Raw genomic sequence first — 144,179 nt, forward strand, 5'->3', positions numbered from 1 at the left:
CTTTGTTCCCAGCCTGGGTCCGGGACCTACCACTTATCGCTGTGGCCGCCGTCGGGCGAAGCCCCCGGCCGCAGAGATATGCCAGCCGGTGCTCCACCGGCAAGGACATCCACCGAGCCTCTGCGTGGGCGTGGGCGCCCGGGCACAACTGACGGGTGCGGAGAGCCACACGCATCCCGGCTGCGCTGGTGCGGGTACAGAAAACCCGACACGCAGGTACCGCTCCGTGCCGGCGGCACCCGCGGAGGGAGAAGAGGTGCTCGGCACATTCCGCGTGTCTTTACCCCTGGTCCCCGTGCCCGGTGCCAGCGGTAACACCTGCCATCGCTCCGTGGCACCGTGGCACTCACGTGCGGCGGCCCCGACCCCGGCCACCAGCAAACCGCTCCAGCCCGGCCCCGCATCGCCGCGCACAAGCGCGCCGGGGAGTCCCCGGGGCTGCGGGCGCGACAGGGAAACGGCTGGTTTTTCCCGAACCATGAGATTCAACTTAAACACCTCGACGGTGTCTGGATGTCGCAGCACAGGGACCTGCTGAGTTCACAGCGGTCCCCAAATGGAGCGCGCATCCCTCGGAGCTCAGGCGCACCGGCGCTGCCCCTGCAGCCGCTCCCCGCGCCGTGCTCCTCGGAGCTCGTTGATTTAGTAGGTGAATAAGGAATGCTAACCAATAAGAAAAAGAAACAATTCATGGGGATATGTATTCTATCCCGATTTTCCCGTTTAATATAGGGGCAATAAAAAGACAAACGCGCCCTCCGACCCCTGTCAAAACGTGGGGAGATTGGTCCCTACAGTAACCTCCCCACCTCGAAACCAAACGGACTTTTTGAAAAGGAGGGGGGAAAAGGGAGAAAGGAAGAAAAATCTTGAAAGTGGTGTACTCCGTGTCTCAGGGCTGTGCAGAGGTTGTTGTGCCCGTGGTCGCAATTCTTATAGCAATGCACGGGTGTTTTGCCGAGAGACTATTGATGCTCGAGCCTGAAAATGTACTGATGTGCACAAATGAACGGCGAAAATTACAGAGCGAAGAAAAACGAATGTTAATAAAAACTCAGTCCCGCGATGATATAGAAAGGATTGCCAAGTATCCTTTCCCTGAAAGTGTTAATAGGGTTTGGATTTTTCTTTTTGATTTTTGAGGAAAAGGTATTTTAAGACATTTTCCGCCGGAGCCGTGTCCCGGGAAGGGGCATTTTTCCCCGCTGGGAAGTGGCTCGCCACCGGGGGTGGTGGATTCAGCCTTATTCCGAGGGATTCCTGCTGCCCAGGGGCTGAACCCCGGGGCTCTGAGCCGCAGGGAGGCAAAGGGTTAACAGCTTCTGAATGCACACCAAGCCCAAAGCTACTGGGAAAGAATATCCAAAAAAATAACCAGTTTTTTTTCCAGCCGCTGGACCTTATTGAATGTCATTGAAGAAAGTTTTGAATGCCAGATAAAGAGAGGCGAATTAAAGTGTGTGACAGCAGAGGATAAGCAAACACAAAGAGAACTCTGTCACACTTTGGGCAAAATCCGTGGGCTTTTTACCAAGCCTCTTCGCTATGATTGAATTAAGTAATAGGAAAACATTTTCTTTCAGTTTAGAGCCATTAGACAAAAACTTCAAAGCGAATAACACTTTTTAATGTGCAGCTCAACAATGGAATCTGTTTTGTGCTGAAATGTTTAAATGGTTTGTTGTGCAACTGTGGGCTGAAATAACCTAGACTGCAGCAAAATAGCATCCTTCAGGCCGTTTTATGAGCGCTTGAAACTAGCACAGACCTTTAATCCCAGCACTTTAAACTAGCTCCCCTCCCCGTCTTTTTGCACCCCCCTCTTTTTTGGGGTTTTGTTTTGTTTTGTTTTTTAATAGAGGAAATTCTCCTCCAATATTTGCTATCTCGGAACGATCGCCGCTGAACGAAGAGGGCTCCGAGAGAGGGGGAAAGAGATCCGCCGCCGGGCTACGCGCTGCAGGCGGCTCGGGGGACGCGGGGGGAGCCCCTCCCGGAGCTGCCGCTGCTGCCTGGGGCCAGGGGCCCCGGCTCCGGGGGGCTCCTGCCGGGACAGGGTCCCCGGCGGCAGCGGGAGGTGCCGGCGCTTGGGCTCCGCACGGAGAGAATCGCCGGGGGTAGCTGCTCCCCCCGCGCAGTCACACCCCCCGGGAGAGGGGATGGAGACAGGGAAGCATCAGGGTGAGCATCAGCTGGGGGACCCTTAGAGAGGGAAACGTTAGGGATCACTGCGGGGGATGCAGGAGAGAGAGGACAACAGCGCTGGCACTGCCTGAGCCGTGCCGGCTCCCCTGGGGACGGGTGACCCGCGACACGGCTGCCGGCGAGGGGACAGGGTGCCACACCGCCGCTGCTGCCCGGGGGCGGCTGTGCCCATCGGCTGAAAGGAGCTCCCTCTTCGTTTTGAGAGACCAGCCATCATCGCCTTTTGTGGTGAGGGCTCACTGTCCGCGGTGCTCGCTGCTTCTCTCCCAGGGTAGGAGGTGCCACCCACCATCAATCCCAGGCATGGAGAGGTGCGTTAGTTTGGGAGCTGTGGGGACGGGAGGATGAAATCCCGCTGGAATGGGAAGGCATCGCTATTTCCAAGGAGACCACGTCCTTGGTAGCTGAGCAGGGCTGACGATTTGTGAGTGACTGTAATATTCCCCAGCCTATCCCGAGTAATTATTTTCCAATTTTCCAGTATTTACCAAAGTGTAAATCAAAGCCAATACTGAGCCACAAGGCACACACCATGTGAAGGATTGTCCAAGGAATGTGCTTATACACTGGACAAACACACCCAGGAGCAAACCTGTGAATCCTTTCAATTAACCTGATCACTGAATTATTCTGAGTTTGAGTAACCTGTAACAGTTTTTGGTTTGCTTGGTTTACTTCTGCCTCCAACGATCCACAGTACCAGGGATTCCAAAAACATAAGCTATGTTCGTGTTTCATTTCAGTTTTTCCAAAATAAAGGCTAAACCACAGGGGGTTTTGTTGTGTGAGTTCTTCTTTATCTCTTGTCTGTTCAATCAACTCCTCTCAAATTCATAATTGTATACTTTTTGTAGCCTATCAGCAATGGTTTTAAAGGGGGCTTTAAAAAAGGAGAGACTATTTACAAGGACAAATATTGCTAGCACAAAGGAGAATGGGTTTAAACTGGAAGTGGAGAGATTTAGAATATTTGGTAGGAAGAAATTCAGAGGGTAGTGAGACATTGGAACAGGTTGTCTAGAGACGTCATGGATGTCCCATCCCTGGAAGTGTTTAAGGCCAGGCTGGATGCAACCCTGAGAACCTGCCCATGGTGAGGAGTTTGGAATTAGATGATGTTTAAGGTCCCTTCAACACTAAGTCATTCCATGTTTCTATGACCCAGCCTTGCCACATTTCCATGTGTTTCATCCAGTTTCGTCTGTTTTCCATCACAATCTATCAAGACAATAGCTCATCTTGCCAGTAAAACCTGTGCCACAGGAACAAATCAAAGCTGCTTGTTTCTGTATCCTTCATTTTCTCTTTCCACAGCAGATACCTAGGGTAGAGATTTGTCATTTAAATCTTCTTCAGTCCCATTGGTTCCTAACAGGATTGTTTTATAAGAGAATCTTGTACTCATCTCCTAAGAAGACAATTTGTTGATTTGACCTTTCACCGAGGAGGCCGTTCCAAAGACATAGCGGGACATAAATAATAACAAAGTAACAGGAAAAGTGGGAATATGCAAAACCAAACAATTTAAAATAATCTTTTGCTTTTATAGTGAGACCACAGTTTAAATTGCTGGTGACCTTGTAGGACAAAAGTACTCAAAAGGTGGAGAAGTGCTTGAGGATAATGAAGACAAGGAATTGCAAAAGAGGAGTCAGATGTTAGTTCTGCAGATGTTGTTAAAATACAGAATTGTTAGAAATACCATCCTTCAACTTCAGAATCCACCCTATTTCCCAGCCCTTTTTTATTGCCATCTTCTCCTTTCTCCAAACTTCTCACCTTTATGTATTTCAAGTCCTCTACAAACTGAAAACTTTAGAGGTTGTCAGACTGCTCTTTGAGAACATCCAAGGGGAAATTCTGTCATCTTGTATGGTGAGAAGCTGTATCACATCTGCTGTTTATATGAAGCATTTGAACAGTTTCCTGTAGCTGATATACTTCTTTTTAATCACATTAACGTGGATGGCATCATCAAACCATACTGATCTGCAGCATGGGTGCCTGAGGTTGTGGGTACACTGGTTTCAGTGGTTGTGGGTACACTGATTTCAGGGCTGGCTTCTTGTCCCCTTCCTGGCAGATTTGGAGGGTCTTGCAGTGGATCTAGTTATTCTGAATGAGACATCTGGTTAGTGCATTCTGTGATGGAAGAGAGAGAACTAAATGTCTGTTAGATTCATTACAGGAAGCCAACAGAAAAAAACCAGAGGTTTTCCCTATCCTTTAAAAGAGAATATCAGAGAGTCGAAGATACTAGAGTCAATAAAGACACTGAAGAACAAGCTCCCAGGTGGGGTTCCCCAACACACAGAAGGCATTTCCTGGATGTTTTTTCAATGCTGCTACACAGCCACGTACAGAAATGCATCATGAGTGCTGCCGAAGGAGGAGTATGGAAAATGGGGCAGGGTGTCCTGCTCTGGATCAGGTGCTGGGAGGTTGCACCTGGTGAGTGGCAAGGGTTGTGAGCAAAGAGGGAGGTTTGCTTACCTGCTCCAGGGTTTTCTGGCCACTGCTAGTGACATGGTGACAGAGCCTGAAAGCTGCAGAACTGTGTAGCTTGGTTCCTTCTCTGATGCTGACAAATACATGTTCCTCAAGTGTTCATCATGCATGAACATGAAATGATTATCCTAAATGTTTGTTCAGCTTGTGTAAAGCAGACCTCACCAAGGTATGTTAATTCCTTTAACTTGCCAGTCCTGTCAGTAGACTGAGAAAATGAACACTCTACACTGACAAAGTAATTTTCTTATTTTCATTACATTTTTGAGGACTTTAACACCCCTTTTTAACACAGTAGAGTATCCAGAAAATATTAGGTTACTTGCGTTTGTGTCTGCATATCTGGACATGAACTGATAAATTATATATGTTTATGGTTATGTTTACATATATTTATATATAAACATATCAAGTGTGTGTATGATGCATGTTTACAGCCATACACAACCATACTGTGGCAATTACATGAGAAATAATTTCCTGGAAATGGAGCCATTTGTTGACCTCCTTATATTTGCATGCTAATCTTCTAGTTTACAGGAGATGGTTTTTTAGAGACACAAAACAACAACTGGTTAACAAAAATAACATCAGGGATATCTAAGCCAGTACATGACAAACATATATGATGGCACTGCCTTTTTTTTGTATTTCAAATCTAAGTAAAGACTGTGATTTTCTTTCTTCTGCTTGTTTGTTTTGGTAAGCATAGTGACCTAACACTTAACAAAGTTTGAATTTGTTGTTGTTACAGGCTGCCCTGGATTAGTAACAGACCTGGGAAGTTTCCTACTTGAAATGTGAATGTCACAAATCTGACTTCACGCCCTTTTGCTGTTAGATCCTCATCTTCCACGTTTGGAGAGTGGTGTCAAAGGCTCTCCTGTCCTATGTCCCTGTGTACCCAGTGTGTAGAATCACAGCTGAGCTACTGCTGGGGATGTGCATGGGCAAACAGGCTCAAGGTTTCTCTTGAAAGAGCTCAATTCTTATCATTAGTCCCTCCCACCATGGGCTATGGTGGTTCCTTCCACTGTGGTCCAGCAATACTGTCCACCACATCATCCCAAGCAGAGCAGTCTTATATTTTGGGAAAATAGCCCAAAGCTGCGTGCTTTGATATGAAAAAGATGATCCCAAAATATGGGCCTTATGCCAGTGAAGTTCAATAGAAGACTTGTTCCGTTTAGTGAGAGACTCGTCTGGCTGAAGAGAAGAAAAGAGAGACAACATGGGAAGATGGTGATGGAAAAAATTACAGACACTCTGAAGAAGGCAGCATACTCCAAAATACAAGTTGGATTTCCTGGACTTCTGTAATTCCTCAGTCTTGTCAGACCCTTGAACTTCAATTCTTGAAGTTTGTGAGAAATACTTAATCATGAAAGGATAAATTCATGGCTGTATAAATGCTGATCACCAGCCATTGAAAATATTCTTTCTCCACTATGAGAAACAAAATAATCTTAGCAATATTTTATTCTTTATGTAGTTGTGCTGTGGCTACATAAACTCTCCTCAATGTGCTGCCTGCCACTGCACCTATCACAGACATACAGGGAATGCACTGTTTTAAGAAGAGGAAATCCACAGAAGAGCTGGTCACTGTTGGTACCCTTTGTACTCAGTGGGAAGAAACACAGACCTGCACAGAGGAATTAATTTCACTTATTGCAGAAACCCTCAGTGTTAAAAAAATATGAACATCCCATCAGAAATGCTTACCTGGTGCTATAACGGATCCCTAAATGCCTGCCCCAAATGCACGTGTAAGGGGAGGGTTATGGGTGCTGTGTCTCTGTCCTGCTCTGCCTCAGCTGTTGCCCTCTCTCATGGATGCAGGCTGTGACTCTTTGGAGCACTGAACTCTCCAGAAGCCACAGAGCTGCACAGCGTGAGCTGTGTGGAGCCCCTCTGCTCCCACTTTTGAATCACTGAATCTGACAATGAATTATTGTTTTTCTGACACCTCCTGCAGCTTGTATAGACGAGGTCAGAGCCTTTTAACTCTACTTCTGTCCCAGAGTATGGAAACTAATTAGAACCCTGTGTGGGTTTGGTGTTCCTGTCCCCGGAGACCAGATTGATCCATTTGATTTTAGGCAGCCATTCCCCTTTAATCTGTATCTTCTAACTTTTCCCTCCAGTTTTTCAACTTCACTCCTTTCTTGGATGCTGTCCTTACTTTTCCTTCTCTTCTTCAGAGTGTCTGTAATTCTTTCCATCACCATCTTCCCTTGTTGTCTCTCTTTTCTTCTCTTCAGCCAGATCAGTGTCTCAGTAAATGGAACAAATCTTCTAATAGCTTTTCATCCAGAAGTGTGAGAGAAAAGTTTTGAGCCTGAAGTCTTCCAATTATCTCCTCCAAAAGATACAATTAGAAGGGTTAATAGAGTGTTCTCCAAATTTTTCATATTGCCCAGATGCAGGGCTAGGGGAAAAAAAAAACCAAACCAAAACAAAAACAAACCAACAAAATCCCAAACAGATGAGGAGACTCCTGCTGTCTTGGTCACAGGAATACAAAAAAAGCAGTAGGTTAAGCTTGCCAGAAAGAACAGGCTGGGGGAAATGGAATGTGGCAATCAGGAAAGAGGAGGAGATAAACTCAGAAATTTCAGTAGATGTCAGGAGACTAATTGTTTTCAGAGGTAAAAAAATATTTAGATCCAATCTTCAGCATTGACTGGAAAGGCTCAGCAATTGCACAAGTTGTAGATTCCTCTCAAGAGATTTTAATCAAACTTCCACTTGTTCTCTTTTGACAGAGCTGACGTTCTACACCAAGAAAAAACAGACTGAAGTGTGCCTGCCATCACACTTGTCCTATGGACACTCTCTGTCTTTTATTCCATCAAATCCCTTCCAGCAGTATAACCAGCCTCACATCAGGGAAACTCCTTCTCCCTTCAGAAAGGAAGGTTCTTTTTTTATCACTGATGGTCTCAAAACGACATCTTCCTTTCTGGAGCTGAGGCAGAGAAGGAAGGCTCCTGCTTCTGTGTTGCTGCATGCATCAGCAAGGCTTCTCTGCTTTTTCATAGAGCAACATGATTTAGATCAATGGTAAAAATCTCCCTTTTGAGGAAAGAGACCTTCAGAGGGAATTATTGCAGTGGTGCCATGGGATAGGCAAAAAGAGCATGAGAGTACATGTGTGTTGTACCTGTCTGCTCAGGACCTGTCTGTAGCTGAGATGCCCCTTTGAGACATGTTTGCAATCTAAGTTAGATGCCAAAAATACTTTGCAGACATGACAAAAAATCCCAAGTAAAATCTGCCCAGAATTAAGCTGAACATCCAGTGAAGGGTGCTACTACAGAGTCAAAATCATGACAAGTGTTTTCCACTCTCTGAAAACCAAAGAAATAACAATGATACCAGTAAAACCTTTAAAAATTATTATCCAGACTACAAATACACACACACAGATGCAATCTCGAGTCTGAAAATCACCACTGTGGCCTCCATGAAACCTACCAGCATGCAGAATTTGATTCAGCTGTTTGTTAGCTCAGGTTATTTGTCAGGAATCAAAACAACACTGTAATGCTCTTCTGAGACCAGCTCATCCTGCAGACTCTGGGTCACTCGAGTGTGAATCATCACAGGTCCTGTCACATCTCTGTCACAGCTTGGAAATGCTGTGAGGGTTAAAGAACACTTTCTTGTATGTTTGGTTCATATTTCACCTGGTTGTATGGGCTTGTTCAACCCAGGAAGTGTAGGCAAAGCAGTACAAGGCCAACATTCCTTGTACATGTCCAACATTCCTTGTACATGTCCCTTTGGTGGCCCCTTCAGTTATGCTTGGAAGTGAGAAATGGGGAAAGTCATCTCTGCTGCAGCTCCCATGAGATGGGGGAAGGCAGCCAAGATGTGGAAGTGCACAAAGGGAAGAGCTCTACTACCTCCAGCTACATGCTTTGGCTTCTCTGGGAGGACAATTGCCCTGCACAATGCAGCATTTCTACCAGCACAGGAGCTGAGCCCCAAAGAGAGAACAGTAACGTGCCCGAGTCATGTTTGTTAACTCCTCATGCATTAGAGAACTGTGTCCCCAGAAGTAGAAAAGCCCTAAAGAACAAAGGTGTTAGAACCCAGAAACTAGCACAGTCACATTTTCACCTTATGCAATACAATGCAGCCACCTTACTACACAGACCTGATGATGAAAACAGCGGAATTTTTAATCTTTGGTAGCACTAGGAGTAGAACAAGGCTCTGAATTTGCAGGTTTTACATGGGCTGATATTTTACAGGCTTTTAAATTAGTATCATTAGAATAGAATAAACTTGTGGCAGATGAAGAAATAAGTGCAATGTACATGATTAATATAATTAATAAAAGGAGAGTTGTCTTTCTATGGCAGAAGATGAAAACTAGACACAAACATATTCTTGAACTTCTTTTCTGTATATGTCTCAAAGGTCCCTTTGTCCACTTTCTAGATTGCTCACAGAAATGCCTTTCTCAAGCAGTGACTATTCATGGTTTCACAATGGACATGGAGGTCACTATTGGAATCAAAAAATTAAAACCTCCAAATTTTTCTTTTGCCATTAACTTCTAATATGGGACAAAAAAAGGCTTTATTTCCTTCAATAATAGATAAGGGTCAAAGGCTACACATTAAAATCCCCTCCATTAGGCACAGTCAATTGAATTTTGAAGTTGGGTTTTTTATTCTGGAGTCCTGGTTGGGAGCTAAATATAAGAAGAAGTCACATTTCCTGGAAAAAAAAAAGCCTGAGGACAAAGGGACCTGCTGATGAGTGTTCACACGACTGCAGGCTATGGCAGCATCGCAGCCCAGGTTCTGACTCTCAGCTCTGAGGAGGCAGTGATGGATGATGGCTCAGTGTGAAGGCTGAGCAGTGATAAATGAGGCAGCCATGCTGAGCACACTCAGGGAAGCAGGGTAGTTTTACAACACATCATAAAACAACACTGGCTGCTGCTTTGATGGACAAAACTCATGGAGACTGGAGAGGAAATATCAGCTGTCTGTGACAAGCTGGGAAGGTCTGGCTGGCAACCGAATGCAAACAAGAGCACCTTTGATGGTGCTTCTGCTGGGAGAGCCAGAGCAGCCATTCTGCAGGAAAAGACAGCTCATTTTCTCTGTGGATTGTCATGCTTAGAGGGGCTGTAGGTCAAGATTGCTGAGCAACACAGGAGACAAAACCTCTGATGTACTTTGAGCCTTGGTCTCAGATACATAGGTATGGTGGGACATTTGGGACCTTGCTCCTGGATTTTCGAAAGAGACAGATGCCAAAACTTGGTGGTGAAATTTCAGAGGTTAACTGAGTGAGTTCATGATTTCATCAGTCCTTTGAGTGGACTTTCCTCATTGAAAATAGATGCCCCTAATCCTGGGAGAGAAGAGACCGGCCAGCTGATGCACGTACAGTCATAGGGGACCTGTCTCTGTGACCTGCAGCTCTACAAGAGCTCCAGCCAGCCTCATTTCCCTGGGACCCCATCCCAAAACTCTGTCAGCCACCTGTCAGAGTCACACTCTGCCCCTGAGCAGTGACTGGTACCACCATGCAGTTTCATTACCGCAGGGCTGGAACTGTCCTGCATGTGCCTGACTCTCACACGTGAACACCTCCTGTCAAGAGCACACATGACTCAGTCATGTCTGTGGACTCACTCTGATGCATTTGAGGAGGAGAAGCAGCTAGAGAATGGACTGGGCTAGGTCAGGCAGGAGGGGATGCCTGGGAGGAGTGCACTGAGCCAGCAGTGTTGCCTGGTCAGGACTGGACATGTGGTGGAGGTGTGAGGACTGTGGCCTGGCACAGGAGATAGCCCAGGCACCTCAAGAGTTTGGGTCGGGAAATGGGACTGTGAAGAAGCCTGTCACAGAAACATCATCACTGGCCTGTCAGAATAGCTGAAAAGAGGCACAAAAAGAGAAAAAATGGAGGGGAAAATGGCTGAAGTAGAAATTGTGGTGCTAAGGAGATAATGGGATGAGGATGGTCAGACGGGGGGCAGAAGACAACATCACACCACAGATTGGAATTTCTGCTCCTTCATTGTACCTAGGAGCACAGAGATGGCTAAAGATGCCACAAGCTTTGAGCTTGGCCTGATATCCTGGGCTCTCATGCACATCCTGCAGAGCATTCTCTGTGCAAAGCAAGGCAGAAAGAAGCACTTCATGAACTCCTAAATTGCAATTCAGTGCAAATGTTGCCCTGTGGCTGCCAAAGCTGAATGCAGAGGAATAAGAAACTTGGATTCAATCCCAGGCAAGGCATGTTTGGTCTGATGCAAACAAACATGTTTGTATTGATGTGGACCTCAAAACACAGCAGGAAACAAAACCAGTCCCCAAGCACGAGGGGACCCACATGATTCAGACTAAGATGTAAGAAGTGTCAATGGGGCATTTACAGTGGCAGCTTTGCAAGGCAATAGGACCTCAGAGTACAGCTGTGGGCCACTGCCTGCACCCTGCTCTGCACCCATCCTGCTGCAGGCCTCTTGACCTGCTCCTCTGCTTATCTCTGCAGTGTCCCACATCAAGCTGGATGTTTTCCCCCAGAATCCTCAAAGAGGATTTGGCTTTGAGGTTTTCCTTTCTTTTTAACTTTTGTTTGGAGAGGCATTATGGTCTTTAGTTGTATGATGCCTTTTGATCCGTGCTGCTGCTGTGAAGTCTGTACCTGCAAACTCCTTTCTCTGTGTTCTGGGGAGTTTGTTCAGTTTTCCTGACAAGACAGTGTCTTTGCAGGTTCAGGATCCTGTTCGGGTTCAGAATAAGGATAGACATCACTTCTGCATCTCATCTCAAAGATAAGCAATCACTTCTGCATCTCATCTCAAAGATAAGCAATGTGGATAGCTCCATGTCTCAGAGAATAATGTGATTGTAATAGTAAACCTCAAGTTAACTTTGTTTCTGGTATTTTCTACCCAATAGCAGCAACCTTTTCAAACTCTCCTCTGCAATTTGGACAACATGCAAAATGCTGTTATGGCTGTGTCTTAGCCCAGGCTGAAAACTTATATAACCCAGAACTGTAAAATGAGGACTGAGAAAAAATAGAAATCAAGAGATATTCACTGTGTCTGCCAAACATGGTAAATGATAAAGCTTGCTGGTTTTTTGCTGCTGTCCCATTTGCTGTGCTGATCTGGCAAAAAGTAACCCAGGTGAGGACCTTCTGTCACACTGCAGATTCCCTACACAGAACTGTTTTCCCAGCTCTGTGTTCCCAAGTCTTTTCCCTGCCTGCTTCTTTTCATGTGGTCCCTCTTTTCTTTACCTTGGACACAAGGTGTGTGTTTGAGCTACTCTGGTTTTCAGCTGCAGGGAAAGTCCAATCTCCAATTATCATTCAGCCTCTGAATTAAGCTTACTTTTTTTCTCCACTTCCCTGTCTTTACTTTCTCTTCCCTGCTCTGATCTAAAAAAATTTAAAAAGTTATATTTGGCTTTTGTTACATAAACAAATAAATGACACATAAAAGAAAAAAGAACAACTATCATGACTTTCACCTTCTCAAAGTGATGCAGCTCCCAAGTCCTATATTCTATTGACTGGTTATTGAATCTGGATGGAAACTCCTGAAAACAATTTTCTGTCATATCATCTTCGTCAAAACCAAAATGTGTCCAAGGAAGATAATAAGCAAGAAAAATTTTCATTTAGAACTTGCAGAGTGTTATCTTGTTTTTATTATTCCTTAGTGGGAATAATGGGTATTGTAAAATATTCCATTTTGATAAGGTCAAAACATAATAGTTTGACATTTTTATTCATTATGATGTTACTGTAGCACACATGTTTTATCATTACCTAACTTTTTAGTTCAATGCCTTCTCTTTATTAAAGTAAAATGAGTTGTTATATGAAAAGGTACTGAGCTACCAAAGCAAAATCCTTTTGATGAAACTTTCCTAATAAACTCATCTGAACTCATCTGCTTTCACCAAGGCCTTGTGCACTGATGACACGCTCACTACAGCTTAAGGTTTTGGTTTTGATTTATTGATTATAATTCCTCATTAAATTTTGTTGAAATGGGATGTACATTTAAAGCAAACAAGGGTGTTCATGACTAAATGTGTTTAAACTCCTGATTTCGGGCAAGCCTTTGCTGTGTTCCGTCACTGATGAGGCTGAACTGATATGTAGAAAGGAGATGTTTCCAGGATCTTGCAAAGCTGAGACACAAGTGGCTGAAACACATCATTCTCCCTCTGCTCTGCCACATGTTCCTCTTCTTGGCTTTCAAGTAGAAGCCTGTATAGTAAAATCCTTGTTTACATGACCCTGAACAAAGAGCCTGCTTGCACAACACATCTGAGTGAGAATATATTTGAGTGTTTTTCATCCATCCTGCAAACATCTACCTGGACCAACAGGAAAGCCAAGCATGGAGGTGTTTGTTGGGTTGGTGTCTACCATCTCACAGGGAGTGGTGGAATAGTGGCAACAATTAACAGTTAAACCAGATTATCAAAGAATAGAATCAAAACTCAGTGGAAAATAATAGAACATTTCTGACTTAAGTAGGATTGTGAGAAAAGATCCAAAGTGATATTTTGGTGCTCATAACAGTTTGGAGCTCAGTGGGAAGACATCAATGTACTCTGAACTTTAAAAACTAATTTTCCTGCCCAAGCATTGCGTATTGCTTCTCAGATCAAGACAATATTTGTACAAGTCTGACTGTGTAAAGCAAAGCAATTTCATTAGCTGATAATATGGAAAGTCTAGGGAGGAGCCATAGGTAAACTGCTGTTGAATTTCTTCTTCATAAGATAATCAAACAGAGATCACCTTTCAATATTCTCTGCTCCATGTGGCTTTTGAATGGAGTAGACATGACGTAAGATTTTCCCTTTTTTTTTTCCTCACAGCCCGTAATGCTTTATTCACTGACTCCACCTTTTAGCCCTGCACAGGTATAAATCATTTGATGAGACACTCACAGATTTGTAACCTCTTCTTCTGACTTCATGCAGAGCGTTGATCTCTGACTGACTCTCCTACATTTGCTCACCTGTATCTGCCTTGGCACAGAGGAAGCCTAAAAAGCTGGTTACAATATCAAAAAAAAACCCCATATCTTCTCCTTTCCACAGCAATCATAAAATATCTCATGAGGGACTTGGCAGTTGTCTTGTGAAAATTCCAATGTTCACTTTTTCCAGTCCAGCTACCACTAGCAGAAATGATTAAAACTGAGTCTTTCACTCTAAAGGTGCATTGGTGTCCGGGCTGGACCCTCCCCGACTCCTGCTCATACTCTGGGAGCCCTGTAAGAGAGCTTTTAGTCTTTACTGTACATTCCCTGTAGACTCAAACTGTAGGGAGATCATGAACATTTGGCTATTCCTTTCCAAAAACCTGTAGTAGCTTCTACTCCTTTCCATGCCTCCTAGAAACAGTCTATCCACCTTAGTTACAGCCTGGCCCTCCAAGTTTACAGCAGAGAAGATGCACTGCCACCAGAGCTGTCCACCCTGGAGCTTTAGCAGCAGTGCCTGTGCTCTGTGACTGCTGTCCCTCAGCAGGGATGCTAGTCATGGCATTAAAGGGAAAGGTGAAAGGATCATAGCCATCACTATGCTCATTTCCACCAGACTTTGGTTCCACTTTCTTTAGTGTAGGGTCGTGGCAAGACGTGAAATACTGGACAGATGGAAGGTGTATTTCTCTCCGTTGTCCAGCTGTGACTCTTAGAGCACTATAAATTGCTGAAGATGTTGCCTTCGTGAATCTTACATTCTTCCCCTTGCTGATGGATGTGAGGATATGTATAATACCCCATTGTCTGCCATCCTACATGATACAGGCACTTGCTCTCTACTGTACTTTGGCCGGTTTGTCTCCTCGTGTGCGTGTATTATACACACTGTCACCACCAGAATGAGACTTGTCTATACTCTCTACATTTTTAACTACAGAATTGTTAAAATGTTTAGGGCTCATTTTTTGGTTTTTTTTTTATTGGAACTTAAACTTGTGAATCTAGCATTTTTGGAGAAAGCTCAGATTGTTAAGGAATCAGCAGGACACATCACCAAGCTACAATAGATTCACTTTCATGTGGATGCTGTAGCAGGCAAGCCTTCATGGAAAAACTCTGAATGTGAATTTAGCTAGTTTTGGATAAAGACGCCTTTCAGCGTCAATAAACACCATGAATGCAGCCACGGTAGAGTTACAACTTAATGAGATGAGGGGAAGTGCACAGGGTCAGGCCTCATCTCCCGGCCTCTGTCATGCTAATCAGCTGGGCAGCCTGCAGCTGAAAAACTGCTGGAATTTTTATTTGCATTTCATTTAGTTGGAAGGAAATTGACCCAGATGGTCCACAAAGGCAATAGAAGGCTGGCAAGCAGTCTAGTGCTGCACACTTTTCCGAGGGGCTGCACTTGTCCGCCCGTCCTTCTTGGAGCCCAAAACATAAAAGATTAAAACAGCGTAAGGGAATTGATTTCATGATTTTTAGATAATTTCCCTAAGATTTCAGAAAAGACCTAAAAAAACTAATTTAATCAGCCAGGAGCTCAATAGTAATTAAAGGGAAGAAAAGCTGAGATAATGAAAGAGGTGGTGGGGATTTTTGCTGTTGCTGGTGGGAACCTTTCTTAATTAGAAAAAGTCTAAAATCTAAATGATGTTAATGACGACAAGCATGAACATTTATTGCAAAGACACTGTATTCTTGGTCAGTTCTGATGATTGATTGCCAAATCTGATAAACTTCCTTAGAAAAAGCTAAAATAATTTGCTACGGCATTTGTGCAAGCCGAGTATTTCCATGTGTTTGCTCAAATGAAGTGTATTGGTTATTCATTTGGCCAAAGCTTAGATGTTTGCAGAAGTGTTGCTTGATTCTACACCATCTGCTCATGGTTTCACTTATTTCGCCTTGAAAGCTTAGGTAAAGCTCTGACAAAAATAAGGACACTTCAGATTCCACCTAGTTTTTCACTGAATTTTTAGAGATTGGAACATTTCAGAGCAAGTATAGCAACCTCACAGACCTCATGCATATCCACTTAATTGGAAGTTATAAAGCATAACCGTAATCCTAAGGGCAAACCTCCAGAGAGAAATGGTCATGACACCCCATGAGTGCATGAAGCTGGAAGAAATGTCTGGAGATCCTTTATCTTCTTCCACTGTACCAGTGAAGGTTCTGCCCTTACTTCCACCCTTCCCTGGAAGGGGGGAACTGACCAATCTTCCATTTCTATCAGCATTACTCCAGTCCAAGTGAAGCTTCTGTCTTTGTAGACAGTTTGGTAGCCCCAGCCTGCAGTGTGCCAGCCCCTGTTGTCTGGATAGTTGCTGAACATGAGTAAACAAATCTTCCCAGTGCAAGTCCTGGGGTACACCACCAAGGTGACCCAAACATACCACCTGCTTCCTGCTACAGTGAGACAGAGACCCGGCCTTTGTCTTCCAAGGAATCAGTGACTCAGCCACGACTTGTCTCGAGGATTGCTCCTTCCCATGGTTAAGACTGTCACACTTGAGCTTTGATTTTATAAAGCTTACACAAAGAACTTGTCCTCAGTCCTCTATGCAAAGCAGATTGGGATAATGTCCATTTCCAGCACAATTAATAGTCCCAAACTGCTCCTAATGTCCCTGTTAACATTTCAGTAGCTAAGAAATAATGGAAGAATGATAGCTCCTTTTCTTGATCTGGTAGTGGTCCCTCTAGTAACCTAGGGCAATTTATAGGACAAATATTTATAAGGGAGATCATATTTTTGTGGTTCTGAAGACCAAATAACCAAGATGGAACACCTTGAAATCATACCCAAGAACCATAAGGCAGCATGCACAGATACTGTCTACTCTGAAAGAGTTTCAGGCACTGCAAGTCCCTAAATTATCTCTGAGGAGATCAGTACTTTCCATGTGGCTTCCAACTCCCCAGATTGCCCTCCACTGTAGAAGGGAAGGATTCTGACCTTTGGGAGTGTCTCACGGACTGAGCACACTGCATAGGAGTAGTGTTGACAAGCAAGTTAACACTTTTACTTGCACACATCCTCCTATCCACTTAAGAGCTGGGAGGTAATAGGAGAAAATGTGGAGGCCTGAAGTATTCAGATAATGCACACTAAACCTTGAAGTACATGAGAAGTTTCTAAAAATGCTTAAAACAGCTCTTCCCAATGAAGGTGGCAGTGGCTTCACCACAGGACGCTCCCCTGGAAGTAGCAGCGGGCTCAGCAATGCTGCAGAATGAAAGAATTAGGAAGATCAGGTCAGACATTCAACACCACTTGGACAAACTGACCCACAGATATTGCTGCTTGTGCCTCCTCAGGAGCCTTCTCAGTGCAGAAATCCAACTTTGCAAATGTGTAGGGAGTCAGTGCTAGAACTGAACGGGGCAGGCCCTGGTGCACAAGCTACATTTTGACTGGCGCCTGAAATCCAGATGTAAAACCAAAATTGCCTTCTTTTCATACCAGCAAGGCAGGAGGAAAAAAGTCTGAGGTAAAGGCAGAGCTTTTAAACTGTAACTAAACCACTGCTGACCCGGAGCTGTCCCATCTGCTATTTGTGTGACATGCTCACCACCGAGCTGAAACCCATTTCAGGTTTCAGTGTTGCAGGAAACCATCACTCGCTGTCTGGGGTAGCTGTGGGTGCACATGGACTGAGCTCACTGCACCACACTGAGGGCAGCAGCAGGCTGGGCATCAGGAGCCACACTCATGAGCCCTGAAGGATGCCTACAGGGCAGATGGTTGAGCTTGTTCTCTGCCCCATCTTGCTCATGAAACTCATGCTGAAGGAGTTTGGATGAGCACAGTAGAAACAGAAGCTAAACTATAAAAAAGGAAAAAAACAAGCAAACAAAAAACCTTCTTTGAAAAACTGCAATTTCTTTAGAAATCATTCTCTATGGTTAAAGAGCCTTGCTATCACCTTGGCACGTTTCAGCAGCTATCACTAAAAAGGGTTACCAGAACAGAAGCCATTGCTGCTGGAGAACATGGAAAGATTAATTTAAATTAAGCTAAAATAAAACTAAAAGCTATCAGATAAACGAAACACAATTCTGGGATCAATGAGTCCAGTTGTCTCTCACTGCAAGACTCTGAACCCTGCTGGTTTCTAAGGATGTTTCAAGGCATTTCAGTATCCTTACCACATTTTTCTTAAAGATTGCAAAAGCAATTTTGTTATTTCTGCTGGAATCCTAAGAAGGTCTCTGGCAAAACAAGGAATGTTTACTCAAATATCTAGCAAGGAGAGCTACAGACTGAGCTGGGCTCTAACTCTCCCTCCTTGCTCAGCAGTGATTGCTGCTGCACCAGGGCTCAGCCTGGGGCCTGCACACCTGTGAAGGTGCAGGCAAAATAGAGAGCCCAGTCAGGACAGTAATTATGTCAGCAAGCCCAGAAAGGGGATAGATAAGGAAAGAACTGGAGTTGCTCTATTGTATGTCTGGGATTTTCTGGTAATATTTTTCAAACATATCTAGAGCTGCAGCAAAGGAGCAGAATGCTCTTGGTGCCCACACAGGACAAGAAATAACAAACTCAGGTGCAGTGTAGGGGTTCCCATGAGACACTTGGAACACTTGCTAGCAGTGTGCACAGTGAGGGACTGGAGCTGCCCTGGAGAGGTGTGTACTGTCCAACAGCGTGTGGAATACTCCATCTGACAGATAAGGGTGGTTGTGTCTCATGGTGATGGTTTGTACCAGAAGACTCCTTGAAAACCCCTCCAGCCTTATTTTTGTAACCTTTCAGAGTGAATCTGCTTTGATGACTTCAGCTCTCTGGATATCTTTGGTTTTATTCTATAGAGTCACCTCACACCCTATGTAAGGGTGTCTGCAAGGATTCATCCCTCTAAAAAGAAAATACTGTCAAGTATAGGTCTCTGGCATGTGGGTCCAACTCAGGTAAATGCATTAGGTTTGCAAATTCTTGTCCCAAGTCTAAATTTGATTTTTGTGAACCCAATAGAAAAGGTGTTATAGAATTGATAAAGGGAAATAATTTCAAAAAAGCTAAATTATTTTAATGGAAGAAAAATCACACTAAACAGCTCTGCAGTTACACTTAAAATTCAACAGAAAGTTAATTCATTATTAAAGCCACTCAAGCTTGACTAATAACAGTCTGAGGCAGGAAACCTAGTGATTTAAAGTAAACCCTTAGCTGCGTGCATAACTTGATGCATATGATGCCAGCTGCAGAAATTGCCATTTCAAACCTCACTCTGGGTTGGCACAATGGGAACAAATAGCTCTCAGCTGCAGGTGAAGCCTACCAGACCTTTCTCCTCAATCTTTGTATAGTGTCAGTTCTTCTTAAAAAACAGCCATTAAATTATCGCCATTGTCTTGGGGGAATGGTGATTGATGCCTCTTCTTTTATGCTAACTCAGCTTGTCTCTCTGCTCTAAATGGCCTTGTCTTTGCCATGGCTGTTGGTAGCACATCATTAGGTTTTGGTACTGGCTCCCAGCTCGGCAAGCAAGGCTGTCAGATGAGGCCCTGCAGGATTAACGCAACTCTCCTCAACTCTTCAGTGCAGAAGGCCACAGGCTCCCGCCTGGTGGGGCTCAGGCAGGGCATTTTGCAGGGAGTGTCCTTCCCCCTGTGAATGTTTAGGTGACAAGGTAAAATACCAAGGTTTTGGGCTCCCGTGGTATCACTTTGGTGTCATCCCAGCTGCCACAGGGGGCCCGGGAGGATGCACATGGCACAGTGGGAGCTGCAGGAACTCCCATGATGGTAGCAGAGGCAAACCCAACCATTTTGTGTGTTTATGTTGGCATTCAAGTGCTGTTGCTTTGTGGTTGTGCTGGAAATGTGAGCTGCTCCCAGGTGTGCTGGTGCCCTGCAGAGGATGGCAGAGGATGGCTGTGTTTGTGCACAGCTGATGCTGCTGGTGAAAGTACAGCCATACACCTGCAGAGGAGAGCTGAACAGAGAAGGGAGAACAAGGAGAAAGAGAAAGCTCTAGAGGTCTGTAAGGACAAAAAGCCTGATCTACAAACACTGGTACAAGCCCCCAGCAAGCACAGAGGTACTGTTGGCTGTCCCTGTGCCCCTGGGTGCTTTGTGCTGTGCTGGATTCCCTGGGAAACACGGCGTGATTCCAGAGGTGACCCTGACATTCCTGCAGGCAGAGCAGAGGGTTGGCTGCCATGGTCAAGAGCAACCTCCCTGCCACAGCCCTGTGCTGGGACTGGGACTGAGCTGGGAGTCTGACCTGCCAGCACTGCGCTTCTGCATGAAGAGAGTTTTCAGTCTGAGCTGTGATTTCAGCTCAAGTTGTTTTGCTGTGTCTTCCTACAAAGCAAGAGTAACTGTGGTGTACTCACCAGGTGACTTCTGAGAGCAAACTTCTATGGAGCTGTGGGATGTCTTGACAAGGAGATGAGGCGGAAGGGAGGACAAAGGTAGGAACTACACTGGTAGGAGCATACTTTGAGGATACTTTTATTGTATGAAAAATCTTTCTTCTAAGACTATAAATCTTGCAATAAAAGAGCCAGGCTTTACATCTCTCTGGTCCCACGTGTAGCATCCCCCTTCACTCACTGGTCCTGTTCTCCTTTTCATCCCTTACCCATTTTGGTTGCAAGTTCTTCAAGCAGGGAAAGTTTCTTGCAACATATCTGAATCAGCATAACATGCCTCTAGTGCTGACTGCAAGTAATCAGAATAAAATGAGCCTTAAATGCTTTATTTTTTCCTTTCTGCTCCTCAAACAGCCATAGTTTGAATTAGCTGTAATCTTCACAGTTCATAGGCTTCAAAGTTCCAAGTAAAGACAGCAAGTATTAAAATAAATAGGACACATCAAAATTGTTACTTAAATTGATAAAAAAAACTTAGCCTATCAGTTGCACATCCTACCTGGGATGTGTGTGAGGCTTGCCCTCTGTTCTTCAGAGATGTGTAGAATGAACTCAGGGGTTGCTACCCAGGCTCATATTTTTAAGCAGCCTGACTCAGGAGGCAGCCGATGTGTGCTGCAGCCACCGGAGCATCCAGTAGGTGTCACATGGACAAAATCTCTCCCTCTGTGAACCTTGTTTGAGCCAAAGCTACCCTCAGGACTAGTGAGACTAGGACTACTATTAGTGAGATAATTATGGTGTTCAAGATATAAAACAACCCTCTACACAGTGCATAACATAGTTTCCATTGATCTCCTTTTGTATCCTTTTCCATTTTCTTTTTAGGAAGAAGAGAGATTGAAAACCTTATTTCTCTCATGCACTGACTGTTGGGTACAGCTCAGATCTCTGCATCACAAGAAGGATGTGGTAAAGTCAGAAGACCAAAAAAGACAATGAAAACGACTCTGGGGTGAAGCAGCCAAATTATGTGGAGACACTAAAGAGGCTCCTTGGTTTAGATGATAGAGGGCTGAGGGGTTATGTACAAAGTTCACCAAACTTTGTACATAAGTTTTTGGTAAGGCAAACCTGGAACTGCTGTTCAGTAAATCCCTTAATCCCAGAGAGTGCTCAGGGAAACTCGAGGAGATCAGTTTAAAACAGAGATCAGTGCATGGCTGGTAGCAAATACCTGGAAATTGTGTCCATGGGAGGCTGCAAAGCTGAGCAGCACCAGCAGGTTCCCAACTGGAATAGACACATCTGGGAACAGCAGGCTCTTCAGCTGGGGTTCAGGGTCTGTGCAGGTACCTCCTACTAACATCCCATCACCTCTGGGGCTGGGGGCTTCCATAGCAAGTGACAAAAACCCTGTGCTCTCCCTCACAGGAGCTCCTACTGCCTACAACCAAGGAGGAGTAGATGGGTGGATGGGGGATGACCAGACCTCTGCCCTGACCCACTAGGGTGTGTCTCAAGTTCACCTTCTGCAGTTTTCTCCCCCAAAGGGTTCTTGCTCTCTCCAGAGCCCAAGGAAAGCTCTCTCTGCAAAGGGCACCACCTTGGACTGGCAGGAAAGGGGAGCATGCCATGGCTAGAAGGTTCTCACATCTCTCAATGTGGTCCTGGAGCTGCTTTTATTCTGCTCTGGTGGTCAGAAACTATACTCCTTTAATAGAAACATTGTTTTAGAGTGACCCTGTTTACAGTCAACTCCAAACAGCTTTTTGCAAATGTTTTCCCAAATACAAAATAATCAGTCTTCTTTGGTGGCATTCAATTCCTTCTTCATCTTGGTCCTTTCCAGAAATGTGAGGGCAATATGGTTTCTTAGGATATTCATGGACACAGAGTCTGGCAAACATGTTCCTCCATGAAGAGTCACAGTAGGAGGGATCATCTGGTAAATCTTCAAAGCTCCAGGAATTGCCCAATTGAACATGAGAAAATAGTGTCTCTAAGTTACCAGCTATGACCCAGTCACAAAACTTCAAAAAAAAAACTTGGAAATCTGCAAAGCAATAGAGAAGGAATCTGCAGACAATCCGGAGACTGCCCAGTGCTGAGCAGAACGCTATGGGGGAATAATTAAGGCAAACAAAATCCTTCTACAGATAATTTTGCAACAAGAAAATGGCAAATAAACCAGCTCTGTTCAGGACTCCTGTTCTTGATTTTGGAATCTTGATTTTGTACAAAATCAAAATAATAGAAAATAATGGCTCAAAGGGCTGTTTTATATTTGGTTTGATGGGTTTTCCCCTTAAGTTTGCAATTGCTTCTTTTGAATGAACACTAAGCCCCTGGAAGATTTCTGGGAACTACAGAATTCAATTAAAAGCTATAGAAACCTTCCTTCCTACCTCAAATTTTCCAGCTAGCTGTTCTGTAAGATGATGTCCTGTCATTAGCTAATGCTAAAGACTTTCCATTTCTTGTTTCTGCTTCTTCCTTTCATCTTTGACGTGATGAGATACATAAAATCATAATTCTGTGAACCTAGAAAGAGAAGCAGAGCCCACACTTTTACAGACCTACAGCTACATGAAGGGGATTTAACCTGCTCCTGGACTTGCTTTTGAACACTTAAACTCATCAGTGATCCCATATGAGCTGCTGTGTTTACTGAGTTCATTCATTTTATGGACTAGAGCACTGGTTTTGCATCAGCTCGGAGCTGGATGCATTCTGCTGGAAGCTCCTGAGAAAGCATTTTAACTTCTTCAAAGCTCCTGAGAGCATTGCTACTCCAAGGGACCATGAAGACCTAGCTGTGTTCAGAGGGAAAGAGGAAAAAGGGTGGGTGTTGGGATGGTCAAACCTTGGCTGAGCAGGAATCCAAACACAGCACAGGCTAACATCTCTCTGCTCATTCCTTTTGCTGTCTTCCCCCTCTTCTCGTACTCAGTCCCTCATCTCCAAAGGCACCAACCCACTCAGCCTTTAAGGTGAGTGGGGACCCTCTTGGTTAGGAGCTGTTTATCCCAGTCCATGGGCCTGGTGCCTTGTCTGTGAGAGCCCTGGAAAAGTGAGGTTTCTCCATCAGGTTATCTTGGTTTACTCCGATTGGATTATGGGGACTCCTGCCCTGTAATCACTGCTCCTCTGTTCTACTTTGTGTTCACAGGGCTGAGCCTTCAGTCATATAACCTAATACCTCTAGGCAGCTGAATCTTCCTTTTAATGCCAGTCATGAAAACAATTTGTTTCTGGAAGGTTGTGCCACCAAATACTTGGATCTTGCATGATAACTTTTATTGACATTATAAAACTGCAGATCTTCTTAAGGCAAGTTGTTTTTGAAGATCCTGTGTGGCCTGTCATTTGACTGAAGTTCACTCTCATGTTTGTAATTTATTTTTATTTCGCTCCACTCTTCCCTTTGTAAATAAACCATGAATCTCTGCCAGGCAAGCAAGGTGACCGGTCCGATCCAGACTCACACAATGGCATTCCAGGGGAAAGACAGGGACCTTGGCTTCTGCTCTCGACCCCATCCCCTGCCTCTGGACTGCCCCTGCCGGTTTACAGTCAGTCACCCCCTTCCCAAGCCCACAACACCAACTGGGTCAGCCACATGCAGAAACATCTCTGGGTCCTTCTTACTAGGGCTGAGTGAATCTCCAGGTTTTTGTTTGATGTCTGAGTCCATGTTGAAGCCTAAACTGAGACTTAAACCTATAGTTATTCTCTAAAGGCCTTAGGTTTTATGCTGTGTTTTCAGGCAGACTAAACACTAGATGTAAAATTTGATCTCCAAATGCTTAAGGTTTATTTTCTAATACAGTAAAAGCTGATCACTTCTTTCTCCCTGATAGTGTGGTTGACCCTGAGCGTGTCAAGAGTCTAACATAAAGCAACAAATTTCATCCCTGCCTGTCTGTGTGCTAAAGAGATTTAAATATTATTTATCTACCCCTGAACTTTGCTATGCCCTGTTGAACAGATGACTGGGGACAAGAAAAAATGGCCAGTGGGACTGTCTGCAAGCTTCAACTTTTTTTGTCCTCATTTAAGAGAGGGAAAGCTCTGATGAATTCCATCAAAGCTCTTGAAAAAACTGGACAAAACTGCCACTCCAGCTATAGCCCACACTTCAAATGGCCGTGAGATGGCCTTTTCTGTATGTTACATAGTTCAAGGAGGCAGTGAAGTGCTCAGTGGAAGATTTTGTATGGGAACTTTAACTTCCCATTCCATTTGACTTTTGGTCTTTAAAATACAGGTCAAATCAATGAATTTAATGAAGGCTGTGGAACACAAAGGCTTTGCCTTGCATTTTGACCTAGATAAAGGAGAGTCAGTCCAGGTCAAAAGGCTTTAGCAGCACTTTAAGTGGTTAGTACACAAATGTGACAGAGTGTTTAGACTCTCGGAGACTTGCAAGACCCAGTGACAAGCCGTTAAAAGTATTTGAAATAGCTGCTTGAATGAACTTTGATAAGGTACCGCTATTGTCTTCCATTGTCTCTTTCTTTTCATACCAAAACACCCCCAAAAGAACAAGAGTCAATGAATGTATAATGCAGTCCCACTTTTACTGGATTTGGGGCTTCTTTTGGCCCTTTGGACTTTTTTTGTGAACGGTTTATGCCATTTTCATTCATTTCCTCGCATTAAGCCTTTCTCAGAAGCCAGTGATTAATGTGACTTGTCAGTAAGAGCTTTTAAAGTGCAATGATACTTTTAGAAGCTATAACATGTCAATCGAATCTAAGATTAAGAACAAATTAAGAATAAATTTACTCTCAGTGAACCCTCTTGAGGGATGGAGCTACCCTATGGGAAGATGGTGGTGGCACTTTCCAGCTCTAACCTCTCAGATCCAGACATCTGAGGCACAGCTAGTTCAGAGCAGCAGACCTGTATGTTAAATTCTGGATTCATACCATTCCCCTCACTGGGATTAAACAACTTGGTGAGACCATCAGGCACTTAACAAACATTCACACACTCTGTGCCAGCATCTAAGTTAGGTGTTTGAAATCAGCTTGTTGGTAAAGTTAAGTTTCCATCATCAAAAATAAGTATATTTCAATGGTGGAAAGTGTACTGACAGAAAGCACTGGCTTTGCCAGATCTGCCAGAAAGCAAATCTCCATTTAAATATGTAATTATTCTTCATTAGCAGAAAGCATTTGTCCAAAGAAAACTGGTAAAATGTGTAACAGTTCATTATGCAGGACCAAATTTGTCTAGAAAGACCAAAATCCTAGTTAATTTGTGCAAGGCAGAAAGGTTCAGTTTTGTTTTGCTTTTCAATTTTGTTGTAAAAAGTCTGCTTCTTGAAAGCTTTCCAGGCCAGAGATCAGGTTCCCCCTTTATAATAGGAGCTATTAATGCCTGAAATGGGCCACTCTAAAGAACCACATGTCCGTTTCACATGGTTTGATAGCTCCAAGATTTTGCTCACTGTGCTTTTGGGACTTTTCTCAGTATTCTCTATAGTGAGATTTTTATTGTATTTTACTCTTTTGTCTGGTTTTTGTGTTAGAAATTTTTCCCTTATTCATTGACCAGCAACTTTCTGTCACCCATCTTTGACTTTTCTTCTTACATCTGCATTAAAGCTGTCATTTACTTATGCTTTTTCCCCTCTCTCCATATTTGGCAGCAAAAGCCTTCATCAGCTTTTATCCCTTTTTGTTCACATTATGACATAACCTGCACAAAGTGGCACAGCTCCCCAATTCTTGTATATAAAATTTGCAACATTTTTTGAGACGGGTCAATGCCCATTTTTTGGATCCTTTTCTTTATCTGAGTACCGTGTTAAAACTTTTTGCAGATGTGAGCTATTCAGGAGCAGCCTGCGGCTGCATGCAGAGATGGGGAAAAGAAGAAAAGGCCTTCCTATTTTGTGATTGCCATAGTAACTCAAACATTGCAGGGTGTTTGTCGGTTTGGTAGGGCACAGCCAGGGAATTTTATTTCCTGTGCAATCAAGCCCTCTACTGGAGATCATGGCTTGTATGACACAGGGTTACAGAGAGGACAGTGGGCTTGTTAGGCCTGGGATTAAGCATTTCACTTTAAAATAATACCCATTTGTATCCATTTTGTTCAACATAACAACAGCTGCTGGCCTTGGGATGACAGGCTTGCCTTTTTAAGCAAAGTCTCGTATGACATTTATGAATGAGACAGACTCCATTCATTTTCACTTTGGATTCACACTGGTTATTTTTGGTTTTTTTGATTCTTCCTTTCTTTAGCCATGTGGTCATAGTCAACATTGTTCCTGCAATTACATTTGTGGTTTATGAGAGGGCAAATCTAGCCTTATTCAGGGTGTCAAACTGTCACTTTCATCTGGTGGGAAACAGGTTAAAAAAGAAAGGAGAAAGAAGTGAAGAAAGCATTTTATGTCAGTTTGGTGGAAGATTTTTATTAAACCAATGATACAGAGAAAGAAACCTTTAGGTGTAGGAGATTTTCTTGAGATCTCTACAGGAACTGGAGACTGCAGGCAGAAAAGGTTTCTGCCTCTTTTCTGGGTCCTCAGAAGGACTTGGTGCTCCAAGAACTTCCCAGACTGTGACAGACACCACTACTCCCCGCATGCTGTGCTTTGCATGCACCCACCCATGCCACTCTTTACACCATATCAGACCATTAGAAAAGCTCTCACCCTCCTCCCCTCCTCTCTTCCCTTCCTCCCCTCCCTCTTACTCACCTCCCTTCCCTCCCTCCCCTTTTCCCTCTCTCCCCTCTCCCTCCCTCCCCCATAGTGAGCTTCAAATTTTTTATTCCTGAATCATAAGAGAGGTTCCAAACTAAGTAGGACCACAAAGTTTCCTTCAGTGCTGGTGACTGAGGAAACAAAGAGGAAAACCACTTTGATCAGACACCAGAGGGGCTACAGTCTCACCTAGACAGATTAAGTACTTGCTTGAGCTGATGTAGAATGAATAACAAAAAAGAGTGTACATTAAGATGATGGAGTGGCTGATCTTCTTCAGCCTCTATTTTCCATGAACTACCTGCTTTCAGATTGACAAATTGAAGACTAATATTCAGCTATTCCCCTGAAGTAAACAGGATTGTAGCCCATTGCTACTTCTTTAAATATGCTTAAAAACCTGGATCCAGATCCCTCAGTCCACAGTACCTTCGAAGCCTGAACACGCACATTGCCCATTAACCCACAGAAAACCTTCCTCAAGGCCAGCTTTCCTCTGCATCAGTCTGCTCCATTTTCTGCACTGAGGTGGCAAAGTTAATGTGGGGATTCCTGAAGAGGCTGCCCAATATGTGCACCCCTCCTGATGTGCTGCCCGCCTGGTGAATGGGCTGGGTGGGGCTGCAGTCCAGGACCTGCCCTCTGAGTGCCCACCACAGCGGCACAGACCTATAGTGTAACCACCTATAACTAATCACACACAATAAGGCAGAACATCTTGGACTGAGAGCAAGATCCATCTATACTACAACCTCAATTATGCCCTGAGATCAATCCAGTGATCTCAAAAAGGCTCATATGCATATCTTCCTTCCCAGAGGAAGACTTTCTTCATTAGTATAAAGCTGTCTGCATTCTGTGCTCTTGTGGCCTCTCTATTTTGCCAATAAATCAAATTTCCCGTTTCATCTCTTTCTTCCTCCAAGCCAAAGAAACAATCCCATTGGGAGAACCACCATCAGCAAAACAAACATCTTTGTGCTAGCATAATTGATGATCATAATATTCTTGAAGTATTTTCCCATTTCCACTACAAGAAATTCTTCCTGTCCTATTACAGCAGGTACAAAAATATCAGGGAGTTGGCATGCTTCTATGGTGCCCATTATCTACAACAGTAAAATCACTCACACTGTTGCCAGTAAGGAGTTGGACCAATAACAAATCCTCACAGTGTTATGCTTGGAGATACTCATAACTTTTGGAGATACTCAGAAGTCTTCTGGACGTGGTCCTGGTCAACGAGCTTTAGGTGGCCCTGCTTGAGGAGGTGGTTTGGACCAAGTGACCTCCAGAGATGCCTTCCAACTTCACCTCCTCTGTGATGCTAGGTTGAAAGCTGAGTGTTACAATAATGCAAAAAAACTCTTATGATATTGATCAACTAATATAAACAGCCTTCAGAAAGGAAAGGTAGCAAAAATAAGCAAAGGATATTGAACTTTAAGGATAAAATAGACTACAAAATAGCTTCACTTCAAACTTGCACCAGCATAAATTCACAGAAACTATTTGGTTTATGGATTTGCACAGATAAAAAAAAGGAATCCAGACCAAGTCTCGTAGTTCTGAAATAGGGTGTCTTAAAGGTAAGTTAAGTACAACAATACATGGAAAACCATTGTTGTGGAAAACTTCACTTGGAAACCATTTCACACCTTGCCTACTTACATTATTTGCAGAAGAATTTAACTGCTTTCTTTTTCCCCAAAAGACACTTAATTTATAAGCTTTTACAAGCAACTCAGAATATTGTATCTTTATTCAGTTGTTTCCATCATGGTCAGACCTATAAACACAGCTCTGGTTTGGTGGGATCATGGTCTTTTCTTGCAAGTGAGCTGTGACTCACTGGGAAAAAACTTTGCCTTTCTTACAGCATAGGACTTAGGATGGTAGAGGTACATGTTTGCCTTTAGGTTAGAAATATTAAACTTCAGGGAGTGGTGACCTCTGAAATAGAGAGGTTATATGCCTTTTATATGAATTCCCAAATTTACTCTCCCAGATTTACTCTCCCAAATTTACTACATAAAATACTTACTCAATTCCAGAACTAAATGATAGGAAAATCTTACTGAAATAGCACAACACATGGTATAATCTGGTTCTAGGAAGAACACTGATGTCTCAGAGCTTGTTTGCAAGGTGTGCACATCTTTCTCACTACAGTTGTCACATTAAGATTGTTATGTAACAGCTAAAATACACCTCTGAACTGGGAAAATCAGTAGACTGCTATTGTAACTCAGATATTTTGAGCCTAGTAGAGCTTAGAAGCTACTTCCATGTTTTTATCCTTTGCAGAGAAAAGCTTGCTGAGGGATTTAACTAAACCTCAGTACAATTCTTCTCTGTGTTATTGCTTCACCAAGTACTTTAACATGATATAAGCACAATGAAAGCCAAATAAAACCTGCAGCCAACTCCTCCTCAGCAAGGTACACAGCGTACAGCTCCATTGCTGCTGCTGATAGAAAAGGATGCACAGAGCAGATGCCTAACGGCACAGGAGAGAGGAAAAGAGCCTGTGCTAGCCATGGCATGGCTGTAGTTGGCTCTGGCCCTGGAAGGGTTAAATGCTTTGTGGTGAGGTAGGACAAACTTCACTTAAACTCAATTCTGGGGCCAGTCCGATTGTTTTGACACCTGCACTATGTGAGGGATGGCATGGTCTCCTTTGTGGTGCATAATGACACATCTTCATTATTGTTCTAATACTCTGGAAAAAAAAATCCCTAATCTTTCTGTGGTACCAGTGACTGTAACAATGCCGGGACGTTTTATTTTCCTCCTTGCTCTCTCTTTCCCTTAGCCTGCTATTGTTGCCATAGCCACGATGGTGCAGTACTGCTGGTTCGGGGAAGTTTCTGTACTGTACCGCCCTGAGCTTATTGTTTAAATCTGTATTATTCAACTGTTCTGAAGATTTACATTTTTAATGGCTCATTTATGTAATCCCATAAATAAAGTAGCAGAAAAGCATCCCACACAAATGAGTGAATTGGGGTTTGAAAAAAGCTGCTGAAGCAGGTCACTCAGGGTCTCAGCTGCGGGGCCTTGATTGGTATCAGCGATATAACCACTGTGGCAATGGACTTAAGACCACCCAGTCAGCCCCAAAATGGTGCATTACCAGGGAATAGTGGAATAGTGCTATAGTTCAATCTCCCCTATTTAACAGGGAGCAGAGTTCTGCTGCAAAAACCATTTCAGCCTCAGGCTCATTTACCTTATAGCTTTGACAGCTGCACCTCTCCCGCCTTAAAGTTTAGATGATTAGCTTTTCCCTCCTTGCAGCTGATGGCGATACTTTTTTTTTTTTTCTTGGCCAGTATATTCCTGAAGGCTGATAAATTCCCTCTGAAGAGCCTGTGAATTCAAGCACCTGTCTGAAGAATTTGTTTTACAAACTGAGCACTGAGATAGAGATACATTCTAACAAGTCTAAGCTTCTGCCCAGTGCTCCCCTTGCTGGCTCCCTCCCCACACACAAATCCTTCATGAACTGTAAACCCTCTGAGCAGGGCAAATCTATTTAATTAGTTGTGCTAATAAAAAGATGGGGACAATATTTTGTTTCCAGTCAGTTCTCACCCTTGAAAGTTGATTTTTGGTTGTTAACTCATAGAGCAGCCTCGGGGCTGCTGTGCATTTGGGGTACTCTGCATTTGGGGCACCCACTGCAGCTCCCAAAGCAGCTCTCCAGGACGGGTACCAGCAGCCGGCTGTGTGGCCGGCACCTCGCACCCTTACGCTACTGGGCTGAGTTAGTAGGAGAAACCCACCTAACCCCAGGCTTGTGACCCTGGCACAGCTTTGGGTGCACCAAAGCCCCACCCCAGAGGGTGCCAGGCTCAGCGTGCGCAGCTTGCCTGGGGCTGCCAGGCAGATGTGAGGCGGCATTCCTGGGGCTGAAGGATGAACTGATGTCACTGCAGAGAGCTGGTCCTCAGCACATGCCCTCATCGGGGGACAGCCTGGGCTTCAGGGGAGCTCGCACCACAGCAAGACCGGGTAGCTGGGGCAGGGGGACAAGCCTGACAAACGGTCATGCGACTGGCACTCCTTGTCACCCCAAGAGCTCTCCTGGGGACCCCAGCTGGCACAACACATTTGGATAGCTCTCCTATCCCCTCCAGGTGGACACCCCTACATCCACAGCAGGGAAGCTTTGCAGAGGCATGAGCTGAGACCCTGCCACAGGGAGCACCTACCCCTAGGGCCTGCCACTGCCCACCTCCCAGATGGGACTGACAGGTAACAGTGGGCAGCATCCTTCCCCCGGCAGCCAGGCCCTGTCCTCACCATGCTGCTCATACACATTCCCTCCTCCAGGAGAGCTGTGGGAGTGCACGGCTGTGAACACAATGCCATCCATCCTCCTGGCTCTTCCCAGGGCATTCGGGACAAGTGCCAGCTGAGGTACTGGCTGGAGGACAGACAAGCACACACAGAGCTGCAGTGACATGACCTTGTCTCCAGCACCTGCAATACCTGGCCTGTTGAGACACACCAACACTTCCCTCCACAAGCACAAGCATTCCAAATGCAAAGAACAAGGTGTTTTCCCCAATTCCACAGCAAAGCAGCTCTTCACAGAGGTGTATGCCTGCAGGAAGCTCTGCTGGCAGATATACTGCAGCAATCCACAGGCGAGGGGCAGACAGACAATAGCCCTTCTTCAGTTTACCTGCTGGATCTTGCTCTGCCTGGCTGCATGGAGCGGAGTCAAAGGAAGCTGCTCGAAGGCAGGGAGCAGGCAGCAACACAAAGGCAGGGAGAATACCAGCCAGCCCAAAGGAACAGTGGGGAAGCTGGTAATTGGGCCATGTGTGTTTGGCTTTCGCCAGGCTAGCAGGTTTGTTTTTCCCAGGCTGGAGCCTAGACTGAAAGAGACACGAAATTATTAAAGAACTCAACCTAGAAAGGATAACAAAAAGGAAAAAATGTTAGCAGCAACGGCTGGAGGTGAATCTCAAGTAACAGGAGTGCAGTGGGGGCTCACCATTCCTTTCCAAGGGCACAGATGTCTGGAAAAATATTTTCAATGGGCAAAGAAAAATGAAGCTTAGATAAAATTCATTCCAGTTGACTTTTATTGCTAGTTTAACTCACTTCTTAGCTGGGAGTTTACTCCCGCTACAGAAAGGTAGAGCTGTGCCTTCCTGGTCCCTTTCTTGTCACAAGAAATTTCCTGCAGAGATCCAAGTCTAAATGAGACCTGTTGATGAGGCAGATGCAGAGGCACCCTCAGGGATTCCCCCACAGTGGGGCTGATCCTCAGTCCTTCTGCCAGGCAGACATTGCAAGGACCTGTACCTCTACCTGCAGGTCTGCAGCACTTCTGGCAGGCAGGATGTGTGCAGGAGCTCAGTGCAGCAGAACTTTCCTGATTCACACCAGCTGCAAGTTTACTCTTTGACACAGCACCAGCCACTTCCCTAGGAGCCTGGGCTTTCTCACAGATTTATTTAACTACACTGACTCAGGTGCTGGCCATGAAGGTGGTCTTTCCAGTAGCCATGCCCCACACAGCATCTTGCTAGAGTCCTCAGGGAGGGAGGTGGAGAGCCAGAACACGGGAAACTTCACCTTCCTCTCCTTGGGGCATCCCCCAACTTAGTAAATGGACACTAGGAGAGAAAGAAGGGGGTAACACTCGAACTGTTCTAGACAAAACATATTCTGTTCTCCAGGGACTTAGCAAGTACCTTCGCTGTACGGAAGGGTTCAGAGAGGTACTGACCATGCAGCACTGCCTGGAGGAGCAATGGCAGGTAGAGAAAACTGCATTTGAATATAACATACAGAATCAAGACAAGGTAACAGCTATGTAGGGCCTTGGTTTTCTTTCATGTGTTATACTTGTTTCTTAATACTATTATTATTTAACTTAAACAACAGTTCATTACTAGCAACTGTCAGTTGTTGCTGGTCTTGACGGATTAGTTGCTTGCTGGCATTCTTCTTTGAGAAATTTTAAATGACAAGCATTAGGCAAACTTTCATCCCTCATGCGGTTCTTTAAGAGACACATGCAATTCTTTACCAGGAAAAGCTGGAGAATTCAGAGTCTCAAGCAGAGCAGAATGCCCACTCGAGTTTCCCAAAACCAGACTTTGGTTGTAGTTACACAACTGATATTGAGATGAGTGGTCATATTGCTGCTGCAGCACCTTCTGCAGGCAAAAATTTTAAGGCTTTCTTTTAATCGGAGCTATGTTCTCTTTAACATTTACTCTTGATTATTTCCTATTGACAGTCACTAAAACAAAGCATATATTAATGCAGACAGGAGTTTCATTCATAGATGGTGAGCTACAACAGGATTATTTGCAAGTGCAAAGATCACTCACATGAATAAAGATTTGGTGGATCAGCGACTCCACTGGTAAAATGACTAAAATCCTTCTTCAAACACAATCCAGATATGTTTTCTTGCTACTTATCCAAACAAGTCTGCTTTTGTGTTGTTCCAGCTTAATTAACTGAAGGCACATAATTATTAGTGAGAGCTTCAACAGGACAGGAGAGGAAACATGCTTCTTGGTGATCAACTTGCAGCCACAACAAAAAAGAACCCAAACCAGCTCTGTGCAGGAAAAGCAACCCCCTCCTGCTACATTATTCCATTGATCTACAAACATTTACATCTCCTTTGTTAACTAGTTTTCTGTAGAAATTTCATGATCACTAAGGAAAACTCTTTCAACTGCACCTCAAGAAACTTCTGGTTTAGAGTGATGCAGTCTAAAAAAGAGACTGTGTTTTTGCCCTTAAGTTGTGTTATACATGAAATCTGTCAGGCTTTTCTCGGACATTCAAGATTCATTGTAAATAATTCAAAATGGATTTACAAAAGAGAAGAGGCTGTACAATGAATGCAAGAACTGCATGTTACTATCTCTCTGACAGCCAAAACTAACAAAAGCATTTCATGAAGGCTATGTAAAATGTTTTCTCCTCTTTCGCATTGTTCTGTGATCTACATTCAGTACCAGATTGATGAAAATCAACATTTGAAGGATTTCTATCTAAGATAATAATAAAATCTAAAGAACAAATTGTTGTGGCTATGGAAAGAGAATAGTCTCACCTGAATAAACTTTATCCACATAATGTGCACTGAAACTGAACACAGACAACACTGGTAGCTCACAGATTAACAAGGAACACCTGTGAAGTACTGCTGCAGCAACACTAAGGTAAGGTGCATTCCCTTCCCATGGCAGAAACTAGGGAAGCTGAGACCAAGAACATACTATTTATTTACATATTTATTTAGGACAAGGCGCTTTTACAAGTGACAAGTGCACAGCACTTAGCAACACATTTGGAAAAGTCATGTACAAGTCTTAATTTTCAGGGTTAAATCCTATCTTTAGGTTGCCTTATAAACATGATGCTGGGGCTGCACAACATGAGCAACTGCAGACAGTTGCAAAATACAGTTTTGCAAAATACAAAACTGGCTTTGTGCATCCAAATTCTTATTAAAAAATCACTGTGCTCCCTTCCAAGTTTACCCATCCTGTGATTCTATAAAGAGTTGCCTGAAGAACAGTTAATGAGTAGTGGGGGATTTTCTTTATTAAGTACACTTACAAAAGCATTAAAAGACAGAATTAACCAATGCAAGATTAATAATTTGTGTGTATTCTGTAAGGCAAAAAAATGTGGAATTGAATCTGAACCGACTATCACTATCGCTGATGAAAAGCTTTCTCCAGTTATCAGTGCAGGTCACGTCAGATCCTTTAGCTGAGCATTTCCAGTATGTAAGCATTATCAGCAATCTAGACTAATTTTGAGAGCATGCTCTAATCAGTGTCCCTACCTGAAAGCCTGGCATAAATTAATATAGCATCAACAACAGCCCTTATCCCAAAGTGGTGTTTGAAGGCCTGTGAGTTGAAATCTCTCAGGACAGCACATACCAGCACAAGCCAGACCAGCAAGAATTCACAAAAAATTGTTCTGTGGAACATCTCCAGTCCAAATTCTGACCAATGGTGAGATGAATTCTCTGCTTCAAAGTCACATCCATTCAGCAGTGTCACTGCAGCAGAACTCAGCCAGTGTTATAGCTGCTGTCCTTCCAAAAAGGATTATTAAGGAGTGCACAACAGTGATTGTACTCAGCAAAATAAGGACTGCAAATACTATCTGTTTATTTACACTGAAGACAGTCCTTATATTCTCCAAAGATTCTACCTTTTCATTGATCCCACTTAAATAATTGTAAATTTTCTGAAAGACTAAGAGTTCTATTTTAGTGCTGTGTGTCTTGCAGGGAAATAGAGGACCTGCACATAACTCCTCAGGGGAAATGTCCAAGTATCCCACTTCGTTGGATATGCTGACCCTGCCAGTCTCCAGAGGGCTCAGCGCCAGTATTTCTACCTTCCCGCTACTCAGAAGAGCAATTCCCAGTTCATGCACCAGACTCCAGCAGAGCAGCCCCCGCTTTGTCCCTCCGGGGCGGCAGCGACAGGAGCGCCGGAGAGGCAGGTGCTGCCGCGGCGGGGCGCGCACTCGCCTATAGGTGGCGCTCTTGCTCTGACTCACCGCGGACGGGCCGCGGAGCCCCGGAGCCCCCGTCCCGCACAGAGGCGCATCTCAGTAAGAAACCCATTAAATGCATTAATTCCGCAGGGCACTTTCAACGAACGCTTTCGATTTTATTGTCAACACACTCAAAAACAAACCTCTGTTGAAAACAATTATTTCTGAGAACAGTAAAATACAAAATATTTCACGTAGAAGTTTGTTAGTGTAACACAAACAGAAGTGAGACACAGAAGATGCCAATGGGTATCATTTGTGCTCATGGCAACAAGTTTAAGAACTGTACCACTACAGAATTGCCACACAGGCTTGGAAAGTGAGCATTTGACAGTTTAAGCATCACCTCTGTATTTCTAGTATTACATATTTACTTGGAAACTTTCTAGCAGTAGACAGAAAAGATGAAAATTTTGTCTTCAGGGTTTGTTTTAAAAGCACCATGACTACAGACTGTTCCAACTAGTTCCTTACAGAGGGAAGTCTAAACAGAGACAATTATTGCAGTTACAGCTTTTTAGGGGTAATGTTTATTGTTATCTATGACAGGTTTGTGAATATACATTAACAAGCAAAATCAGTATTTCCCGGCAGTCCCTCTTGGAAAGCAAAACCAGCATTGCCCAATTTTAATTTGTCCTTTTTATATTAAAGACAGCAATCTCTTATATTCTATACAAAATGCATATGCTTGGCCAGGCACTGACCAGCTTTCTCTTCTTCTAGACTCTAACCCAAATAAGCAAAACTTCTTCATTGGTTAGCAGCAAAGAAGTTCTGTAAACTTCACACAATAAATAGAATTCTGCTTGATTTAAATTTATTTCCAAAAGAGTGACATGACTAAATGATTTGTATTAGACAGTGACACATGTATCACACTCCATCACCAAGACTCTAGGCTTAGTCAGAAGGGGAAGAGGAACAGAGTAAAGGGAATGTCTGTTCTAAAACAACTCAAAGTTTTATGCTGTACTTTGCTTTTCTCTTAAAGGTCCCAAAGAAAAGTTTCTAAAGCTACCTCAAGGTTACTTCTCACACAGGCAACTTGGTTCAAAACTCAAGTTTGAACATCAACTCTTCTTGAAAAACTGAGACACCTCTGCTTTCCTATACTCAATGACATTCCTGACTTGTAACAACACATACTTGTCACTCTCCTCTCCTCATCGCTTGCTTGACCGCTTTTCATGTTTATCCTTTGTGTGCTGGTTCCTGCTTTGGTGCCTTGGAGGAGAGTAGCTGACTCTCCTTCTGGATTGAAAGCTGGGTGTATATGGGTGAATTCTGCGTTTCTTTGGTTTTTCTTCCTTCCTGCTTTTGTTTGGCTCAGACTCCTTATCTTCCTTTTGCTCACGCTCTTGGTCTTGTTCTTTTTGAGATGGCAACGTGTTTTTGATGGTATTAATAAGAAATCTTTTATTTGTACCAGCAAGAGGACATTTCAACCTGTAAAGACATGTAAAAGTCATCAAAAGAGAAGGTGAAAACATCCCAAAACAAGTCTGAGATTTTAACTTCAATGATTTTAAGACAGGTTTGTGATTTTGGCTTTGCTTGCATGCCACCTAGTGTAAACTCTCAGTACAGAAAAATAAGTTCCAGATCATCACCATTCTTTTGTCTTACTCTTTATGGGAAGAAAATTACTTCAAAATCCACATGATTTTCTCAAGATAGTGTGTGTAGGGGGAAGCAAAGGATACCAATACATTTTTAGGTTGATGGTGCCTAACTTAGGTATTCAGAAATCAAACATTTAGTAACATACCCTAAGTCAAATCAGAATGGCTTACAGAGATTATGATCTTCTAAAGTCAGCATTATCTAATGAACTGCAATATTCAGAAAGTAAGATGCACATGCATGAAGAACCCAAATAGTTGTAGCATAAACATATACATGAGACATACCAATTTAAACTTATACTTAGCAACAACCAAAGTGTTGTATTTCTTTTTCTTAAACAGTAAAGATACTTATCCAACTATTTTCTGTTTTGTTTTTACTTTCTCCTCTCGCAGCTTAACACTTTTGCACATAATTTATCAGCTAGTTTTAGGAAACAAGTATTTTAAATTTCATTTATCTTGTTGGTATCAGCTGTATTCTACTTATTCCCAATTTATCATCTCTTAAAGAATGGAATAAAAGCAAAAGTTTAAATACATTCCTACAGAAAGCAGAAATTACTCTGAAGACTTTGTTTATAGTTGGACTCACTGTGGTGTTTGTCTTCACAGTTTTGAGACAAGTTACGGGATTCCTTTTAAAAAATCAGAGCTGTTAGAGATCACAGCAACTCACTGAATCAGCCACAGAGTCATGGAATCCTAACACCACAATGTTAAGATCATCTATTCTACTTGACTATTCTGTGTAAGTGTAGAAATGATACCCTAACTGCTCAAAAACCTTTGACACCTCTAAACCATCAGAACTATCAGAACAACAAGCCAACTACAACAAAGACCACGTATGATTATTTAGCATACTTCATGACTTAACTGGACATGGAATTTACCATGGTGTTTTGCTTCAGGTCTACCTACTAAGCATTCCTGATAATTGTTCTTGTGCTAAATTCTTCAAGAACTTAGGAGAGCAATTTTAGAAGTATACAGCCACACTGTTTTATTTCCACTAGGTATTTTCCGATACACTTCTACTGCATAGGATTTTACAATTTTCTAAACTTTCTTCATATAAATCTATGCTATTTTTCTCACATCCTGGTTTTAAATAAATAAGGTCTTTAATCTAGTATATCTCTTTTGTAAATTAGATAAATAAATGTCAGTAGAACAGAGTTTCTATTTGAAGCTATATCAATGATGAACATGGTGCTGAACAAGTCATGGCACAGGTTACACTCAAGACATAACAGAAACCAGCCAATATTCAAGTCCTTTGTATGTCTTATGAGGGCATTAAACTATTGTACCTCAGCATTTCCAAGGAGGGTAGCCTTCTCTAGGCTGCATCCAGGCAAAATCTATTTCACATTTTTCTTCCTCTAGCTTTTTCTTAAGAGCTAATGCACTGATTTAAGCACTAATATATAGTGCTAGAACGAGACAGTCAATTTGTCCTAAATAAATCCATCTGGCTGAAGCATTTATTTCTTTTTGACACTATGAGTGCTGCCTGAGCTATACTAAGAATGAAAATTGATGAGAAAAGCTGGGCTTGAGAGTCAGCTAAGAGATGCCATTAGTTTACCATCATACTGTGATTAAAGTGAGCCACGAGGCTTTCATGGAGCAGCAGTAAGTCACGGCACTGAAGAAAAGCATTAGTTCTTAGTTTTATTGACTTCAGACTTCAACAAAGCAAATGCTGCCTTTAAATCTTAAAGCAAGCAAGATGTACGGTGTGTGCTGTGTTACAGGCACACAGAGAACATGTTTACATACAGCCATGGTATACATGGAACTGTGAAGATTAAAAGTGAACTGTATGAATCCACTAATATCTTTGAGAGCATATCTAATGGTGAGGAAATTGCCATCTCGTAGGGTCTGATCCTGCAGTGTTCAATTCACAAACAAGTTTGCCCTCAGGTGAGTTCTGAAGGGCTGGGAGGCAATCTCAGCCTGGGCATGGTGGAACACAATACTGCTGTGACCAGCAGACAGTGCCACAGAACTGATTTGAGAAGCTTTGCTTTAAAACAAACAATCCAACCAACCAGCAAAAACCAAACAAGTTAAAAGAACATTAAAGTTATGAATTGAAATGTGCTCCACGCAGGGCTGCAGGCATGTGTGAGGCAAGGATACAAACTGCAATGCTAGAGCCTTCCTGTCTACCAGACTCCAGTTCTGTAGCAGAGTCTTCTCCCATTGTAAGGTTCACTTTTCGCTCCACATGCTCCAAAAGCTAGACCAAGCTATTCTCACTGACAGAATCTTGCCTCCCTCCACAAATAAATCTCACACCCCTCAAAATCTCTCTACTATGCAATAACGAAGACAATACAACACACTGCATTTTGACAATGATATTACCTTTTGAGAAAAAAAAATCCATCACTGTGAACATAGGTCAAATTTAACCCTATTTTTGACCCTTTAAGTCAACTTCTGTGCAGTAACACAGAATTTCCAACCAGTGCCTGTCATCCAGTGCAGCAGTGCAATTCAGCACAGAAATGCACAACACAAGTTCTTAACAGTAAAAACATGCTGACACCATTTAAGACACAAGAGCACAATGCCACGTGCCAGTCTTGTCTCTGCTGAGTAACTGGACACACCAAACAGGACTGGCACAGTCAGCCTTATCATACAGAGTAAAGCCCATCTTTCCAAGGAAAAGAGTTCACTATGGATGAACAGACAAGTACATTTCTACCATTTCCAAACTGCCATAGAAAATATAATATTTCAATAGAAGAGTGACTGAAGGGGGACGGGAAACAGCTGGAGGTTGTTTTGCCAAACCAAGTAATCTAGGTTGTTACCCTGTTATGGGGGACCTTACAAAAGAAGATGCCTCAGAGGATACTGAAAGCTTTGAAATATGGTCTTGGCAGCCAGGTACAGCTGGCAGGACTTCGTAGAATCATAGAATCATCTGGTTTGGAAGGGACCTTAAAGATTATCACGTTCCAACCCCACAGACAGCGACACCTTTCACTAGACCAGGTTGCTCAGAGCTCTACCCAACCAGGTCTTAAACACTTACAGAGATGAAGCATCCAGAGCTTCTCTGGGCAATCCATTCCAGTGACAGCTTGACTTAGGATGTGCCTTGATTACAAGATTTTAACATATTTACTTTTCAATCTCTATCTGTACCCTGTTTCTCCTCTTCCTCCTCATATTCAAATGAAAGCTGAGGGGAATCTATTGCAGTGTTCCTGCACACAACAGCCATTCAAAGCCAAGATGCAACACAGCACTTCACAGTTTCAGTATCCTCATCATCATCATCATCACCATCATCATTTTGTATTCTGTACTTCTAACAGATTTGGTACTGAACAGAAAGCTATCTACAGGAATGAAAGCAATTTTAGGATTGCTTTACAAAAAATAGAGTTTGAAATAATGTAATGCTTCCAAAATTTTAAATTGTAATTTCATCTGCTTTACAATGCAGAGCTGAACAAACCATCCAAAACCAAAAAGTTTTCCAGTTCTTACTTTACATAAGCTTTTCAAATAAGATGAGAAGCTACATTTGATTTAGCTTTGGCTCATGTTATCAGCATCTTTGAAGATCAGACCTATACATTGGGAAAAAAGGCATCTAGAACATTTTTCACACAGTAACTTTTGTGGCATTTTAACTGCCTTTCTTAGTTAAAGCAGAACAACTGCTTAAAATGGGACCTAACTTCACTGCTATAAAGAAGCTCATGAATTATGTACATAGAATCAAGAGAAACACTTCAAAGAAGCTGAATGTTTGGCTTTATTTTAACTAAAAGCAATGGAAACCCCCAAATACCCTATTTCATCTATGTCCAATAGCCTCCAATGAAACAAATTTATCTAACCATTTCAAATGTTCTTAGACTATTTGTCCAAAACTTCTCACCCTGGATCCAACTGATCCTTCAAATGTTAGCTTCCAGACAACTGCTCTGCTGTCTTTTCTCACCTCCGAAGTTCCAGCATCACAGCATCATCACTAGGATTCAGACACAGATTCTGCTCTGTTCTGATTAACATTTCTAGGATTAAGACACCTTCAGAAGAGGGCCCTTCTCTCACACATTTCTTTATTTGTGATTAGCTGTACTAATGCTTGAGCCAGATACATTAGCAGTAGGATCTACATCATGTGTTATCATAAGGATTCAGGAGACCCCTCCCACAAGAATCACCACAGCCACAGAGTACATACAAAAGGAACACTGCAGGAACTAGAAATACTGCATTGCTGAATGAAATCTACAAATAAGAATATCCACCATTTCTTGGATTCATTTACCATGGACCTACATACTGTCTATCTGAGCAGTCCTGAGAGTATGGAGGCCAGTGAGCTGAGATTCTTAACCAACTAAGAGATCATGCAGCCCTCTGGCAATATTGACAGTTGTTCCATGTCCAGAGAGTCTCAAATAATTTCCCTTCCCAAACAAACTCTTGGCCAATATCACTGCCAACCTCCCCGCTGGTTACTTGCTCCAAACAGGGACAAGCCTTTCTTCCACTAGCCTCTAAGGTTGCAGCACCTGCCCATGCCACCCACATTAAACTTGTAAGACAATGTAAAACCAGCAACACATTCCCAAACTAGAAGAAATACTAACGATACTGCCCTGTATTTCAAGGCTCAGTGTTTGTATGAGAGACTGGGCAGCAGGTTGATTGCTTTGTACATTTTTTTTCCTACCTGTCAGCTAAGCTGGTTTGGATATTTGTATTTTAGGCTCCAGCAACCATCATCTACCTCGAATTATGAGACAGAAAAAGGTTAGAGGTGCTTGGGGAACTTTTTCAAACAGTGTACCTGAGCTATGGAGAACCAATCACTCTGGACAGTAACAGAGCAATGGCTTGAACCTGAGAGCAGTCCCAAAACAGTGCTGAGAGGCTTGCTGGCTTGCTGAAGGTTTTGCTGCCATCAATATTCACCAATAGACACTACTCCTTTGTAATGCTGTGCACAATATAGTCACCCCACCCAGGAATGCCACTTCTCCACATACCTCCCTTTGACCAACTTCTGTCAAATGCCACTGACTCCAGAAATGTATTTCCCAGAATTAAACAGCTGCTGGAGAGCAACATAAACTGGAATCAGTGAAGTATGAGCAGTAGTAGCCTCTGCTGCTCCTTACCCAAAGACAGATGGCAGAACAAATCTTTTCTTCATAGGCTGAGCTGCTTCAACTTTCCAGTGCCAATGCAGGACTGATGGCCTTACACTAGATGTCTCCATGGTGTGTGCATCTCTTCTCCAGGACTCCTCTGAAAAAGGGCTGAGGAATCCCAGAAGTCCTCATGAAACACACCTGTAAGCATTTTGAGTTTGGCAAGGAAGGAAGATTTTGTGTTTCACCTCTTAGCACTGTGCTTTTAGACAAGTTGGTGATGACCTTGTCTTTGCTTCCATCAGTTATGATTTCCTTGATCTGGTCTACTAGTAACACATTTTCATGAACTAACTTTTCTGCTCATTTCATTTGCTCATTTCATTCACAGAGCTCTGAGCAGAAGTTACTTTCTTCTCAGTAGTTTACACCTTGCAAGGTTACATGTCAGTCCTGGGTGTAATCTCTGAAGCCCTTCAGGATCAGTAGCACTTGACAGCATTTTGCTGGAGTCTGATACTCAGCTGCGAGTAGTTAAGTTTTCTTCCAAATATCTTACCCATAATATCTCCCATGTGTTTATGCAATACCTAGCTCTTGGGCCAGTTCAGAAGCACCAGAACAGCATAACAGGGCATAAAAAATATTGACGAGGTGACAGCAGTGGTAACTTCTGCTCTGTCTGTTGTGCCTGCAGAACTGGACAGCAAAGACTTATTAAGAGTTTGCCTTTGGAGGGCTTTATACTTTCCTTACAGCCACACATGCCAGCCATACACTAGCTTATGCCAAACCCTACAGCAGTAGAATTGTCACAAAAGGGATTACTACCCGTCTCTCTAAGGATAAATTCAGTGAGGTAAAAATCCCTGGAGATGCATTACATACAAAGAAATCATCTCTAAGAATATGATATCCTGAGCTGCAGAAGAAGTACCTTGAAGAAGGTACTACTGAGCATATTCAGAAACAAAGATATTCAGCAAATCACTTCCTAGGCACTGGGTATGGGCCACTGATGGACACAGGGCACTGCAGGGATGGATCCTTGTTTGACCCAGTACAGCTGCTCACCTCTGCAGTGGAAATGGAAAGGACTTTAACAGCCTCAGCTCAGGATATCACCATGCCAATCCCTGTGTCAACAGTGTTTTTCTGCCTGAAGCTGTCTTGACAGTCCTTTCCTCCTACAACTTCAACCTAGCCAGACACCATTAATCTGCAACTGCTCTGAGCCACAGGGGACCCTTGCCTATCCCATTCCCTGGCAGGCCTTGGGCATCAGGTTTTAGCAAACTGCATTCTGAGCTGATCATCACAGCCAGCTGAACAGGACCACTATCCTCTTACAAACAAGGAATAAGAAGGAGCCACATTCAGGAGCAGATGCCCATACACTCTCCTGGCAGGTATTTCAGACTGCACAAGTGGCAGCAAAATTGTACAGGGGCATCTGATTATCTCCCTGCAGAAATCTTTAGTTTCCATATCTGGAATCAACTTGCAAATTCAGAGTAACTGGATGCATGCATCACTTCATGATGCTAATTATGTGCACTGGTTACCTGGCCACATGGCTAGGCTGACAGGGTCAAAGCACAGTGGATCAGTACAGCTACAGCCACTCTGGGGGATTACACCAATTAAGCGATTTTAACAGAAAGGGTATGAACTGCATCTCTAGAAGAAATACTGGGTAAAACATACAGAAAATCCCAAACCTGTTCAAAAACATAAAGGAGTAACTTTTTTTTTTTCCAGCAAAACACTATTTTAATATCTTCAGAGCTATTAAACAAACAGACAACTGAGCTGAGACCTTAATGAACAGTGCAGGCTTATCTCTTACTACTATTGATGGAGGAACACAAACCTTATCTACAAGTACATTTAGTGCACTCAACCAGCGCTCTACTTGTGTGAACGTCCCTAGATCTAATGGCTTCTTACTAAAGTCATATACATTATTTTATGATGAATAACCCTCCTCAGCATGTTATTACTTCTCTAATTACAATTACATGCATTACATTCCATGTCAATCTAGCTGTAAAATCCGGAATACTGCATTGAAGAATTAATGCTGTATTTCATTTAAGATTTAAATACTGTGGGTTTTTTTCCCAGTTACTATACAAATTAGCCCTGGGTTTTAGGTTTTTTTAGTATTAAAAAGTAACCCTCTTCCAAAACTGGATTATACTTTTGAGTTCATTGAGTTCATTTTTGGCTACAATTTACATATTAATTGTCTAGTAAAGGATAGTTTGCTGGTTTATTAATATAAGGCTTTAGCTTTCTTTGTCAAGTTATGAATTCTTTTCACTTAAAACAGAGTCTAACACAGTAACATGTAGCCAGTATGTAAGTACATGCACAAAGACTCATGAGATTCCAATCCAAACTTTGCAATTCCATCTATTATAAGAACATATTCCCAATTCTCCAATTGCTTTGTCTTCAACACATTCAGACAAGCAATTTCACGCAGACAGAATTTACCTGAACTTCTTTCTTATTTAGACTGGAATTTTTGCCCAAATATGTGGATGAAGACAAATTATTTAACCATGAAACACATAAAAAAGTAGAGACTTCTGTCACACATTAAAGACAAGATTTATTTTGGCATGAGAATTCATTTCCTCCTGGCACAACTTACCAACCCATAGCTCCCATTGTTTCAGCTCTGGTCCTCCCACGTTTTGCCTCTTTAAGTAACTCTTCCACAGCCTTCCTAAGTAAGAGAAAAAGGAAAAGGTCACCACTTGTGGAACACAAGAACTTGCCACTTTATGCATTTAAGCAAATAAAACAGATAGCTTTATTCACTGTAGTGAATTAAGCAATAAAGAAGCTACCAAAATCACCTTGACTTTTAAGATAATTCAAATTCCTATGCACCAAGATTAAAAGAAACATTCAGAAATATTAAAACCAACTAAAGGTGTTGCAAATACAAAAACCGTAACACTGGATGAAGAACAGGGCTTGGGGCACTTTAAATTCTTTTAAAGCATACTTCTGCCTGAGAAGACAAGTTGGGTATCCTGTCATACCACACACACTCATGGAAAAGGAGTATATCCCAGATAAGCCATCATCTGTTGGAGATACCTTCTCCAAGATGCCAAGTTCAGTTCCAGCAACCTCACCAGCTACTGGTGCCTTCCCAGGTAAGAGAAGTGACTGGTGCGGGATGGCTGCTTGCAAGAACACCAAAAAAAGGGTGCAAAATATAGGCTGCACACTGGAACATGAGAGATGTTGCATACACAGGTCTTCATGAAATTACAGCAAAATTTGTTTTTTCTCCAGACCCAGAATTTGCTATCTGAGCATCCTGAGCTAGGTTATAGTGATCTTTGTTGGCAACACAAGCTTTTATAGAAGCTTGCCCTGAGCCTTCAAACAGCAATGTCAGACAAAGGTGAGGAAAGAGGGGAAGAAAGTGTCTGACTTTTAATTACCAGTTACCAAACTTGGTGATTCTCTTTTTAAGAAACCTGACTGAAAGAATAAAAGCCTGAAAAGAATAAAAGCATTATTACTGTACTATAAAAGCTGTAACAATTTATAATTGAAATAAGAAACAAAACAATCTGAGCTACAAAGCACTAATAAAGCACACACATAGGTATTTTAAACAGCTATGATTCAGTTTTAGGGAAAACATCATAGTAAATTATTACGGTGAGACCAATTCTATTAACTTAGGCAGGAATTACATGCCTTTAAGTATTTGAGACTTTTTTTTTGTTACATCAAAGCTCAGACTGACTTGGCATCCACCTTAGCAGCCTTCTAGTTCCACACCTTCATTATCAACCATTGTTTCCTAATACTGTTCTTTCAACATCGCCCTTATTCACAGCAGCTTTACAAAGCCTTTTCAGCTTGCACAGACAAATGAAACACAATGCCCATGTCCTCTCTGAAATAATGTTTCCACTCACTGAACTTATATCCTCTACATAAGTAAGCCAAAAGCTACGCAAACAAGTTTTTAAAATTTGCTTTTAGAGGCCTCGTGGGACTCCACATTCCTCACTCTCTTCATTTTTACAGCTTGGTTACAATACAAACAGTTCCATGGCTGCCAGCTTCAATTCTAAAGGCAGCACCATGAGCAAAGGGAATGCAGCATGTAACTTTCACATGAGAACCATCCAAACACTGGGGGACTGATAGGAGGGAATATTAGGGACAGAGGCACATTTAAGAACTCTGTCATCATTCTGACATGTTTTATAGCAAGCACCACTTAAAACTTGCTGTGGTAATTATTTTTGGGCAATCAAGTTGCAGAATTGCGGTAACATGAAGGTACAAGCAGTGATATTTTTATCTTCAAGAGTATGGTACAAGACCTATTTACATTTCTGAGGGATTAGAGTTTTTCCTCTCTCTGTATTCCAAGGTTACAGGCAAAGCTCCCATTGCATATATCTTAAAAACCAGTATCATAAATGCATGTGTCAAAATAATAGAATAATTCCTAGTCAGGCAAAATGAGAAGTATTTTCTATTCCTCACTCAGGGGAAGAGCTTCATAATTTTTTTCCAAAAGGTCAAATGGATAGACTGAAAAAAATAATATTTGGGAATAAAGAGGTATGTCTGATAGTTACAGGCAATGAAAACACCATGTTATTACAGAGACCACACTTCGGGCCACATCCATCATACAGTTTGCTCAGACCTACAGCGTCATCCTGCTCTTCTCTCCAGCCAGATGTGGGAAGCCCTCAAATCTTCAGGCCAACTGCACTGCCAGTACAGACCATCACACAAGGCTGACTGGGACACCCTGGTCCCCAGTATCCAACTCCACTTCAGTCTTGCCTGTAGAGACACACCAGCACACATACACACCTCACCCCTAGCCCTACAGTCTCTTCAGCAGCTGGCCAGGACTCCTTGGTGGCCCCAACAGCTAGCTCCTCCTGCCTCTTGGAGACACAAGCTGATGCTCCAGCTCTCTCCTTACTCGCCCACTTACCAGCTATTCCAGCTTGATCTCTGCCAACAGCCACTAGGTCCCTCACACACCCTTACTTGCTCCAGTACTACAGCACACATAAACATATGGTCCCCAATCCCATTTCAGGGGCTAACATTTGGTTTTACTCACTCCATGAAATGTCCCCAGCTGCCAGCACCCAGGCCTCCAGCCCAGGGCCAAGCCCAGCCTGTGGCATCCAAACCTTCACATGTTCCAGTAGCCGGCAGCATGGACACATGGTCCCTCCAACTCACAGTCTGACTGCAGCTGCTAGCACTAGGATGCACATCCTCTCCCCTCAGAGTCCTTCACCCAAGACAGGTAGAAAGGAATTTAACAGGAAGACAGGACAGACTGTGATGATTAGATGCAGGGCACAGCCAGACAAGAGTACCAACCAGCAGCCTATACACACATGACCAGACCTTTTTATTCTCTTGTTCCTTTATTTTCCCACTCTCACTTCTCCCCACATCACTAGAACTTCCTGCTTTCCCTGTCTTTGGTTTCTCCCCTACACATCCCACATCACAAATAAGTGGCTGAAGATACCGACAGTATTATTTAAAATTAAATCTCATGAGCTGGTGCTATCTGCTCACCCTTACTAAGAAAACTGATCAAAATGAAAGTCAGGAATAAAACCCAGGGCACAACTACAAGAGGAAGAATGAAAAGAAGCACAATACGCCACAAGCTTCCTGACATTTGCTCAAAGTCAAAGACTTCCCACATTGGGGATGTGAATGCTCTCATTCTTTGCTGATCAGGTTTTGTACCTATTTAAGTATTCAACTTGCCAAGTCTTGTGAGTGCTATTTGCAGCACATTTCTGTGCCGATATTCTCACCAGGCTGAGTAGTGAACGTAGCACTCCATTTCAAACATCAATCTTACCTTGCAGATCACTTTTTTTTTTTCACACTTGACTTTAACTGTTAAAATCAATAGTAAGAACCATTAATTTTCTCCAAGGCACAAAGCTTGCTTATTAAAAAGTGTAGCTGGGCTGCCCTTGCAGCAAAAATACTAGATTATTGATTCTCAACTCAACTACAGGCCTCTTGTTACAAAATTATATTCTTTGTGATTCAGAGCAGCATCTCCTTAGAAAACAATCCCAAGTAAATGATGCTCTAAATAAGCTTGGCAGGTACTTCTAATAAAGTATGATATCCAAGGCTGTGAAATATTTGTAGCTATTGAAAGACAGAATGGATATGGAAAGATATGGACACACAGTATAACAAAGCCACTTCCTCTGTATTTGAAGAGAAATGATGCACCTTCTGCGCTTCAAACACACAGAACCACAATGATAGTACTTTAGGAAGCAGAGGGGGAAGAAAAATTTAATTTTTTAGATAGGAATGAAAATGGTGACCTCCATAATATCTCAGTGTATATTTAGTTGAAATACACTAGGAAAGTCACTTACAGGTGCTTGCAGAGGAAACAAACTGAACAGCTCCTACTAACTGATTCACAACTTTTTCCACCTCCTTCTTGGCTCATAACTTCAAATATCATTAATCATATGTTCACATAATTTAGAATTTTCGTAAGAATCACATGGAACCTTAAGGCTCAGGGTCTTCACTGATGTACGAGCAAATTCACAGGGGAAAATCTCAGTTCATACTTCCATCAAAGGTTATTGGGTAAGATAGAGCAGAAGTTCAGCAGAATGTAGCAAATATTACTGTTTCCCACATCTGTAGTATTTACAGATTTTAGAGTTTTAAAATCCATAGAATGCAACACTCACATGGGAACGTAAAAGTTAGTACTCAGCTTCTAGGAAAACCTCACTTCATATTAAAGTCAGAAAAACATCAAAAGCAAGATCAAGTGAGAGTCAGACACAGTAAAATTGAAAAATAATATCAGGAAATGTGGCAGTAAGGATAAAATAACAGAAGCTAGATGAAGAGACTTCTCCCTAGATAGTAACAAAAATATAGGGCAACTGACTTAACAGATCACTTTTTGGAATACTGGGACACAAAATTCATTTCGGACCTGAAAAGTGCACAAAAATACTATACTTCTTTTTCCCTCATGGTAAATTAAATAAAAACATATGTATAAAAACCTTAAGTTTTTATTTAAGACCTGTGCATTGCAAGACAAGCCTGAATTCAGAGACAGACTACTAAAAATATCCCACATAAACCCATTTTTAAATGCTAAAAGTCCACCTAATGTCGATAACACTGTGGCTACAGAACAGAAATGCTATTATTTGTACGTTAAACCCATATTATAAAACCCTTAAAAATTATAACCTAAACTACCATTGCTACACTATTCACAGGAGAATATAATCAGTAAGTTATTGACTATGAATCTAAGGCATAATGTCTGTAACCCAAAGGATAAAGAAAGGTCTGTGTTAGACTGGAAGGGCTCTGTACTGAAGACTGCACAGGGAAGCACAATTTGGAGTGGGTAATGCCAAAGTACGCCCTGTAAATGCACAGAGCACAAGCTCAATTCAGGGTGCTACTACCACACTGAGCTGGTATGAAAATTTAAGGTATGAAAAAGTAACTAACGATAGGTGGATCCAGGACAGGAAGAGCTCAGTTGTCAAGTGCACTACATTGTAGTTGTAATGTGTTTGGGGCCGACTAAACCCCATCTGAGGTGCATAGTGACACGGACTGGTGACACCAAACAGCTAAACCCTACTGTGTCACTTTGATGAGCTTCATCCTCATTATCTACCATGCTGCCACAGAAGTAGCAAATCCCAACTTGGACTGAGCCTTTGAGGAAGGGTAAAACTTTGAATGTAGTTCCTGGGAAGAAGAGCATCAGTCAGGAGGCAACTGTGGAGGAGTCAGCTACAGCTGGTGAAGTCAGCTATGCCCTGAACTGCCCAGAGAACCCCAGGTCCCCAGAATGGCACCAGCAACCAGAAATCAGCATGGAAGAACAGCGGCATAGTTTTAACTTGCCATGAATGAAAAAGGTTTAAGTTTGGAATGGCACCAGTACAAATAACATTCATGCATACACAGAAAGAAGCTTTAATTATTAAACTGATGATCTAAGAGCAGAAGTAGCTCAGCAAGAATTAAAAGCCTCTTAGAAAGCATTAAGCTCTCTAGCCCTTCCACTGACTCAGTACTATTGCTTTTGGCACATTTCAAACACCTGCTAGATATAAACAGAAAAAAGTTATTTTCAATACGCATTCCCAGATACAGTTTCTTAAAAGTTAAAGGAGAGAACCATGAGGACGACAGTTCAGTAAGCCTCTGGTCACCACTTCACTGTAGCAGTTGTTTTAAACAGCCATAAGGAAAGTGAACAACACAGAAATAAGCTTGCAAAAAAAAAAATTCCAATCACAAATAGGACTATTTTGCAAAACATTTGTGACATAAACATCAAATGTCTATTCCTAAAACAAAAGCATGAGAGGCCTACTTTGAGCATCCAAATATACAAATCAATGTTTTACTCCTCAGTGTTTGCTTGGGACCACGGCAACTCAAAACGGGAAGCAAGATGAATCCACTGGCCCCAACGAAATGCCAAGCAGAAAACAATGTTATTTTTTGACAAAATAACTGCCAAGCATTTTGTATTTTTTTCATACAAAAATACAATTCTAACAACTGGTCAATGGGCACATATCCAGCGCTGAAAAATGAAATTCCTAACAACATAAGATGTTCTGGAACTTTTAAAATTTATTTTACCAAGTACACAACTGATCAAATTGTAATGACGAATGAACCACCCAAGACCTTCCAATCTTGCTTCTAAGCCACATCAGCACGCAGCCGAAGTTCAGTGCGGTAGACACGGCAGAAGCAGCTCCAGGCCGCGCACCGCGACCGCACACCCACAGCAGGGGCTGGCTGGGGACAGCGGGCAGAGCCCGGCGGAGCTCGGGGCCCGCTCTGCGGCGCGGTCGGGCCGGGACGAGCCCCAGTCCAGCGCCGCCCGGGCCTCGCGGCGCGGGAGGCGCTGCCGGGCCTGAGCGGCGGAGCAGCCCCGCAGAGGCCGCTCGCTCCCGGGACCGCTCCCCACGCTGTCGCTCGTGACTCACCTCTCCAGCTCCGGGTCCTCCTCCATGGCTGCCCCACCGTCCCCCGCCGCGGCTCCTCAGGAGCAGGCCGGCGCCATCATCCGCTGTCGGCCGGGAGGGGCGGGGCGGCGGGGCGGGCGTAGGGGCCGGCGAGGACCCCGGCGGGAGGAGCCGGGGCGGTGCGAGCCGGGCCCCGCCACACCCCGCGGAGCACCTGCGGCACCGGTGGTCGCGCCCCCGCCAAAAGGAGAACGGGGCGGTGGGCTGCTAGCGGGCAGGGTCCCCGAGCACCTAAACAGGGCGGGGGAAACAGGCGCGGGGCGGTGACTGAGTGTGGAGAGGGCGGGAGCGCCGCTGGGGCTCTTAGTCGCGGAGCCGCCCGGGGTTTGCTCCTCGGGCACGGCCGCAGGGCTAGGGCAGGCGGGGACAGGTCCGTGGGCAGTCCCGGGCGAGCAGCGCCCCACCTGGCCCCTCCTCCGCGCCAGCCCCGCCCGCGCTCCCCACAGCTCCGGGCTCCGCGCAGCCGATCAGGCGAGCGGCGGAGACACCCCGGCCCGGGGCTCCGCCGCGTCCCGCCCCGGCCCCGCTGCCATAGGCTGCGGTTCGCCCGGCCCCGCGCCCGGGGCCGCCGGCGGAGTGGCGGAGCGCCGCTGTCACTTGGGCCGCGCCGCTGCCTGCGGCGGGGGGCGGAGGCGGGAGCACCGGCCCGGCCCGGCCCGGCGAGACACGTTCTCCGAGTGCTGCTGCCTGAGTTTGCTTCCCTTAAGGCGGGGCGGGCGCAGCCGGCGCGGCTGAGGAGGAGAGCGCTGCGCGGAGCCGGCGCGGTGAGTAACTTCCCTGCCCCGCGCGGTGCGGGCGGCTCAGCCCCGCTCAGCCTCCCTCAGCGGTGGCGGCGCGGGGGTCCCCGTGGGGGCGGCGGCGCCGGGCTGAACCGCTCTGCGCGGGCAACAAGTACGGGAGCGGGGCCGGGCCCCGGAGCCGCCGTGCGGGGCTGAGGTGGGAGCCTGGGAGCAGCGTCCCCGCCCTGGAGCCCCCGGCTCGGCGGCGGGGCTGAGCTCGGCGGCGCCTGCCCCTGCAGCGCGGCTCTGCGAGGCTGAGCTGTGGGCTCGGCTGCTGGAGACCCCCACTCGGAAAGCGCCTGGTTCTGGGTCCCCCGGTGCAACCTATGCTGCTCTCGTGTGGCTTCATTAAAGAAGCTCTTTTTTGGAAGGAGTCAGATTACTGCGTGCGGGGGAGGCAGAGGAACAGCTGCGAGCGAACCCCTGCTGCAGGAGCGGGTTTCAGGTTGTGTGTTTTACAGCTGCGCCAGAGGAACTCGGGGCTGGCTGCGAAATGCCGCTGGAGCCCGTGTGGTTCGCAGCTATTTCCAAACGTTCAGTCTAGCCCTCGGAGCTCTGAGCCGTGCTCCCTGGTTTCTCCCATCAGTTGTTAGCTCTTAGCACTGAAAATGTAGTTAGAAAACTTTTAGCCTTTTATACTTCTAACACGGCGTACTTTAAAATTATCATTGCACTTGACGGAATCGTACTTGGTCAACGAAGAAAACCGTTCCTGGAGCTCTGGTAGGGCTCAATCTGGTAGTCTCTGGTGACTTTTCTTACCGTATTCATAATGCATAGTGCTGATTGCTTACTTCTCTAGAAATCTATTAAGTACTTCTGAGCTTCCTTTAATTCCTCTTTTAATTACACGATTTAGGGGTTTGGGTTTTGTTTGTGTGCAGAGTAAAAAATGTCTGTGAGGGATTAGCTTTGCACTACATTTGATAGTCTATGGAAATAAATTTCCAATCATAAATACTTTCGAACTTCTGTTCAAAACAGGAACTGGTCTGAGCTGCACTCTCATTAAATAAACGCTTTGAATTCCTGATTTTATTTTTTTATTCCTTTACCCTCTTCTTCTGGCTTTGTAATGCTTTATTCTAAGCTGCAATCCAGCAGCAGATCAAGGAGGCTTAGGAAGAAACATCAGATGGTTTTGGTTAGTGTCCCTACCACTTGGAAAATAAACATGTTGGTACCATATGCTGCCCTGACTTTATTAAAAGAAATTTCCTCAAAATGGAAACAAGTTATATCAGTGTACTTGCTAGAACCGTAAGACTTAATAGGAGTCCTTTATAATTACTCTTTTTTTTCCTAATTATCAGATCACTGAGTAAGAAATCCCCTCCCCTGAACACAGTACAATATAAAATTATTAATTCCAGAGTCAGCAGGCTGGAAAGAGCACTATTGTGCCCAAGCAGATTTTCTTAAATAAAAAAAGGTTGTAATATTGTGTTTTAAAGTGCTTGTACTGTTGCAATTCTAAAATGTATGGATATTAAAACTCACAATTTTGCTGTAAGTTTTCAGTACTGAATTTCTGAATGTAGTCACTCTTTACTTGGCTTGGTGACTTCAGCAAGAGGGAGCCCAGGGCCTTGGACTCAGGTCTGAGGTTTGCAAAGGCAGTGTCTTTTCCTAACACTGCCCTGAATTTTCTGTTACCAAAACAACAAAAAATGTGACAGTTTAGGGACAAAACTTTGCAAGAGGAATGTAAGCTGGTGATTGGGTGGAAAAATACTGTTCTCTTGAGACAGGTTAAAAAATAAGCTTACTAAAAAACCTGTCCTGCCAAAACTGGTGGCTTTGACATTGCAACATTTGGCATTTGTTTGTTGTGCACTCCCATGGAAGCACTGATTACCTCAGTGGAAGTTTCTTTTTTTTGTAAACCTTTACCCATATTGAGTGGTCTCAATCTTGGTATATATTTATGGGCCTACATTACTAAAAAACAGCAGAAGTTTGTTAGCTACTAGTTAAAACTGTATATCTGAAAATATGCCAAAATATCCCCTCTCTTCTTTCATCTCATTTTTCTATACTTCTAAAAAATGTTAACATATTTGAAAGCAACTGGGAAGAAGTTATTCCAACCATATCAACTGAAATGTGTAAACAAAAATATCAAATGTGAAACGTGTGAAGACATGATGTCTACTAGATAATTAATATAAATTATTGCCTTGCATCAGCAAAATGTTGCTTGTTTAAAGAGCTACTAGACGTGAACAGCTGTAACTAATAAGAAAACATCATTCATTTGGTGTTAAAATGCTCCCTGATGTAAAAGGCACCAGGGGAAGCTGGTTGCCTATTTGACATGCCAGTGTCTTGTCTATGATATTTGAAAATTCTTTGTTGATTTGGTTGGCAAAAGCATTTTAATGTGACACCACTGAATTGCATGCCATTTAATTGCTTTATTAGGTCAGTGGAATTTGTCCTTTAGAAAATGTAGTGCCTTTTGAAGATGAAAATGCTTTTAAATGTTAGTATTACGTTATATAATTGATAAGTCAAGGTTTCTATGGAGCAGTAAAAATTAATAATATTGTGGAGTGAGTTTTTTTGGTTCTAATTCTGTAGATATTTGTACTTGCATATGCTTAATTTTAAGCATCCAGGTATTTCTTTTGGAATGACAGGGTCTGCTCTTAGGCTTAATGATAAGCCTACCTGTAAATGTTTTTGAAGTTGGGATTTATGTTTGCAAACTTCATGGGCTGAAGCTGTCATGTGTTTTCATACTGCCTGCTCTGTATTCTGCATGAGATAGTGTAGGTGGCTGATGGGACTGGGCTGCACCTTGGCACGTGTGGAGATGCCCCCAGCCCTGCTGCTGTGTTACAGGGGGTATCAGTGCTGTACCCGAGCTGGCTTTATCCTTGCAAGGTGCTCTGCAGTACCACAGGCGTGTCTTTTATTTCTGGAACACTTTGGTGCTACCAGAGATGTCAGTCCTTTATGTTCCCATAGATAGTTATTTCAGCTGATGTCAGTTTAGCAAGTAATTTGTGGGCTGGAACAGGAGTGGAATCTCTTGCAGAGTCTCCTGCTGAGCTCTGTGTTAGGTGGTGAGCACAAAAGCCAAAGTGTGCTGCTGTTTAATATAAAGTCAGATAACTTGTGAGCATACAAGATTTCAAATAGTTTTGCATTTTTTTCCATTAAAACAGCGGGAACTATTTTTGACATGGAAACTTGGGGTAACATAGCTCAATATTTGCAGTCTCATTTTTGCTTCAAGTAAGCAAGTTGATATTGCTCTGGAGTTGTGGCATGTTGTTAAGAATGTCTAGAATTTTCTTACTCTCATAACAATAAACCAGATAAAAATAGGGTAGGAAAGTAATTATTAGATTATAAATGAGTCAGATCAATGTTATATGGAAGGTAATTTTACCCAGGAGGAGTTGGTTCACTTTGGGCTGGAGTGATAGATGTTCTATTTTGCCTGGCTGTTTTTCTTTTGTTCTGCGGAGGGGAATCATTGAGTCATCACAGAATGGTTTGAGTAGAAAGGGACCTTACACATCATGTAGTTTCAGTCTCCCTAGGAAGGAACACCTGCCACTAGACCAGGTTCCTCAAAGCCTCATTTTGAAGGAGGTGATCTTTGAATATTAACTAGCTTTTTTAGGCTCTTCTTCCCTTGAGGACATTATCCCATGATGCTCAACCAAGTATATCCCTGGAGAGGCCAGTCTGCTCTTCTGGAGCCCAGGGTGCTGAGCCTGCTGTGCTCCCTGCTCACTGCCTTAAGGTTCTCAAATGCCACCATTCTAATGTCACTGCAGCCAAGGCTCCCCACTAGCTTCACATTCTGTACCAGACCCTCTCTCTTGGTGAGAGCAAGGTTCAGTGTAGCACCTCTTCTTGTTGGCTCTTCTGTCATTTGGAAGAGGAAGTGGTTTTGTATTTAATTGGAGAGATGTAACACATTTAACCATTTTTGATGGACTATACAAAGTTTTTCAGAAGAACCCTTGTTTGTAGAACAAAATGCAATTTGCTTAAGTAGTACATCCAATATATGAACTAATCCAGTTTTAAAATGGTGTAAATGGTAGTAATAAGTAGTTCTAGATAATGTAACGGAAGGAACTATGACTTACTCATCCTTTTTCTAGCAATAGAGTACAATGAAAAGTGATCCATGTTAAAGGAGAACCCATAAGTGTCCGGGCAAAGGGAGGCACCCAGTAGTTGCAGAAAGACAAACTAGGACCTTTGGGTTGTGGTGCCTGGAGCGGTGTAGTGCTGTCAGATATTATTCTGCACAGTGGGGGAAAATGAGCTACATGCTTCCTGCTTCTGCTTTGTACATTCCTTGCAGTGGGAGTGATTTTGAAGTGCGATACAGGCTGTGTTCCCCAGCCCCCAAGATCACACTACCACTGCGTGTTCCCATGACCTTCTCCAAAGAGGTTGCACAAGCCCAGTGGAACATGTTGGGATGCCTGTGTTGTACGTTCCCAGGGGCTGGCTCTTTAGAAGACAATTGGGAGAAGGCACAGTTTATTATTGGGTTCAAGTCAGTGTTCTTAAATGCTGACATTTATATTGACTTGCAGTTGTACTCATTGTGGAGATTTTTGTTATCTTTTGTTTTCTTCACATGCAATTTTTGCTTGAATCTGAGCTCTCTGCCACAGACAACCCTCTCTTACTGCAGTATCATTGTCAAAAACTGTGACCTCAAAGGACCAAAGAATACCTGTGATGGAGGAGTTTAAGCTCTTAACTTCCTGTGGCCTTCTTTGTTCTTCAGATTGGTGCTAATTCTTGTTTCAGGGTTCATAGATAGGAAGAAGAAAGCTGATACAGCAGGCATTTTTTGGCACAACAGAAGAAAATTGAAATTCAACCAAAGCTGATGGAGGCTGACTTGTGTACCAAAACCAGTTTGTGGAAAGCAATTTTCTGTGATTGCTGTCTTGTGCTAGGACAAACTGTTGTGTTCTGCCACAGGAATGTTATGTTTGCTCTGAAAGGCTTTGAAAGGACCAATCCAGGAGCCTTTTATTATTATACAAAGCAGCATTTCAGAATCCAGGTGTTGTGATTTTTCTGGACATTAAGGTTTGGTTGGCATTCCTGAACAAGATCTTAATTTAAAAAAGCAAACAAAAAAAAAAGCTTGGCTGGTATCAGTGAGCCACCTTTGTTGGTGTATTTTACTTTGTCATGAAGTGGAAGCACTTTTGTCTATGTATCTCATAGTCCCGAGATGAAATGAGCTGTGTCATAGTGGGAGTAGAATGGAGCCTGTGGTGGGAGTTTCTGTGGCTATGGCCACGTCATCCAAATAATTCCTCTAACTGACCAGCAAAACCAAAACGCCAAGAAGAAAGCCAATAACCCCTACAAGGCTCTTAAGCTGACCACGTCCTGACTTCAACACAGCTGGTTCTGCCAGTGCCATCAGTAACAACCTGCACAGAGCAGCACATTCAAAGTCCATGTGAGGGCCAAGTAGCCTCCATCCTAGAGCAAGTCATATTTCAAGGAGCAAGCTGGAGACCTTAATGTCTGGATGTACTTCATGGATAGTGCACTGAATGATAGATTAAATATTTAAGTATGCATCTTATTAAGTGGCCTCTACATATTTGGAAGTTAAAAGTTACAGAAAATACCCAAACCAGTTACTACTGTAGTCGGTTCATGCAGAGAATTCTTTATTGTTAATTCCAAGTTCATGCATTTATTTACCAATGGCACACCCTTCTTTTTCCTCCCTCTTCTTACTGGATCTATTGCCCTGGTCCATGTCATTTTTCTCTTGCATTGCTTTTTTTTAAATCGAGTTGTTTAACACTCATTCTGTTTATAACCAGAATGAATTAACCATGAGTGAAAGCTGGTCAATGCATCACAAGACCATATAGATCCTGATGTGTTGTGTAAGCATTCTGATCATGTTGGAGAGTTTGCCATGAGCCCTGTCCTGATTGAACAGCTCTGAGTACCCTTGGCACAGTGCACGTGCACCCCAGGGGCTACCCCAACTCTGAACTGAAGTAACTTGTTTTTTAAACTTCTCAAAAAACATTTTCAGTCAAGCTTCTTCCGGAGCAGGTTGATGAGGGTTTCCTTCTGTCTGGCCTCTTTTTCCTGTTTTTTAGGTCTTGTTTGTTCTAGAGCAGTTTTCTCAGCATTTTATTGTCATTGACAGAAGCTAATGAAGGCTCACCAAGTTCCTGCCTTTATGTTAATTAAAAATTAGTACCAGTCAATTCCTGGTCTATTTTTACAATTAGTCTATTGCTAAACTGTCGTTTCTGCTTCATATGAATATTGAGGGTTTAAAATTCACTGGGTTTCCTGCCTAGTATTAAACCAGTATTGAATGCCTTCAGATTTTGGGTTTGCTTCCTAACTATTTTAATCCCTTTTAGATGTTAAAGGTAAGGCTAGACTCATTCAGATTCGATTAGGCTAAAAATACTTGTGGATCTGCCATGCATTTCATGCAGATATCTTAAAACTGTGTGTAAGTTAGGTCTGTACATGTACATAAGAAAGCTTCATAAGAATTCAGTGACAGCTCCCAAATGTTTCTTTTTTTGAAATCACCAATAAAAAAGGTATCTTTCTACTTTGTATGCCAAAGTAAGTACTCTTCATTCCTGCTATCAAGGGGTTTGCTTAGCATGTCTGTTCAGCGCTGGTACTTTTATATTCTGTAGCTGGAAGGAACATGAACTGAATTGGACTTCACCACATGCACAGCAGCAAATATATGTATCATAGTGTATTTATACAGTGTTGGAATGATCCTGCATAAAAATCTATAAGGATTTAGTTGTGAGGAGGGTTTTTTTCCCACTTGGAAATCCATTTTGACTGTAGCTGCTGACTTTCTATTGAATGTGGTTCTCCTGCTTTTTTGCAGGGAAAATAACTTTGCGGTGAAGCAAAAGTGAAGGTGATTCAGTGGTGGTAAAAAGGAGAATCAGCAGCACAGCTTGTCTGAGCACTTGACCTGAGCTGTCTTGCCGTGTAAGCAGAAAAAGAGAATCTGTGGGAAAATTAACACTAAAGTGAGTGGTAACACAAGATTTTGGGTTACTGGAGTGTGAAATGAAAACTGTTAACAGTCCTTTCTTCTGCATTAAGGGATGTGTGCCATTGACCAGAGAAATGCTGTAGAAGTGTAATGCTTTGCTAACTCACATTTTGGAAAGTTTGGAAAGCTGTGAAGTTAGGAAACGTTCTGAAGTGTTGTGCTGTTACGAAGCTGAAGATACTTGACTAAGAAATTTTGGGTACAGCTTGACTTGCTTCTTTGCCTTCTACAAACAATCACATGTGAGTTTCACAACAGGTGAAGCCTTTAAGTAAGCCTCAAATTCAGCGAAGGCAATTTATTTCACACAGTAATGTCAACACTCTGCCGAGATTTTTATTTTTGCCTCAGATTGTCAAAGAGGAGAGAGTTACATTTTAGCTGATACTGACTTTGAGGATAAAGAGCGTGGTTTGTTCTGAAGTGTTCCTATAGGCGAGTCTGTCTATACCTGAAAACCTGCTAAGCAGATTAAGCTGATATGCAGGAGAGAAGGGACTTCACTACAATGCACCCATGTGTGTTAGGAGCAATTGCTATCCTGTATATATAATTTTTCAGGTGATCTATCACACGTTGAGTCCTATTTTGCCATCCCTGTAGCTTGACAATACAATTGAATCCACAGCAGTGACTCTGTAGGGCTCTCTATGGGCATGAGAGTCCTTTTGCCTGCTTCTGCTCCCAAGGAAGTCACTGAATTCAGCACAGTTATGATGACATGATTACAACAGAGCATCCCTGATGGACTTTCTTTGCTAAGGCTCAATCTAATGGCTTGTGCAGATCTGATTAACATTCTGCTTGTCATTGAACTTTACATGCATGTGTATATATATAAAATTAATTTCTGTATGTGAAGAAGTAAAACAACGTAAAAAGGGAAAAAAACAAACCCTGTACTTTCTCTTTTCTTTTTTTCTTTTCAGATCTTAGAAGCCCTGCCAGATTTAGCTCTAACATTAGGTATTTTTATGGAAGAATGGAACAGAGGTACAAATTGATGCATGCAAAGCCATGACATTAGTGAAAGACATTATAGGAATATGATCTAGGATGTTTTTACCAATTTAATTATTGTTCAGTTCTATAGTTTTTACTTTTCCATTGTGAAGTAAATAGTCTTCTGATGCTGTCAGCAGTTACAGCAGTGAGGAACTTCAATCATGCACTGTTTAAATAGAAGAGCAGTACTGTTAATTGTCAACACTGATTATAGAAAATGTCAGGAACAGTTTACGGGTTTCGTTGTGGGGATTTTCATATAAATTGCCACACCAAAACTTCAGAACACAGTAAATGGGTGATGGAAAAAGAGCAACCTTTGTAAGATAAAAGGAGTTATTTTCTTAATTTTCCAGCTGATGAGTAAACATGAAAGGAAAGACACCAAATTGCTTTTACTATCATGGTATATTTTTCTTAGTCCGCAGGTTGTTCTGTCCTTTTTTTAATATTAAACTTAGTTTTTTGAAATAAAATTATCATGCTTCTCAAATTTGAAATAAATTGGAAGCAATTAATATGTGAAATAATCAAGCAGTCATCTAATCAGAGTTAAAACTGTATGTAAATATATTTACATATTTATCTATAAAATTGCATTTAAGTATAGTGACAACAGCCTTTATTAGAAAAAGTGCTCTGATTTAACATGAATTGACAAGGATTGGGATTTAATAATGAATTAATTACTGTTTCCTGTTTGAGGGGGAATATATTTTCCCCAAAGATTCTGCTTTTAGTACTACATCTTTTTCCCCAGATGTTCTCAAATACATTCTGCATTGTTTTAAAACAACTCTAATCTTTAATACGATTATCTGTAAATTTCCTTTGTTTACTGAGGGATTTTTTCAGATTATCAAATATTTTTATATACAAATCCTACTTTCCTTGGTGCATACCGTAACTCTCCCTTGCACGCCCAAGGCAGTGCCCTAAATGAAACCAACTGACATCAATTATTGATGATTACTCTGCCTGCTGGGAAGTGAAATCAAGTCTCAATTCAGGATTTGTTTCAAACACAGGGTAATGAGAGCAGGTGCAGGGAGACACTGGAGTGTGTGCATTGATTTGCAGTGTAAGCATAGGCAGGTGACTTACAAGTACGTGGGATTGGGAAGAGAAAATGGTTACAGCCAGAGTTGTCATTCCTTCTGGAGAACTTGGGTGGTGTATTTTCCTGGTACCAACACACCAAAATGAGAGGAGCTTTTCTTTCTCATCATGGTGGTAACGTTGCAATACATTACATTGTTAAGTGTGATAGGACTTAACAGGCGGGCAGAGCCCCTCTGTCCCTCATCATCCCACCTAAATATGGCCTGATTTGATTTGCTGTGACTCCATCAGGCTTCACAAGCTGTAACTGTACTCCCTATTTCTCATGCACCAATAACTGTCTTTCAGTGGGGTTTCCTAAGTGTGAAATCAAGTAACATAACAGTGAAAGTGTGCTTAAGCATCCTTTATGCCACTCCCTTTTGTGTCTGTCCTTTGTGTGAGATTGAGTTGCCGGGGGAAGCTTCAGAACAGAAACCAGCAACTGAGTTACAACGTAGGTTCAGGAGAAGTGAGGGAAAATTGAAAGGCAATGGATAAGGTAAAGCATGGCACTTCTGAGTTTTGTAGATTACCTCCATGTAATTTACCTCCATGTAATTGTAGGCATTGTTTACATGTAATTTTTGACATCGTCTTTATAATGCAACAGTTGCAGCAACTACATCATTAGTAAAATCCTTATTGATTGTGAGGTTTAGAAGAAGCTGGAAGTACTGCCTGAGCTACAAGAGAGCTTAGAGACAGCTGAAAACTGTGTTATCTTTTAGGGGAAAATAAGTCTGCTTGATTTGTTTCCTGGAGGACAAAGTAATGAGTGAGGATTTGGATCCAGCCAGATTTCCCCCACTGCAACTTCTTTCCAGTGGGCCTGCCTGGGTTCCCCTGTAAAGCATTCACTCTTGCATGTTGTTTTGGTAAGCTGTTTTCAGGCTTTCAGAACAAGTGAAAAAATAAGGGAAATACGCATTGTTTTCAAAACCCAGTGTGGAATTTCTTGGGACAGAGCAAACTGTGCCGAAACATAAGCATTTTTCATGTTTGAGGTTGTCAGAATCTGTTGTAGAAAAAAAGGTCAGATATCAATACAAGAGTCTGATATTTCCCATCAGGACTGCCCCTCCATTTTCTGGATTCAGGAGGTCCAACCAAATGTTAGGCAGGAGACAGAAGTAAGCGAAAAAGGATGCATCTTCAAAGGACAAAGCAGTGCAGTGAGAGCATCCCTTGTTGGCAAAAGCCTGAGTAAGCAGGTGGGGCTGGCAGTGTGCCCTGAAGGTTAATGCAGTCGGTCACCAAGCTGGAGGGGAAGGTGAAGCCCTCACTTCTGCTCAGCTTCTCAAGAAAGGTCTTCTGAGCAGGCTTCTGACTGCTGCCTCTCATTTCACCTTGGGTGCTGGGAGAGAGAAATGGTAGCTAGGACCGAGACAGTGAAAGGCTAAAAAAAGCCCACTCAAAAATCAATGTATATAGTATTGATGGCATTTAGAACTGTGTTGGTTTCTTTCTTTGGTGAGCTCCGAGCAGCAGCAGGGCCAGCATTTCCTTTCTTCTGCAGCTGAGCTGCCCCAGTGGGCTCAGGGGCTGCTGTCTACCCACCCAACCAGCCCAGCTGCCTGTTGTGCTGGCTGGGGTTTTATGGTACCCCTGAGGCTATTCCTGGATGCCAAATCTGTATTAGAGAAATATTTTTTTTAGTGCTAATGCAGGAGCAGTCTAGCTGAGCACAGACAGCAGTATTGTTAATTTTCCAGGCTGTTACTATCTTACTCTCAGCCGTCCCTAGACATCCTCACTATTTTATGTTTCCTCTCTAATGGCATGAGCCAGGATGTCATAATATTCAAAATCAAATGTACCAGAAAATATAATAAATTAGAGTTGGGCTAGCAGAGTAATTGAAGAATAAACTGAATTTAAACCGAACAGGATTGTGTTATGAACTGATTGCTATTCACAAAATGCACCAGAGGAGTGTGACTTCATGTAGATTTACTATTCATGGCAGCATTTCCTAGATGGCTATTGGCAATAAAGAAATGAAAACGGTGTGAACTTTTGGGTTAGTACCAGAACATAATAATGCAGTAAAGGAAAAGTACCGTTCTCGTTACACTGCAAAGTGATTCTGGAAGAAAAATTTTCCTGTGTTTTATTTATTTATTTAAGATGTTTACATGCATTTAGAAATCCTTGAGTTTATAAAAAGGGAATACAGGCCTTGGCATGGAAATTACTGATTTTTTTCCCCAACTCTTAATGTAATTCTGTTGTGAGAAACTACTTAGGAAATGTAGCAGTAGAGTGGATTCCCCTCAGTTCTGAAAATAGAGTTCAAGGACATTTGATGTCCTTAAGGAATTTTAAAGTTGTTTGCCCAGACAGTTTTACAGCAGATAGTCTGTATTTTTCTTTGAGTAGAATTTTCTATTTCACTAAAACCAGGTAATGTACATACATAAGACATTTTAAAAATAACCCTTCAGCTGTGATGCTAGTAGAGGTGTAGGGAGATGGCATAAAATCTGTATTTGTGAGCTACAAGTTATCTGAGCTGAGCCCTGTGTTTTTCTGTTCTCTTGAAATGCGAGATGATACAGAGCTAGTGAAAGGCACCCTGAGGGTTGCTGGTACAGCCAGAAGCCATGGGAAAGCCTGTGCAAGTGGAAGCAGTCAGCAGCAGGTACTTGCTAAAACATAGCAAATGCTGTCTGAGCTGCTAGGTTTAGGAATCTGCGTGGGTTGTGGGAGAGCCAGCCCTGTGCTGAGCAGGCCTGTTGATGTTGAGGTAGTCAAACTGCTGGTGTGCAGAGGAACTGAAAAACCACGCTGGAAAATACTTTATTTTCTATTTATTCTAATTTTGAGAATGCAAAAGAAATTTTGGAAGGATGAGATTTTGGGGGATTATGATCCAAGCTCAAGGCAAGACTCATCTGCTTTCAGAATTATGTGCTGTGGTGGAATACCAGCAAATGGAAGGGCTGTTCAGTGGTAGAAATTGAACAAGCCTTTGGTGGCAGTGGGGACAAATGAGAAAAAAGCAATATTACTGCACAAAAAGAATTAATTTTGTAATTATAAGCAATATGATTTGTTTAATTGAGCTCTTCTAAGTTTAAAGGTTTAAGCTGTGTTTAAATGTGAAATTGTATTATTTATTTTCATTATTCTTGTAAAATTTAAATAAGGTTCTCTACCAGGAATGGTAATGAAATCCATTTGATTTTTTAACTAATACTACAGAATGGTAAAAAAAAACCCAGCAGCTCTTGCGAGTTAAATACTTGAATATATACAGTAAGGTTTAGCATTATTAAACTAATTCAAAATGCTGTTAAATCCCTTGATTTAAATTACTTCACTGTGCCATGACCTGATGGAATTAGAAATTAATCTAGAAGATGCAATTAATAGACTACTTATATCTCTCACTTAATACTTAAAATTAATTATTTTTCTATGTGTATTTTGATCACTTAATAAGTTATTTCCTTGCATCCATCCCATATCCCATAGAAGTAGGCTGAGGGATCACCCCAGGAGGGAGGATGGACAGTTGCTCTCTGTCCTTCTGGGCTGACTGGGGAAATACTGAGGGCCAGTTTCATAAACAAGCTGCCAACAACCTTGGCTCTCTTCAAACTTGTGTAGGAGAGAACTTGGGAGAATGCTGTTATAAAGGAAAAAATAATCTTCCTAGCAGTAGGGGGGAAATCAGCAGCGTTTAACCCACTTAAAAAGAAACAGGCAGTGCAGGAATTCCTGCAGGAAGGTTTTGAGGAAGGTAGCCTTCAAGATCTGGTATTTCTGCTTGCTGCAATGGGGAGTTCTGATATTTTGTGAAAAATTAAGAGCTCTTTTGTGTAAGTGAGGACTCCCTGTTACTTTCCATCTGTCCTGCATCCCAGGTGACTTTTGGTGAGTTAACAAAACACTACTTATCTTTGAGAGCTTTCCCCAGTGGAGCACAACACTTGTAACAAGTGTTGTCTGATTAAGGTTTTTTCTAGCTGTGGTCAGTCTCTTTCCTAATGCTTCTTACCTTGTTAACTTAGCACAAGGAATCTGTGTACTGTGGGTGGGCTCTTACTGCAGGTAAGACCACTGGAGAAACTTTGAGTGCGGTTGTTAGGGAGAAATATGATAGGTAAATGGAGTTCTTTCAGAGACTTGTGGAGCATGATTTTCTTTCAAAATATGCTGGTGGCATGGAAGAAGGTAATTATTTCTGATAAAGTTCATTTCAGTAGTAAACATTAGAAACAACTCAGTTTGAGCAGTTCAGATTGTTTTGGAAGCTGCAGGCGGTTGAATGATGTATTAGAATTCAAGCAGTATATTTTTATAACATTTAGAAGCAGAAAATCTAAACTGTTTTCAGAGGGTGAATGCATCCTGGAAACATGCAGCAGTTACCATGATTAACCATTGGAAAACACTGTTTTTTGTGCTCAATCCTGTAGTAATGTGCCCAAAAGTCCTTGGAGGACCAAAAGGACTAGTAACAAGGAACCCAAAGGTGCTGTAGCTGGGGTGTGGGGCACAGGCAGTACCTGGGACCTGCCAGTTCCTGATGTGAATGCTTTCAGTTAACCCGTGAAAGCTGGAAGGACTTTGAAAAGAAAAAAGTTTAGAAAAAAATATTAGAGGGTGCTTTATGGTACTTAAGAACTCTTCTTTCCTCATCTGATTGGTAAGTAAACCACAGTACATAAATGTAATGGAAGCTTTCATAATTTAAAAAAGATGTTTATATAGGTGGTGGCATCACTGATGGGCAGCTAATCCAGTTAGGTATGGCTGGTGATGGTTTGCTACAGACTGAGCAAATATCATAAATACCTAATGATGGGAAACCCTCAGGAACAGTCAACATGACCAGCTAGTACCACTAGGTAAAGATTTCACTCTTGGATCCAGAATTGCAGAAGTGTGTATTTAATGTGTACACGTGACCTAATCAATTCAGGTAGTTCCGTTGTGCAGTGATGCTGTTGGGATCAACATTTAATGCTGCAATTTCTGTTGAGGAATGCTTTTTGTATTAGGTGGGCAGGGCGACAATGTTATGTAAAGTCATTGATGTCATTGCATGGCACCTGATAAAGCAGATAGGTGGGATGAGAGATCTGAGGCTGATGTGCAAGACATCCATCCTTGTACACCCTGCTGCTGGAGTGGTGTTGGACTGCTGAGGATCATTGTATGGTATGTTGTTGAATCCTTTAGGGAAAGCCTCTTAAAAGTCTGGCAAGTCAGCTTTGCCATGGAGACTTTCATGCCTGAAGAATCTTTTCAGTCTGTTATTTTAAATAATGTATGCCCCAAAGCAAGTATAAGTCATAAAATCAGAAAATACCAGTGTGGAAGGGACCTCAAGGATCATTGGTCCAACCCTTCTCGACAAAAGCACAGGCCAGACAAGAGGGTGCAGCACCTTCTTCAGATGCATCTTGAAAGTGTCCAGCATTTGGGAATCCATCATTTCCCTTGGGACATTATTCCAATGGCTGATTGTTCTCATTGTGAAAAACATTCCTTTTGTGTCCAATCAGAATCTTCACAGAGATAACTTGTACTCATAAGCCCTCATATTTTCCATGTGTCTCCTTGTAGAATAGGAGTCTGCACCTTCATTGTACCCACCCTCTAAATACTGGAACATGTTGATAAAGTCTCCCCTAAGCCTTTCCTCAAGGCTGAGCAGTTTTCTCAGCCTCTCCTCATATAGCAGACTTTCCACTCCTTTGATCATCTTTCCCCTCTCTGGGCCTTCTCCAGTTTCTCTACATCTCTTTTGAATACTTCTAAGTGTATCTATTAGATAGGGAGATGAACAGCTCATAAATTCAGATGTTGCTCTGTTTCATGTTCAGTCAAATAGACTTTGATGGTCTTAATGTAGCAGCACAAAGGCATTTTGAGTTTTGTGAATGTGAAAAAGAATATTAATTCCAGCTTTATCCCTGAAAAGTTCAATGAAAAAAACAGGGAAGAGCCTTTTACATGTTTCACTGTGTTCTTTTCCTACCTTGGTAAGAGCTGCTTCTCTTTTTCCTTTACAAAGGATGTAGTAGCTGAAAGGAAACTTTCTTCATGTGAAAGAAAAGAAAATGAGAAAATGAGTTTAGAAGATCATCAGCAGAAATATTTCATGGGGCTCACAGAGGGTCTCTTTGTGCAAAGATGGGAGAACTGCAGATATGAACTAAGTCCCTGAATGAGGCAATAGTTTGTTTGAAATGGCATACCAGTAAAATTCTTTTTTTTTTCCTCTCACCTCTTCCACATTTCTGAAGAGAGTGTAGAAATAGCCCATCAGAAAAGTTCATAAAGGTTAAAACCTTTGTGATTGTCAGTGACTTAGAGATTATTGGGTAAAGGCATTAAATAAGTGAAGTATACAGTGGCTGTATTGTGGGCAGTATGTTTTTCTGTTTCACCTTACAAAGTTAAAATGTCATGAGTTGAAAATGTGTTTCCTCATATTTATGCACAACATAGACCAGCACAATTGCTCAGCTAAATAAACAGGACATTTTCAATTATAAGGTGCCATTACCTTTGTGTGTTCTTGTCATTTATGAAATCAGTGGGTGGTTAATTAAATTGCTCCTTTGGACTCTCCTGAAGGCTGTGTATTAATTATATTTTAGTGGTGGTGTGCACATTTCTCAGCTTTTTAATGAGGGTAAAAATTGTTTACCTCTTCCTTTGTGAATGCTTTTTTTTAGGTTGGTATAATATGGTAGGCTGTGGTAGGTTTTTCTTTCTTTCCTGTAAATCTCTTTATTCAGCTGCTCTTTGCAATCATGTGGCATGCCTTAGTGTAAATGAAATCTTAAAACGTTAAATTTCATGTTGCAAAGTACTACTGAAGCTGCAGAGTCTGTGTGTTAAACTCCACGTTGTTGGAGGGAACAGGTTCAACACTCAGGTGAACAGGCTCCCTTCAGCCACTCAGGTCTTTTGAAGACATGGCTTCTGAAAGCAGTTCTGGGGCTCACAGCCAGAATTCTTGTTCAGCCTGTTTGGCTGAGCGGGCAGATTTTGGCTGTCCTCCTCCTTTCCTCCATAGAAGGAGCAGCACTGATGCTTGTGAGGGCAGAGGGAGGCTTGTGGCAGCAGCGCTGGGTTGGGGAGCAGCTGTTGTGTGGCAGGGTAAGATCTCTGCTTGCACCCCCTTCCTTTGCTGTGTGATGTTTCACCATGCTGTTCCATACAGCCGAGATCCTCGTGGTAAGAATTGTGCTGTCTTAGCAAATGCCTTTTCCAGCTATGACTTTAATTAATTGCATGTGCTGAAGGAAGCCCACGTAGGTGTAGTGCTGGTGTGCTCACAGAGGAACACAGTAGCTGGGATTGGTTTGTATTGGTTCTTCAGCTGAAATGGAGCATTACAAGTAGGTGTAAAAACCCAAAGAAAACACTGCTAGCCTAGTATAACTATTATTGACATTGTCATTTTAAGGCTGTTGGAAATGTCTCTAGCAGAGGTCAAAAGTTTTCTTAGTACTATGTCTTTGAAATACCATCACAGGTTTTATCTCATGGGAAGGAGCAGAATGGGCCTCACTACTGACTGGACAATTTATTTAACTGGTCTCATCTAGACCATGCAGCTCTTCCGTGAAGCAGAACGACATCAGTCCTCTTCATTATGCTGTTTATCCAAGCCTGTTTGTTTAAAGCCACACCAAGCCAAGAAGAAGCAGGAAAAACAGATTTGTTGCTTTTTCATAGGGATGATTTACTTTGCAGTGATATTTTCTCAAGTGGAGGATATTATAAAGGCCACCCTGAAGTCTTCTGAAGTATCCACTGAGACCTAAAACTGAACCCTTTGCTGCTGGAGAATGCTCTTCTACTGCTCATTTATCATGGTGTTTGTAGATTTGGAGGGGTTTTTTTTCATCCACTTCATGGAACTAAGCGAAGGAAGAGGACAGTCTTTAGGGATATGGTGGTTATCACATTTAGCTGGTTGTCGACTCTCCTGTATGTAATTTGTGTAATGTCCAGTATAAGGGAAAAATAATACTAAAGTATTCAGTTTGTAAGTGGAGTTACTAGACTTTCTAAAAGCTGCTGTGGAAGATAGTTGTTTGTAATTTGTGACTCTACAAATAAGCATGATTTTATAGTATTCAAAAAGCCAGAAACTTAGTTAATTTGAAAGAAAACCATAACAGTATTTCCCCTCCTTTTTTAATCAACAAAAGTAAAGCAATTTCAGGATGTAAAACGGACTTTATGCATTGAATACACCTCTAGTATTGCAATACTGAATTATATATGAAAATTGAAACTTTTTCAGAAAGTATGTGCACTTTTGAGAATAGTTTCAGTGTTCCACTTTAATTTTCTTCTTTAAAAAAGCAGAATTTTCTCAAATAGAGGAGTGGAAGAAGGAAGAAGAATGTTACATAATCCGCTTGGTTGTTTTTCTTGCAAACATTGTGTTGCTTTACATAATATTTATGGCATACAGCATGATAGGGAGTCGAAATATCCCATCTGTGTTGTAAAGCCACTGTACACATGGAGTTACTGTAAGGATTCCTGCACAGATCATCCCCGAATTTTGTGGAGTATGCTTACAAAACTGTGAGGTGCTATGGGGAGTAGCAAGGTTTCATTATGCATTCACGAGAAATGGCTGGCAACATTTTAGCCTGCAGTTAATTTTAATGTTAAGTTTAGGTTTTGAAAAGGATGCGGTGTAAGAGAGTGCCTGCAGATCTTCTACACTGGCTCCTGCTCGGGTTAGTATTTGCTGAGCCACAGCTGTGTGGGCTTCACTCATATTCGTGTGAGGTTAGGTGATTAATTTACTGCTTTAAGGAAATCAAACCCTGAGAGCTGCTGAGTGGCTTTAGGAGGAACTGGTCCTGTTTTAATTACCCTCTGGTGAATTAATTTCTGTATACCAGCATGCCGATAGCCTTTTTCCTTGGAGTTCCCTGTTACCGTGTGATATCCCCTCCTCCAAGAGATCAACAGTATGTTCTTCTTTCCTGTAGAGCAGGTGTTCTGTGTTGCCTTCGCTGGGATGGAAGGCTAAGAAATGTAGACTAAAAAGGTGATGAAGGGAAGGGGCTGTTGTGCTCTGTGTTGCAGGTTTTGTAACAGATCCTGGGTTCCGGCTGCCAAGGAATCATACCAGGGTGTTTCCAGGGCTCTGCTCGGCATTTTAAGGATGCTCCTCTTCAGAGGCTGGGCGCCGAGTCCTTAACTGCAGGTTAGACCCTGTGATGAGAATGACAAACAAGAAATGAGGGGGATGCTTTTGATTCAGCTGGTTTCAAATGCATAGGCTATTCATACATGAAGAGGAAAGTGAGTCTGTTTTAAATTAGCTGGTTTGTGCTTTTTGCTTTTTTTTTTTTAATTTCTTTTTCCTAGGCTTTTTTCTAAATTATGTGGTTCTCTGGTATTTTGGATTTTTTAACAGGCTGGTGCTTTGCAAAATGTTGTAGTCAGGACCTAGATTTCACTTTTCTAAATACAAAGTCTCTTTCTGATGATTTGTATGTATGTGTGTGAATTTTTAAATATTAAAGAAATTACAGCTATGCACTGTTGTAAAATTCAATTTTAAAAACAGATTTCATGCATTATGTGAGATAATACAAAGATACAGAGTATCTTTTTTGTTAGAATGTGAGAAGAAGTGAAATAAAATGAAACATTTATGCAGATATAAGCAGAAGTCTGTGTACCTTCTGCATGAAATTAAACCAATGTCCTCCTTTCTCATGGCTATTTGTATTATTTATAATTGCATGAGATGTGTATCGAGAGGGTGGCTGGGAAATAAGATCTTAAATGTGAAAGCTCTTTGGTCTCCTAGGATACGTATGTAGTAATAGTTGTACAGTTATCCATAAGGTTTTCCATTGGGCATCCTAGAAAACTTACAGGTAGCCTTTATTAACCACCTTGCAAAAAAAAGGTTGTTCATTTTGCTACGCACTTTGCAGAGCGTGCAAACTTTAAGTAACACAAGTCCCTTGATTAAGACTTTTTAAAAAATTAGTAAGGGATGACATGCTTCTGAAAAACAAAATGAGAAACTAAAGATCATTCAGGCATTTGCTCCTTCTATTTTCACTAAATCTGTTTGCCTTCAGGGTTTGTTGATGTATACGAATTTTGAAAAAACTTCAGTTAATGTTTTCAAGTGGAAATGTTTGTCTGAAAGAATAACTCCCATGTTGCTGTTTTTCCAGGATTTGAGGAGGGGAAGGAAGGGAAGAGAAAAATGGGGGAGCAAGTAGGGTGTCAGGTCTGGCTGTCAAGTGTTTTTTTTTTTAATTGAAGACTGGAAATTGTTGGAGAGGTTCAGTGGTTTTGTTGGTGATTTTTCTTACCCCAAGCATCCTAGGTATCAATGTTAAACCTAATTATTTGGGATAAGGTTTTATAGCAACTTCATTGCACAGTTTTGCCCCCAGTTTTCCACTAACTAGGAATCTGTAAGCCAAAGCACCCTCTTGGTTGCATTTGAAAGTTTGAAGGGAGTCAGAAGGCCAGGGGAAAACAGGGGTCTCCTGCCAGCCAGAGCCTCTGCAAATGTGCTGTTCTCCAAATCTCTCATCTAGGAAAAAAACCACACCTTTTATTATATATGGGAAAGCTGCAGTGATTTATTTTCATGTACTCAGTGGAAACGAAAAGACTCTTTGTAAACCCTTTCTGTTTTAGATTCCATTTAGTAATAAGGTTTGGTTAAACCTAAAGCAACAGAACATGCTTTAACAGCAAAGTATCAGTTCAGAATTTGACTTTATTGAAAGTTAATATTCAGTTAAACTGGTCTGTGTGGACAAGCACTAAATCTGAGTTCATACATTTCTAGTCCTGAAGTTTACAAAGGGAGATGTATGCAGATTACTCCCTTCAGCCAGAGTATGGTATATTATTGTAGTAGCTTTCCAGTGTAGCTTCTTGGTTCCATGAGGAGTTTTATCTTTTCCACCTTAAAATATGTCAGCTAGCCTGGCCTTTTCACAACTCTCTCATCCCAATATCTTTTATTCACAGTGTCATGTTGCCCGGAATATTATCTATTGTTTCTGTGCTCTTATCCCATATGACTGATATTAAAAGCCAGTGTTGCTTGAAGTTAAGTCTCCTGCTCTTAAAGCAGGTTGTCTCCTTTGAATGAAACTCTCATCATGTTCTTGCCTGGACTTCTGGTTTTCAGATTGCACACAGAAAGGGCAGGATAAAGGTTTTTAATTGCTGCGTTTGCCCTCCTCTTGGTGCATTAAATTGAAATTACTAGCTTTTTCACTCTGAAAATCAGTGGAAATCAAGGCTTCTCTTACTGCAGTGTTAAACAGTTCTATGAACACAGCAGCTACTGCTGCTGCCTCTCTACAAAGGGTAGGCAGATGTCTACAGCTCCTCTGGTCCTTGTGTTGCATTTCGGGCATCCCGCAGTCTTTGTGCACAGCACTGCTCCCTTTTTGAGGAAAAGAAATACGTCCCATGGGAATGTGCATCCTTATCTTGGAGACACCGTAATACTTTGAGATCGATTGCACAGCTCCCAGTGGAGCAGGATTGTTGTCTGGGGTGGTTTCTAGCTTTTGGACAATGTAGCAATGAAAAAAAACATTATAAAGTTTAAAAAAATGTTTCATGTAAATATCTGGCGTAAAACACGTGAAAGTGTTTAGTATGAGTTGGGAGTTTAAAAAAGTATGGAAATAAAAGGTGGTTTGAATTTTTTATGTCTGTGAACCTAGCCTAACTTGTTGAGAAGTGCTTGGTTTGGGAAAATGAGAATTGTGGTTAGGGAGTGCAAAGAAGATGGATACTCCAGAGGGTGAGTCGTCTGCCTTTTAAAGACCTTTTTCCAAAAGCACTGCTAATGAAGTAATATCCTTCAAAGCAAGACTGGTATTTTAAAAGCTAGCTCTTAAGGGTTGAATACATAGAATAAATGAGGAAGCAAAAATTGTATCATCCCCCACAGATGCAAAATTTCAGCCTGCTGAGAAGAGATTGGACAGGGAGGAGGAGGAGAAGGTTGGCTCCTTCCCGATGTAGCATGTTTTTATCAGCCTCTGTTGCTGCAACCATTTTGACTGTGGATACAGAAAAGTGGTGCCTGAAGTTAGGAATCTGAACTGGTAGGGCTCTTCAGCACACTGCTTCTTTACTACTGTCTTCCCAAAATGTGGTGAATCGTAATTCCCTGCTGATGTGAGTAAATGTCTTGTATATATTGTACAAATTCATTGTTAACTGTCTGAAGAAGTGAAATGCATTTTTCTTTCATAATTTTATGCCTTTGGTTTTTTTAACCACTTGGGGTTTCTTTGCTAGATGTGTGTAGCAGTTGGAGTCCTGATGCCTCCCCACCCTAGCAAACTTCTGAGCTTTCCCCCTGTTTGCTTGTAGCCTTCTGTAAGGACTTAAAATTGCTCAAGAAAAGAGAATTATTCTAGTTTATTTCTTGATTTATAGTTTTATTATTGTATCTCCTCTGTATAATCTCTGCATATGGCTATCAGTTTGATGTTTTACATAGATGTTGCCACTTACCTGTTTTTAGTGTCATTTTTTTCTTTAGTTTTAATTTTTGCTACTCATTCAGAAGATAATTATTTTAATTTTTTGCCTTTCTTTAGGAATATTACCTTTTCTTAAAGAGAACAAGACTACTAAGGAAAGCAGACAGAAATGCTGTAACAGCAGTTCAGCCTTCCCTCATCCACATTATTCATTCTGCAAGGGGGAGTTGGGAGATTGCTGTTTAACATTTAGCCCCTGTCACTTGTGTGAGTACATAGCAGGGCCTGCTGTGTGTGTGCACTGCTATACAGCTTTGCTAACATTTCTCACTTGAATTTTAAAGAACTGTTTTTCAATAGTGTTACCACTGAGATAGTTTCTTTCTGAGGGCACTGACAGGAATCAGAGAACATGCTAAAGCAGCCAAACTTTGCACCTCAGGCAGGTAAAGAGCTGCACCATAGAAGCTTCCCTATGTAATAGCTAGTGAAATTCTATTTTTTAACATGTGTGTGTGTATATATATATAAAACATGCAATCAGCCAAGCTAATAGGTAATGTGAAACAAAAAGCTGGAAGACATGGTTAAGGAGTAGAGAAGTGTTTTTAGAAAAAATGTCTGGGTTTTTCATTCAATAACTGTTGCCTCTACTCTTTCTTGGTGGCTGTGTAATTACAAGGGCTGAAGTGGAGAATATATAATTCCTACAGCAGGACTGAAAACAAATGCAGTCTTTGCTTCTGTATTACTTGTGTCTGTCAAATATGTATAACCAGACTGGATTTTACATAGTCAACTCAATGTCCACTTCCTTTTCTGAATCCTGTCTGGAGGCCTCAGATCAAGCAGTAGTCTACTCTGTATGTAAAGACCTGTTTACATACAAAGTATTTAAATGGGCTTTATTTAAGATAATATTTGTATATATTAAGACTACAACTTCTAGATCTAACATGTTCTTATTATGTAAATTTTGCTGATGTGTGGAGCCATTTATTTTCAGTATCTGTACAGAGTACATCTGTTGCAGTATGACTAGTAGCCTAATTGGAAGGTCTCAGTGTAAAGGTTTTAATTTATGAAAAGCATCCTACAAAATGATATGAGGGTATTTTGCACAAGTCATGTTCTGCCTTTTTTGTGTCGCCAAAGCTGGGTCAGGCAGCTGGCTCTGAAAAGAACCTTTTTACACATATCAGAAGGAAAGTTTCTCCTGGAAATTAACTGGAAATCAAATTATGTACAACAGCAAAGTGAAATGTCTTCAGCAGACTTAATAGGGAGAGGCACAGCCATCATCCTAAAGTATTAAGAATCTCAGAACTTGTCTTTACTGTGGAGTTAATTCAAGTGTCGGCTAGTGCATGGCATCCTAACATAATTCCCAGGCATGAGTAGAGACTGCTCAGCCAGGGTAGTGAATGAGTCACCTGCTTGCCAAGGGCTGGTCAGTGCCAGCCCAGCTTTCCCTGATCCCTGGTTGTCTGGGCTGCAGACCAAGTGGGGCAGTTGTGGTGGTGAGTCGGTCACTCTGCAGGCAATACCCCTGCTCATGGGCAACTCGTAATTAGGCCTGCATGTAGGTAGCCTGAGTTAATACTCTTGACAATGGGCTCAAGAAGGCTTTCATTTTCCTCTTTCCTTTGAGAGTTCTGATGTGGTGATACTTGTTTTATTTCATTAGGGAGAAAATAAGCAGTCTCTAGGCAGGGCAGACTGGTTTAAGGGGTTGCCTTGGCTCACCAAGTGATGTTCCTTAGCTGCTGGGATTTGGCAGGTTGAGGTTGAAAATTGAAGCTGCAACCTCCAGACCAAGTCTAGACCATTCTCTGTGCTCTTTCTGCTGTACTTTTAAGTTTCTTTCTCTGGGCATGGGTTGTCATGGGTTCCTTGGAGGCCACAGGCACTCACTCCTGCGGAGGACTCTGCCTCCTTTCCTGCAGGAGGAGGACAGTGTGTAGCTCATCATTTATCTGAGCTGTCTCTAAACCATGTCCTCTTGTCTCTGTCTTGCACAGATCTTAGAAATGCTTGTTTTCAAAGAGATTGGAGGTTTTTGTTAGCTTAGGTGGTGGCTTCATTTTTTTCACTCTACGTCTAAGCTAAAAAACTGCTTAGTAACAGCATAGTTTACCTTTGAAAATAGCTTTCCCCGTCACTCAAGTTGTGATTGATGGGGGAAACCAGCTGTAACCAGTTACGCAAGGTGGCATATGCCCGAAGGAAGAGATGGGATGGTGTTTCTCTCTGAAAATAGTTAAGTCCTACAATTTAACTATTCAGAAAGTTCTTTTATCCTTTCCACCCCTCCACCTCCAGCTTCTCTCTTTCATCAAAGCCATTTCATGATTAATCCCAGTGCTGTCTCCCTGAATTTCCTCCATGCACACCCGTAGGGATGGGGGCTGGTTATAAAGAAGTGCGGAAAAAGGGAACATAGCTCTCCGATTCCTTTATTTTCTTTGAATCGCTATTGTTCCTTAAAATTTGAATTAATCAAATCAAATTCTCTCTGTACATATCTAGGAATGTGCTACATTTAATCTAGCTAAGTGTATTCTGTTCATCCACAAAAGTCCCTGTTTCAGGGCAAAGTGCATAGGGGAGGGCTTTCCAGAAGGTTTAGCATCTTGATGGACAGCTTTCTGCTGCCTTCATCTCTCCCAGCAGAAAGGGTGGCACATATGGCAAGGGCTGGTGGACAGATTGCGCGGCAGAAAATATCCATGGCGGATAAGCAAATGTTTTACTCTTTCTTGCTCTTCTCCTCTGCTCCATCAGCGAGAAGAAAATCTCACTAATTGTCTCCTTGTCTTTTTGACTGTTGGGGTACTTTTTTCACTTCCACTGGATATAAAAGCCCACCTGTTACAGCAGCAGTAATTAAATACTGCTTTCCTTATTCTTTTTGTGCTAGGAAGGAAATTTGTCTTCGGGTCTCCTGGCAGGTAAGTCTGTGTTTTTTAACTTCTATTTAATTATATTTCTTTCTATTTACTTTTTCACTGCTGCAAAAATCCAGAAACAAGTTTAGGTACTTGTAAGTTTCTTCTAGGTTTTGTTAATACACTTAGGCCTAAAACCTGCTCTATTGTTGAGAGTCCTGGGAGCATCTTAAACTCCCCAGGTGCTTGTCCTGTGTTGTTCCTAGCATGGGGTGATTTCTGACATAAAGCGGGGTTAGCCCCCAGAAACAGGCACTTCACTTACCACTTAACAGAACATTTAGTGTACCTACAGAAAACAGATCTTGCAAATTGTAAAGGGAGCTCCTACCTTTTGTCTTATGAAACATGATGGCAGGGAAAGGCAAATACTTGAGCAACACTTTTATAGGGTGGGTAGCAGTGCCTGCTGAAGAGACGGTGCAAGTTCAAGTTCTTTCATGGGGTTTGTACTCCCTGCAGACAAGGACATCTGACTGGTCATCCAAACCTGGGTGGCTTCTGTGTCATTTTCCTCCTTTTTCAGCGTTGCTCTTGTTCAGTAGGACTATGCAAAATTTAGTCTGTAGATGTGTAGCTGTATCTTTATTAGAGATTCATAGTTGTCTCCTTTTCTTCTATGCTGAGATGATTTATTTGATATAGCTCTGTATTTTCTGTAAAGAATGGGTATTTCATTGTAGGAACCTCCGTAGAGTCACAGTCCTTATCTGTCCTGTCTCATTTGAGACCAATTTGACTAAAGTAAAGCTATTTTAATCTCCTGGTCCCAAAATAGAAGCCGTTCCATTTGTGCCATAGAAGATGGCTGCTGCAGGATTTTTGCCTGTTTGAGCAAAACCTTCTGCCCACTTTTTTTATCTCTGGGCACCGAGTCCCTCTTTCCTCCTGTCATCCCCTGATGTCGAGCAACCCTGGCTTTGAGGCGGTGGTTTTGGGAGGTCGGTGTCATCCATCATCTCTCTTAAGGATGGTCAGTCTTGTGCTGCCCCTCGGTTTCCCCATTCCAGGCATCCCTTTGGTAGCTCAGATCCCCTGGACCTCTGCAGGCAGCTGTGGGGCAGAGAGGGGAGCACAGGCAGTGCTCCTGTGGTCCCCCTGCCTGGCAGCTCTCACACCCCAGTGCAGCAGGGACCCTTAACGCTGTGATGGTAATTAAAGCCCGTAGCCCCCAGTTGCCATGGAAACGCAGCACTCCACAAATACAACTTACGGTCCTGTTAGTTTTCCCAAATGCTCCTTATTTGTCAGATTTAAGCAGGATTTCGTGTCCTGTCCTTGAAAAATGCTGGACTGTGAAAATACCTAGCAAGGGAGTGCGTGTGCGCTTTTTTTTTGAAGAATTGCATATAAAAACTCTCACCCCTGGGGCAGGGAAGGACAATCATCACCCGTGACCTGTTGCCTTTGCAGTGATGGTGCCACATCAACACCTGGTGTAAGGCTGACTCCTTGTCTGTGAGGGCATTCCTTTGATGGAACAAAAAGACTAGCACAGAGGCAAAAAATAATCTCTGGAGAGATGGTTTTACTGCAAGCCCAGCGTTGCCTGGTTATGGTTCAGTGGAACAAAGTCACCATTCAGGCACAATATTATTTACTTTGAATATGAAAATTCCAGTCATTCTGCTGAACAACTTAAAAACATGGAAGAGGTTGCTCATCAGCACAAAAAATAGGTGTGTTGGGTAATTGGCACGTGGGGCTGCAGCAATAGCAGAAATTGCTGTGCCCTGTCCCAGGCTAATTGCTGTGCCCTGTCCATCTCTTGTAGATTTTTGACTCGGAGCTGCCAGGTACCATGTTTTGTCAAAACTTTAATTTGTTTGCATTTTCAGAAGAGGAGGAGTCTAAAAGTATTATTGCCTCATAAACTTGGACAGGGATTGAATCGGGGTTTGGTGTTTGAAGGCAGTGCAGCCTTTGGATATCAGTATAATTTACATGGATAATGTAAAGTCAATACATGTTGCTAGTACTGCTTCACTTGTTTGCTATATGGCTTTAATATTAAAGCAGATTGTATCTAATGAGCTGGGTCATGCTTATTGGGAGATGGGAAATAACACTTTTCCCCTGTGGTGATGTTTGCTAGCTATTTATTCTCATTATGTTTTTTTATTAATGTCTTCTGTCTTTTATTCTATCACTTAAGCTAGGGTCTGCTTTGAGAACAGTTACAAGTCATCAGCCTGATGCTGTAATTCCTGTGAAGAATACTGGACTGGGAACTAAGAACTAATGTTTAATTAATGTTATGATGTGGTTTTAAGAAATGGGTTTAACCACTGTCTAGTTTTTCTTTCCTGGGGCTTATGTCAAACACTCCTGACTGCTCAGAGATCCTGTTCACAGCCATGGCATTTGAATAAAGCCGGGGAATTTGAGAATTATGAGACCCTTCTTAGCTAGCTTAGGCAATCAGGGACTGTTGTCCATGGAGAATCGATTGTGGAAATCCTGTGACATTTTAAAATTAAGCCAACCTTTCCTGAAATCCAAGATGGATGACTGTGCTGTTGTTCAGAGTTATTGATTAGTGCGTGTTACATATTACCCCTCAAGGTCAAATCTGCCAGGCCAGGCCAGGACTGCCTGAATTTAGGGTCACCTGAAATCTTCTCCATAGCTGTTACAATTTTTTCCATATGCTCCCTTGCCACACTGGAGAGGAATAATGAAGGGTTATATACTGAAGCGTTCTGTGATGCTAGCTGGCAGCAAAATTTTGGGATCTCATCTCCTCTGAGATGAAGAGAAGAAGCAACCAATACCCAGTGGCCTTTAATCAAAGGGAAATTACAGATGGACAGTTTTTCACTTGCAGCTGGTTTAAATTACACAGAAGAAATTAATCATTGATTCAGTGGTTAGATAGATCTCAGTGCAAATGCATCCCCCTGGTTAGAGAGCTCTTAGGTGCAGAACTGAGATTTGCATCCCAGCCATTTTGGGATACAGAGACATTGGAGTCCTCCAAAGGAACAGGGGTGTCATTCATCTCAGGGTGTTTGTTTGACATTTGCTTTTGCTTGAGAAAATTACATAGACAGTTGTAAACAAAGTAAAAAATTGGGGTATATTAAAGGTAATTTTAAAAGAGATTAATTGTTAAGATGGATATTTTGCATAGTTGCTTACTTCTGGGGTATACTTGGGTTTTTTGTAAAATTTCGACCAGTCAGTTAATGGGCTGTAAATCTCTAGGATTTTAATAAGATCATTTAGAAATAGATTGCTTAAATCTCTGAGAGCATTAATTGCAAAATACATGTTTCCATTAACTTCAAACTGGAACTTGTGTTAACTATTTGTGACTTATGTAAAGACAACTACAGTTAAAAGGTTAACTTACTGCTACAGTTCCAGTTTGCTTGTGGTTTTCTTTTTTTTTTAAATAGCACCCATTCAGACAGAAGGAATAAATATTATGAAATCTGATGTAGGTATAAAGGCTGACATCTAATGCTTTTGTAAAAATGTGTTGAGCTTCTCCAGAGAATGTTCATTGCATCAATAAATCAGAACTAGAGGAGACCTAAGGATAAGGCTGTCTTTTTCAGTCTAAAATCACTCTTGTGCCGACTCCACTTAAAAAACTAAAATAAAAATTTGCACATCAAATTTGCGGTTGGGTGTCCAGTCTTGCCCAGTTCCCAAGTGGATTGTAATTTAAAACTGAAAGCAGGGCACCACATGCACTATTTGACTGTTTTAATGAAGTCCTGGGAAAATTATTTTCTAGGGAATTATATGACTTGAATAACAGGCCTGGCTGGCTCTTTTACCCACTTCATATTTTTTGTAATTCTGGTTATTTTTCCTGTTTGCAGCTTTCCTGGGCTGTTATCATCCTGTGAAGCTGGTAATCTGCTGTGATAGGAGACAGAGAAAATAATATAAGGGATGCAGAAAGAGGGTTGAAGTAGGATATTCTAAATGGCATGTTCTGGTATTGTGGATTTCAGGGATATAGTTCTTTACATCAGGGAATTTAGACCTGACCTGTCATCCCAGCTGTTGCTCAGACCACAAACTCTGTGTTTGTGAGCTTTGTAAATAAACTGACATTTTGCACTGGGAACAGATGGTAAAATGTCTTGAGATCAATAATTAGGCAGCCACAGTATATGATCAATAAAAATCATGGTGATTGTTTCCTTGGTCATGGAATGGGCTTGCCCCAAGTACAGCACAGCAGTGTGAAAGTAAAGAAATCTTGATTTTTTTAATTTCTTTTTTTTCAGGTGGTAGTGGTGTCTTTATTTAGGTATTTATTTTTGTTGGTTTAGGGTTTTCTTTGTGGTGGCAGTGAGATTTTTCTTTTCTTCTGAATCTTCATTCTGTAATGCACTATCTCTTTCTTCCAGACCTCTGCTGGCAGAGAGGTGTGGAAGGGTGGTCACATTAGCTGCAGAAGAGGTGGTGGGTGTAGTTTATTTGGCATTTAGTGATGATTTAAGTTACCAAGTCCGTGGCAGCGCTGAGGCAATGTCAGCTGCCACCAGGAAGAGCCAGTCTCTGGCCCTCTGCAGCAAAGCACGGGCCAGGGTTTGTCCCTGCACCAGCAGCATTCAGAGCCTGGGATGGGTCAGCTGTAGGAACAGGTATGTCTGCTCACCTCCTGCAGTGGTGGCAACAGAGTGACTGCCTGTGTCAAGCTCTTTTGATTACAGTAAACAGAGCCGGTCTCTGGGTATACCTTTGCTAAGAGAGAAGGCTTGTGATTGTAATTTTTTACATGGCAGTGAATGCCTGGTTGCTCCTCTCTGGTTTTACATTTTGTTCAAAATTTAAAGGAACTTGTTAAAATTTTTAACACAAAGAAGGATTAATTACAACCTCCTAAAAGAGAGGTGCAAATTTCTTTGACCATAGCCAGTTATAGATGTCAAACTATCTCATGGGTATATTTACTGTATGGCACTGACTCGTGGTCTGTCATAAACTGCCATGTGAGTTACATGGACTTCAAGGGATAGAAATTCTAGAAGCCTTCAAGGAGGGCAATTTGGGATGGTCACACTCAGGAGTCCTGACTGGATCTTCATTACAGTAGTGCACAGAATGATGTTGGGTTTTTCCATAGCCTCAGTAATGGTCTTCAACATGCTCATGGTGGGAAGTGGAGGGGCAAGTACCAATATCCACAGTCTTTGTGACCAGCGACAGGACTCAAGGAAACAGCATGAAGCTGAGCAAGGGATGTTTAGGTTGGATATCAGGAAAAGGTTTCCCACCCAGAGGATGGTTGAGCACTACAATGGTATCCCCAGGGAAATGATCACAGCACCAAGGCTTACAGAGTTCAAGAAGGGTTTGGGCAAATGCTCTCAGGCACATGGTGTGACTCTTGGGGTGTCCTCTGCAGGGCCAGGAGTTGAACTTGATGATCCTGATGGATCCCTTCCAACTCAGAATATTTTATGATTCTGCATATCAGAACTTGGTTCTTTCTTGGGTTTTTGGTTGGTTGGAGAAGGAGGAAGAGTCCTGGTTGTAATCAGTAGTAGGAACAAGTCTACAGTTTGGGCAGCACATGTACAGTGGTTTTTGCTGCCTGTGTGTCACTTTGCTCTGCAGGACCTGTTGGTGTTGCAGGTACCCCCAAGTTCAATACAACTCGTGCTGTGTATTCCTCCCCTGCCTTGACTGACAAAATAATTTGGTAAAGTCACAGTTTAATGCTGTGTTTTTCTAGAACATTTATCTGGTTTATTTTGCATTACATAAAGACCAGCCATTAGATGGGTCTCATCCCTTCTGCGTTAATCCAGGAGCATGAATGCAACGCGAGAGAGCTGTGGTTTGAGGGCCCCGTGCGCTGCTCTCCTTATCTGCTCTCCAATCTTTGAGCTCTTATATAATATGTTTAAGACTGTTTTTTGACTAATCTCTTTTGGGGTCTCATTTTGCTTTCTTAGTCTCCAGCAACAAAGAACTGCTATGCTCTTCCCTTGTGAAATCCTTTCCAGAAGGTGCACATTATCTACTGCAAGACAGGGCAACGATGAGCATCAATTTCCATGGCAGAATAGAAGCCTGGATTACAAATTACTATTTAATCCTTTTTACGTCAAAGGATATAATAATCCTTGTAAAATGTGCTCTAAGTCTTGTGCTTGGCTGTGTGAGGTTAAGGGGCAAAAATCAAAATAGGGAATCTCGTAAAAAGTAAGACATGAGGAAATGCGTGCGTTCAACATGAACTTCAGAATATGTTTAGAACTACATTTCAGCAGTCAGAAATAAAGATGATAGGCTGATACCTAGACTGCTAGTTTTCATTTTTCTCTATCTTTTCTGCTACTTTGCTAGAAAACAGTCTCTGTCGTGAGTGTTGCTTGCTGAATTACAGTAAAGAATTTAGGTACAAAGGAAGCATTTCTCTAATTTGATTTTTTTATCCCCCACAAGTAAGAACATTTACCAAAACTAACAAATATGAAGGTGCCTTAAGACTGTGAGAAAATGTGTTTTATTTTCTAAATCATCACGCTATGTGCGTCAAGCAGTGTGATTCTGTAAGGGAGAGAAGGGTCAATAAGGTTGGGAGGGATAAGGATTTAGTGTTTGAAATTGCAGACTGATGGCTGCACAACTTCCTGCCCAAGCAGCTATTTTAAGAGGGGCAAAGTTTAATAACATAAAAAGTTTAGAAAATAAATCCCATGGTGACAGACCTAGAGTCTTTTCTTGCCACACGGAGTATGCTATAACTTTGTTAGGTAAAAAGCAAAACAAGTAAGTTGCTTGAAACCAGTAGTTTCATATGATTCGTTTATTCCGTATTTTTATTACTGGCCTCTGTACTAAATCAGATGGGGCATACTGCATAGAATCTGTCCTTCTTACTGTGTAGCAATCCACAGAGGAAACCCAGAAATAAAGTTTGCAATATTTGCAATATTACTAATGGAATGAACTGGGCTAAGCCGTTTGCTGGTTTTTTCAGTGTAGTGTATTTAGAACATTACTAATAACCTAATAATCTGTATAGTCAAAATCCAAATAACAGAGTAGGACCAGATTAAAATTGTTATCTCATATTAAAGAACACAATTATTTGATCATATAACCATCATTCCACAATAGGGTATTTTTGTGCCAAATGCTAATTGCATGCTTCTAGTGCGACAATGCGTAATGTGGTGTCCTTGCTGTCACAAAATGGTCATCTTGCAGGTGAAGACACTGCACTGCACCAGCTCTTATGAAGCCATAAAATGTTTGTGTTATAAAAGGATTCATATTTGTAGATTTTTTGTTGTTCCTTTCTTTGACAAACTTACAGAAAACAGGAATATTCCCCTGATCTATCTTGGTGTTATATTTTGGTAAATCCAGAAGTCAAAAGTTTTGAAGAGAACTTCCATATTTCCTGCAAAATGAATAATTTCTATTTCTTTACTTGTTGCAGAAAATGACTGAAGAGCATATATAAATCATCCTGGAAGAAGTAGCTTCGCTGCTAGAAGGATCCATCAGCCTTTTTACCTTTAAAATGGGGACTGCAGGTGACGACATGGCTGCAGTGGAGCAGAATGCCTCTTTGAACCCTCTGTGCTTTGAGTGTGGCCAGCAGCACTGGACAAGGGAGAACCATCTCTACAACTACCAGAACGAAGTGGATGATGACTTGGTCTGCCACATTTGCCTTCAGCCCTTGTTGCAGCCATTGGACACTCCCTGTGGACACACTTTCTGCTACAAGTGCCTAAGGAACTTTCTGCAGGAGAAGGATTTCTGCCCACTGGATCGAAAAAGACTCCATTTTAAACTCTGCAAAAAATCCAGCATCCTTGTTCATAAACTGTTAGACAAGCTTTCTGTTTTGTGCCCCTTCTCTTCTGTGTGTCAGGAAGTGATGCAGCGATGTGACCTGGCGGCACATCTTAAAAACAGGTGAGTGCTGCAGGTGCTTGTGTTGCATTTTCCCTACACGCTTGTTTGTGGCCAGTTTGTGTAACAACAGAAATTGTGGGCAGGAGAGGGGGAGAGAGTTGGTGGTGGCTTTTCCATTCACAGCAGAAGACCCCAGGAAATGGTCAGTCTGTAGCTGTGCACAGGTAATGCAGTGGATTACCCTTTTTTTGTACATCACACCAGAAAATAATGAAGACTGCTTGGAAGCCATAGGGAAAATGACATGGATCATTAGAGGGCTGAATAAAATTAATTATCAAAAAAAATAAAATACAGTGGCGGTTGATTACAGATGGGGAAAAAAGGCTGAGGGAGTGGGAAAATTAGAGATGTGCAAACTCCTTCTGTAGAGAGGAGAGAACTGGTGCAATAGGAACAAAGATCAAATTCACATTTTAGGGGAAAATGCTTTATAATGGTCAGGCACCAGCATAGCTTGGTTAGCTAGCAGTTGTCCATTCCCCATTTTTAGAAGTGTTTATGAACATGTTAAACAAACTTTCATCAGGAACAGTTACATCAGAATTGATTCTACTTTGAGGTAGGCAGATGGACGTGGTATCTCTCAGGACTGATAGACCTTCTCTGCCTGCCCTCAGTCCAGTCCAGGGACACTGGTGGCCACCCAGACAGGTTCATTTGAGAGGTGCATGGGCCTACTCCATGGACTTGTTTCCAAGTCTTGGTCTATGTACCTCTGGAGACTCTTGCAGACCATCTTTGAGTGGAGAGTGGTGTTGCAGAGGAGATTGGGAGCGTGTGCGTGGTGCAGGTGTGCCTGCAGGCAGATGCTCTGCCAAGAAGGGGAAAAGGACAGAGACCACCTGCCTTGGTGACTATTTGTTCACACTCATATTTCCAGTGTGCCCTCTTCCTTTTTCCACACATCCTGAAGGCTTCTGGGGATTCACAGGTTGGGAGGAGCCTGGGCGTGCAGAACATGCCGCAGCCCTGTGGACTGTGGTGAACATGGAGCTGCCTGGCTATTTTTGGTTGTGGTAGTATGGTGTCCATGTTAGGGAGGTACAGGGGCTAATTTGGAGCCTTTCTCTCTAGGTTTTTTGTTGTTTTTTTTTTTTTTTAAATTCTCCACATAGTTTCCATGTTAGTTTAAGCACTTTCTTGTTTGCTTGTGGCAAGTAATTTCTATCTATATGATGACTTGGGGGTGGTGAGGAGGCCTAACTGTTATATGATTCTGTTTTAAGTAAAAGGCAAAATTTAACTGATTCTATTTTAATAAAAGGCAAAATGCTGTCAAGACTACTGCTAAATATCTGATTCATCTTCTGCTTTCCCACTGTCATATCCTCACTTCATCGGTCCTTTTTCCTTAGCTGACATAGTTTTGAATGATATTAGAGCTGTTTAGAATGGGGTCATGCAATTTATTTGTACATAGAACACTATGTATGTACTTTTTAAGTATACATAAAATATCCATTTACTTCACGCACAAGGTTGTCGTGGAATTCAAGTGAGCTGAGTCACAAGCTTTTTCTGTTTGTCAGCTGGAAAAAGCTTTCAGTTGCAGAAGGCTGCTCATTTTCAATTCCTTCTGTTGTCTTGGTTATCTTGGCTGATACATGTTTTGAGTATATGGTGATTTACGGTTTTCAATTAAGTTTATTTGCAAACATCTGAACCACCTGTAAATTACCATTGCTGGCATAAATGATGGCAGCAGCTGCATAGTGTGAATTTAATTCTATATGCATTAGTGAATCCAGTAAACTTCTACTACTGATCATTACATTTAGGAAAGAAATACAAAATTCAATATTATTTTAATTGTCGGTGTTGATTAATATAAACCAGTCTCAAAGAGCCTTTACATGAGGTGGTTTGTGTTTCTGAAGAAAGCAGTATGGTTGGTTAATTTTCACTGTCTAAAAACCTTCACACTAGGGTTTTCCAGTGTTTTTTTGTTAGCTTCATTTGAGCATAAAAGCTGGAAGAAAATGTCGTTGTATCCACCAGGTGCCTCAGAGTGTAAGGAGAATTACTGTAAGATGCTCCCACGAGGAGATGAGAGGCATCAGACACAAACCTGATTACTTCACAGTCACTAATTGCACTCCATGATACCTCATTGCACAAAGAAAATAGTCTTGATTTCTCAAACTCTTGAGTTTCATTACATTCCCTTGCAAACTTGGTTTTTAAAGTTCAACACGGTGCATGTAACATGATTTAAAGGGAAGAACCATATGAGTCATGTACTGTTTTTCAGTCACTTGGTATAGAAAATTTGCTAGTGTTTGGTAAAGTAAGTGTCAGTTCCATTCCCTGGAGTTGTTTAAGGAAAGACTGGATGTGGCACTCAATGCCATGAGCTAGTTGACATGGTGATGTTTTGTCATGGATTAGACTCCATGGTCTCAAAAGTTTCTTCCAACCTAGTTAATGCTGTGTTTCTGTGATTTCTAAATATCAAAGGTATATTTATGAGAAGAAAATCTGACAAAAAGTTAATGAGATTTTCTGTGTATGATTTTAATTGAGTTAATTCTTCTGGGTTATTCAGAAGTAAAAGAAGTCTATTGTATTATAATGAGAGGGTTGAGTATTGTATTTATTACTTTTTAGTTGGGCTTTAGCTGTTGCCTCCAGTATTTCCCTATGGTAGCTTAAGTTACCAGTTTGGATGGAGACATTTTTCCATCTGGGTAACACTGTAGATAATTTTATGTCAAATTAAATTTGACCTTTACATAGAATTGCATTTTTTTGGAATTGAAGAAACAATTGAGCTATTCACTGGGTGTCACTCACCATGCTTAATATATGGATACAGAGTAACAAAATCCATGGGAAGACAAGTTGTAAAGGCACAGAACTTTATCATTCAAAATCATGGCAATCCCAGTTATTTTGGTGTTTATGACAGTGCTGGTGAGCTCTGTTCTTCCCACCCTCTCCCATATTAGCTGCAGGCACTGTCCCTGCCTGGCACTTTAGAGCACCAGAAGTGAAGAGGATCTGTGGGATTTAACCCTCTTTTGAATAAGCAGATAGGCAACAAATTCGTAGTTTTTACTTGCTATGTGGACTCTAGCCATTGCTGGAAAGGTAAACAATCTCTCTCTGGTTGTTCTGTGCTCTGAAGCTGCTTGACTCCTTGTAAGCTTCTCACATTGCTGGGTGGGAGAGAGTAGTATGCAACAAAACCACTCTTATTTTTCCTTATTCTTCTCTGATTCCCAAACCTAGATAACTCCTGGTTCCTCATTTTCCCCATTTTCTTATTTTTTTTCCTTTTTTTTCCTGTCAGAAGAGAAACTGAGACCTAGACACTTAACTTTCCAAAGCCACACCAGGTTTTACTTCGAATTGCAGCTGTAAATCTTACTAGAATTACTCTTTAAGGTCACTTTTCTGGCAAAGTTTTATGAGCAATAGCAAAGGCACTTGGATTGCTTCTTTGCTTAAATACAGCTCCTGCTTGGGAAATGATTTAGTACAGCTGGTTTGAGGTTATTTAGTGTGTTTGCTTTTATCAAACCTCTAGACTGGGCAGAAGCTGATGGCGTAGGTTACAATGGATTCTTTCTTTTCAGTAGTCAGTGAGCAAATGTGTTTTTCAAGCTCCTACTGTTATTTTGCAGAAATACCCTGTAAACTACATCTTAATTTTGTATGAAAGCTCTTTTTATCAGCAGAGAGGGATTGCTGCTAGTGTTCTAAGAAGTCAGCTTTTAAATGAGAAATCCAGCAGACTTGGCTGTAAAAAAAACACAACAAAAACCCACCAAACAAAAAGACCCATTTTTCTTCTCTCTCTGATATGTATTAAGAGAAATTGAAGGTAAAAGCTGTACTTTGTCACCATCCAGAACTGAGCAGAAGCTGGTACTGAAGAGGGTAGAGGAAGAAGCTGAATATAAGGAGAAGCTGATTTCACATCACTAGAATAACTGCCCTTCAATCTTCCCATTAAGTAACATCACTGTTGCTTCAGCTGGCTGGTTGTACTGTCACAGAATAGTTTGAGTTGGAATCTTACTCTTGGGCATCTTGATTCATGAAAGAAATTAAAGAATTTCTAAAAATTCTTAAAACAGATCTCCCTTTGTTTTTGCTCCTAGACAAGATGTTCTGGCTTTATAGGTAGGTATGAAATACCATTTCTCTAAGTTTTTAATTCAGCCCTTATTTATGCAATTTGTTTTATGAGACTTTTTAGGAGTAAAGAACTCCTATCTTTAAAGCTTGTTTTGATCACGAGATGCCCATCTTTGTCCATAACGTGTTACAAGGTTTAGTCCAAAATGCTCTTTATCCCAGATATTTGGTGTTAGTGAAAGTGTGCGCCTCTGGAGATTTATTGGCACTTAACTGTTACACCTGCTGTATGGTTTTGCTGTTTGTGAATAATACATTCTTACTGCCAACAAAAATCTTTTTATGTTGCAAGTGGAAAGAAAAAAATCTCTGTGTAGATGTGCTTGAATACCAATACAGGGCTTTGCTGTTTGGTAAGGTGGCATGCTGTGTTCAAAGACCTAGGAACTGGCATCCCATGAATTAATATCTCCACTAGACTGCTACTTTCCTGGCAATGCAGTTGCACTGTACTAGACTGAAATTCAGAGTCTATTACAGTTACTGGTTAATTTGGGGAAGAATCTGTGGGGTTTTGCCTTTTGTGCATACAGTGCTGCACAAAAGGGATTCCACTGAACTGAGTAGGTGTGCTGTTTAGATTCTTGGTACTAGCTTTTGAAATGATAATTAAACATCACTGGCCAAAATAAACCTCAAATGTATTTGTATTTTGTGTGATGACTTTCATCACCTGCCAGGTAATGATGGGAGAATGTGCTGTGTGAGGGAGGGTGGAGGAGGACCTGGCTGTGGTTTAGGAGGCTTTGACAGAAATAGGACACTTCCAGGGATGAGTTTTTTGCTGTCCTGGTTTGACACAGCTTGAAGAAAACCCAAAACTCTTAAGGTGTGCTTTGCCACCTCGTGCAGGTCCTTTGGGCTCCTCGGGCCTTGTGAGGTGGCTGAGTCAGAGTCAGCAACAGTGCAGTGGTTTGTAGGAGATACCTAAGGAAGTGTCTGGCTCACAGAAGTAGTCCAGTAAGACTGGACTCTGCTGTCAGGCGCAGAGGGATTGAAGCATGGTTCTGTGACAGTGTTGGTTTTGAGCTGTTCATTTGCCTCTCTGCTGAGAAATCACCACTTCTATAGCACAGCAGTTCAGGGACAGCAAGGACACACAGCTTGGGGTGGTTTTGTCCTAAATTCTGGTGAATCGCTGTGGGAGAGCATGTCTGTCAGAGCTCCCAGCAGACTAAAGATTTTCTCTGCAAGAGCATTTACCCCTTGCTGTGTTGCTGCAGAAGTGAGTGATGTTGGAGATTGTTCCTTTTTTCAACCCCTGTTGCCAGCGTTAAAATTTGAGGGACCATGAGGCTAACCCATCAAGTTAAAGTATGCTAGAAATACTGAGGGAAGTGATAGCATCTTGCCTTTTCTTGTCTCTTGTGGCTGTTGTTTTGAGATTTGCATTGTGAAATGATCAATGATAGTAATTTCCTGCTGATTTTCACATGTAATTGTGTGTCTCTGGCCACCAGACAGATATATTGGCTGATCTGTCCCACTGTACCGGTGGTTTTCTGTAGTAAATGCTGTCTGGGCAAAGCCAAGAAATAGGGTTATGTTCCATCATTAAAATAAGAGAAACATTTTCACAAAGCAAAACCTTTCAAATAATTTTCATCTTTCCTGCTTACACTTTCTTAACTTTGAAGAACAAAATGACCAGCAGTTGCTTTGGGAAAAGCCCCAAGGATTTATTTCTGAAATGCATCATGTCATAATATGAACTGTCTCTAATGTATGTTTTAATGCATATTTCAGTGCATATTTGGGTTACCTTTTTCTACTCTTCTAAACATGGAGAACACAAAGGGAGACATGAGACGAGGGGAGAACACATGGAGAACTCCTCTGGGGAGGCCTTACAGCCTTTAGATACCTTTCAGTATCTAAAAGGAATATAAGAGCTGGAGAGGAATTTTTTTAAGGGCATTTAGTGATAGGTTAAGGGAAGTGGCTTTAAACAGAAAAAGGGTGGATTTAGGTTAAATAATAGGATGAAATGCTGTACCGTAAAGGTGGTGAGGCACTGGAAGAAGTTTCCTGGAAAAGCTGTGGATGCCCCATCGCTAAAAGTGTTCAAGGACAGGCAGGATGGGGCCCTGAGCAACCTGGTCTAATAGAAGGTGTTCCCTGCCTAGATGATCTCTAAGATCCCTTCCAACCACAGCCAGTCTATCATTCTATGTATATCATTAAAAAAAAAAAAAAGGTCTTTTCATATATATATATGAAAAGATATAATGTTATGTATGTATGACATGGCTGAGGGTCACAAAAGCTTTATCAATGTTCTTTGGATCTGGAAACTTTGTTAGCAGGTTATCTTCAAAATCCATGCTGAAACAGTCTAACCATATAATTACCAAATTACTTTTACAGAATGTCAGAACAGAATTGTGATTCTCAAAACATTCTGCTTTAGTAAGTTGGGATGTCATTAGGCTTATGCTGTCTTTTACTCTGTTAACACATTTCTTCTCTTGCAAGAATAAATAATTTCTTCTTTTGTTATAACAATCTGCAAAGTTCCCAAATGCTGAATCCTTTCAAGAATGTGCTTCCTTTTTTTCTGACACTGCTACAGTGTGAGCATTTTTGGATGGTCAGCAGCTTCAGAAGTAGGAACTTTAGAGGCATCAAATACTGTAAGAAGTGATTTATCAGACACTGGCAAAACTGTCACAGAGGCAGATGTAAGATTGATGTCCATGTCTAATTATGTGCATGTAAGTGCAAGATGATTCATTAAATGAAGGCTTTCCATAAATTTGCAACATTGCGGCCCTTTTCTTGCAATGAACTATTGTAGGCTTTTAAACATAAGCAAAAAAAAAATACTGCATTAAGAGTAATGGAAACTTAAAAAACTGAGTTTGTAATGAAAAGCATCAAATACTGTTGCATAAGGGAAACAAAAATGGCACCTTCTGTGTGAAGTCAGAAGGAAAAAGCAGGAGACAGGAGGGAGATGAGAACACCTTCTATTGGCCCAAGAGACAAGTGATGAACAGAGCTGTTACTTTTGCTAAATCTCTCATATGGACTCCTAGAGAAGCAGAATTTTATTTCAGTATTTTAACTCTTAGATTGCAATATAGGGAAAATTTTCATCTCTTTCCTCCTTTGAATAAGCCCAGGAAAATATGATGCTTACTTCTTTTCGCTTACTAAGGTAAAAGGAGATAGTTTCAGTACATCTCCAGTTGTGTCTTGGAACAGGGCTTCTCTTATGTGGATTTTTTGGACCATCTTTCCAGCAGGTTCTCTTCCAGAAACTGAAATGTAGAGAATCCACCTTCTAATGGAAGGTGTCCCTTTCCATGGCAGAGGGGTTGGAACTAGATGATCTTTAAGGCCCTTTCCGACACAAACCATTCTGTGATAACAAAATAAGTCTACATTCAGAAGGTGTTACAGCACATTGACTTCATGGCCAAAAAACTACCTAGTAGAAGTTTTGTGAAGAAAGCAGTATTGGGGTTTTGTCCACTAAAACATATTTTGGTCTTAAAATTAAGGGTGTTTAATATTTTTTTAATGCTGCGTTTAAAGCTATGGCTTTGAAGAAGACTGATTTAACTTGATTAAATACTTGGGCATTTTGTGCTACAAACAGGGTTGCAGGCTTGAAGCATGATATGAGTGTTGTCTTTACAGGTGTCCTGGGGCTTCTCATCGGAGACTTGCTCTGGAGAGAAGGAAAACGAGCAAGGTGCAGGCAGAAGCAGAGGGTGAGAGTGTTCTGGGTGGGCCCGAGCAGCCCAGCAGTTTGTCTCCGGACACTGATCAGGGAATAGTGCCAGCTGAGCCAAGCTTTACCTCGCCCACCCTGCCCGCCTGGACAGACGAGCCCGGCATCGACAATCCGCCTTTTGAGGAGAACCCAGCAGCAGACAGTATGTCATTACTTATCTTCTCACGTCTCTTTTATCAGATGTGGAAACATTTGTGGTGTCAGAGCTTGTCTCTTACCAACTGTGAATGTGCATCTTCATCTTTGGCTCTTTTCTTTTGCAATTTCTGGAGAGATATTAGTGTATTTTGATTATGTGCAGGTTTACAACTGAGATAAAGTCACAAGAAGGAAAGAAATATCTCTGAGTGTGTGCCAGCTGCTGTGGTGCTATATCATCCTTTATTGTGTCGGGGTGCAGTAGTTCATGTTAATTTGCTCGTGGGACTGGCCTCATAAGTGAGATGGAAGGAGTGTAGTTTCTGTAAAATTACAAAAGTTGGTTTCTAAGATGAGATTTGTTTCCTCCCCCCCAACTGGATCAGCACCTTTTTCACACACAGAGTGCTGTCGTGCTCGAGCAAAAAGACAGCTGAGTTCCTCCTGCACCCATCTGCACCGAATGAGCAGTAACACCTTTAGCATCTGGGGTTTTAGAGAGGAAGTGCTGAGCCTTACCACACAGGATGGTGGTCCTGTCCCCTTTCTTCTCTTCTATATTTGCCATCCTTTAGCATTCTCCTTTTTTCCTCTTTAGTTGTCTCCGTGTTTGCTTCAGAAATGGGCTCCTTCAGTTGACCCAGTAAATCAATAGCAGCTCCTCATGCAATTGCAAGACAAAGAGGTTATCGTGGGCTAACCCTTAAAATACATTTTTATTGTCGCCCTGATTTTTTAGGATTTTCTAAGCCTTCTGATGTTGACATTCTTGTAACGAACTTTCTCACACACTTTCTGTAAATAACTCATTGTTTTGCATTCTTTTATGGAGGAGGAGAAATTCTATGCACTGTTGGTTTGTCCAGTGTCATTGGAGAGGTGGCACTGTCACCCTCCAATGCACTGTCACTTTCGGAAAACTATAAATGTTGGAGTCAGAAAATAAACTTTGCTTTTTTCTTTACCTGGAGAGCAGCGGTGTGCACTTGTGTTCTTTCATGTCCTATAGTGACACATTTCTATCATCATCACCAAATGCAAATCCACCAGGTGACCCAATGAAGCACATGAAGTTGATTATAAGAGATGGGATCCAAAGGGTTGAGAGTATCCTATTCCAATCCAAATGACCCCATTTCAGGACGCATGGATGCTACTAAGTCACTAGCTGCTTTTTAACAAGCTAGGGGTTTCCACAAGTAGTAGAACTGATCCATTTGCACTGGTTTCGTTTTTTTGTTAAACTGCTGCTTTGTGGCCTGTCTACATTATCTTTTGGTTTGTTTTATTGGAGGTGAATGAAGTAGAAAAGATACTAATTGTCTTTCCTTTTTAAAAATAATTGGCAGCAAATCAACAGCCACCTACTTTGCCTGAAGGAGAGATCACTACTATCGAAATTCATCGATCCAATCCTTATATTGAATTGGGAATTAGCATAGTGGGTGGCAATGAAACACCTTTGATCAACATTGTCATTCAAGAGGTTTATCGAGATGGGATCATTGCCAGAGATGGAAGACTTCTTGCTGGAGACCAAATACTTCAAGTATGGAACCTAATTACATATTCTGTCTGCTTGCTTTCTGTTCACTCCTTGCAGAATTGTTGTTAAAATGAGATGGAAGATTTTCCTTGTCAGACTATGTTGTCTCAATGTTAGCTTTGCAATTATCAGTTGGAAAGCAAATTAATATTCAGAGCAGAGCCTGTTGTTCTAGCACTTTTGGCTGTCATGCTTTATGTTGTTTGTCGGACCAGTCCCTGGAATTATCTTTCCTCTCTAGCATCTGTTGTCAACATTTAAAATACAAGTTTATTTTTCTGTTTTTAAATGTTGTGGGACTTGGTCCTTATTTTAGCTTTACTCATGCATTCCAAAGGAGCCCAAGGTTATTTCTGGCTAGCAAGTTGGCGTAACTTGTCCTATGTAAGAAGCAATTTATGGATTGTAAGGCTGCCTTCATCTAAACTGTTACTAAAATATGGCTTCACTGTTGTCTTCCAAAAGCTGAGGCGGTTGACCAGCATCTTTCAATATGTATGAAAGACTCAGTGTTAGGTTTCAATGGAAGGATTTAAAGCAAGATGCTCCAAGCATTCAAAGAAAAAAAGCAGAATGTAAGTTGGTTTTGATTGAGTGTGTATTTTTGTTTTGGTTTTGAGTAATTAACCACGGGCAATTGAAAAAGATCAAGTTCTGTTAATTTTGAAGTTTTAGTTTTTATATTAGGAGAAGGGATTGTTTATGCGACACTAAGGTAACTGAGTGCTACATAAACAGATCAGTCACCCAGCTTCTATTTTTAATCCTTCCACCTGAAACAAGTATATTATCGTCAATTCAAAGTTACTTCAGTAGAAATGTTTGCTTTTGATCTGGCAGCCTAAGATCAGCCCAAATGTAATTGTAAGCCTTCTTCATTTCACTGTTTTGAAATCAAGCTGATAGAAGTAGCTTAAATACAGTAGTTATCCTTGGAATAAAATTAGTTTGCACTTCAGAAAATAAAGTCCCTTTTGAGAAATGTGCCTTTTTCCACTCTTGGAGTGTAAGCATAGTGGCTGGCCAAGAAAACAGCCCAAGGGCTTTCCAAGATGTTTCCTTTTCAACAAGTAATTGCAGACACTGATTGAATGCTGCCTCATTTATTTCTATACTAAGGGCTCTACTTGTTTGACAGAATAGGGAGCTTGAGTTCCAGTGAAGCTTTGGAAATTCCTACTGTTTGGGCAGGTGTCAGTTACAGTTTCCAAAGCCATAAATGGCAGTGAATTGACTGTAAATAGGAATTTACAAGCTGCAGTGAGTCTTCCATATCAACAGCCTGGCAGTGGGGCTGTCAGATGCTAAGTGAGTGTCCATGAGCGTCCTCCTCTTATACCAAGGGAAAGATGCAGAGGGTAAAACCTAAATTTTGAGGGCAGATAGAATATCTTTATTTGAATTTGCCTGTGCAGGTGCTGAGCTGTTGTATTAAAATGATCAGGTCCAATCTCTGCCGTCTGTAATTAGGTGCACTTAGGTGCAGCTCAGCATGCACACTGTGGTGGGATATTTCTGAAAATGTATTCCAAGGCTTTATGAGCTGTAAACGTCTAAAAGAAAGACCCAGAAAGGACTGTGAGATGAAACTCAGCATTTTCTTGCCCAGTCAGACAAGAAGTATTACCCTTTTAAGAGCTGTGGGAACAGCATTTAGTAACAGCTACATAAAAGCTTGTGTTGTCTGCAAGGTGCAGATAGGTGCCTAACAATTTCAAAGTGCTCTACAAATTGTGTCTTTTTTGTGCTGGACTGTGACTGTAATTCATGTGAAGCATGTCCTAATGAGAATCTCTTTCCCCAAGAAGTGCCAAGGCTGTTTTGTTCTGAAATTTTAAACTGCCTTATAGAAAGAAGAATTACATTTTATTGCATATATTCTTCTGTGCCCTTTGAGTGCTCACATATTTTATGTATTTACTCTAGCTAGCTACAGTTAAGAATAAAAATGGATTTAATTTAAAGGCTCTGATGGATGGGCCCTAGTGGTTTTTGCGGGAGGCAGCTCTAAGCGTTATTTCTCCTAGCTATGCCTGTTTTCCCTCTGCCCAAGGTTACAGCCTGTCTCAGGGCAGTAGCAGAGCAGGACACCACCGTGGCTTTGTCTGAGCTCATGGTGCTGCCAGCAGCAGTGGCTTTGTGCTGGGTTTTGTGCTGGAGGTGTCCCAGGGAGGGTGCAGTCCTCCTTCACTATCAGAAACCACCGCAGCCAAGTGGTTTGGCACAGGCTTCTGGGAGCCCCTCAGCTCAGGTGTGTGATGTAAATGTGGCAGCTGCTGTACATAGATTGCTTTGTATATTTTTATAATTTTAATATTACTATTAGATGGTGAGAAGCTGCATGTTTGGTTTTACTTACTTAGGTTGCAATGGGGACTGTTAAAAGGCTTAGGTAAGGCACATCAATCAGTATAGACTGTTTGGTGTTAGCTTCTATCTTGGGGCAGGGATTCCTCCACCAAGGCTAAGGATAAAATTCTAATGTTAACTTTGAATCCTTTCTTACAAAAGAAGGCAAACACAGCTTTCGTGCTGAATTTTTGTCATACTCCTCTTTTCTACCAAATCTCATTGTACTGTCAGCTCTTATTTTACAGTGCAAGAAATGACTGAGGATTACTGATCCTTGTATGAGTGGGCTGTATAATAAACACAGTTCTTAGTTTTAGGTAGAGAAAGTTTAATCTGTTTTTCATTTACAACTGAATTTTGGATGATACAGGTTATAAGTCTAAAGATCTGGCCTACTTGAAATCTGTGGAAAATCCAAGTTCATGCTAAGACTTGAGAATTAGTACAACTACCTTTTTTTTTACTGTGTTAATGAACGAAATTCATTATTCTTGACTTCAGTTTTTTTTCATGTTTTTTCACGTTATGAAAGTACTGCATATTGTACGACACAAGCTTCCCTTCAGAGATTTGGATGCATTCTTTTTATAGCTATTATTTTGCAGTTTTAAGTGATGCTGGGCTTGACACTGAAAGCATGTGCCATGCTCTTTTCCTGGAGGACAAACAATGTAAAGTTCTAAGGAAGACAAGTATAGGAGACAAGGAGGACAAAAGCCTTGGCCTGTGATGGCAGAGGGTGTTCACTTTTGGGGACATGTTGTCATCTTTGTGGGGAAAGGCCTAAAATACCGCTAGGCAAAGCTTAGATTGGATATTAGGAAAAATTTCTTCACAAAAGGGTTCGTAAGCACTAGAGCAGGCTGCCCAGGGAAGTGGTGGAGTCACCATCCCTGGAGATGTTTAAAAGACATGTAGGTGTGGAACTTGGAGACGTGGTTTACTGGTGGAGTTGGCAGTGCTGGATTAACGCTTGGGCTTGATGATGTTGAGGATCTTTTCCAACCTAAAAATAAGTTTGTGGATTGAACATCCAATGCAGGTTTGCAGGAAAAAATGGAAGTACAAGAGAAGAAGCCTAGTAAAGTCAAACATGAAGGTGGCTCCAAGGCTGGTTTTGCAGCGAGTGAATTTACTTTGGAAAGAGCTTAACTAAACATGCAAAAACACCATTGTGACTTCTTTTGCTGTCGTTTGCAGGTGAACAGCTTTGACATAAGCAACGTGTCCCACAACCACGCGCGGGCCGTGCTGTCGCAGCCGTGCTCAGTGCTGCAGCTGACGGTGCTGCGGGAGCGGCGGTTCGGCAGCCGCGCACACGGCCACGCCGACGCGCCGGGCTCCGCGCGCGAGGACAGCTTCCAGGTGACCCTGCACAAGCGCGACTCCAGCGAGCAGCTCGGCATCAAGCTGGTGCGCAGAACGGACGAGCCGGGGGTGTTCATCCTCGACCTCCTGGAAGGGGGCTTGGCTGCTCAGGACGGCAGGCTCTGCAGCAATGACCGCGTGCTGGCCATTAACGGACACGACCTGAAGCACGGCACGCCAGAGCTCGCTGCTCAGGTCATACAGGTAATTCACTTTCCCTGCCTGAGCCCTTGGCTTGGCTTTATTTCTAGAGTCTGTTCCCAGGCAGAACAGCTTGTGTGAGGCCTAAAAGCCTGTGTCAATGTAATTTACGGTGATTTATGTTTTGAAAATAAGAGTGAAGAACAGGATCTGCTTTGGCACCTGCCAGATGAACTTCACCTCCTCAGAAGTGAAAAATGCATTAGTCTTCCCTGGAATGCAGCCTGAAGGTTAGAAGACAACTCATGTAGCAAGGAGAGTAGCCTATTGTAGCGTACTGCTTAGCAGGGAAGAAGAAAAAAAAGAGGATTATTATTTTTCTATTTATGTATGTATTGTATTTTAATCTCTCAGTAAGCTCTATAGAAGTGGGCTTTGTTTTTTATTGATTTGGCTATGCATGGAATTGAGTTAAAACAAGAAAGTAATTTGTCAGACGTTAGAGTCAACAGGTAGCAGTTGCGAAGTCAAATAGAGGTTTTCCATGAGTTCTGCGTGGTACAAATCATTTTCTGAGTGTTTAGAAAAGGGCTATTTCCAATGTCTGGTTATGTCCTGGACACAAATACTACCCAAAGCTTGTTGCAGTGTGACATAGGACCCATCTGTGTCGCCACAGGAAAACCTTTACTCCATGCCTTTCTCCCAGTCTGTAAGGAAACAGATGCAGCACTTTGCTATTTCCTGCTGATGGGAGGTTAGTGAAAATAGCTTTGTTTTTAGGAAAGTTGGAATTTACCAATAGTATGTTCCTGCAGTCTAGTGCAGCCATCTTTGCTTAAAGCACCACATAGACAACTCTGATACAAAGGAGTAGTAAATATTTGTTTCAGGAATCATTTCAAGAGTTTTCCTTGCAGTAAAATTAAAATAACAACGATCTTGGGAATTGTAATTTCAGTTTCCCAATTCTTGTATACAGTGATTAGAATTTAGTGCTAGGTAACTTTTACTTTTTGGGGTGTGGCTTTGCAGCAATAAAAAGAGTTGATGTTTTATTAACATCCAATAAATAGGTCTCCCAGTATTCCCAAAAATCCAGAATATTATAGTGTGCTCATGCATAACATCTTTCTTGCAGTTATCTTTGGGAAGTACCAGAGGTGTTCAGAGCTTTTGATCAAAAGCTGCAGATCTTGGAGCTATCAGATAGGCATTTCTTCCATTTATTGCTGTGTGTTGCTGGAGTTCACAGAGGCTGCAAATGGAATGGGGTGAATTTTAATGTTTGGAGCTTTGTAACACATGGTGAAAAACGGTCCTTTTGGCAAAGATTTTTAGCTGATGTAAAGGCAACACCAGAGATGGAAGAGGAATGTTCATTTTCCCTCCATTTTGGGGGGAATTGCAATATGAAACAAGTAAAGGAGTGTGCAGTCCAAAAAGGAACTGGAAAACAAGGTCTGTGTTGTCTTGTTTCACATTCTGTCATATGTTTTTCTCCCTTTCTAATAATCAATATCCTCCCAAACTTGATGACATTTGATGACCTAATGTATTCATCAGGCGAGCGGGGAAAGAGTGAACTTGATCATCTCTAGACCCCTGAAGTCGCAGACAGTCAGCATTATCCGAGACACCGGGACTCACAACAGCAGCTCACACCAACACCAGTCCCAGCAGCTGTTTCACAGCAGACCTAACTCACATAAGGTTGGTGCTTCTCCCTCTGAAAGGAAAAACTACCGGTTTACTCATGTGCTGGTGTGGGTAGCAAGGCAAAGCTAGAAAAAAGGGTTATATTATTTTTTTATCAAATTAATAAAAAAATGATGATGACTTCAAAGTTCTCAAGTCCTGCGTCACATGTGGAATAGGAACAGAAGATACACAACAGGTTTTCAGTATGTTTCTGGATTTGCTGACTACAGTGAAAGAAGCAAGTTCTGTGAGTTCATACAGCTGTAGTTGTTAGACCTTGTCTAAGACAGTGGCTGGTACTCCTGCATGGAAGGGCTGTCATTCAAGACTGTTGTACTTTTTGTTGCTCTGTGCTGGCTGCATCCAGGAAAGACGTGAGATGCCCACCATCCAGCATATAAAGAGCATGTTGGAGGGATGTGCCATCTCCTTCATGAGTCAACAGTCCTGGATGCAAGGCTGCTGAGTCTCAAGCAGGGAAAGAAAGGCAAAATGAACAGACTTTCATGAAGCTAGTATTATTTGGAAGACATGCTAAAATAGAGCCTGTGCTTGTAATTAGAAAAATGCAACTTCTCACTCTGAAGAAGTTGACTTTGTGAAATAATTGTGATGTTGACCGTGTCAACAAATCCACCTTTCCACCTGTCCACTCTATTTGCTTTACTATGGAGCGTCATATACTTCTGTTGGGATAACTAGCATGCATTGATAGTATTTTCTTTTAAAAGTGAGGATCATTTCAGAAGAGAACAAATGAGGCCCTAGGAAGGTTGTTTGCCTCCTGAGGGATAAAGGTGAGGCTCCTGAATACCATGGCTACAGCACTGGGGCATACCCACACCATGATTCGTTTGTTGATGTCAGAGCCTGAGGCAAGTTTGCATGTGCCAGCATGAGCTGTGCTCTTACAACAGTTGATCCAAAGTTGGGTGAGTGGATTTCCCTCATGGATCAATGCCATCTGTGGGCTCTTGTAAAACTGGAAGTCCCATGTAGCAGCAAGTGAATGTTTCTTGTATTTTGTATCATTTATCTTTCTCTCATTAACCCGCAGTTGGCTTTGAAGCCTTGTGGCTTAAAATATGTTTATATGATTGTGTGGCAGCAGCCAGGCCTGAAGCCCTAGAAATGAACTGTCTTTATAAGCTGTGGTGTGTTTACATATAGCTACTTCCATGATTAATGTGTATGTTAGGAGCAGGGACAGTCAGGAGCACATGGCATTGAAGGTCAAAGAAGACAATGTTCTCATTTTCCAAGAGAAGGCAGGAGAGTATATACATATATACATTTTGAAGAATATCCCAGGTTATTTCTTTCATTATTTTGGACTCCTTGCAAGTATTCTGTCAATTTAAGATGCTACTACAGGTATATGTGCAGTGGTTTGAATCTTTTACTTAATAACCTGAGGGAAAGGCTTTGGCAAATAAAATTTACTTTGATTTAGATTTAGATCTTTTTGTATTGAGGAGAACTGAATACAGGCTGAACTTCATCATTCAGTTGTTGGAAAATTTAATATAGGATCTCTTCTTGTTTCAAGCTTGAGTCTTCATTATAATCATTAGGGAGGCTGCCCAAGGTACCCATTACAAGCCATTAGTATCAATTGGCCTTAGTTTGTACTCTGGGATGTTCTACATACCAGCTGCAAAAGAGAACATGATGCATAAGGGCTTTAAAGAGTCTCTTACTGTCATCATGAAAACACATATTTTCATTTCTTAAGAGCTTCTTTGTAGTTCTGGGGCATATTCTACTGACAAATGAAGTGCTGATGTTTACCAAGACTTTAAAAGATTTTTATCTGGTTTTTCTCCATATGGTTTTTTAGTGAGTCCTAAAATATAGCCTCTTCCAGTGTAGGATATAAAGAAAAACTAGAGTGAGATTTCAAGATAGACCTTTATAGGCCTTCTATCTATGCTTAATATCTACATCCAGGGGGTTTTTGTTGGTGATTTGGGGGTTTTTTTGGAGGGGCCAGGGATTTGACCTAGAAGAAATCCAGCCAAATCTGGTTTCTGATACTTAGTCCTTTTAAACTGTTCTGTTAAAGTGCCAAAGTGTGGCTTTGGGGTGTATTTAGTTGGTTTGTTCTGGTTTTCAGTTTTGGTTTGCTTGGCTTTTTTCCTTAGTTTTAACAATGTTATTTATCCTTATTAAACAGGATCTCTCCCAGTGTGTTACATGCCAAGAAAAGCACATTACTGTGAAAAAAGAGCCACATGAATCTCTGGGAATGACAGTGGCAGGAGGTAGAGGCAGCAAAAGTGGCGAACTGCCCATCTTTGTGACAAGTGTGCAGCCTCACGGGTGCTTGGCGAGAGACGGCAGGATTAAACGAGGTGGGGTTTGCCTTCCCTGCTGGCAGGGCTGCCTCTGGTTGCTTTTTGATCACTATGTTCTCTGGAGTCAGGTGGTATCAAAAAATCTTCTCACAGATGTAGGAAAATGCTTATGGATGCTTTTCTTCATGATTTAGTAATGGAAATACAGTATTTGGTGTTGCACTTTCACCTTTTATGGGAAGGGGATGTTTACAAGTTGATAGCAGGGGAAGTGGATAAGATCAGGAAATGTATGGTTAAATTCTTTAAAGCTGATGATATTCCCCTGAGCTGAGGGTCTGCTGTAATGCAGACACATCCTGTTTTCATGTGTGATTTAGTGTTTTGTACCGCATCTCTGCCCAAGGAATTTCTGCTCCCTGGTATAATGATGAAGCTCTGATGACAGGCTACAGCTCACCCACACAAAATTTGCCCCAGAAGCTACATCAGTGTTAATCCTGGTTCCCAAAAGCTTTCTTATCCTCTGCAACACCTGTCCTTGTTCCCTGGCTTTGTAAAAGAGAATGAAGAGGCAGAGATTAGGCTCAGCATAGATGAAGGCAGTCCTGCATAATGGATAGCAAAGCATTTGATGATTAAAACGTATTATGTCATATGTGAATCAGAGACTGCCTATGGGATCTCTGTGATTCACAGTTCACAGAATTACAGAATGTTTCAGGAAAGAAATTTAGGGAAAAAACTTCACAGATTGTACATTTAAAAGAACAGTGTGGGAGCATCTTTCTATGTTTCTGAGAAAGGGAGATTTACACCCACACACCAGCAGGTATGCTTTCTTTTTCTGTACTACTATGAAAAACACACTTGATAGAACAATCACTATTGTTCTTTCATTGTGTAACATTAAAGTGGCCACAGAAGCTACTGGGAGGAAAAACCTTTCAAAAACTGAGTCTCATACCAAATGTGATCCAGGTGTTTGCACTTTTACTCTGTTTTTTTCTGGCTTTCATTGGTGAGATATTGTGTGAAAAAGGAGTCTGCCACTGCACAGTTAATAACATTCTTGTTTACATCCTGGGGCTTATTAAAAAACATAAAACTAAAATTGTGGAAATATTTTTCTGGCTTTGATATTTTCCAGATTAGCTTTGTAGAGATGCTTCTTTTCTTGCTTTGAATTAACTGAGTTTTGTACCAAACTTTCCAGTAGTTTTTGAATTCCATTTTCTTCTCCCAAGTAACAAGTTATTAAAACCAGATGAATTAAAGCACTCTGTGGAACCTCACCTGTCTACAATAATTGGTTACTTTGAGGTGCCTGCGCTGTTCCTGCCATCATTCTTCTTCACTTTTAAAGTTAGGGTGAACCCAAGATACTCATCTGGAAACAGTTGTGTCATGGCATCTGCAGTAGCAGTTGCAGCCAAGCTGATGAGGTACTTAAGTAATTTCTATCTCAGATTTTTAGGGCATTCTACATAGGAGTCACAGTATTTGGTGCCTATGTGGAAATAAATTGCACTGATCCAACTTGATAGAAGCTCAATACGTTAAGTTTCAAACTCACAATATAAAGGCTTCAGAGCTCCTAGTCTATTAGTTCAGACTGTCTCAGGTCCAAAGATGGACTGAAACTATGGAATGAGACCCTGGCCTGGGAGGTGCTGTGGTTGAGCAGGACTGTCGGACTGATGTGCTCTCCCTCGCGGCTTTGTACAGGTGATGTGCTGCTGAACATCAACGGGATTGATCTCACCAACCTGAGTCACAGCGAGGCCGTGGCCATGCTGAAGGCTAGTGCTGCCTCTTCAGTAGTTGCCCTGAAAGCCCTGGAAGTCCAGATTGTAGAGGAACAGCCCCAGGCTGATGAAGAACAATTGAGTACCATCAGTGAAAATGAATACGATGCCAGCTGGTCACCATCTTGGGTCATGTGGCTGGGACTTCCAAGGTACAGAATTAATTGATTAAGTACTTACTTAGCTGCTTCAAGCTAAGTCCTGTAAGAGACATAAAGAAGCAGAGACCTGCATGGTTGCAGCACATCTGCCCTTATTTCTACCTGGCCATCTTGGCTGTATTCAGTTGGTAGTGTGCTTAGAAAGTGGGCTGTGAACAGAAGCAATGTTTCCTTAGGAAACTCAAAGATGAATAGACTGGTTTTATCCCTTCACAAACCGTAGTAACAACCCATGTGGAGTCTTCTGTTCAGACACAGTTCATCTTTTTTATTGTTTTACTGTACTGTGACTTTCTATAGAATATCTAAAATCAGAGAAATTACTAATAAAACCACCAAGTATATATCCATCTGTCTCTTTGCTAATCCGCTGCCTAAGTTTATGAGGCCAAATACTTAACTTCAGAATATTGCATCAGATTTTGGCCATTCTGACAGACTCTTGACATGTCCTGTGCCAAGACTGTAGCTGTGTAACTATAGGCTCACATTGTTTTGTTGTTTTTTTTTTTTTAAGAATCCACTCCATCTCTGCCAAACACAAAAACTCTTAGAGATTTGCAGCAAGCTCCCTCCCCTTAACTACTCTGCAATCTGCTGGACATCACTTCATTTGTACTCCTCACTCTCTCGAGGCTGCAGCTATAATCTCATTTTGGCATCACTTGTTACCAAGAAGAGCTCCTTCTGCAGCTAGTAAAGTTGTTAACTTTAGTCAGGGCATGCAGGTTAATTCTTTTCCCTCTGATGGATTTACCAGATCTGTACTTCAAGTGTAAAATCACAACACGAACCAGACAGACTGGAAGCAGAGTGCAGCTGAAGATAACACAGCCATGCATTGGCCCTCCAGAGGTTTCACTTTTTCTGAGTTTAACTGTCAATTAATTTATCTTCTAATTAAGTATTAATGAGTAATCTCAATAAATGGCTTTCAGTTTTGGTAAATATACTTCCTTTTCATGCTTTAGCAGCAGTTTATTTCCTACCTAGTGGTTTATTTCTTTCATGCTATAGATGCCATGTGTGCTCCTAACATTATGCTATGCATTGTGCTTTAAAGCAATGCCAAACAACCGTAAAGAACTTGGTATCTTCTTACTGAAAAGTTAATTTCTATGTCTGTTTATTTTTTAAGTTACAGTTATTGCCAACTTCGCTGGTGAGAATTAATTTTCACTAGGGCTGACAACATATAGTTAGTGAAGTGTGATCTGAATTATTTACATTCTGTGTAATAAAATGGTTAGTCATTTATATTTTCATTACTGGTGATGAATCAGTACAGAGGTAATGAAGATCATGCATGGGTTTTTAATTTTTACTTAAAGTAGTAAAAGCTTAAATTGGCTAGGGGTGGAAGACAAATGCTCTGCATTTTTGACTTGCAGACTGAACACATCAGGTATTGATTTTCCACCCACATTGTTGCCACTTGTGGAATCCATAAAATGCAGTTCTGTTACTGTCAGTTTGAAGAGTTAACTGTGTTTAAGTAATTATTCTAGCACTGCATTACTTCTTTTAAAACACTTTTCTGTCTCAAGATTATGGGGTTTTTTTGGTAATTGGTTTGAATATTGCAAAATTACTTTGAGAACAGAGGTCTAATCACCATCCCTCCCCTTCTCTGCCACACTTAGCTCAGTGGTAATGATGAGATAGCAGATGTTGTGCCTACTGTAGAACCATACATGGCTTTTTCTCTTGTTGTCCTGTGCTTCCATTCCGCAGCTGCCTGCACAGCTGCCATGACGTGGTGCTGCGGAGGAGCAATCTGGGGAGCTGGGGCTTCAGCATCGTCGGGGGCTACGAGGAGAACCACACTAACCAGCCCTTCTTCATTAAAACCATTGTTCTGGGAACTCCTGCCTACTTCGATGGGAGATTAAAGTAAGCCAAAGTAGCAACGGGAGAAATAATAAAAATAGTAATAAAAGCAACAGTAATGAACCACTTTTAAATAGTTATGTGCAACTAATTGCTTAAGGAAATGCATCTTGGGCTGCTGGACCATGCAGCCGTGTAGTGCATTTCCCTCCCTGATGAGTGGGATGCAGGGAGGTAACAGAGTGTTTCTGTTGGGGAAGGGGCATCTCAGAAGAGATGGCATCTCCTGTGATCTTCCCCAGCTGTGCTGCTGATGTCACCTGCTGTGTCCCTGTTGAACTCCACTTTAGGCCAAGAGAATGTGCACTGTATATGTGCAGAACTAGCTAGTTTTTGTCTTCCTATAAAACAGCTGAAAGTTAGAGTTTCACTTCTGCAAAGTGGGCAAAACTGCTTTATGTTTTCACACAGCCTTCTGCAGCCACTGGAAACTGATACTGAAGATGGGTGCTGCTGCTTTAATAGAAGGGCAAGAAAGTACATGATAAAGATTTCTGAAAAGATTGCTAAGGACCCAAGTCCCCATGGCATTACCCTGTCATTAGTTGGCAAGAAAGTCACTGCTAAATGAAGCAAGTTGAGCAGAAGAGATGATGGAGCTGGAGCACTTGGCCCACAAGGAGAAGGCTTCAGGGGCAGCCAGCAGCCCTTCCAGTACTTACCTGGAGATTGTCAAGGAGACAGAGCCCAGTGGTGCAGGGTTGAGAGGTTGAGTGACAACAGGCACAAATTGAACTAAAGAGCTTGAGACTGGTTATGAGGAGAAGCTATTTCCCCATGAGGATGGTCAGGCAATGGCATAAGTTGCATGGTCTCTGCCCTTGGAGGTTTCTGTGACTGCTGGGTAAAGCCTTGAGAGTCCTGGTCAGAGCTTACAGCTGACCTTGCTTGTAGTAGAAGGTTGGGCTGTAGAGCTCCTGAGGTCCCTTTTGACCTTAAAGATTATATGATTTTGCTTACACATTACATTTGGATGCAGCCCCCGAGTTTAGTATCCAGATATTCGTCTTTGCCTGGTGTTGGATTAGTTCAGAACTAGGACTTAAAATTCCCATTAAGGGTTCTCTTGTTCATAAACTTGATTTTTTGTGAAGGTGGTAGTCAAGAATATACAACTTGAAGTTTCATGGCATGATTTTTACATGCAGATTTTCTTACAAAGTGACTTAAGAAAAGAATGTACTTATGCCTAGAGCCTTGACAGTAATTGATTTTTCAGTTCAGTGACTAAATAAATAAATGAAAAAATAACTTGGCTGAACATAAAATTACTTTTTTTTTAACTGTGGAACAGTTTGGATTAAATTAAAGATCTCAGTTCAACTCAAAGTAAATAATTTCAGATTAGAGACTTAATAACTAGAAGTCTTTATACAAATGGAAATTCAAGCATCACTTCTAAGAAGAGTGGAAGAATCATCATGGTCACATTTACCCCCTTGTAACCTATGGAAAATAGTTTCTTGTGTGATAATGTGATCTAGTGCTCTCCCTGTTCCACTGAAAATGTCCTGTTCCACTGAAAATTTGGACTTAAAAACAGGCCATCTACAAGGGAGAGCCCCTTAGAACCTGCACCTGGAGTTATTGTGGGGCAGGTCTCTTCTAAAGCTGTTCTGTTTTGTTTAAATTATCTAAATGTTAGGCTGGAGAGGAAGGGAATAAATAACTTCACGGTTCAATAGTTTAGACAGTTTTCTGCTTACGTGATCTGCCTGGTGTGATTTTATAGAAGGCAAAATGGCTTTCTTGGAAAGGCTGTGGGAGTGAGATGTCATTCAGTGAACTGTAGCACTCTGGTTTGGGTGATGGGGTTCCTTGGTTCAGGAGAGAAGGACTTTTGAGTGCACATTTGACTGGTGTTGGTAACTCTGCTCCCTCTTCCTCGCTCTGCCCTAGGGAAAGCTCAGGAGAGCATCTTTTTGCCACTCATTTTGGTGCCTTCAATACTTGAGAGGATCAGTTTCAGGAGAAGTCCTGTTTGATCTCCAAGTCACATTTGACTACTCTGGGGAATGTCACACACTCAAGTTGCAAAGCAGAGGTGTCTAGAGAAGGAACATGCTTGATACAGAAAGAAATTAGGTGCATTTTTGAAGTTTCTCTTGAGGGTCTAAAAATCAGAACTTAACCCTTTGAGGTAATTTTTCTCAGGGCCAGCAAATGGCACCCTCACAAATTCTGTTACCCAATCCAAAATGCAGAGATGCTGCAGTTGAACCATCTGCTGAGGGACATTTCAAGCCAAATGGTTATATTTGACAAAATCATAAGCCACTGAAAACAAGGTTCTTAGTTGGAATGTGGTTGGTTGGTAACCATATCATCTTTACTTACACCTCCTACAGCAAAGGCATGTTTGGTGTAAATGTGTTATAATCCACACAAACAAACAGAAATGCTTCTGTTATGCACATGCTATCTCATCTTCTCTTGACTCCGTTAGGTCTTCCCAAATATCTCTTCTCATGCTTCTGTAAAGGGCAGCTCTTAATGCAGAACTGTCTTGGTATTAGAATGAAAATAGAGTGGTTTGGGAATTTCCCAGATGAGTTTCAGATTAATCCTAGAATAGTTGGAAGTTGGAAGGGACCTTTAAAAAGTTACCTTGTCCAACACTTGTGCAATGAGCAGGGGCATCTTTCAGTAGTAGGACAGACTTCAAATTGAACTGCTTTGGGAACTTTAGTGACACCTTCCAGCCCGATGCAAAGGAGCAAAGTACCTACCTCCTACCACCCCAGCAGTGCAGAGCTGTTTGTTGGTGTGTGCTAATTACTGCAGAGCAGGTCTCATAATGTGTTCTTCTTTCTTCTTGTGTTTTTTAGGTGTGGTGATATGATTGTTGCTGTAAACGGACTATCCACAGTTGGAATGAGTCATTCTGCACTCGTTCCCATGCTGAAGGAGCAGAGGAACAAAGTGACTCTAACCGTGATTTGCTGGCCTGGAAGCCTCATATAGAGTTGTGGATCACTTGGTTCAAGCAGCATCTTTTTCTAGATAGCTGGCACAAAAATCTCCTCTATCTTTTTTTCCCTATTGATACAGCTGGTTAAAAGCAGGGCCAAAACTGCTGTATTGCTTTTTTACAGGCCTCTCAGACTTATTCTACCTGTTCTGCCATCCTGAAATAGCTATTCCTGTTTGCTATGTCTGTTGCTGACACAAATGCAGATATATTCGAGCTCACAGAGAAACCCCCACTCCACTCTGGCTGTCATTGAGCTTTTCCCATCAGGCTTGTAGGGTCTGCAGAAGAACTTAGCTGTTCTTTGGGTTTCTCTGCAAAGTCCTCAAGTTGTGTTGTGATATATAAATGTAACATTCATGTGCCCTCTCTTCCTGGCAAAGAGAACATGTGTCAGTACCAGAATGACACACCTGTCTGCTGCTGTGAAGCAAAACCTGTTTCCAAAGGTTACATCTCTTCATTTCGTAAACCTTTCCGGTTTGATCCCATATTTCGGACCGATTCAAGTATTCCATCTTACTCATCACAAATTACTTGGTCCCCCAAATTTTTCTTACTTGGCATCAATGTTCATAGAAAAGTAGGAAAAAAGCCTGATATTACTAGAATTTTTATAAAGTGCAATATTTGGACTCTTTGTTAGGAAACTTTAATATATAACAGAGTTTGTACCCTATACAAGAAATGCAGAAGTGATTCCTGTTGCAATGCTGGCAAGGATTCATGTGCCCAAGGTCTCCTTTGAGTGAATGGCTTGCAGTGTTAGACTTTACTTTACAAATGAATGTTTTGCTATGTCAGAGAATTTTGATGAACATTTTTATGAGGATCATTTTTACCGTTTCTATTGTAGTTGTCAGCTCTCTTTATTCAAGTGTGGAAACAATACTTTGACTAGTACTTTCTAAATGAGAGAATTATTTCCAGGGAAAAAAGCAAGCTATTAAGAAACCATATGTTATGGTTTACAGGTGAGCAGGCTAGAAGGAAAGCTCTTTGATTTCAAGTCCAACTGCAAAGTAAGCTGCAAAGTTCACTGTTACTGTCACCTCCTGACAAATGTGCAAATGCCTTGATATCAAATGCTGAAAAGAGCTCTTTTGCATTTCAGGATATTTTTTTTTCCTTTAGAGAGCACCTGCTATTAAGTTGTCAGTAATATTGTTTGTCTTGGATTGTATTTAATATTTTTACAAACCAACCTGTAACTTCTAGACTTTGCCTTTCCATGATATTTGCAGGCTAAGCACCCACTTCTTTAAGAAAAGAGGGGTGGAGCACAGAAAGAAATGTGCTGACCTGGAGCTAACCCTGTGTGTTGTCAGTGTTCTCAATATTTGAAAAGAGCTTCATTTATAAACCAGGTCCCCAACCTGAACTGATTTTATGAATGACCTCTGTATTGTATTATTAATTACCAGAGAATGTATTTGAGAGTCACAGCATATTTCAATTGTGAAGCATGAACTTTATTTTCAAACTTAGCTGGTGTAATATCAGGGCATATTATCGCATGTCATCAATTCCAGTAGCTTTGTTTTCAAAAGAAATGAAGTTACTCTTTTGCAAAAAAAAAAAAAAAAAAAAAAAAAAAAAAGTTAAAAATCTCATATGGTTTTATTCCTCTCTGTAATGTATACTATTGGTTTAATTTCATAAGATTAAAATACAAAAGAATGTCCTCTCCAGTATATTAATGTAGTGTGAGAATCCTTGTTTCTGAAGCAAACACCAAATTTAATTGATACTCTGATTAGGAACCAGTTTTCTCCCATCCCCAGATGGTGTTTAACTGTATGCTTTGCCCTTATGCAGACTTTTTTGTGAAGTACATCTTAGTGTGTAGGCTTTAGGGAAGTTTTTGACATATGTACTAGATTTAGTGGTTTTTATTTTAAAAATTACACTTTTCATTCAAAATCCTGGAAAAATATTTTTAGATTTTTTTTCCTTTTATATGTTAAATGTAGCAAAAGCATGGGTTAGCTTAAACTGTGCAGTTTTGTTTCTGTGTGCTGTAGCTTTTGATCAGAATATCTAAGCGATAAAACTTTGGAATAAATTCACTTCCTGAATAATCTTTCCCCTTTCTCTTGTAGCAGCATAGTTGGGTTTGGTTTTCTGTGCCTTCTGTTTTAAATTATTTCAATATTATTTTTTTCCAAATATTGCTATCTAATTGTATGGTATTAATGAAGGATGAATGAAAATAAAAGTTCATTCTACACATTGTAATAACTCAGAAGTGTCGTCTCACTCTTTGCAAAAGATATAGGGACCTCAGTGCAGACTTGGTTTAAAGTTATTTTTTTCTCTCCTGTGATTTATCATAAATTGCAGTTAGTGAATATGCTATAAGGGTCTGAAGGTATGCTCATCCTGCCAGGGTGACATACCAGCTGTTTAACCATTAATCCCAGCACTGAGAAGTGTTTCTAAAGTGGAGGTAAGATCTGTGCTCTATGGTATTTTGCCACAAGTAGTGCTTCCTCTTTCCCTCTCCAAGGCAGCTGGTACTGATCAGCTGGAGGATGTTTTCACAGCAGAGACTTGATGCAAGGAGAGTCTTGCTGGAAACATCAGTTTTACAGCTGAAACTTGAGCCTCCTGGTTATCAGTTCCCATCTCCATCTCCTGCAGGCAGGGATGCTCTATCCTTAGATGTCTGCAATGCTAGAATGAGTCTAAAAACAATTTCTCAGTGAAGTGATTTGCAGAAAAGTTGCCCAGACTCTGTATTGCTGCTCTTTGCAGTAGTTATGAATAGTTGAGTTCCTTTAAAAGAGAACCATGCCTGTGTACAGAAATGCAGAAGAAACCTGCCACATCTGGCAGTAGGTGATGAGGTCTGGTGTTTCTTGTAAGGTGGGAGCCAGACCATCAGAGTTTTGGTTTACAGACAGATGATCGAGTTCATTGCTGCAGGGGGAGGTGCACAGAGCTTGTGTAAGGTGGTGAACTTGGTCATCTGTGTGCTGGCCCTTCATGGGAGGAACACCTTTTCCAAACAACCCTGGGGATCCCCAGTTAAGAATGTAAAAGAGTTTGTTCTGTATCACAGCATGCCAATAAAGTGAAATTTAGAAAGTTTGTTTGCCACACTAAACTTTCTTCTTACAGTCATGAACAGCTGAGGGGAAAATCAATGTCACAGGAGAATTCAAAATACATATTAAGAATAGATTTCCAAATTCTATAGTAGATCTGGGGTGGATATGATGAAAATCTGAGCTTGGTTCTCAGAATGAGAACCAGACAACATCAGAAGCAAGGCAAATTCTTTTTAAAAAAGAAACCTGACCATTTACTTCTGGGGCAATTTTAATGGATCATAAACATTGATTAACAAGCTAAGGTAGGAGATCCTGATGACTGGAAAGGTGTGTGCATGCCAGGCAGGACAGCAGCGATGGCAAGCACTGAGTTAAGGCAATACATGCTACATGGCCCAAGGAAAAAGGTGGTGTAATGCCAAGGAAGACTGGTGAACATCCTCATCCCAGCTGTCTCAGGCAACTTCTAGGTGAGCTTACTTACCTAGAAAGTGGTTCTTCGTAGACACATAGAGAAAGGAGAGACCTTGTCACACCTGAAATAAATCTGTCTTGCTAGAGAAGAACAATTCTTAAATTACATGTTCCTCAGAGGATGAGAAGGTTTTAGACTTTTGTACTTCTGGGACATTTCCTTTGGAAATGGATAAGAAATTTTAACTAAGTGTTGATGTTGTCCATCTGTTTGTTGCCATACCTCACATGGCTGAGTTTCCTGAATATCAGCAGAGTATGGGTGCAACACCCATGTCAGTGATGCATTGCAGCAGACACGGTGGTGATGAAATCCCTTCTGAAGGGTCACACAGGAAATTCAGAAATCAAATCAGCTGAAGAGTTACAGACAACCTGCTCAGCATCAGCTGTGGCATCCACTGGGCCTGAAGCTGATTAGAAGGAGAAGGAATATGTTTGGGTTTGGGGTTGTTTTTGTTGTTGAGCTGTGCTGGTAAAGGCTGGCTGGGGGAGTCTGTGGGGTGTAAGCACAGCCAAACAAACAGCATGTTCCTCAGTGGGGAAAGCCAAGTTTGTTTGCACAAGGAGGGATGAGGGCCAAGTGCTCCCGTCATAGGCTGGGGAGGAATTGGGCATGAAATAGAAGGGCAGAGCCTGCTCTGTGACTGTAAAGGGCAAATGCCACATCTAAGAGGGGCTGCCCCTCTTTGTTCTCCTTCACAAGTAGTAGCCTCAACTGCCAGACCTTTCCTACCCTGGCTAAGCCACAGCAACGAGGTCTAGAGACCCTGTAGAGACCATGGGTGATGTTCAGAGAGAAGAGGGAATAGCTTTGAGGCCACTTTGCATCCCACAGCAGCCTGCTGTGGTGGAGAATGCCAGCTTCACCTCCACGGGAGCTGGTGGTCCTAGTGGTGACTCAGTTTTGGGGGGCCTTAGAGGGAGGTATCTGCAGAACAACCACCCCCCATTTCTAAGGTGCAGGGGTTGATACAAACACATCAGGAGCACTCTCTAACTCGGATCTTGGAGCTATGCTTGCTAACCCTATGGATCCATAGCACACAGAATAACCTCTGCTGAGTAGGGGCTCATCTGTCAAATCTCTTTTTACCCCAAAGCATAGTACATGATGATGCAAAACCACCAGGCAGCAACACCAAAAATGCCTTTTTTCTGCCCATGAACAGGCAGCTATTGAGCCTTAGGGCAAGCCTGGGCATCTGGTTGCACAGCCCTTTGAGTGAACAGCTCCACTAAAGCCAAACAAGCTGGGTTTGCAGTTTGGACACAGCTTTGTAGGGGAAGGAATTAAGTACACAATTAAGGAATCAATTTGGTATTTTGTTTGATCTGGAACAAACCGAAGTGCTGGTTGCTTTGCTCCCAGGTTTTGCTATAAAGTGATTGTGGAAAGCTACAGAAGAGAAGCCTTTTAATCAGATTAGAATAGATAAAGAGTATAACCCCTTGGTTATACAATTGAGCTTTCTAATCATATTAAACTTTAATTCCAGCATCAGTACCATATTGGAACAACAATAGCAAAAAGCTGTAAGCATAAAATATTACAGATCCTTAAACATATTACAAAATGTCATCCACTAAAGTTAAAAAATGTTATCATGTTTGGGGAAATGTGCCAGCTGAAAAAAAAAACAACACCCGCAAGGCTGAAGTCCTGTGTACATGTGCAGATTAAATGCAGCACAGCAGAGGCAAGGCTTGACCTTTCTGTTTCTTACATTTCTATTAATTAAATTGCTTCCCAAGCAGCTACTTCTGTCGTGGCTATTACCCACCTTAGCCCTCATCTACCAAGGTTCTAAGTACACTTAACTCTTTTTGCAATCAGTTAAAGTGTCCCCTGTCACAGGATGCAGCAAGAGGTGGCTCCTCTTTACTGGCAAAGCCCCTGGAAAGAAACATCTTCAGCTCTCTTGCCCCTCCACTGCTGTAGCTAGTGCTCAGAATCCAGCAGTGCTTAAAGCCAGAGAGGACTGAAGCCAAGAGCCAAAGGAAAGGGATGTTAATGCATTTCAAATGCCTGATTTAAGTGGGTTGATTTTCTGGCATCTCTGTGTTCCTACAGATCTGAATTTCCTCTGCGAGTCAGGTTTGTGAGTACAAAGGACCTGCTTGGAGTCATGGTCTTGCACTGAACCTCTGCCCGTGGCTGTGAGTCCTGCCAGGACGCCTCCAGGCCACAGCTGCCTTGAGGAGTCCTAGCAGATGAGTGTGGCTCTGCCTCCTTGAGCAAAACAGCCAAGCAATTATTCAAAACTGAAGGCTTTCCTTTCTTCTTCCCTCCAGCTGGAGTTGCCTCTTCCCCTAGACATGCCGGAGGTGCTGTGTGGTTTGTTTTGATTGAGCAGAGTCAGGGTGCCAAAGACCTCAAATTTCAACCCTTCTGGCAGCAGTGTGAGTGTGGCTGGCAGGGCTGGCAGCTTGGCACGGGATGGTGGCTGAGAGGGCAGTCAGGACAGGCCAGGAGCCGCCATGCCACTGCAGCCCTCATCCCATCCTGTGGAGCTGGTCAGGGATCCTGGGTTAGCTCTCCAGACACAGCAGGTTTTCTCCTGTTTTCACCCCAGCATGAAAACCACACCAACCCATCTATGGTTTTCACCTTGGCGTGAAATTTCATTCTGCTGAATATTTTGCACCTCACAGAGTCTTTCTCATCCTTAAACCAAATAGTATTTAGCTTCAGATATTTCTTCCCAAACTTTCCACCATTTTTCTGGCCCTTTTGTGTATTTCCTGACCACTGTCCCTCTCCAGTCCCTACAACTGCTGCTTCCCTTCAACATCCCCTGGCTGCTTCTCTCCAACTGCCTCAAGTGCTGTTTTTTCCAAGGCATCTTCCAGCCCACTAATGCCTCCTCCAGGCTCCCAGGGTATCCCTGCCTCATCCTCTGACACTTGGCACACAGGGAGGTGTAAAGGCTGCTTTGAGCTGGGGGTTCAGGGTGACACCAGGACAACTGCTGGATTTTCTGTTCCCCATCCAGGGTAAGACTGGGACCCACCACAGCTGGTTCTTGGAGAGGTCCCCCACCTCTGGTGCCCACCCCAGCGCCCCACACACTGGTGGGCCCAGGCTGGTGGGCAGGGCCCACTCTCTAACAGCCTGGGAAGTTTGGCTCTTTGTGTTCCTTTGTCATGGGTGCCCTGGTAATTATGCACCTTATGAAGATATCTGATGTAATCATACCCTTCTAAAAATGCCTCGGATTAAAAGCTTTTCCTGGGTCTTTAGGTGATAGGCCTGCAATTACAGAAAATGAACTGCATTTTAGCGTTCCATTGAAATTAATAATAGTGGTTCTCCAGTTGAATCTGTGAGTAGTTAATGGAACAAACGGGATGCTCCACTACAATGAGGGTTTTAAAGCTATTTGAGAGAGATTCTGTGTTTCAAATAGGAAAATAATTCTCACAATGCAAAATCATTTTGTGTTTGCATCTTTGAGAAATAATGGCTCTGTGTAGTTTCGAGATGCAACTATTTATCAATAATTGTTTCAATGTGCTCTTCCATCCTTTGCTGCACTGGAAAAGAATGACCTGCAGAGAACTCTGGAAAAAGAAAAACAAGTCAAGGAATTAATGATGCAGAAAGAAGCTCTAGCCTGGGCTGAGCTCCATGAGGGGGTTTTACCATAAACATTGAAAAACAAATTTGTGTGAGTTCGTGCAAGGCAGAACAACAAATATTCTGAGACTTGTTGAATTTCAGTTACTCCATCTCCAACTCGGCTCAGTTAAACTCAGCCTCTGAGAGCTGGCAAGTTTTGGAGTGCTGTGGTGGGTTGCAGCCCATAGCAGGGAGAGAGGAGCCAGCCCCTCTCCTGCATCCCAGTTAACCTGCCCCATAGGCAGGGGCAAAATAGCTCACACATCCTCTGCTGCATCAGCTTCCTTTCATAGATTCTTGCTGACAGAGTAGGAGTGTGTTTAGTGCATCCTTCTCCAGGAGAGTGGAAAAACAAGTGATGCCTCTGTCCCCAGTGCCTTTTTCATATGAATGGGTGGAGGATGGACCAGGATCCGGCTCTGCACCTCTCACGATGAAACCAGTCCTACTGCTCCTCTGCCCTGGGGATAGAGGAGTTCCAGAGCAGGTTCAGATATTCTTCCCATGCAGCAGATGTACTGCAGAGCCACCTTGTCTTTACAGACACTATTTCAGTGTCCCCAGGTTTACCTCCCATCCACTGAACACCTTTGCACTGTGATCCTGCAGCAGAAAAGGCACTGAGTGGCACGAGCCGCTCCCTGGGATTGACACCAGGGCTGGCTCCCTGATCCTGGTTCCTTTGGCAAGGCAAGAAGAGCCCTGAGCATTCCCCCTCCTGCCCAAGCAGTCCTTCCCTTGGGCTGTCCTGCCAGGGTGCAGGCTTGGTCCTTGCTCCCACATTCTGTATCCTGCCAGGAGCTGCTCATCTGTCAGTAGTGCCAGTTTTTCTGGCTTTTCCCTGGATGATGGCATCACCCATGTAAGTTTTACTACCTCCCCTGACATCAAAAATAGTTCTGTTTTCAGGGAAAGTGTCTCAGCTGTCCAAAGCAACCTGAACTGCAATCTAAAGAAACTCTGTTTTGCATGGAGTTATGGAGCTCCTTGAATGAAACATTCACCTTTTTTTCCTCTCTCCAAAAGCATCTGCCAGAAATCCAGTAATTTACCTGCCTCCTCAGGAAGGGTGAGAGGCACCAATTTCCAGCAACAACCCAAAATCTCTGGCCTGGGCCCAGAACCACTTGTAACAGCAGTTCTTGCACAAGAACAGGTTTTGGCAATGTTTTGCTTTCCCAGTCAGGCTGGATGTGATCCAGAATGAGGGTGTGTAACCAACATAAACCTCAGGACATGAGACTGTAGGTAGTTTTCTAGCATGTTTATAGATAATATATTTTCATGGCCTATATGTTACTTATTACCCATATATTATAATTACCCATATAAGTAACTAAAACTACCTATATGGTATAGGTTACATGTGATATAGGATAATTACCTAAAGGTTTGCAGCTTGTGGGTGGCCTGGTGGGCAAGACTGAGCTTTGCTTGTTTGTTCTCCTTCCAGACCTGCAGCTCCTCAAGGCACAGCTCTGCTTCCTTACACAGCTCTAAATCAGCCTAAGCTAGGTTAGAAAAACCACCCACAGACAGCCTTTCCTTTTTTTCCTTCTCTCCTAATTCACCTTTCCCTCATCATTTATGCAGCCTACCTTTTCCAGAGGACCAAGACCTGAGAAGGTCTGACCCCAGCACCCTGGACCAGAAATGCTGCTGTGAGCACAGCCAGGACAGGTGGGGAAACCCCAGCGCAGGCTTTGAAGGCATCCAGCAGAGATGCTTCTGTCTACACTTATTTGATTTTATGTCTGTGTCTCATTATTTTTGTTGGCAAGGAAGGCACGGGGAGGTTTTTCATCAGAAGTGGAGTCAATCAAGAAGCACCACAGAAACGTCTTTTGGCAGCTGCTGCTGCTGCAATCCCATCTTCCATGAGGCAGAGGAAATCTTGCCTAACCTAACGAAGTCTAACGTGTTTGCTTTTAGAAAATCCTCCCCTTACTGCTGTGATTGGTTAATTCTGTTAGCAAATACATCAACTACACCCACATCTTTGTGTGTGTGTCACAGTCTCATGTGCCACACAACCACGCTGCACCTGGGTTATCAACAGGAGGTCTCTGTGATGACTGTGCCTTAATTTGTGCTCTGCCAGCACAAGAAGCCACAGCTCCTCAGCTACTGCTGGTGGTCATGGCTGGGGCACTCAAATGCCTGTTCTTGGAGATATAATTACACAAAAAACTCACTCCCTAAACAAATTCCTCTGTGCAGAGCTCCAAAGCAAATCAACCTTTGCACACATGTGCTGAAGCGCTGGAAGAGGAGGTTTAAGCGGCAACGCTGCCAGTCCTCTGCTCAGAGCCACTCTGGTGACTGGCCTCACAGCCACGACCCTGCCCAGTGCTGGTGGCCTTGTTGTGGCCATTGGCTGCCCTGGGCTGGCAGGGCATTCCTGGCCACAGCCACAGCTCCTTCTCAGGGACTCCAGGTAGTCAGTCAGGGTGAATGAGAGGCGAGGCTCAAACTCATCCTTTGGCTGTTATTTTCCAAATGGGAGGCAGACAGACATCTTCCTTGGATTAGGGTGAATGCCTTGTCAGCCCTACCCTTCAGATGCTGCATTGCTCTCCCTCTGTCTCCCATTCACAGGAGATGCTCACTTGGGCTTAGGAGTGTTTGATTACCAATCCTATGGGTTCTGATGCTGGAAATGGGAAACCTATCTACTTTATCTCGGGGTGGAAGGCTGAGCACAGAGATGCACCTTTGTGATGCAAATTTCCCCTTTGTTTACCGTTATTTTTAATTGTGGAACAGATAAAAGCTGAGCAGGGAGCAAGGAGCAAACCTGGCATGTTGTGACAGGCACTTGCAAACAACAGACAAAATGTGCCAATTCCAGCTTCAGCCAGGTGTGTCTGACTGTCACTCGGTGAGTCTTTGGAAGATTTGAGTAGCAGATATTTTAATTATAAATGCTCAGCCAAGTCAGTACATTTCTCAGTACAGAAGCAGTGACAGACAAAAAAAAAGGATTTTCTTAAAATTCAGCATGCACAGCAACACCCGCAAAATTTAAAAATAAGATAAGCACATCTTAAAAAAAAAAAGTAAATTAAAACTCATATATAAAAGCCAGGAATAGCAACATACGCCTATAGGGAGACTCCAGGTAAGCTTCAGCCCAAACTTGGAAAGATATATAAGCCTTGGAAGCCTGGAAAAACTTGCAATTGTGTAATTATGCTGTATTTCCATACCTAGAAGTAAAACACATCTGTGCAATCTTTGGGCTGCCCAGGACCTTCATGATGGGGAAGAACTGCAGCAGAGGCACATCTCTCCCACCCATGATCTGGGAGTGAGGCACAAGGACAGGGATCTTTGCCCAGGCACAGGAATGTCTCATGCTGATACCTAATGTTTATACCAGGGACCTTGGGCTCCCTTTCTCCTTCATGAAGGGAAACTGGCACTTTGAGGTGCTGTTCATCTCAGCCCAGTGTAGCTGTCCAAAACAAATCAGATGACTCACACTGTGGGCACAGCTTTTCTTCCCCCCTCTCTTGAAAGGGAGCGAGGAGGAGCAGGGCAGCTTTTGCACAACAGTGTCCAAAGCTCAGTGAGAGGAATCCTGCCATAAACAGCAGGGGTTTTCCAAGTTAGATGTAAAGCTTCTGAGAAGGGCTGCTTTGAGAGCAGCCAGGAAAGCCTGCCCTCTGACTGATGAGAGGCTTAGCTGAGCCCTAAAACCTGATGAGTGGGGCCATCATCACACTGTCACAACCAGGCAGCCATGCTGGGATTTGGGCTTGGAGGGCAGACATTTACATGAGGCATGAGCAGTGTGATTTTAAACACAAAAATAATCCATTGGTTTGACTATTGTGGTAATTCATGGCTTCTCAGGGCCACACGTTGCCTGCTGTACCTAAACTGAAGAAATGTCAACTCCCACCTTGAAGATATTCAGAAGCTGGCTGGACATGGCCCTAGAGAACTGGCTTGAGGTGCTGGACTAAATGACCTCCAGAGGTCCTTTCCCACCTCAAACTTTCTGTGATCCTATGAAGTAGAATAATTTCATTATTAAAAATAATACAGAAATTAAGAATGTTCTCAATCAAGCTTTTCCTGAAAGACAACTGAGGTTTACAAAAATACTTGCATGAGTCAGGAGCACTTTGTGTTTGAGATTTCATGAAAATACACTTTCGTGGAAGCCTGCCAAGATCCATAACTCACTGAGCACTTTCCAGCAGAAAAGATCATCCTCCTCCCACCTGGCTGGACAGGTCATCACCACCACTGCTCAGCAGGGAGGCAGCACCAGGGCATGATCCTCTCCCTGCCCGCCCCTGCTCCTGCCACAGGATGGGGACATGGCCATGGTGCCAGGCATCCTTGCAGGGCCACCCCAGGGCAGCCATCCTCACGGCTCACTCCTCCTGGTCGGATTTTCACACACACCACAGACACACCGTGAGACAGGCATGGCAAAACCTCCTCCCTTCCTCTCCTTCCATGGCTCTGCACCTGCAGGGGAAGGGGATACTGATGTTGTTTACAGACAAAGGTAAAATAGAAAGAAAAGGAGCAGGAGGCAAAATAATTCTTCCCCTATGGAAAGCTCTTCTGTTTGTTCAGATCATTACCGTATCAGCAAACCCACATAAAAGTACTGTTAATTTTAATACTTTCCCAAGACTAATTAGGTTTAAATTGGGTAGAAAATATTGTGCAAATAACTAGTCATGCATAAAATCCTCGGTGAAGTTTAATCAGGAGGAGTAGAAAACAGGGAAAATAGTTTTCATTAATGCATTTACACCATCTTAGAATTTCCCTGAATTGTGTTTTACCTTGGCTATAAAAATGAAAACATTTAAATTTCTTTAAAATTACATTTGACTTAATTACAGCCAATCCCTAATACCAGCAAACAACCCATTTTGCCTACTTTTCAGCATAAATAGCCACCAGCCTCATCATTTCATAAAGAGTTGTTTTCCTACATGATGTTCTCTATGTGCAGAATGTTAATAGCTACTATAGCTGAATATGAATAGGCTTTGTAGCTCCACTTGAAATATAGAAAAATGGCCCAGACATTAAAAAAGATAAAAGGGAAAAGGGCAGTAATGAATTTAGAGGAAAATGAACATTAATGGTACTAGCATTACCTCATGTTCCACATAACAAATTATTGGAAATCTGTCAAGCACACCAAATTATCTACTCATCTGCTGTTGTGGGGCCCTTTGGAGCCATCCAAAACCAGCAAAAGCAAGACAATTTAAGCTAATTTTACTATTTATAACAATAGAACAGACCATTAAGATAAATTAATGTCATTATCAAGTTTCTATGAAAATGACAAATACCGCTATTTCAAGCAGCTTTAGAAGCTGTTGACTATAATGAAATCTGCTGTACAGGTACTAAAAAGAAACACTCCAAGTAATTATTTTCTAGTAGCTTGTTTGTTTCCTTCACATTCATTTACTTTCACCACAATTAGTTCTGTACACAATATATGGTAACTAAACAGTCAACACTACGCAGCATTAGGACTAATTAGACAATTATGATGCAGTTTTCAGCCTTTTAGGTCCTAAAGAGAGCCAGGAGTAAACATTTTAGAGGCAAAAACAGCGGCACCACATCGATTTGCAGGTTTGGAGTTTGAAGGAATACAAAGCAATACAAGAAATAAAGCCAGGTGAAATGCTTTACACAAAACAGCCTGAATTGAGATGGTTATTAAATGATCTAATTGCTGAGGCTCCCAGCACGAGGCTGGACATGGCCAACAGGAACAGCCGGGGTTAGGAGGCTGGAGCAGGCGGCTCTGGGTGGGCTGTGGAGCTTGGGGAGGGAGCAGTGCCAGGTCAAGGCAGCCAGCTGACCAACAGCAGTGGGACACCCGCTGTGGATCCCTGGGAAGATTCACATGTGTTCTTTCAAAACTTTCTCCAGGTGGTAACTCCAGGTGTTTCACACGTAGCGCTCCATCCCTTCACACCTCCGGCACCACTGCGCTGGACAAAGAGTCCTGCAAAAAAAATGTATTTTCTTACTGCCAGTCCTGACTGTCTGCTTCAGAGGATAAAGAAAGCAGAAGCTCATGGTGCCTCCCTCTCTACCACTCAGGATTTCCTGGACAAGGCTAGGAAGGAGCCATATGTACTGCAAACACAGAGTGGCACACATGCCACTTGGTACATGAACAGATCCCAGCCAAAGTATCCATGTTCAGCTGCATTAACCAAGCACACTGGAAGTAGCCATGGAGGGCTAGGTGGAGGCATCATGCTTTCCCTGGCCAGCCTTGAGTCTTTTTCCCCACCTCACAGTGGGCAAAAATAGGATGAGGAAGCTTAGCATCCCTCTTTGAACTCCTTTTCACTTTCCCCATTTCTGTAGCTGCCAAGCTTTTATCTGCTCTGTGTGTGCCACTTCATGCCAGCGACATAATGAAATAATTTGCATATTTGCACATAATTTCCAGGGAACCATCTCCAACTTTGAAGCCCCTGTACAGTTGGGTTGTGGGGCCAGGGTGAGTTGCAGGGATTGCTTCCCTGGTGTGATGCCTGGGCAACAAAGCTCTGCCCTCATCCCTGCCTGGGGACAAGTGAGTTGGGCCAGGAGCCTCCTTCTTGCTCCAAGCACAGCAAGGGGCTGGGCTGGGCCTCCCCAGACTGCTGTGGTACAAGCCACAGTCCTCATTCTCAGCTCCCTGCTGCAAGGGTAATGCTCCACAGGGCAGACCACACGTGGGGCAAGCTGTGCCAGAGAACTCCCAAGAGCCTGAGGACAGGGTTTCCTGCTCCCAGGGCCACAGTGTCATCTCCAGCCCAGGAACTGGTGAGGAAGACACCAAAACCAGCAGCTGACAAGAAGACCCCTCCTTTCTCTTTTTCCTCCTGGCTGTTCCCTGTCCTGCATCTGGCAACAGCACCATGACTCTGAGATATCTTAGTTTGGGTGCTTATCAGTTCTGTGCTAATGATAATGAAAGGTAATTAGTCTATAAAAGCATTATCACAACATTCATTGTTATTTATGACGTTTTATTAGTACTATCAGTCAGGGATTTTATGAAGCAGAGGTTTCATTTTTCCTTAATTGGACGTTTATGAGAGAATATCGAATCTGACAGTCCATTTAGGAATTTATCACAGAATAAAGAGACTCCAGCTGAAAGCCAGCTTTGGTTTATATGACTGATTTTGCACTGGATTTAACAGAAGCTGCACCTATCTGCAAATTTGGGTCAATGTCCCTGTGATGGACGATGCATCCATCAATTTAGGGAAGGCTGAACCATCCACCCTGCTCAAAGCTGCTTCAGAAGGCTGGAGATGTTTACACTGTGTGGGCATACAAGAGCAAAGGTCTTGGGAGTTCCTGCAACAGGATATTTTCTAATGCTTTTTTGTACAGTAACTGCCTACATGAGTGCTTTAAAAAAGTGTTTAAAACCTTCCTAAAGCTCTCCCAGGAGCAGCTGGAGCCCAGCAGCCATCACACAGCAGGGGCTCAGCGAGCTCAGTCACTCAGAAGGATGCCTGAGCCCCTGGGACCTTCACTTTGGTTTCTGTCTTGTCACAGTCTTTGGCCTTTGTCCTTTGCCCCGCATTTTTCATTACCTGGACAGATACTTGCATTGCTCCACCTCAGAAAGATGCTAAAAGGAATTAAAATTCAGCACCTGAAAGGGGTGATGCCCTGGCTGCTGGTGCCTCATGCAGCAGCTGTCAGCAGCACCAGGACACTCAGGGGCTGGGTGCAGGGTGGGCTGGCCTCGACAGGAGACAGCAGGGGCTGGCAGTCCCTCTGGTGACCAGGAGAGCAGCACCTCTCCAAGGGGCTCAGGAGCAGCTGCAGGGCACAGGACAGCCAAGCTGGACTTCTCAGTCTGCCAAGCCCTGCAAAGAAAAGGCTTTTGAAGCCTGGAACTAGATGCAGAGCAGTAGGGAAGGGGGCAGGACAGCAAGACTGTCTCCAAGCAGGGATGAGGAATTCAGGGAAAAACAACAAAACATGTCCCTTGTGTGCCTAAATAAATGGTCTCTGCATACCCAAAGGAGCTGAAAGGGGAATTTTAACTGTGCACACTGATCACTGTATCCACTTCTCACCTCTGCGATTCTGGAAAGTGTTCATATTTAAGTTACAGTAAAAAACAAAACAAAACGAAAAAACTAAACATTACAAGACTTGGAGAAAACACCACTGTGAAAAACATGAAGCGCTTGTAAAGGATAGTGAGAGCTGACCTTGCTGCAATTTGTATGAACTTTTGTTCAGGGAGAAAATAGCAGTGGCGAAGGAGCAGATAGAGAGGAGAAAGCCATAGCAAAAACGGAGGAATGAAGCCGCAGCCACACAAATTCAGCGTGGAAGTGAAGCACAAACCTCCACCAGCCGGGGTGCTTAACCATTAACTCTGAGTGCCAGAGGCAATGGCTCTTGCCAGCTCAGGGCTGGATGCCTGTACTCCCACACAAGTCAGCGGCTCCAGACAGAGGTGAGCAAAGGCAGTGTGATAGTCTGCGATAGACAGGCAGTTTGCCCAAGCGATTTGAGGTTCCTGTCTGCCCTTAAACGCTGCGGGGTTGTGAGAAGCATCTGCAGGCTGAGGAGCTGGAGCTCACCTGGGCACTCACTGAAAATACACACCAGAAAGGGCTGTGATGGAAATACCACAACAGACGCACATTTGCCGATTTTTCCAGAATTTCATCTCTGAAAATCAAATACACGCTGGGAAGTTTCTGAGAAAGCAGGATTTTCTTTTGTGTGGTCCTCCGCAAGCACAGGATTGTGGTGGAGGCAGGAAGGGAGAGATTAACCACAGGAGCCAGTTCCGTGCTTAAATACCAACTCCCCTTGTTCCACTACAAACAGATGGAGCCCCACAGACAGCCACACTCATCCTCGCCTCCGACAAAGGCGGCGGAGGTCAGCGCGGCTTTGGCAGGCGGGGATGCTGCGCCTGCCGTCGGTGCAGAGCAGCCCCAGCCAGAGAGCGTCAGATGCCCGACAGGGAACCAGCCCCAGTCTCGCACCTCAGCTGCGCTGCCAGGCGCCTGGGGCTGCTCTCTCCTCACCGAGGCTGCTCTGCATTCTCTTTGTGCAATAGTAATCAAAATTAACACTTTTTCTGCAGCCACAGACCCAAGCAGGGAAACGAATATTCTTCTCCGATCCTTCTTCATCCTGCCTCTTGCCAAAAGTGCTTTTATCTGTGTTCATGCGTTAAAGAAAGGGACACAGACAGATGATGGAAAAAGCTGCAGGAGCACTGGTGAGGATACAGAGAAAGACAAAACATTTCCCTATTTCCCTATTTCTCCATCCAAGACACCATGGCTGGCTTTCCCCTCCTGCCTCTGCCTTTGTTTGTGCAAAATCCAGAAAGTCCCAGTTCACCTGGCAAGTCCCTCTGCCATGACATAAAGTACAGAAAATTTTCAGCAGATTTCCTGTCCATCAAGCTGAGACTTTGCAACAGATCCAGCCTGAATAACCCAGAAAACCATGTAGTCACTGGTTTATGTTGTTCTGGACTTTTCTAAGTTTGTGTTCAAGCTTTCCCTCTAAACCCCAGAAGCACAGCCTGGATAGAGACAAAGAAATCTCCTCCTCCCACTACCACAAGTATTTTTTCTTTCCTTCTGCTTATAGCTGATGCAAGCATGCCAAGATCAAGGGAATGAGGTGGTGTCAAGGTCTGCAGGCAGCCTGGCACAAGCCACTCCAAGACATGGCAATTTAAGCAGCAGTGAAGTAAAATCCAAAGTCATCAATGTGCACCTTACTGAAAATGGAAGTTTGTGAGCACAGAGACAATACAGGAGTGTACTAGCAAACTAAAGAGCATCAAGCTGGTCCTATTGCATAGTTACAGTCAGGTGAGTTTCATCAGAACTCTCCATTTTAAGAAGCAGATGGATTTCAAGGACTTTTCCATTCAAACAGAGCAGGCTGCAGGAACCTTGTGCAGAGCTGACAACCAGCTCACCACGGTGCTCAGCAACCTGCAGACATGATGCTAATGGCTGCTTATTACATCTTTCTCCAGGCTGGATGCAGACACTCAGCTCCTTTTGCAAGAAAATGTTCCATAGTACAGGCTGTACTAAAGGAAAAGCTGTAGTCTCCTTAATTGTCTCTAAGCATCTCTCCTTCTTCCAGGAGAAATTAACCACCATTCTGTTCTGAAGATGGACAAAAGTGTGTTCCCTTCCATAAAACCAACAAAAGATTACAACTACTGAACTCAGTTTCTCCCCAGATGAATGGATCACCGGGCAGTAATTGCTGTCCCTGCACTGATGGAGCTTTTTAATTCCTGTTCCCTCCAGAGCAGCCTCAGAGCTGGGTCTAGAGGCTGCAGCCCACATTTGCCACCCCTGTGAGCAGGTAACCTTGAAGAGGCTTTGCCATGGAGGAGTGTATTTCATGCCCTGTGGATGACAGTGGATTGCCTTTTCCTTCACATGCCTTTTCCCTCACACCCTCTGCATGCAGGCAAGCCTGTCCAAGCCTCTCTCTGGTGCCCTGTTACCATCAGGATCTTCTGTGCCTTTGATGGCCAAGCCATGCCTGGGATGTCCCAGCACTTCACTCACATTAGATGCCACTGGACTCTGCTGCCCTCCGAGCTGGAAATGCTCTCAGAAGGATCCACCTGGATGTTCCTGGCCTGAGAGGAATTTGGGGGACAACACAATCTGTGTGATTTATAGCCAGCTTGGAACAAACTACTTTAAACTGAAAAACTATATGGTCCAAGAGGGTTTTGGAGCAGTGTTGAGTGACATGAGGATTATTTGACTTGCTTCAGCAAGTTAAGGAAAGGAACTGGCACAAGAGTTGTCTAGAGAAGCAGTTTTCTGATGTATCTTCCTGTGGGGAGATGAGCAGCTCCTGCCACACCTGAGGGGACCCTGACCTGCCTGCTTCAGGGCTGCAGGAGGGACCTGCTGTCCCTACCCCAGCAGAGCTCTGCTGGCACACAGGCTTCAGACACCTTGCCAAGACTCAGGGCTCAGGGGCACCCACAGGTGTCAACTTCCACACCTTATCCATGTGTGTGCCTGAGCTCATGGGCAGGGCTGGAGCACCAAATTATTCTGCCCGCAGTGAGGAGAGGAAAGGCACACACACACACGCAGAAAGCTGACATGGAAACCTGCTAAGCAGCCTTGTCTTGTGTCTCATGCCCTGGAAATGGCTTCCAGCTGGAGAGCAGGGGGAAAGCAAAGGCACTAGCATGACCACATCAGTGTGCCACTGATTAATTTGAATTAAGCACTGTATCACACAGCAGCTGTGAGACACAAGAACACGTGCACAAAGACCCTCAGGCATCAGGGGCAGCCACTGATGATCTGCCTGTGTGTTTGGGCTCCAGAGTAGGGATGGGGGTGCAAGATTACCCTGGAGGTATCACAAGTCCAAACATTCCTGATACCAGCACTGAGTGGGGGATTCTGGTGTCTCCGTGTGAGACATGGTAGGGCCTTGGAAACATGGGAACCACAGAATATGATTCCTGGGCTGTACACATTTAAAGTGTATTGGTATTGTGTGCATTTCTAATTGCCACTAACAAGACAGTCAATCCATATTTCTTCCCAAATCCATCTTCATCATTTGCCTTGCTCCTGGTCTGCCCACCAATTGTGCCAGCAGAGTCATTTGTGCAACACAGGGTGAGCAGGAGCACTGTACTTACTTGGATGACAAATAACCCACCTTTTTGCAAAGTCATTTTTCAGCTGTTTGGCTCAGCAGTCGTGAAGCTGCTTGTGCCAGCACAGCACAGGTGGTAGCATGGTGGGTGGGCATGAAAGGGCAGGGAAAGGAGACCAGAGCAGTGGCTGATGAGAACTGTCTCCACATGAGGCTGCAGCTTTGCGGCAAGCAGCAGTGCATCTCTGCCCCCTCATTCCTGCAGCACATTCCTTTGCCCACCTGGAACCCTGTTACATCATGGATCTGCAGCAACCATTCTGCAGCCACACTGTGAATTGAGTCGGTGCTTTTGGCCTTGCCTCTAAAAAAAATTCTGCAAAATATTTATTTTTAAACGGGATCAGCTTTTTAGTCACGATTCCCAGCACAGACGTAGGTTTCCCACTCAATTCAATGGGTGGTGTGACACAGCCTGGGCTGGAACAAGGGAAATGCAATTTACAGCAGCTGCTGAGACTTCTTCATAGAGTAACACCATTGAGCACTCCAAGTCAGGACCAAAGTGGGATGTGTGGGTCCACAAAAGACTTCACAACAATAATCACAACATTCTTCAACACCCCCACGCCTCTTTAAGCTTAGCAAGTGCAATCTGCTGAATGGCTAATGATGTAAGGCTTCTAAAAGGAGTCTGTGTTTCTTTTAAGATTGGTGTGATAAAAACAAAGGAAGCAGGAGATGTACATTGTCACACTTCATGACGGGGACTGAAGAGATAAACATGGAATATAAATTATTTTATGATATTGTGGTCCCTGAACTTTATCTCAAAGATCAAGTCCTATAAATAATAAAGCTTAATAAATAAATTAATATAATAAATAAGGTTTAACAAATAAATCTTACCAGCTCCAAGTTGGACCTGCTGCTGACCAGGGCTGAGCCCATCAGACACAGCAGCAATGCTTCTGTGATAACCTATTTAAGAAGGAAAATGTTATTTTGCAGAAGCAATTGCAGCCAGAGAAGAGAGGAGTAAAAATATGTCAGAGAAACAGCTCTGCTGACACCAAGGTCAGTGAAGAAAGAGGGAGAGGAGGTGCTCCAGGTGCCAGCACTGAGATTCCCCTGCAGCCTGTGGTGCAGACCATGGTGAGGCAGCTGTGCCCTTGTGTCCATGGAGGATCAGAGAAGAGCTGATGCTCTTTCCTCAGTGAGCCTGTCTGCTCACACTGCTGTGCCCTTTCAGCCAAGAAATAAATCCTCTTCTCCACTACCAGGTGTACCAGGGTGATGAACAGCACCCTGGAGCCTCAGTCCCAGCTGGGCAGCTCGCCGCACTCTCAGACAGAGCATTTTGCACAGCACCTTTGCCACTGGCCTGAAGGACACAAGTCATGAGTAAATCATGAAATGGCAGCTTGAATTAAACATCAATTCACTTTCTTAGAGCCCATCAGTAGCCAGCCATCTCCAATTGCAATAATTTGTGGTAATAAATGACAATTAATATCAGATTTGACTGGGAGAAAGATAATTTTCTATCTGAAATGAGGGACATGAAATGAATTATTATGCAGGTGCTCCGCAAAGATGTGATTTGGGTCGCTCATGGGACCATCATAGGCTTGGCCAATGCTATCTTTGGTCAGGACAGTTATGGGAGATCTTGACAAATGAAACGTTCAGAGTTGCAATTGCCATGGATGGAGCTATGGACTTTTCACTGACTGCTGAAAAGTAATTTAAAATGTGGATCTTAGGGGCTTCTTCAGCCAAAGTCTGAAACTCTGCAAGGACTGAGATTTTCTGGCTGCCTGGGAGAACATCCTGTCTCCTTGGAGCATCTTTACATCCAAAGAGTTGCCTTAGATATTTCAATCCCCACTTGCTTTCATCTTACCTCAGGTACAACAAGGCCAGAAGGAGTTTTGCTTCACCCACCTTCATAAGTACTGTTCCCTCTGGGCACAAGGAACTTTGTGCTGTTACCTTTTATTTTTCCCTTCTTTTCTCCAAAAAGCTCCCACTCGGGTCCCTCATGAAGAATCTTACAGAAGTGGGGCTGTCACGAAAGACCCTCCTATGAGGATTAATGACTAATCTAAAGTGGTTAAAAGATGTGAGACAAAAGGTGGAAAAGATGAGACAGTTTTTCACAGTGAAGGAGATTACCACTGGGGAGCTGTGCTGGCCAAGATTTTCATAAGTGATTTGGACAAGGGGTGAACAGTGAGGTGACAAAGTTTGCTGATGTTGCAAAATTGCCTGGGAGTAACAATGACAACTGGGTATGAAGAGCTGCCGATGAATTTTATGCTGTGCAGTGACTTTGAGGATAAAACAGGAGATGAAATCCAACACTGAAAAACGCCAAGTAATGTGCATGAGGGAAAACAATCCTAACTATGGATGCTCAGTGATGGGCTCTAAATTAGGTATGATCACCAGGGAAGAGATCTTTGAACAGCTCTCTGAAATAACAGCTCATTACTCAGTGGTGTTCAAGAAGGTAAATATGATATCAGGAGTTATCAGGAAGCAAAGAGACAGCAAAACAGAGAACACCATTATGCTCAGTATGGATGTACTCAGACCCTGGATATTCTATCAGTCCTGTCTCACTACGCTAAAAGCATGTGCTAGAGCTGAGAAATGATGAGATAAGGATATGAAAGCTATGGAATTACTTTTATGGGAAGTGACTACAAATATGAGAACACTGAAATGTACAAAAAAAAAGAAATCTGATATTGATAAATTATTAATAAATTATTAATAAAACTATTAATAACATTGAGAAAACAAAGTAGAATGGCTATTTGCTGCTTCTCAAAGAACAGGTTTTGAAAGAAATAGAAAAATACTTAAATTTGGCAATTGCCACAAGATATGAGATACATAAAGGCACAGATGAATTGTAAAAGGGACAAAATACAAATAGCATATGAAAAAATCAAACTCTATTAAAAAATAAGAAGGCAATGCAATTTTTAGCTCAAGAAAATAGAAGTGCACATTTCCATAAACAGGAGTGGATATGTAAGTAAAAACATGTACGTGAATGCACACAAACACAACTATTCCAAAGCCAAAAGGGTACACCAGGGAAGAACACCACGTACTGTCAGTACATCCTTCTGTAAACATCCCCCCTGACCACTGGCAGGGACCTCTCTCTCCCAGGACCCATTCCCATGTCCCCTCCCTCCCTGAAAGTCCTTTCAGGATCACTGTCACAGATGTCAAGCACCGTTCTCTGCCCTCGAGTCTCTCATGGAATTGATTCTTCACATACAGCTGCTTCCTGGGACACTGGCAGCTGTCTCGAGCATTTAGCAAGAGAAGGTGCTCTTGTTTGTGACCATCTTTGTTCACAGAACAGCATCTGTGCATTAATAAGAAGGGTGTGGTAAAAAAGAAAAAAAATCCACAATTTATTAATTTGCTGATTACTCCTGCCAGAAGGAAACTAAATCACAAAATCCTGAATTCTGCTGGGATCTGACAGGTAAGAACACTGCTTTTCTGTCCTCATTTGGAATCAAGTATTAAGTTTGTATTAAGTATTGACAAAATTAAGTCAATAAATACCATGTTTACAGAGGAGCTTGGAACAAAGGATCTAGCAAACACCTGGAGGAGGGTCCAGTTCTCCTTGGACCTGCAATGATAGGATTGATGCTTGCAAGGAAATGTTTTAGTCTATGTCACACTCTTGGCTTCTGTTACAGCCAAAGTGAGCATCCTGTTGCTCTATTCCCATTATGACACAAAATAAACCTTGTGACTGGGAAGTGCAGGCTGGCAGGAAAAACATGTGAGGCTGCTCTAATGACACTGCATGTTCATTCCTTCCTCATGATTCAATGGACAGGTCTGGAAAAGGTGAACCTGAAAAAGGACATCGCATTTCCATACTATTGAGGAATGAATAATGCACTGGAAAGCAAGTATAAGCATCATTTCTCTTCTAATCAGTATCTGGTGGTTTGACCCGGGCTGGGTGCCAGGTGTCCACCAAAGCTGCTCTGTCATCACCCTTCTCAGCTGGCAAGAGGAGAGAAAATATAACAAAAGACTTGTGGGTCGAGATAAGGGCAGGGAGAGATCACTCACTAGTGACTGTCACAGGCAAAACAGGCTCAGCTAGAGCAGGGGAGGGAAATAATTTATCACCAATCAAGTCAGAGTAGGATAATAAGAAATAAACACAAATCTTCAAACACCTTCCCCTGCCCCCTCCCTCCTTTATAGGCCTAACCTTAGTCCTGACATTCTCTACCTCCCCGCCGCAGGTGGCTCAGGGAGCCGGGCAATGGGGGCTGCAGTCAATTCACGTGGTCTCTGCTGTGCTGCTTCCTCTCAGGGGGAGTACTCCTCCCTCTCTTCCCCTGCTCCAGCGTGGGATCCCTCCCACTGCAGACAGCTCTCCAGGAACTCCTCCAGTGTGAGTGCTTCCCACGAGCTGCAGTTCTTCACAAACTGCTCCAGCATGGGCGCTCTCACAGGGTGCAATCCTTTGGGAACAGGCTGCTCCAGCGTGTGTCCCCTGTGGGGTCACAGCTCCTGCCAACAGACCTGCTCCAGCACAGACTTCCCACAGGTCACAGCCTTCTCTGGGACACCCACCTGCTTGGGTGAGGGGCCCTCCATGGGCTGCAGGTGGATCTCTGCTCCACAACAGTCTTCACCACTGGCTGCAGGGGAATCTTTTCTCTGGTGCCTGCAGCACCTTCCATCTTTCCTTCTTCACTGGTCTGGGTGTCTGCAGAGCTGTTCCTCTTCTCTGGCTGCTCTTTTTTCTCTCTTCTTTGCTGTGTTATCCCAGAGGCACCGCTGCCATCCCTGATGGGTGTCAGGTCTGCCTTGGAGCTGCCTGGCATTGGCTCTGATGGACATTGGAGAAGCTTCTGGCAGCTTCTCATGGACCACTCCTGTGGGCCCCCAGCACCACAACCTGGCCATGCAAACCCAACACAGTGTCATGAAGTGCATTACAAATTAACCACTTTCCCCAGACACTTGGTGAATTAAGTAGCTCTAGGCTGGGCCCCTGTCAGGGTGGGCCATGCCATCTGCATTTAGAAAATTGCCCATACATTTAGGAAAGTGAAATTCACCCATTAATTAGTCCCGTCAGCATTTTCCCTGGAAACTGTCATTAGCACACTGAGCTAATTACTACAACTAACAGCACTGCTGGGTGTGTGTATGTGCAGGGTGGGGAGGAGGAAAGGTTATTCAAACTAAATGATGGAAAGGACACCTCATTCTTACATTTACATTAAAATCTAAATTCAGAATAACATCAGAATGAGATAAACCTGCCATTTTATTTACCTTCCATACTGGAATCTTTGCTTGTGGGTGGAAAAAAATATTCAAAGCATGGCAGAAATCTTCTGAAGAGGATAAACCAGAAGGAACAAGAGTCTTCTAGTTATCCATTCCTACATAATTCTGTGATGTTAAGTGTATTTTGACCTAAGAAAAGGAAACTGAATTTGTGTAATACTACTCATTTTGATACCACAGCAATGCTACTCAGGTCCTTTTCTACAGATGCTTGCTCAGGATATTTTCCTACTTGCTTGTGTGAAGACCCTGGCTGGATAGGAGGATTTGAATGTACCACAGAACTATCTTGATCTTCCCAGTTCCTCCTGAGAGGTGAGCCAGGGGTAAATGCGGTAAGGTCTTGGTGTGACAGAACCAATCAGCAGCATTAACAAAAAGGTGTGCATTGAGGTGTGCATTAAAAGATTTTCCTTGTGTGTCCCACAGGCTAGGAGCAGCTATGCAGTCAGGGAGCTGTGGCTCAGTTCATGGACAGTCTTTTTTGATGCCATGGCAGCTGTGTATCCCTGTGATGAAGGTCACTGTATGAACATCAAGTGAAGCACAGTGAAAACTCCTTGGGGAACCTGCTGCCCAACAAGGCAACAGGTGAGAGGGGAAATGGCAATATAGAGAAATTAAATTTCTTTAAAAGGTCTTGGGGTAAGAGGAGGCAAATACTAAATCCAGGAATCTTAACTTTGAATTGAGTCAGTGTCATGGCTTGGTATGGGGCAGAGTTGATTTTCTCAGTAGCTGCTACAATGCTGTGTTTCAGATTCACTGTGAGAATTATGTAGGTAACACAGTGATGTTTTTGTTGTTGCTAAGTAGTGCTCACCCTAAGTCAAGGATTTCTCAGTGTCACATGCTGTGCCACTGAAGAGCTGCACAAGAAGCCAGGGGAGAGAATGGCCAGGAGAGCTGACCTGAACAGGACAAATAGCTATTCCCTACCATGGAGCACCATACTCAGTATATTAACTGCGGAGTGGGGTTGATTGCAGCTCAGGGACAGGCTGGGCATCAGCCAGTGCGTGGTGAGCAGTTGTGTTGTGCATCACTTGTGTTTCTTGGGTTTTATCACCCTCTCTCCCTCTCCTTTCCATTATTAATAGAATTTGCATTGTCATTATATTTTATTTTGTTTCAATTATTAAACTGTCATTATCTCAGCCCACGAGTTCTATTTTCTTTTCTTTCCTGACTCCTCTCCCCATCCCACAGGTGAAGAGAGTGTGTGTGGGAAGGGGAGAGGGTGTGTGTGAAGTGAGTGAGCAGGTGCGTGGTGCTCAGCTGCCAGCTGGGGTTAAACCACAACAGACACCTTGCCAGCACACACACTTGCCCACCCAAAGCATCTCACAAATTTTTTCCTTTTTTAGAAATTCACCTTATGCTGCACGTGGATACAAAGGAAAAAGAATTTTAACAACTCCTCTCCATCACACTCTTGTGGTGTAAATGCAAGTACAGCTGTAACTGCCAGCATTACCTACAACTTTTCCACATAGACAGCCTTCCACCTGCAAAATGGGAGCAGTTGGGAAGGGAATGGCAATAGTCAGATCATTCACAGCAAAATACAGCTGGCAGCTGGGCACATTATCCAGCTGACAGGCCCAGGACATGCATAGGGAGAACGCCACAGCAATACCCACACACGTGGGTTTTCCAGAGTCACATAACAAAAGAGGATGGGACCTGAAAGCATTTGGTAAAAGTGAATATTTAGGGTCCCAAATGTCAAAACTGATGTATGTGCTGGAACGATGTCAAGCTCCACAGGCCTGCATCCTCAACAGAGAGGAATAACCACTGGTCATACTATCCATGGATTACACAAGTGTCAGAATTGAGGATCCTCTCTTCTCAAGACACTGCAGAGCAAGCACACATTTGTGAGAGACTGTATGAGGTCACTGTAAAAAACATTCACCCCAATTAAACATGATTTGCTTTTACTAATTTCACTGTAGTACAGTCCTTGTAACTATAACTATCCAAAGCTCTAAGCAAAGATTGTGCAGGTACATGCCAATGGGCACCTCAGCAGTCCCAGCTCTTCAGCACTGTCCTGCATACATAACTTTTCTCAAGCCTTCAATGCCTTCAAAGTCAGTAGGACAGCTCCTATATGTAAAGGACACACACAGAATCAGACCTTAAGTAATGCTTTGTTAGCCCAAAAGCATTTTCTGTTTAATAAAGACTAGCAAAAAGTGTTACTTTTTCAATTAAACAAAAATACTTTAAATAAAATTGGATCTCTGATCTCAAATAGGGAACTGGATTACTTAAACTTGCTAGGATTTTCACTTGCACTTCTTTGCCTTCTAATACTGACAAATTTCAGCTGTATTCCTCTAGTAACAAATTGATTCTCCTGTGGCTAAAATAATTGTATAAATAGGGTTGCTAATCTTTCAGCTCCTTTCAGCTGATTAATACCAAGTTGTAGAGATAGTGAGTTCAGCTTGTACTTGTGTAATAATATCTATTAACTTCTGCCCCCAATCTCTATGTGAAGATACTCCAGCAGAGAAGTAACATGAAATAAGCACAAGGTGCAAAACAATTCTGGTGTTGAAAAATGAAAAGAAAAAATTAAGGAAGAACTTAATCTGTGTCATTCATGCCAGATGGCTGCTTATTTAAGTAATCAAGTTAAGCAAGATGTATTTAGGACTATCTTGTTTAATTTGATTATTTAACTGAATAAACTGCCTGTAAGGCAGTGGGGTTTTGCACATATAATCAGGTCACATTCTACTCTGGTTCATATTTGCTGATTTTGATATGGTTAGTTCATAATTTCTCTATGTAGCCCAACTGTTTTGCTTGCATGAGGAATGTTTTAGATCAGAGGAGAATTACTCCGAGGCACCAACTGATATTATGTTAATGCCTAGCAGATTAATGCTCCAGCAAATTTGCATATAATGAACACAGATCACAACCCTTTGCTGAAGTGCACATCCCAATGTGCCTGCCCCAGATAATGGGCCCTTTTCCTATCAACAGGGAACTGGGAAGGGAGGAGAAGCATGTTCTTTAATTCCTCTTTTATGCATTCAACAAAACTACCACCATAACTGCAGAGGTATCGAGCAGTTGCTGCTACAGGAGTGATTATGCAAATGACATTATGCAACTCCAGTGACTGAACTAACACCACCCTAGGACTCTACATTTGCTCAATCTACAGCAGATATTTCCAACCCATATAGTCTTCAAAAAAGACAAGTGCTTATATGGTCAATAAACAATGATGTTCTGCCCTTTTTCCTGGCAAACTTTGTGAGCAGTTGTTATCTAGGGGTTGTCCAAAAATTTTCCACTGAAACTGTTTTTATGGAAAACTTCAAGTTAAAACTGAATAGCTCTTCTTTTTTTTTTTTTTTTTTACTGAAAGGATGTGTCTTGTCTGTGGAATATTGTCTCCCTTCTGTCACAGTGAATTGTGTCCCAAACAAAGCACATTTCCATAGGGATGTGCTATTCTGAATATTCAGAGAAACTCAGAGTGAGGATCCTTTGAGCTGAGTGGGTTGACTCACCACAGGGTGGTCAAAAACTGGAACAGGTTTCCTAGGGAGGTGGTTGATGCCCCAAGCCCCCCCAGTGATAAGAGGCATTTGGACAATGCCCCTAAAAACATTCTTTAACTTTTGGTCAGCCCTGAAAGACGTCAGGTAGTTGGACAGGATGATTGCTGTTTATGTCGCTTTCAACTTAAATTATTCTATTTCTATTTTTTCTATTTCTATTTTATTCTTTTCAGGACTCAGCTTAACTGCTGAGGCATGATTTACTGAAATTAGTAATTGGTGTCCTTAATGACATTTAGTTCAGCTAGAAAACCCAGCCTGCAGAGGGCAATGAAGGTATGAAGAGCCTCAGGGCACTTCCATATCAAATCACTTGGCTCCACACTTTGACAAAATATGTTCAAGACTCAAAAATCAGTAGCTTTGTCCACTGTACAAAAATATACTGATTGCCAACCAAAAGCTAATTATTTAATTTCATTGACTACATCCAGATTTGGAAATTCTGTATGCTTTTTCTATTTCTCCTGCAGTTTTTGAACGTGGGAATATGGAAAACTAGGTTCACACACCTAGCCTGGAGCAATGAGAGAGCACAAATTTTGACATGAAGCTGATAGAGTGAAAACTTGAACCTGTCTTTTGCTCCTCTTGAGCAAAGCCTTTGGCTCCAACAAAATGCTACATTATATACTATATTTAATTTCATCAGAAATACAACAAAGGATCTATGATCAATACAATTGAAACAAAATAAAATACAGTGGGACCGCCTCTATATATTTATTCAGGCATTTCTTACCTTTTCTTGATATAAATCACTGCTTGGCTCATGACTGAGGGGTTCTTTACATAATTAGAAGAAACAGTTTACCTTTTAGGGCATCAGTTAATTATACTTCAAGCTCACAAATTACAGTTGTTTTTCATTATCCACATATGGAACTGTAAAAGCAAAGCAAATGCTACTGTTATAACACAGCATTCCTCTCCAAAGTTTACAAAAGCAGGGTGAGCTAATGGAAAAAGAACCACTAAATAAAGCACCAACTGGCCCGGTTTCTAGGCTTGCTTTTAACTTTTTCCCTTTTTTGGCCATTTCAGAAAAGATACTGTGATTTCTCCCACTTTATTTTTAACCAGACATGAAATAGCTAACAACAACTCTTATCTTTTTCAGAGACATGTTGAAACACGTTGGTTCAGATTAATGAGATTTGCATCTTAAGAAAATTATTCCAGCTCTGTTGCTCTATTTCCTTGTAAATAAGCAGACAAACAAGAAACTTCAGTTTCTCTATGTATGCTCATGCCCTTACTTGTTAGACCCAGACACTAAATTTATACTACACTGAACACAGGGAAACATTATACCGCTTCAGATTAATAAATTCAGATTTTTTTAAAGATAGTGTTGTGGTCAATAATACTTACAGAACTTCTTATTAGCATATTTTGCAGAATGATTTCCTTCTACAAATTTAAACAGAATAAATGTATGTGAGCCTTTACAGTGTGAATAAATGCTCAGTCCTTCTAACACCATCTATGTTTGATGGTTACTTGGTCTTTGCTGAATATGGGAATAATTTGTTTGATTTCTAAGTACAATTACGTGTTCTGATGCAGAGCTAGTTTCTGAATTCCTTATAAAAACAATTACCTCCCGCTGTTCTTTAAAGAAAAAATTATGACTCATTTCTGTGGCTCCATCATCCATGTTTAATTTATGTAAATAACTTATGGTCTGATACCATGCAAGCATCACTGGCATATTAATCCAAATAAATATATAAACTGATTGGAATGCAGAGTTGTCTCAGCACAACTGAAGTGCTTTAAAATTATTAACAAGTCTTCAATGTTCTATTCAAAAACAGATTATTTTCTTATATTGAAGTGGACTGAGCTTGTAGGACTGTAATTGCTTCTAAGAAAATGTATACATAAGGGTCTCCACCCTTCAATTAGAATGTAAAAGTAGAATCACTCAGGTCCTGCTGATTCCTGAACTGATTCACAGATAAGTAAGGGGCTTATTTTCACCCAAGTTGAGGTCATAGCCCAAAATTCTTCATATACCATTGGAGCAGATGACTCCCCTGAGGTCCCTTCCAACCCAAATCATTCTACAATTCTGCACTTCTATCACAAAGTACTAAATTGTCTTTGACAGCCCTTTCTCCTGAAGCCAAAAACTTGTTCTTACAATCCTACATTATGTTGAGGGGAGGCAGAGGGGAAAGGGGAGAGAGAGTACCAAAGTTAAACATGAGGTAATGCACTGTGGGATCTGGAACCACAACTGTACAAACTCTGGGATCAGACAATTTATGCAGGATGCTAAAAGCTGACACAGCTGTGAGAGGTTTGCTGTAGATGCTGTCTGAGAGCACACCTGATATAAAGACAAAAGACACAACACTGTAGGAAAATGTGAAACACAAAACTCTGGATGATGAATTTCCCTATGGATCTCATGGAAAAATCCAGTCTGAATTCTCATTGGAACAGAAGGAGATGCAAGGGCAGATATGCATTATTGATACGTGTGCTTTGTTGCTGAAGGATGTAATCTTTTTTCCCAAGAGCATAGTAGGGTTTTTTATATGATGTTGACATCTTGGACCAGGTAGTGCAGCATATACAAGGAAAGTTGAACTCAAAGAACATATCCAATTTTGCTGAGATCACATTGCAGAGCCAGTTATCCTGGCACTAAACCCCATCCTTATGGGGATAAAATAGAGTAGATTTCAGAGGTACTGTGTAATTAATTCCAAAGGAGGCTTTGTCTCTAGTCTCAGGCACATGAACTGCACCTCCACAAAAGAGCAAAATTAAGGAAAACCTATCAAGAAAGAGTAAGATATATAGCAGCATGCTGGTTTATAATTCACTTTGAAGAAAATTAGGCACTGTGAAGTACTGAAGTAACCGCTGAGATTTCAGGAACAAAAAATATGTTACCAATAATCAGAAAGTATGAAATACTATAAATCATTATTTTCTGACAACCCAGGGATCAGAATTTATGTTTTTTCTTGTTCAAGATGCTACAGAAAAAGCAGGCAGTTGGGCAGTAAGCAGGAACACTCAGTCTTTTGAAGGACTTTTATTTTATTAAAGTTGTCAGTGAAACCCTGAGATAACAGGAGAGACCTAGTGAAGTGCTCAGTGCAGGATTTCTTTATGGTTAACTCAGACAATAGCAGTGCCTAACTTGAGAGCACAGCTGCATTCTGATAGCCATGGTCCAGGTGTATAATTAGAGAAAGACACTGCAAGGAAAAAGGGAGAGAGATTCTAAGTGAGCAAAAATATGAGAGAAGCACGGGGATGAACAGACTTGTCCAAGGTCACAGGGCACGTCAGCACTGCAGACAAAACTCACATCTCCTGACTCCCAATCCAAGAATCACCCAGACAACAGAAGCATGACACAAAAGATGTAACTGAACATTAGGTTGTGTGAATCCGGGGCTCTCTGGGCTGCTCTAACTCTCCTTCTCTGCTGCTCCATCATTAAAAGCAAGCTATGATCGCTGACTTGTAACAAACAAATAACCTTGCTTCCGTGTCTGCAGCCATCACTCCTCCCCAAGCTTCCACTCAGCCTGGACTGTTTGATGCTTGCTGCTTTTGTGAAGCTTTTGAAATTAATGCTTTAAAGCCTGTAAAAGCAGCTCAGAAGAAAAAAAGAAGAAGACAGTTTTACATTTTTAAAAAGATGCTCTTATTCTCCTCACAGCTGAGTTTTGGTGGCAGCTTGTGAGCAGAATAGTAAGTGGGAGTTTTTGTTGTGTTTTTCCAGCCCAGTCTGTCTGGGCTGTGGAGATCCATACTTTTCTCATTTGTTTTTCACTGCAGTTAGGCCTTTCAAAGTCACCTCCTCAGCAGAGGCTGCCCCTGTGTGGACCAAAGAGAGGGGGTACACAGTGCTCAACTGGTTGAGCTGGATTGTGCCACTTTCCCCATCTTTGGGGACAGAGAAGGCCCTGTATTTCTCCAGCCCCCTTCTCTAGTCCTTAGCCAGTCAAGAGTCTGTGCACCTGCCTGTACACCATACCAGTGCAAATGCTTCTGTCTATGATCTACACAGACTTTCTCTAGATGTGCTAGCTGTCCCTTAGGGAAGAATTAATTCTACACCAACAAAAGAGCTCATACTAACTGATTCCAAACAGAACCCTCCCAGAAAAGTCAAAGTGATCACGTGCACCAAAAGGCATTATCCAACCCTCTGGAGAGCAAAACCAACTCTTGGTTCTACAGCTGGGAACCCACCACTAGCCTGAGTTAACACCAAGTGGATTGGGAATTTCAAGTCTTTGTCACACTGCTAATGATGCCACAAATCAGGTGAAATAGCTCCTGTGAGCAAATGACCACTGACACAACTGATACTTGAATTGTTGAGGCTTTTCTTGTCAGTTCCCAGCCTTCTACAGCAGACCTACAATACCAAATACCAAGATTATAGATCCAAATCACCCCAGCACATTCTCTACACCTCTCAATTGCTATCAAAATGCTCTGGCTCCTTCTCCCATCTCAAAATCCCCCTCAGCCTTATGCATCTCCCATGCAGCCCCCGAGCAGCTGGCAAGGCAACAGATGACATGGACTGTAGCTGATCATGGCATCATGGAATTATGGAGTGGTTTGGGTTGGAAGGGACCTTAAAGATCATTTAGTACCAACCCCTCTGCAAAGGTAGGGATGCTACCGACTAAATTGTGTTGCTCAGGGCACCATGCAACCTGGTCTTGAACAATTCCAGGGATGATGCATCCACAACTTCTCTGGGCAACCTATGCCAGTGCCTCACTACCCTCTTGAGTAAAGAAATTTTTCCTAACATCTATTCTAAATCTCTTCTTTTAGTTTAAAACCATTTCCTATGGCCTGTGTCTATCTGCCAGTGTAAAAAGTAAAATTTCCTCTTTTTTACGAGCCCCTTTAAGTACTGAAAGGCCACAATCATGTCTGATAACACCTGTGTGCTACCTGGGCAGCCCACACACATATACAGCCTGGTCAGCTGGATGAACCCTTCTGCCAGAACTAGACACCAATTTGAAGGTCTCTCCATGGTTTTCACAAAACTTGACAGAAATACATATCATCATTATAAATGTACAATATCTTTGAGGCTCCTATTTCTTTGCCAAACTGGGCTGAAATGTCCAAGCAATTAAAACTGCTGAGGGAACTTGCAGAGAGACAGATGGATAGGGAGACAGGATGATCACATAAGCTTTTTTTTTCCCCTTGAGGAAAACACATTAAAAAGAAAAAAGAAACCTACCCAAATGCATTGTTTGTACTTATGAATTGTTATCAGACTTAATTAAATTTTTATTTAAGTTCTTTCTCTGTATCAAGGTAAAATAACAAAAAAAAAAGTTATTTTATTAATTTTGATTTTGATTTTAAAAAATTGGCAGAAGTTGATCTGTACAAAAGTGTACAAAAGGGTGAAAAATGCTTCTGAACCTTTTAAAAATTATTTTTCTTCAATAATTTTCAGAAATACTTAAACTTTCCTCATTTTGCATTTCAAGAATTTAACTGAGAACCTAACACTGCGCTGCACTGAATGCATTTTCTAGTTTCTGCTTCTTCACTAAATTGGGAGGAAAAAACCACAAAAAACCCAGCATTGTACACTATAGACTAAAATATCTTGAAGGGAGATGATGAAGACTGTTGTTAAAGGCATTTGACTTTGATCATCTTTAGAGGGCGATAAAAAAGAAAGTAAGATTACTTTGGGAAAAAAATACATATGAAATCAGGCAGATTGTAAGGCTTCTGATAAAACACCACTCTTGGCAAGCTACACTGGAGAGAGGAGAAAAAAAAAAAAGGCAGTTTCTCTGTCCGTAATGTGTATTTTTTTTAACATTTACAAATTATTTTTGACTTAGCCACGCAGGGAGCCTACTTTCAACCCTCAATTTGAAAATCATGGAGGCTTTATAAAGTCTTCCACCTGCATCTCTTTTTTGCATCACAGTTCTTTATCCTCTAAAGGATGAAAACCCTGGCATATAAAAACTTTGTTAAGCTGTCACTATCAATAGAGTAAAAAAAAATAATGGTTGACAAAGAAGAAACAAATTGCATCTTCGAATAAGTTTCCTTCATGCTCTTGTTAAAAGCTATAACCTCTGATGTTAACTAAATTTAACCCTTTCTGACCCTTGCGGTGGCCCTTAACCTTTTCTTTATTCTGCTTCCTGTGGTTGCTGAAGAAAACTGGCCCAGTCATTGGAAAAGCGCTCTCTGTTGCACACAAAGCCCCAGCCTGGCTGCTAGTCTGTCAGGAGGGATAGAATAGACGGGGAGGTCAGCACCTGTGCTGAGAAGCAGGTGACAGGGAACTGCTTGGACCATTCTAGGGCAAGTTGTAATAGTTTCTACCCTTTAAATATCGCACTGTAGTTTCGGGTATTCAAGGCAGCGAAGTTCACATTTTCTTTGTGAATGCAGACTTTAAACAAATTAATCTATTGCTGTTCAACTGACTGTAAAATTAGTAGATTTACTGTTGCAAAAAAAAAAAAAAAAAAAAAAAAAAAGAAGAGAGCTTTCACTTCCACTTTAATAAGGTCACGGATGTGTCCTAGGCTGCCAACAAAAGCAGCTTTTAAAATCTTCGCAGCTGAACCCAACAACTTGCAAAGGCTGTAGAACAATGTCTTCAATGTACAGTGAAAACTCCTCTCCCTACAGTCAAGATGTAAAACTAGACAGTTAAAAAACTTTCTATACTGTGAAGTTTTAACTCTAATTGCATCTCACCCCAGGGACCCACAGGCTTGCTCTATGATTAACATTTTAACAAATTCAGTCAGCCTTGCTTTTCAGGGAGCAAAGTTGGTTCTTTGCCTGGATTCAAGTAATTCAGCCCAAGCAATTTAATGGCCGAGCATGCATCTTCAAAAGATTTGTTTTAATTCGCACAAAAGGGGTAGATTTCAGAAATCAAACAAAACTTTATCTGCTTCAACTATATTTGTATATTCTGTGCAGGACATCAGTTAGCAGTGATCACTTACCACTCACTACAACAAAATTTTGGGGTTTGCTTTAATTTTTTGCTGTCTCTTGCTAGAATAAAAATAGAGAAGTTTGTGTAGGAAGCAACTTTCAAAAGCTGTGGATGGGAAAGGAGTAAATGAGCTACTGCAGATCCAGAAATCTGGACCTACTACACACCCAGAATTTCTGTGTCCTTTAAATACATGTTTACTCTGACGTGTTCTCTGCCATATGGCAATGCTCAGCTCAGCACAAGGGAGTTTTTCATCTGAGTTATGTGCGAAAGTCTTTCATAAACACTAACGGGGAAAAGAACACTAAGGAGTGTACAGGGGAGGCTACGGCCCCTCTCTGAACCAGGGCTCTGCAGGAACACACAGCCACGACTATAACCAGCAGGAAGGTGGAGGGGGGCCATGCCAGCTGCCAGCAGGACTGGGGAGTGGGGAGGAGTAAGGGAATCTCTCCAAGTCTTCCCCAAATCTTCCCTGCTGAAACGCCCTGTGAAGGAGGGAATTACACAGAAAAAGCAGGAAAACAAGAGTTGCACAGAGTAAGCAGCTCTCCAGATGCTCAGTACTTTTGTAAGCACAAGTGTGCAGGAGACTAATCACAGATTTAGCAATAAAAGTGAAAAACCTGCTGTCCC

At 42.3% G+C, this 144,179-nt stretch overlaps 2 protein-coding genes across 2 annotated transcripts; one reads left to right on the forward strand and one right to left on the reverse strand.

The window, feature by feature from the left end:
* Window positions 1–35,430: 35,430 nt before the first annotated feature.
* On the reverse strand, window positions 35,431–51,326 carry POLR1D (RNA polymerase I and III subunit D). The gene is made up of 3 exons (XM_030958752.1): window positions 51,179–51,326; window positions 44,770–44,844; window positions 35,431–36,784 (listed from the first exon to the last, which is right to left on the reverse strand). The coding sequence occupies exons 1-3, from the start codon at window positions 51,202–51,204 to the stop codon at window positions 36,502–36,504; spliced, it is 384 nt and encodes a 127-aa protein (XP_030814612.1). The 5' UTR covers window positions 51,205–51,326; the 3' UTR covers window positions 35,431–36,501.
* A 494-nt stretch (window positions 51,327–51,820) lies between these two features.
* Window positions 51,821–111,015, forward strand: LNX2 (ligand of numb-protein X 2). The gene is made up of 10 exons (XM_030949016.1): window positions 51,821–51,981; window positions 84,031–84,515; window positions 92,307–92,545; window positions 93,891–94,090; window positions 97,640–98,011; window positions 99,515–99,661; window positions 101,826–102,003; window positions 103,675–103,906; window positions 105,650–105,808; window positions 108,634–111,015. Exons 2-10 carry the CDS (start codon window positions 84,115–84,117, stop codon window positions 108,767–108,769), a joined length of 2,064 nt encoding a protein of 687 aa, XP_030804876.1. The 5' UTR covers window positions 51,821–51,981; window positions 84,031–84,114; the 3' UTR covers window positions 108,770–111,015.
* Window positions 111,016–144,179: the final 33,164 nt, after the last annotated feature.

Source organism: Camarhynchus parvulus, chromosome 1 (genome assembly GCF_901933205.1).
Source record: "Camarhynchus parvulus chromosome 1, STF_HiC, whole genome shotgun sequence".
Taxonomy (NCBI): Eukaryota; Metazoa; Chordata; class Aves; order Passeriformes; family Thraupidae; genus Camarhynchus; species Camarhynchus parvulus.

Coding starts and splice junctions, on each gene's coding strand:
- POLR1D (XM_030958752.1), bottom strand. CDS start 51,204: ATGGAGGAGGACCCGGAGCTGGAGAG. Junction 44,845..51,178: donor GAGGACCCGGAGCTGGAGAG/GTGAGTCACGAG, acceptor TCTCTTACTTAG/GAAGGCTGTGGAAGAGTTAC. Junction 36,785..44,769: donor ACAATGGGAGCTATGGGTTG/GTAAGTTGTGCC, acceptor ATGTCTTTACAG/GTTGAAATGTCCTCTTGCTG.
- LNX2 (XM_030949016.1), top strand. CDS start 84,115: ATGGGGACTGCAGGTGACGACATGGCTGCAGTGGAGCAGAATGCCTCT. Junction 92,546..93,890: donor GGAGAACCCAGCAGCAGACA/GTATGTCATTAC, acceptor AATAATTGGCAG/CAAATCAACAGCCACCTACT. Junction 105,809..108,633: donor TACTTCGATGGGAGATTAAA/GTAAGCCAAAGT, acceptor TGTGTTTTTTAG/GTGTGGTGATATGATTGTTG.